General features: G+C 44.7%; 4 protein-coding genes across 4 annotated transcripts in view; 2 read left to right on the forward strand and 2 right to left on the reverse strand.

Annotated features, from left to right (window-relative positions):
* Positions 1-16,144: 16,144 nt before the first annotated feature.
* Positions 16,145-37,973, forward strand: ERCC6L (ERCC excision repair 6 like, spindle assembly checkpoint helicase). The gene is made up of 2 exons (XM_037512258.2): positions 16,145-16,291; positions 33,972-37,973. The coding sequence occupies exons 1-2, from the start codon at positions 16,224-16,226 to the stop codon at positions 37,642-37,644; spliced, it is 3,741 nt and encodes a 1,246-aa protein (XP_037368155.1). The 5' UTR covers positions 16,145-16,223; the 3' UTR covers positions 37,645-37,973.
* A 12,732-nt stretch (positions 37,974-50,705) lies between these two features.
* Positions 50,706-60,710, reverse strand: PIN4 (peptidylprolyl cis/trans isomerase, NIMA-interacting 4). Its single transcript, XM_037512259.2, has 4 exons — positions 60,563-60,710; positions 59,028-59,101; positions 51,254-51,373; positions 50,706-50,885 (listed from the first exon to the last, which is right to left on the reverse strand). Exons 1-4 carry the CDS (start codon positions 60,603-60,605, stop codon positions 50,727-50,729), a joined length of 396 nt encoding a protein of 131 aa, XP_037368156.1. The 5' UTR covers positions 60,606-60,710; the 3' UTR covers positions 50,706-50,726.
* A 22,445-nt stretch (positions 60,711-83,155) lies between these two features.
* The window catches only part of NHSL2 (NHS like 2), a 298,859-nt gene continuing 237,835 nt past the window's right edge, over positions 83,156-144,179 (reverse strand). The window contains exons 3-9 of the mRNA XM_054695668.1: positions 98,186-98,341; positions 95,208-95,335; positions 94,699-94,894; positions 92,757-92,888; positions 89,256-91,586; positions 87,827-87,959; positions 83,156-87,010 (exon numbers count right to left, since the gene is read on the reverse strand). Of these exons, the coding sequence (XP_054551643.1) occupies positions 86,689-87,010; positions 87,827-87,959; positions 89,256-91,586; positions 92,757-92,888; positions 94,699-94,894; positions 95,208-95,210 (3,117 nt within the window). The 5' untranslated portion in view covers positions 95,211-95,335; positions 98,186-98,341 and the 3' untranslated portion in view covers positions 83,156-86,688. The remainder of the gene's footprint in view (positions 87,011-87,826; positions 87,960-89,255; positions 91,587-92,756; positions 92,889-94,698; positions 94,895-95,207; positions 95,336-98,185; positions 98,342-144,179) is intronic.
* Positions 98,808-103,148, forward strand: RTL5 (retrotransposon Gag like 5). The gene is given in 3 exon segments (XM_037512264.2): positions 98,808-99,197; positions 99,199-102,129; positions 102,517-103,148. Coding segments are annotated over 2 exon segments (1,719 nt in total). The 5' UTR covers positions 98,808-98,816; the 3' UTR covers positions 100,537-102,129; positions 102,517-103,148.

Raw genomic sequence — 144,179 nt, forward strand, 5'->3', positions numbered from 1 at the left:
TTTAAAAAAAAATGTTGTTGTCTCCCTCTACTCCAGCATAAACTTCATGAGGGCAGGGTTTATGTCTGTTTTATTCACTGCTGTATCCTCAACACAATGCCCGGTCTGTAGTAGGCACTTAATAAATGTTTGAATGAATGATGGCCCTTATTTGGCCCCTTGTTTATGTGTTTTGTTTTGTTGTCTCCCAGGGGTCTGTGAAGCACTCCATTACACAAACTGGCCTTTGAATCCCCAATGCTAGGCAAAGTGCCCACCACCAAAAGTGCCCAGTACATATTGAACAAGATGCCTTGTTATGATCCATCCAGAACATTCCACTTTCCAGAACCATACAGGGCAGAGCCCCTCCAGGGACTAGTTCAGGGAGACCCTGCTCTGCTTCCTCCCCTCTCCCTGAAACCCAGCTTTGGCATCCTTCCCCTGTGCCAGATCTCCCACCTTCCTCCTCCTCGGGGGCCTGGGTACAGCGAGTAAATTGGAAGTTGTCTTGCACAGGACTATGTCTCACTCAGGTCAATTTGTAAGCTTCCTGGGCACTTGTGACACTCCAGAAATGCCATAGCAACAGCCGGGCGGCTGGGCTCTCGGACCGCAGGGGCTGCGGCGGGGGAACGCGGGCACTGTTCCCTAACAAGAACTGAGGGCAAGGGCGAGGGCACCGCGCTGTAGGGAGCTGCCACCTCTCTGAGACTCGGTTTCCCAGTTGGTAACATGAGAATAATAACCCACACGCAGGATGTTGTGGGGGAAGAAATGAGATAATGGCTTGAACAGTTTGTGAAACTGTAAACCGAGGGTTGGCTATTAGTACACTGACTATTCTTTTTCGTGGTATTGTCTTCTTTCCCACTCCCCCCCCCCTTTTCTGCAGCTCCCCCCTGCCTGCCTCGCCTCCACCCTGAGCCAGTGCCTGCCAGATTCCCCCGCCCAGGAGTGGGTTCCTGCTGGCCCTTCTTTGTTCGGTGCAAAAATTACGGCCCCTGGAACACCTTTTAGCGATGAGGCCCACAGAGACACCGCCAGCTCATCCTGCGGGGGCTGAGCCTCTGATTAAATTGTATTCACTCTGCCTCTTGGTCATTCAGATTGTCTGGGTCGAGGCCAGCTGGAATTAGTGACAAATTTGAAGCGGAGAATATTGACAAAGAAAAGCTGTTTTATTGCCTACAATGACACAAGATAATTCAAAGGAGGCTCCCCCAAGTGTTACCAAGGAGAGCTTTAGTTACTGAATAGATAAGACTTTTTTCCTAATTGTTTGGATACACTGCAGTCCTTAAAATCAGTTTGTTCCCCTCAAGGAGCTGAAAAACAGTCTTTTATCCTTGAATCACTTCCTCTCTCTCTAAATGTGAGAGCTTGACCAGAAGGCTTTGGAAACAAGAAAGCATTATTGAACTACTCATTTCTTCCAAATATTTTTTAAGCACCTACCATGTGCCAGAACTCTAGCAGGTATTGGGGATACAGACGTGGAGCCCATGTCCCAGAGGAACAACAGACAATATGGAAGTAAAGAGAGAAATGAGACAGCTTTAGTAGTAAGAGCGCTCTAGGGTATGTGCAGGATAATGGACAGATGCTTTAAAGAAGATGGACCAGGAAAGGTCTGACAGGAGACATGACTAAGGCATCTGATAAGAAGGAGGCAGCCCTGTTAAGATTTTAGGGGAAAGTACTCCTGGCCGAGAGACTAGCAAATGCAAAGGCCTTGTGGTGGAAATGGGCTTAGTTGTTTGAAAAAGGGAAAGAAAGGACCTGGTTGCAGTGAACTAAACAGAGGATGAGATTTGCATAGGCCGGGTCACCAGGGACTTGCACGCCACAGCAGGGAGTTTGGATAGTATTTTCAGTGCACTACAAACTCAGTGAAAGATCTTAAGCAAAGGAGTGACATGATCTGGTTTATGCATTTTTTAAAGACTACAGGCTGCTGTTTGAATACTGGCTAGGATTTTCCTAATTAGAAAAATGACCTGGTACACAAGAATGGAAGTAGGGAGGCCAGTTAGGAAACCATTGGTACGGCCAGGTGGTTAGGCTTGGGTGCTTGCAGTGGGTGGGTAGAAGTGGAGGGACTTAAGGTATATATATATATATATATTTTTTTTTTTAAAGATTTTATTTATTTTATTTTTGCGTAGAAGAAATGGGATGCAGGTCAGAGGCGTGGGGGTGGGACTGGGGGTGAAAGGATTCACCGAACACGGAGTAGGGAGCAGATCAGACAGATCCACCGAAATACACTGCTGAGGGGAGTAGCAGGTGAGACAGGAGAGGTCTGCGGTGCCTTATGTGGGTCAGCTCCCTGGCCAGGGATCCAACTCAGGCCTTCACAGTGGGCCTTCGCAGTGGTGGTGCTGAGATTTAGCCCCGAGGCCACCAGGTATATTTTGGATAGATTCCTAGGGCTTGGTGACAGATTGAAAGAGCAATAGAGAACAGATGACTTCCTGTTTCTAGGTTTTTGGCTTAAGCAACTGGATGGTGATACCATTTATAGATGTGGGCAAGACTGGTGCAGATCAGGTTATGTTATCAGGCAGAATGAGGGGCACCCAAACCGGCTTGCTCTAAGGCCTCCCTGGTGGCCTAAGGGTTAAACCTCAGTGCTATCACCATGATGGCCTGACTTCGATCCCCAGCCAGGGAGCAACCCACATATGGCGAAGCAGATTGTTCCTGTCTAGATCACTGTTCCCCTCAGCAGTGTATTTCAGTAGATCTACCTGTTCTGCTCCCCACTCTGTCTCTGTTGAATCCTCTTACCCCCTGCACCTCTGGCCTACACCCCAGTCCTTCTATGCAAAAAAATTAATTAAAAAAAAGACAACAACAACAACGAAAAGACAACATACTCTAATATGTAAGACCCTCAATAGTAAAGAATTTTAATATAATTAGTGTGCAATAGAGAATTAGTGTGCAGCAGAGAGAAGAGAAAGAATATAGTTAAAATAGCTTCCCCAAGAAACACCCTTTTGGGTAAATGCCCAGCCATACAGGGTTGGCCCAAAGCAAGGCCACAGAGGCCTGAAAGCCTGCCACAAGTCTAAGGCACCTTTTGGTGGGGACCCATAGGGTAAGGGCAGATGGGGCCAGGCAAGTCTGGAAGGAAAGAAAAAGATCAAAATACAAGTCAAGATAAAGGCTGCCATTGTCAACCTCCTCAAGGGCCTCTCACCCACTTCTCTTTCAAGTGTCTCCTTCCATGTCCCTCAAGTCCCTACTACAGGTCCAAGACCAAGAAGCAAGTGTGGTTTCTTCATATCTGTCGAGCTCACAAGGGCTCTCTCCACTCCATGAGCCTCCTCCAGGTCTTCTCCATACCAGCTCCTTCTCTCCCGGGCCCTTTTTAAAAGTTTTCCCTTTCTTCTCAGTTCCATCCTTCCTTGGGTGGGACAGGGAACCTGAACCTCCCTTTGTATGGATAGCACACTGTTACAGTTAGGTGTGTTGGGAGTCAGTTCTTCTCTTTCAGATGTTTTTAGCATGAGATCTCGGAGGCAGGCTTAATGCAGGAGCCCTGGGGATCAAGTGAAAGGTTTGGACCAAAGATTTTTGGGAGTCCTTACTACTTGGTTAAGAGTTCTAGGATGGGCTCCCTGCTGGCACAAGGGCTTAAGCTTAGCACTGTGAAGCTATCAGTAGCCACTGTAGCATGAGTTCAATTCCCGGCCAGGGAGCTACCCACATGGTGCAGCAGACCTCTCCTGACCCTCCCACTGCTCCCCTCAGCAGTGTATTTCAGTCAATCTGCTTGTTCTGCTCCCCGCTTTGTCTCTGGTGAATCCTCTTACCCCCTCGCACCTCTGGCCTGTACCCCAGTTCTTGTATGCATAAATAATTAAATCTTTTTTTTTTAATAGAGGCATGTTTTATTTATTTATTTGTTTGTTTGTTTGTTTGTTTTTTGTTTATACAAGCACTGGGTACAGTCAGAAGCGCGGGAGGGTGAGAGAATTCACCAGAGCCAGATCGGGGAGCAGAGCAGGCAGAAGGACCGAGGTACACTGCTGAGGGGAGCAGCGGGCGGCAGGAGAGGTCTGCGCGCCATGTGGGACCCTCCTCAGGTGGCCGGTGAGCAGCCGGGGATCGAACCGGCGCTGCAGAGGCTGCGGGCAGCTTCGCAACCCAGCGCTCAACCGCTGCGCCACCGGGGAGGCCCTAAATAATTAAATCTTTAAAAAAAGTTCTCGGGATTCTTGGAGACTTGTTCAAAGCTAATCCTAAAGTAGAACAGAAACTTGGGGAGAAAACTACCTCTCTCCCTGTCTTCAAAATAATACCTTTGCCCTCGGCTTGAATGCCCTTGACTTGTCTCAGTTAAGACTTACTCTCTGGAAATGCAAAAGGAAATGGTGAGGTACCACTTTTTTCTTTTTTATATATTTTTGAAATTGAGGTAACATTAGTTTACAATGCTTTTAGGCTCCAAGATTACATTTTCTCACTATTTCCACAACCAAATGTCCCTCACCATCCACCACCAATCAGTAGTCTTTTTCTACTCTTTCACTTCCTCAGAGGTACCACATTTTAATCATCAGAGGGGTGAAGATCAAAAGGTTGAAAAACACTATTAGCAAAGCTGTGGGGGAAATAAGCACCCCAGTTGATGTGTTGATGGGAATGTAAATTCGCTCATCCCTCAGGGAGGGCAATTTAGCAATTTCTATCAAAATGAGAAAGACATTTACACTTTGACCCAACTATTCCACTTTTAGGAAATTATCCTACAGATACACATATTCACAAAAAATGCACGTCCCAGGATGTTGATTGCAAAAGAGGAAAAATAGCCATCAACAGGAGTTTTGGCAAATAATCCCCTGTTGATGAGAAAGATTCAGACATGAAAACTAAGGGACTTCATGATGTTTGTCTTTTCTAATTTTAAAAATTGAGATAAAATTCACATCACATTAAATTAAACATTTTTAAAGTAAAATTTTGTGTCTTTATGTTTTGATGTGAAATTACCTCCGAGATAAGTGCCTGTCCTCACTCGCCTTTTGTCCCCACCTGTCTTCTGCTGCTGATGGTGGGAGGGACTTTTTCCGATGGGGTCCTTGAAAGGTCTCCAGGACACAGGAGGCTGAGAGGGCCTGTTGCTACGGCAAAGTGGTGATAATATCCTATTAATCAGTGGTTCTCACCCAGGCTGCACATAAATATCACCTGGGAGATTTTTTTTTAATGCCCTTACCTGGGCCTCACCTCTAGAGATTATTTTTTTAAAGTCACCCAGTATGTTTGATGGATACCATGATGCTCAGGCCTGAATGAGTATTTCCGCCGCAGAGACAATGGGTCCTTTGCCGCTGCTTTTGGGCTTCAGGTTCTCGTGCTCACTGAATCCGCAGTGCAAATCGCGTGCGCTTTCTCCAGCCGCAGATCCAGGTGCTTGTACTTCTCGCCCTTTTCCAATTTTCTGAGGTTTTCTTTCTTTTTTTTAAAGATTGATTTATCTATGCATACAGGAACTGGGGTACAGGCCAGAGGTACGGGGGGCGAGAGGATTCACCAGAGACAGAGTGGGGAACAGAACAGGCAGACTGACTGAAATACACTGCTGAGGGGAGCAGCGGGCAAGACAGGAGAGGTCTGCTGCGCCATGTGGGTAGCTCCCTGGCCGAGGATCGAACTCGTGTTCGAAGCCCCAAGCTTCTCCTCTTTCTTGCCATAAAGATTTCCGGCCTTCATCTCCATCAGAGCTGCATGGACCGCCACCGCCTCTCACCTCTAGAGATTTTGATTATTGTTAGTTAGGGGTAGGACCTGGGCTTGATTTTTAAAAATACGATCTAATTTACATACAGCACAAAGCATAGGTCTTAAGCATATAATTCAGTGAATTGTCATCCATCTGGGCACCTATGTAAACAGTGCTCTAATAACAGAATAATTCCTTCATTCCAGTCAAGGCCTTCACCCTTGCCAGAGGCAGCTGCCATTTTAGTTTAATTTTGATAGTTTTTGAACTGGATGTAAATGGCATCCAGCAGTATGTAACATTTTTGAGAGTGATTTCTTTCAGCATATTGCTTTTGAGAATCTTATCCAAAATGTCCATTCCTTTTCAGTGCTGGGTGGCATTCCTTTAATGGATACACCAACTATTTTCATATCTGTTCATATGTTCAGGCACATTAGGGTTGTTCCAGTTTCTGCCTATTAGGAATAAAACTGCTATAAACATTCTTATACAAGTCTTTCTGTGGGCACAAGATCTTATTTCTCTTGCAGTGGAATTACTGGATTTTGTTGAATTTATTTGAAACTTCCAGTTTTGCACCAATTTACACTCCCACCTGCAAAATATGAGTCATAGTTGCTCTACATCCTTGCCAACACTTTGCTTCTTAAATTATGGCCATTCTCATGGTACTCATCATGGTTTTAAGTTGCATTTCTCTGATGGCTAATTATATTGATCCTCTTTTAATATGCTTGTCAGCCATCCCTATATCCTCTCATGACGTGTCTTTTCCAGGCATTTAGCCCTATGTGATTGGTTGTCATTTTGTTGATTTTAGGGGGCTTGGTGTATATTATGGATACTATCTTGTCAGATCCATGTATTACATATACCCAGTGTTTCTAACATGAACCCAGGGTTGAAAACCTCAGGTACACTGAAGAGTAGTCCCAGAGGCTCCCTACTTTCATGGTTCCCCAAAACTACTCCCTGGCAACTATGTCTAAGGACTGGTTTTTCAATCTATGTGAATGTGTGTGGCTGCAGGGAATTTAGTAGTACAGGGTGCCTTGTCAGTTTTCCTCCTGTGGATCTGGCCTCTTCAATAGGTCCCTTCACCTGAACTCTTCTTCACCCTCTCACATGAGCCTTTAGGTGAGTCTTCTCTTGTCTCTATCCTAAAATTTTCTATGTGAAGCCCAACATTATAGCCCTACCCATTTCTACCACCTAGAAATGGTGTGTGTCAAAGGGACAAAAACATGTTTTCTCCTGGATGAAGCAAGCTATGTCCTAGGCATTGAAGGACTGTTTCCTCCTGTATCTCCTCCCAGTCATTGTCCTCAGGCTGCCTACCTGCTCACTAAGAGGGTGAACATTTTTCTAGTACCCTTGGCAACTATTCACTAAGGGTCCTGTCCTGGTCTACGAATCTGCTGTGCACTTGCTGCATGACCTTGCAATTAAACTTTCTGAAACTTGGTTCCTCTGACTTGTAAGGGGGAACAGTAACTTGTTGTTGGAGGGAAAGTGCCTGGCACAGATCATGTGTTCATAAAGCTATATTACCCCCCAAAGGGGTAATGGGAAGGTATGGCTCTCACTGCAGGACAGTGGACTGTGAGAGTAGCTCTCTGCTTAGGGACTGCCATACCTTCAGGGTGCCCTATGTCACACCTTCCGAGGCCTAGACTGGCCAAGCTTCCTCTGCTGTGTCATCCTCACTCTGCCCTTCTGGGTTAATTTGAAGTGAGCATCCCACGAGGGCCCTTGGGCTCCTTAAGCTCCAAGCAGATGGCTGTGAAGCCAGTTCTCTGGGACACATAGTTCCTGCTCAGATCTGGACAGGGGTTCAATGTCTTGGAAGGACTTTACCAACCTATTACCAACCCCCCACTCCCCAAGAGCTTATAGTTTTTACTGTCTGTGTCTTTTAGTGCTGAAGTGTAAGGGAAAAGGCCCACAAATGTTGTCCCCTGGGAGTCCCTTCTTGGGCTAGCACCTGAGAAGTGTCTTGAATCTAGCTTTTGGGAGACGTGTCCATGCCATGGAGGAAGGGTTTCTCTGGTGCAATGGGAGGAAGGTGGGGAAACAAAGGAGAACCTTATGGAGACCTCCCAGAAATACCTTTGAAATAGGTGGGGACAGGGCATCTGGAGAGTGCATCAGCACTACCTGCTGGCTGTTGTCCCTCTATCTCACAGCCAAGCGCGGGCCACTTTGTCTCAGCCCAAGTTTTAGGAAGGGACTAGAAAAGGAGTATCCCAATCCTGGATGCAACTGCGATCCCTCTGGGCTATCTACTGGCCTCTCTTTTTTTTTATAGAGGCATGTTTTTATTTATTTATTTATTTGTTTGTTTGTTTGTTTTGTTTATACATGCACTGGGTACAGTCAGAAGCGCGGGAGGGTGAGCGAATTCACCAGAGCCAGAGCGGGGAGCAGAGCAGGCAGAAGGACCGAAGTACACTGCTGAGGGGAGCAGCGGGCGGCAGGAAAGGTCTGCGCGCCATGTGGGACCCTCCTCCGGTGGCTGGGGAGCAGTCGGGGATTGAACCGGCGCCGCAGAGGCCGCAGGCAGCTTCACAACCCAGCGCTCAACCACTGCGCCACCGGGGAGGCCCTACTGGCCTCTCTTGAGGCATGTTCAAGAGGGAGATGGGGCAAGGCTGGCAAGAGGAGTGGCGGAGATGGGCATCCTTGGGCCTTCTCCCTGCCCTGGTTCCTGGCCCCATTATTGCTTGAAGTGATCAGTCCCCCTCATGGTCTCATTACAAGTCTACAGCATGTGCCCATTTCTCCCCTTTAGGGTTAGTAAATGAACAAATGTATCCATCCATCAGTACGTCCATCCACCCATCCATCCACCCAACAAATATTTACTCATCAGCTAATATGTAGGTACTGTGTGAAGTGCTGTGAGGCTGTAACTGTGAAAAAAAAAAAAAAAACAAGGCTTGTCCCTTATAGAACTCAAATGATCTTGGGGGAGCCAAAGTGGTAATCAGGCAGCCACATTCCAGGGACTAAATCCAATCTTATAAAGGCAGGTTGTGTCACATTATGTCACCAAGGATGATGGTTGAGAAGTATCACAGAAGTCCCTGGGAAAAGGCAGACCTGAGCTGAGAGCTGAGGAGCGAATAGGAGAAAATGAAGCAAAAAGCAAAGGAAGAAAAATCCAGGCAGAGGAAGTAGCAGCATTGACACCTGTTTGGGAGTTGGTCAAACATGGTGTGTCCCCTGGAAGACAGTACCTGTCTTCTATGGGGCCTATTTCTACCCATCCCATACATGTGGGCTCATGCCAGGGAACCTGGGAGCCTAGCTGGATGGCATGCACACTAACGAGTCACTCCCACCTGCCTTCAGGATTCTGGCTGTCTAGGCCTGTGTGAATAGGACCCTCCCCACCCTCCACCGCCATCAGCAAGTCACCTTCCTCCTGCTAGTGATTGCCCCAGCACACATGCGAGGCAGAGCCTTGTATGACCCCGATGCCTGTCTTCAACTCTGGGCCACTGTAGTAGTCAGGCCTCCCAGACATCTTTCATCTGCTGACCTCTCTGCTATGCCCAGCGTCTCATGGCTCCCTAGGTCCTGCAAGATTGGCTTCAGGGGAATTGGCATCTGTGTTTTGGAGGGGTCTGACCCTGACAGTGTGGTGTGTCTCCCAAACGTCCCATAGGCAGGGACTGTGCCTTGGTGGGTCCCTAGAGGGCCCAGATGATGGGATTGATCCCAGGGAGCCTAGATGCTTAGTTCTGTAGCTCAAACATGTGTGCGAAGTTGGGTTTGTGGTCCTCCTTTATCACCTGTTTTCTTGGGCTTTTTCGTGACTCAGGGAATCCGTCTTTGCCAGCTGTTATCTGCTGGGACATCAGGTTTTGCTCAGCCTTCCACACAGGAGGTGTCCCGGTTCTGTTTGGCCCATTTCCTCATTCTTTGGGACTTGCAATAGTCTCTTTTGGCCTGGTTTCCATGGAAACTTTATCACTTTCCCTTCCTTGTCTACTTTGTGTCTCCCATTGTTTAGGTGAGCAAAGTGCGGAGACTAAGTTTTAACCCTATTAAATGATACCCCAACACTAAGGAACCAAAGTCTCTAGGCTAGTGTAAACAGTGGCTGCCCCTGCCCATCAGACCATCTTCCTAGGGTGAGGGGGTTCCCCACTCTGCATTCCTAAATCAATGCCTGGAGAGGTCCCTACAGCCAGGTCCCTGAAGGCCCTGATGCCCATCATTGGAGAGTCACTAAATGTTTCCTGTATGCTTTGCATGTTTAGATGAGGTAGAGATGTTAATACACCTCTTTTTTTTCTCTCCTGTTAATCTGTCCTTCATTACAGGGTTCCCAGCAGAAAACTAAGAAGGGTAGAGGGGAAATTATTTGTTTCTTCCTTTCCACCTCAATCTCATGAAGCCAAGCATTAGGTTGTATTATTCTATACTAATGTATACCTGTACTCTATATTAGTTCTTGATGTTTAACAGATTTATAAATTTTTATTGAACAAATGATAAATTATAATTGACAATGGGAACTACCTTTTTTTGCACATAATTATGCAGGCAACATTTGAATAACTGGAAGTGGTTCCGTGTGAGAGTGTGTGTGTGTGTGTGTGTGTGTGTGTGTATGTGTGTGTGTGTAGGGATTGTGACGGGGTGAGACATAAGGCAGGAGAGGCACAAGAGGCCTCACAAGCCACGATGAGGCAGCAAGACTTGACTTTGAGGATAACGAGGAGTTTTGAAGGGTGTAGACAGTGTGATAGTATGATCAGCTTGGTGTTTTTGAAAGGTCACTCTGGTTTCCGGGCTGAAGACAGTGGGGAGCCGGCATAAGTAAGTAAAAGTAGGAAGACAAGTCAGGAGGCTGTTGCGGTAATCCAGACAAGCGGTGGTGGTGGTATAGACCGGAATGGTGGCAGTGGAGGTGGAAAGAATGTTTGGGCTTGGGATACACTTGGAGGCAGAACCAATGGGACTTACTGGTGCATTAGAAAGATGCTTCTCAGTTTCTGAGATGAAGCATTGGGGGATTGGTTGTGCTGTTCATGGAGATGGGGAATATTGAAGGAAAAGGTTTGTAGTGAATTGTGGGAGGTTTGAGCTTCCAGGAAGACATGTCCTATAGCCACTTGACCCTCTTGATCTGAAACTCAGGAGAGAGAATGATGGTTAGAGACAGAATTGTGATGTCTTGGGAGTGGGTGAAGTAGCTCAAAAGGAGTGAAGGAGGGTATGTTTTATGACATACCCTGTCAAAGGATTTATGTCCTGTCAACGGATTTCCTACTCTTTGGTGCCTGCTTCAGCCCAAACACTGGAGGGTAGGTTTAGAAGACTCTCATCAGAGACCTTGCAATTTAGTACAAAGACCTTACAGATAATCCCAGCTTTGTGATCCCTCTTTCCTCTCAGTTTGGTCATTTCCACATCTTAAAATGATTTGACTTGTTTCCCATAACAATTTATCCAGTTCAGAGGTCAGGACTGTTGCCATTCTTAAGAAATTGGGTTTCTGGCTCCCCCTGCTGGCAGAACTGGAGGCAATTCACAGTTGAGAGGACGGAAAGGGTGCACCCTCCCACCCACCTCTTCCCTCCTGCTTCCTCTGGGACAGGCCCCTCACCCCAAAAGATGGGATTAAAACCTCAATTCCAGTGCCCCTCACCTCCTCAAAAAATCCACCCACTTTCGAACCCTAGCTAGACATAGGGGGAGAAAAACCCAATTAGATATCCGGGAATCACAAATTCTTTGTGTATCCAAATTGCATTTTTCTGCTCCAAACCCACACTTGATCTCTTTGCCCATGATGATTTCATTTGGTTATTTATACCTATCTCCATAAACATCCTCTCCCATTCTCAGTCCCAAGAACAGCATTTTGCTGACACCTAGTTGGCCTCCTTCCTTCTCATATGCAGGGAAGCCAGAGTCTGTGTTGGAAACAGCTCTGGGCTTGGAGTCAAGCAACCTAGGTTTGAATCCTGCCAATGATTCAGGGTGTAACCTTGGACCAGTCACTTGCTTCTTTCCCAGTGGCAGTTCTCTCTCGTGTGACATTGGACTGCACTCCTAAAAACCGGTCCAACTCAAGCATTCTAGGCTTTGCTCCAAGCTCTCTCTTGCCTGGGGTCTTTCGTCATGGTATTCCCTCAACCTGAACCGCTCTTCACTTCCCTTTTTTTGTTTAGCAAATTCTTCCTTATCCCTTAACTCTCAACTCAAATGCTACTTCAGAGAAACCTCTCCTAGCCGCTCTGGACTGGGTCATGTACTTTTTCCTAGGCCCTCAGAACTCCCTGCAGTTTTCCTTCATTATGGTTTGTAATTTTCCACATGTTTGTATGATTATCATTTCAATCCACCCAGGTCCCATCAAACTTTAAACTCCTTGAGAGCAAAGACCTGTATGTTTTGCTCACTGTTGTACCCTAGTACCCGAATCCTTGTTTGGCCATCTTGTAAAAGCTCAATATATATTTAACATATAACTAAGTAAATGGATAAATGAATCCTCTTCAGCTATCAGCTACTTTTTATATCTAACTAGCATGATGTTTAAGAGCAAAACACCAAAAGCCACGCTGCCTGGGTTTGGCACCCAGCTTTACTACTCACAAGCTATGCAAACGTGTGCAAGTTATTAAATCTGTCCCTCAGTTTCCTTACCCATTAAGGGCACATAATAATAGTATATACTACCTAACAAGGTTGTTGTGAGATTTAAAAAACCGAATGCCTATAAAGCTTGTAGAACAAAGCCTGGCTCTAAAGTTCTATATTAGTAATAGCTATTCTTCCTACTCAGCCTCATCTGTCTCTCTATTTACCCATCCTGAAGGCTCCCACAAGGCCTCATTATCTTATTTCCGGTCTGTGAGTACTGGTGACTCAGAGTAATTTGCAGATTAGATCGCAAAGGTTTTTTTTTTTTTTAAATTTTTATTATGGAAAATTTCAAACACACAGAGAAATAGAAGAGGATAATGAACCTCTGACAAGCTTCAATAATTATCAACATTTTGCCAATCTGTTCATCTGTCCCCCCTCTCATTTTCTTTTCTACTGGAGTATTTTAATGTAAATCACAGGTGTCATATCATTTTATTTAAAAACATTCCATTATGGATCTCTAACAGATAAGGACTTAAAAAAATACATTATAACACTTCAAAAATTAACAATAATTAAGGAAGATTTTTTAAGCCCTTCAGAGAAGCTGGGGAAATGGGAGTCCTCGCTTCAGGCTAAGTGTGAAATGAGGAATAGTTAAGAGAGCTAATATAGGTGAAGTGCTTTGAACAGAGCCTGACGCACAAAGGGGAGAAAGTAGCATTATTTGGATTCTCTTTTGTTCTCTCCACTTAACTGCTCTAATTCCTCCCCATCTCTTTTTTTCCTGATCTGTAAATGTGGATGACTATTGAAAAGGAGGGCTAGCATGCACAAAAAAGAACTCAAAATGGATAAAAGAATTGAACATAAGACCTGGAACTATAAAATACATAGAAGAAAATATAGGTAAAACACTACCTGACATACATCTCAGTAACATCTTTAAAGACTCATCCCTCAAAGCAAATAAAGTGAAGGAAAAAAAAACAGGTGGATTACATTAAACTAAAAAGCTTCTGTACAGCAAAAGAGACATTGGCCAAAACAAAGAGACACCCTTCTGATTGGGAGAATATTTTTGCACTCCATACAGTTGATAAGGGACCAATCACAAAGATCTATGAAAGGCTCACACGACTCAACAAATAAATAATCCAGTCAAAAAATGGGCAGAAGAGCTACAGACACTTCTCAAAGGAGATAATGCAAATGGCCAACAGGTATATGAAAAAATGTTCCATATCACTTGTAATCAGGAAAGTGCAAATCAAAACCACAATGAGATACCATCTTACACCAATGAGAATGGCACATATTAAAAAAAAAAAAACAAAAAAACTAGCAACAACAAATGTTGGAAAGGATGTGGAGAAAAAGGAACTCTCCTGCACTGTTGGTGGGAGTGCAAACTGGTCCAACCAGTTCGTGTGGAGGTTCCTCAGGCTACTAAAAATGGAGCTTCCATATGACCCAGCAATTCCATTCCTAGGAATCTACCCAAAGGACATGAAAACATTAATTCAAAAGGACACTTGCACCCCTATGTTTATTGTAGCACTATTTACAATAGGTAAGATATGGAAACAACCCAAATGCCCAAAAATAGATGACTGGATCAAGAAGAAGTGGTATATATACACAATGGAATACTATTCAGCAATCAATAAAGATAAGCTCATGCCATTCACAGCAACTTGGACGGAGCTGGAACGGATTATGCTCAGTGAAATAAGTCAGAAGGAAAAAGAAAAATTTCTGATGGTTTCACTTATAGGAGGTATATAGGGGAATCAAATAAAGGATCATGAAAAAACAATCATAAATAAAAAAAACAAAACTAGCAGGCAACTATAAATCAGAGACATTCTGCAGGGGAGGAGGAGGGAGAAGGATCAAAACAGGGGAGGAAAGAGTACAGGGGACTATGGTGATAGGCACGGGTGAATTGGTGGTGGGAATTTTACGGGGACTACATCTGAGAGGAGAAAGCATGCATTGTACAAGAATGAACAATGATGTAAAATATTAATTAATTAATTAATTAAAAAAATAAATAAAGGGAGTGCTAGAAACCTGTGGTGATAAGTTTCTTAGGTGATTGGCTCCCTGGGATGGGTGCTGGGGCTCTAGAATGCACTGAGAAAAGCAGGAAGGAAGCAGTGACTACAGGATGAAGGGGAAGGGATGAGTACCCAAAGATGGAAGACTTGACGCCTTTTAAAGAAGGGGACCACTCCCTGGTGGCGCAAGGGGTTAAGATGCAGCCTATGAAGCTCTCCGCAGTCACTGCAGCAAAAGTTCGATCCCCCAGCCAGCCAGGGAGTAACCCACATGGCGCAGCAGACTTCTCCTGTCTTGCCCGCTGCTCCTCTCAGCAGTGTACTTAGGTCAATCTGCCTGTTCTGTTCCCCACTCTGTCTCTGGTGAATCCTCTCACCCTCCACAACTCTGGCCTGTACCCCAGCTCTTAAAAAAAAATAAGAAAGGGGACCACTGCAGTGTTGTGAAAATGGCATTGAGAAAAATCCAGTAATTTAAGGGCTAGTGAGTAGGAGGGTTAGTTCTTTTCCCCCAGTGATTGGGGTCATGGGGAGGGTTTACTGCCAGCTGGGAAGCATGGAGGCAGTGTCTCTTTTAGTTTTTTCCACAGCCCACAGAGGGGCAGAACCCTAAGACACAATCAGGGTCTGCTTTGCTTCATCTTGAGTTCCCAACAGTTCCAAGGATACAAGCGATGATGGTGGACACTGAACCAAAGCACAGCTAGGGATGGTCGTCCCCAGACTTGAGATGAAGATTTTTGTCCTCCTGTCTCTTTTATCTTTTCTATGACATTATCCCCATCAGCCTGCCTCACCACACTCATCTTTCAGGCACCCAGGGCACCTGGACGCCTGATCCACCCCAATTCAAACTTGCCTTGAGGAAAAGAAGCGATTCAAGCACTTCAGCAGGGCAAACAAGCTCCTTCACCAATTGGCCCCCAACTGTCCCATCAACCCCATTTTCAAAAGCTCCCCTCTTCTTTCCAGTAAACAGCAGTGTGACTGTGAGGGAGCACAGATTTGTAACCAATATAAAAGCCTGGTATTGAATTCTGGTTCTGCCATTTCCCGACTCTGGAACCTTAGGGAAAAGTGACTTTATTTTTTTGGGCCTCGGTTTTCAGGTATGAAAAATGGGAGTAATAGTATACTATTGATAAAAGCCAGAGGCAGGGAGAGAGAGCTTAAAGTACAAACATACGACTTAAAGTCGTATAAACCAAGAAACTAGCTCATGGTCCCTAAGATTCTGTTTAACTCCTAAATGGTCTGAGATTTACAAAAAACTCCTTAAAATGCTCTGACATTTGGCAGATATATGACTGGGTCAATAGGTAAGATTTCGGATACTGAATGTTAATTAGTGCCTTGAGGAATCATAAAATTCTCATACAAGTACAAATTTTCTTGGGTTACACCCCCAAATTAGCGTTGCTCAGACAAGCCACGTAAATTCAATTGTATTTCCAGAAGTCCTGAGCTTAATATGACTCATACACACACACACACACACACACACACAGGAACACACACAAGAACACACGCACACACACACACTGGAACACACACACGAATCCGCCGCAGAGCGGTTTGGACGGAATTGAAAACGTCAGCGACACCAGGGCGCTAACAGCCCGCTGGGCCTCCTCGTTCTCCACTGCCTCCTCGCGCCCCTTCGCTGAGGCGCAGGCGCGCGACCCTTGTGGGCGGGACTCAGATGGTGGCGCCGGAGCTCGAGGCCAACGGTTGGTCCTAACCCCCTCCAGGCGCACAGCGCATGCGCAGAGCGGGAGTGAGCGAAATTCAATTCTTGGCTTACTTACCTGGATCCCAAGCTGAAGCTCATGGAGGCTTCCCGAGGGTTTGCGGAAGCTGAGGTCTTAAGCCCAGAGCAGGCTGCCAGTTACCTGAGGTATGTCTGGCCCGTGGGGCTAGTTTAGCTCGTAGACCCTGACTGGGAGTGGTGGGGGAGCCCTCGGACCCTCCCCGGGGCCCAAACTGCTAGGCGGAGCTTTGTGAGGCGCTACCGCGTTTTCAGTGGAAAGCTGTTCGGATTTCTAAAGCCCGGGAACCCCTGATCCCCATCACCCCCTCTTTTTTTGGTCATATTGCTCTCTGGTATGAACTTCTTAAAAGTCGGTACTTAAATCGCTCAGTCCTTTCTTGAGTGTTTCCAATTTACCACGCCCCAAACCTAGGGATACACTGAGGAGAACATTGTCCCTGCCCCCAAATTCCTCGTTAATCTAGTAGTGGAAAGGCGCGGGTAAAGCAGTAATCGCTATAATGTTTGATTAGAGTTGTAATGGATAAGGCATCGTATTGGTATAAAGAGGGCATGGCCAAGAGAAGTAAGCCAAGAGGAAGTAAGCCAAGGGGAATCCCAAGAGAAGACATTTGAATTATGTACTGAAAAATGAGAATACGGATGGGTGGGGGTGGGGGATGGTGATGTGACAAAGAGCATTAAAATTTTTTTATCATTGTGATAAAGTACATACAAAATTTGCTATCTTAACCATTTTTAGGATTACGACTCAGTGCCCTTACATACATTAACACTGTTGTTCAACCATCACCATGAGCCATCTCCAGAACTCTTCTTGCACACTAAAACTTTGTGCTCATTAAATAACCCTTCCATCCCCTCCCGCCCTCACCCCCTGGCGACCACTGTTCTGCTGTCTCTGAATTTATAGATACTTCATAAAAGTAGAGCCACGTAGTATTCCTCTTTTTGGTTTAGATCCCTTGACATAATACCCTGTGTGTTCTTCCATGTTGTGGTCATGTGACAGGGTTTCCTTCCCCTTTAAGACTGAATAATACTCCATTGTATGTGTATACCACATCTTGTTTACTCTTTCATCCATGATGGACACTTGCGTTACTTCCCTCTCTTGGCTCTTGTGAATAGTGCTGCTGTGAACATGGGTGTGCAAATATCTTTGAGATCCTGCTTTCATTCTTTTGGATATATGTCCAGAGTGAGATTGCTAGATCATATAGTACTTTATTTTTAATATTTTAAATCGCCACAATTCTGTATTTTTTAGGAGGGAGTTTTACAGTCCCACAAACAGTGCATAAGGGTTCTAATTTCTTTCCATATATCTGCAACGCTTGGTATTTTCGGTTTGGCTGTTCTAGCAATTCCAGTGGCAGTGAGTGTTATCTCTGGTTTTAATTTGCATTTCTAGTGATTAGTGATGTTAAGCATCTTATCTTGTGCCTATTGGCCATTTGTGTATCTTATTTGGCGAAAATGTCTAGCCTAGCCCTTTGCCCATATTTTAGTCTGGTTGTTTGTTCCTTGAATTTGCTGCATTCCATAAATTCTGAGAGCTTGTGTCCTCATTTTCACTATTCTCCAGATATTTATTAACTTTAATTTCCTGTTTTACCCAGTGGCCATTCAGCAACATGTTGTTTAATCTCCAGTTTTTCCAGTTTTATTTTTGTAGTTAATTTATTGTTTTATATTGTTATCAGTAAGAGTGTTTGGTATGATTTTAATGTTAAGTTTATTGATAATTGACTTGTTTCCCAACATATGGTCTATTCTTGAGAATGTTCCATGTGCACTTGGAAAAAAAATATTCACCCTGCTGTTTTATTTGGAGTGTAGATGTCTGCCCAAGCCTGTCTGATCTAGTTCGTCATTTAAGGCTATTATTTTCTTACTTCCGTCTTGTTGACCTGTCCATAGTTGTAAGTGGAGTATTAAAATCCCTTATTGTTATTGTGGTGGTGTCAGTATCGCTCTTTAATTAGTAATGAGTAGTAAGATACCCATATATCTTGATACTCCATTATTTGATGCATGTATATTTATAAATGTTATATCTTATTGTGTTAGACCCTTAATCATTATATAATGTCCATTTCTGTTTCTTAATATCTTTTTTAAATGTAAATTTTTTAAAAGATTATGCATGCAAGAACTGGGTTACAGGCCAGAGGTGTGGGAGGTGAGAGGATTCACCAGAGACAGAGTGGGAAACAGAAGAGGTGGGTTGACTGAAATACACTGCTGAGGGGAGCAGCGCGGGAGTCAGGAGAGGTCTGCTGCGCCATGTGTGTAGCTCCCTGCTCAGGGAGCAAACTTGTGCTGCAGTGGCTGCTGATAGCTTCATAGGTTGCGTGTTAACCCCTGGTGCCACCAGGGAGGCCCAATGGCAATCTTTTTTTGTCTGGTTATAAATATAGTTGTTCCTGCCTTTTTAAAGTGAATTACATTTTTTTCTTACATCATTGTAGTCCCAATAGTTCTCCTGCCACCATATCACCCTTGAACCGTCACCATATTCCTTTATGTTTGTCCCTCCTCTGTTTTGCTTTCCCTCCTGCCCTCTCCTTTGTTGTAGGCCTCAGTTCTATGGTCAGCTTGCTAGTTTTGACTTCTCCTTTACTTTTTGTTTGGTTTCTCTATGTTCCACATATAAGTGAGACCATCTAGTATTTATCTTTTTCCTTCTGAGTAATTTCCGCTGGCATAATCCCTTCTAGCTCCATCCATGTTACTGCAAAGGGCATGAGTTTGTCTTATTTGATTGCTGAGTGATATTCCATTGCATAAATATGCCACAACTTTTTGATCCATTCATCTATTCTGGGGCATTTGAGTTGTTTCCATATCTTGGCTATTGTAAATAGTGCTGCAGAAAACATAGGAGTGCAGGTTTCCTTTCAAATTAGTGATTTTGTGTCCTTTGAATAGATTCCTAGGAGTGGAATTGCTGGATTGTTCCTGCCTTTTTTTGATTACCATTTGTTTACAGGATTGTCTTCCAACCCTGTACATTAAGCCTGTGCTTGTCTTTAGTAGTAAGATGAGATTCTTGTAATAACAAAATGTTTGCTTTTGTTTTGTTTTGTGAGTTAGCCGCTCTATGCGTTTTAATTGGTGAATTCAAGAATATTTAAGGTGATTGAAATATATGTATTTATTGACAATTTGTTATTTTTGTGTGTTTTTATAGTTTGTGTTTTTCTTTTTGCCTTTTGACACCTTTTATGTTAGTTTCTTTTCCATTGACTGATATGTTACTTCTACAGATTTTTGAGGTTATACTGAGTTTTACATGTGAAGATCTGTACTTATGACCTGTTGTTGAACAGTTTGATCTCAAACTAATTCTAATGGTCCACATTTTCCTCCACATTATATAATTTTGGTGTCTATTACTTCTAGATGAAATTTATTATTTTATAAGTCCTTTTAGTATTTCAAGGCCAACTTGGTGGTAATATAGTCTTTTAATTTTTGTTTTTCTATAAAGCTCCAATCTTTCCTTCAATCCTGAATGATACTCTGGCCAGATCTTTTTCTATCTTTATGTATTCCATTTTCTCTACCACTCTAGTCAAACTGCTTTTGTCAAGGTCACCAGTGACTTTCATATAACAAAATCTAGTGGTCAGTTTGTAATCCTCATCTTCCTTGACCTACCAGCAGTATTTGATAGAGTTGATTTCTTCTGCATGACACACTTGTTTCATTTGACTTTGAGGACCCCTCACTCCCCTGGTTTTCTTCTTAACCTCTTTGGATGCTGCTTCTCAGATTTTGCTGATTCTTCCTCATAGCCTTAATCTTTTGCTTCTAGTGTGTTTTAAAGTAGATCCTTAGACATGGCATTTCATCCTTAAATACTTTAGTAGGTATCTTTAACAAGAAACATCGTCTTATGAAACCATCATGCCATATCACACTTACCTAAATAAAATTAATTCATTGATATTGTCTAATAAATAATTGATATTCAAATTTTTCAAATGGTGTTAATTTTTTTAAAATTTGGTTTACTTGAATCCAAATCCAGAGAAGAACCACATACTACATTTGGTCATATACATATACACATATACACACACACTCACATGTGCATATATACATACATACACATGTATATTTTAATTGTGTTATTTTTATTTTTTTAAAGATTTATTTATGCATGAAAGAACTGGGGTACAGGCCAGAGGTGTGGGGGGTGAGAGGATTCAACCAGAGACAGAGTGGGGAACAGAACAGGCAGAGTAACCGAAATACACTGCTGAGGGAGCAGCGGGCGAGTCAGGAGAGGTCTGCTGTACCCCAAAATAAATAAATCTTTAAAAAAAATTATACTCCTTCCTTTGGTGATCTTATCTAGGTTCTTGATGTTAAATTCCATCTTTATGCTGAGAATTTTCACATTTTTTTTGTCTTCCATCTTAACCTCTTCTGAACCCCAGACTCCTGTATCCGACTGCTTACTTGACATCTCTACTTGGTAACAGATATAAACATTTTGAGAATCAGAGGACCAAAGACTCAGTAGAAGGAGAAAAATGCATTTGTCAAATTCTAGCACCCTTTCATCATATAAACACTCAACAAACTAGAAGTATAAGGTAATTTCCTTAATGTCATGAAAAGTATCTACAGGGCCTCCCCGGTGGCACAGCGGGTTGAGCACAGCACTCTGAAGATGTCCGCAGCCTCTGAAGTGTGGGTTCGATTCCTGGCCGGGCAGGGAGAAACCCTCATGGCATGGCAGATCTCTCCTGTCACACCCGCTGCTCCCCTCAGCAGTGTATTTTGGTCTATCTGCTTGTTCTGTTCCCCACTCTCTCTCTGGTGAATCCCCTCACCCTCCCGTGCCTCTGGCCTGCATTCCAGTGCTTATATAAAAATAAATAAATCTTTAAAAAAAGGAAAGTATCTACCAAAAAAAAAAAAAAACAACCAGTGAACATCATACTTCAGAAGCTTCTTCCATTATATCAGGAACAAGACAGGGAGGTCTGCTCGCTTTACCTCTGTTAAATATTGAAATTCATTATAATTCAACATTATGTTAGAGGTTTTAGCCAGGGCAGTTAGGCAGAAAAAAGAAATAAAAGGCATGTAGATTGGAAAGAGAAGTAAAACTATATTTGTGGAGGTCAGGAACTTAATAGAGAATCCTTACAAATCCACAAAAAAAATACTAGCGCAAATAAACATGTTCACAGATTTGTAGGATACAAGGTCAAAGTTCAAAATTCAGTTATATATTTTTTTCTTCTCTATTTTTTTAATTTTTTAAAATAAATTCTATGTTTATATTCCCCATACAATTACAATCCCCTTATTTTGACCCTAATCCCTCCCCTCCCCACACCTACCCCCCATAGAGTGTCTCTTGTTCATAGTTGTTTGTTGATTTTGATATTTTCTTTCTTATAGTTATTCTTTTTCCTGGTCCCTTATTTAAGTCTTCTAGATTCCTGCTATGAGTGAGACCATCTGGTATTTTTCTTTTTCTTTCTGGCTTATTTTGCTGAGCATGATCCCTTCCAGCTCCATCCATGTTGCTTCAAATTGCATGTGTTTATCTTTTTTGAATGCTGAGTAATGTTCCATGGTGTATATGTACCACATCTTCTTGATCCAGTCATCTATTTTGGGCATTTGGGTTGTTTCCAAAGCTTAGCTATTGTAAACAGTGCTGCTATAAACATAGGGGTGCAGGTGCTCTTTGGAATGGATGTTTCTGTGTTCTTTGGGTAAATACCTAGGAGTGGAATTGCTGGATCATATGGAAGCTCTATGTTTAGTAGGTCCAGAAATCTCCACACAGCTCTCCATAGTGGTTGGACCAGTTTGCACTCCCACCAACAGTGCAGGAGAGTTCCTTTTTCTCCACATCCTCGCCAACATTTGTTGTTGCTACTTTTTTTAATATGTGCCATTCTCCCTGGTGTAAGATGGTATCTCATGGTAGTTTTGATTTGCATTTCCCTGATGACAAGTGATGTTGAACATTTTTTCATATGCCTGTTGGCCATTTGCATTTCCTCTTCAGAGAAGTTTCTTTTTAGCTCTTCTGCCCATTTTTTGACTGGATTATTTTCTTTGTTGTTGTTGAGTCTCATCAGCTCTTTGCAGATTTTTGTGATCAGTCCTTTATCATTAGTGTTGTGTGCAAAAATGTTCTCCTAGTCGGTGGGGTTTCTCTTTGTTTTTGTTATTGTCTCTTTTGCTGTGCAGAAGCTCTTTAATTTGATGTAGTCCCAGCTGTTTATCTTTGCCTTCACTATCACTGCTTTGGGTGTTCAGTTATATTTCTATACACAGCAATTCCATTTTATAATAGCAAAAAAAAAAAAGGAATAAAATTCGTAGGTATAAATTTATTCAAGGAAATGTAAGATTTGTCCACTGAAAACTAGAAAACATTGAAGGTTTAAGAAGGCCTAAATAAATGAAAAGATTCCATTCGTGGATTAGAAGCCTTAATATTGTTAAGATAGCAGTATTCCCCAAAGTGGTCTACAGATTCCATCGCAATATCTAACAAGATCCCAGTCTGCTCTTTGGGGCAGGAATTGAAAAGCTGTTATAAAATTCTTATGGAAATGCAGAGGACCCAGAATAGTCAAAATAATATTGAAAAAGAACAAAGTTGCAAAATTTGGTTTCTAATTTCAAAACCTAATATAAAGCTATCGTGATCAAGACAGTGTGGTACTTGTATGAATACAGACATAGAGATGAATGAAATAGAATTCAGAGTCTAGGCTCTTCTTTCATAGAAGAACATAAAATACCCATGTTAGGCATTTTCTGGGTGTAGGGGATTATGGTTGCCATTGTGGGTTTTTCTTTTTGTCTGGTAAGCCAGTTTTTACTTCCGCCTTCTGGTAGATCTTATTCTTTGGTCTCTGGGATGGGCAAGTAGTATTCTTGAGAACTTAGTTGTAAAATGTAAGGCGTATATAGGAAAATATGAAACCTAACTGTTTGATTTAATGAATTATTATAACCATTACCTTGGTCACGGTTTGTTATTAGATCTATATTCTTGTCTTAATGAAGATCTCGTATGCGTCCCTACTGAGGTGGCCTAAAGGTGAACTGAAGGCATACTTCAGGGTTCAGGAAGTCTTTCCAAACAACCTCCAGGTTTGTTTGAATACTGGAATAAGTGTTTGCTTGAAATCCCAGGGTTTTGCACTCCAATGCAGTGGTTAACCAGATAGCCTTGGGCTGAAAGATTAGGGGACTGGAGGTACTAAAGGTCTTTACCAGTTACTGTAAAAGATCTTAATATTGTTCTCGAAGAATTTTTATTTTTCGTTAAACTTCCCAAAGACCTAGTCAGAATATTAACCACCAAATGTTCCCCCAAATAATGAAACTATTTTTACCGCTGAAGAGCATTGGGTGGTATGATCCATCTGGATGCCAAAGCACATCTGTTGTGCCAGAAAAAAGATAATTTTGGTTTTGACATAGTTATTAATTAGCTGTTTTTTCTGGAGCCAGCAGGGTCAGCTGCTTTCTGAGGGCATATTGTTAGCATGTAACAGGATGCCAACTTCCTGTTTATTTCAACCAAAATTTTCAAGTCTGAGGCTATAGAAGTGGGGGACTAGATCCCTGCTTGCCTTTATCCACTTTGAAATTGACCTTGTTCTTCCTGCCTGCTTGTATTCTCTTTGTGACAGGGTAGAAAGCACCCAGAAGAATAATACCCATGGCTGCCTTTTTTTTTTTAAGATTTATTTATTTATACAAGCACTGGGTACAGTCAGAAGCACAGGAGGGTGAGAGAATTCACCAGAGCCAGAGGGGAGAGCAGAGCAGGCAGAGTGACGAAATACACTGCTGAGGGGAGCAGCGGGCGGCAGGAGAGGTCCGCGCGACATGTGGGACCCTCACCCGGCGGCCGGGGATTGAACCGGCACTACAGAGGCTGCGGGCAGCTTCGCAACTCAGCGCTCAACCCCTGCGCCACCGGGGAGGCCCAAGGCTGCTTTTTTTTTTTTTTAAAGATTTACTTATTTATACAAGAACCTGGGCACAGGCCAAATGTGCGGGAGGGTGAGAGGATTCACCAGGGACAGAGTGGGGAACAGAACAGGCAGACGGACCAAAATACACTGCTGAGGGGAGCAGCAGACAAGTCAGGAGAGGTCTGCTACACCATGTGGGTAGCTCCCTGGCTGGCTGGGGATCTAACTGATGCTGCAGTGGCTGCAGATTGCTTTATACGTTGCATCTTTTTTTTTTTTTTTTTTTTTTTGTCTTCATGTTTTAATGATAGTTTCTTGTGCGGTACATATTTTTTTTTTTTTGTTTGATGTCATCCCACTCATTTATTTATTTATTTATTTATTTTTTAAATAATAAATTTTATTTTTATATTCCCATACAATTGCAGCCCCCCCATTCTGACCCCAATCCCTCCCCTCCCGCCCCCGCCCCCTAAAAGTGTCTCTGGTTCATAGTTTTTTGTTGATTTTGATTTTCACTTTCTTATAGTTATTCATTTTCCTGGTCCCTTATTTAAGTTTTCTAGATTCCTGCTATGAGTGAGAACATACGGTATTTTTCTTTTTCTTTTTGGCTTATTTCGCTGAGCATGATCCCTTCCAGCGCCATCCATGTTGCTGCAAATTGCATGTGTTTATCTTTTTTGAATGCTGAGTAATATTCCATGGTGTATATGTACCACATCTTCTTGATCCAGTCATCTATTTTTGGGCATTTGGGTTGTTTCCAAAGCTAAGCTATGGTAAACAGTGCTGCTATAAACATAGGGGTGCAGGTGCTCTTTGGAATGGATGTTTCTGTGTCCTTTGGGTAAATACCTAGGAGTGGAATTGCTGGATCATATGGAAGCTCTATGTTTAGTAGGTCCAGAAATCTCCACACAGCTCTCCACAGTGGTTGGACCAGTTGCATCTTAACCCTTGCACCACCAGGGAGGCTCAACCTTGACTATCTTTTGAGCCATATAGTTTGGTCCAGCCAGTTCATGTCTGGAATCGAAAGCTAGTGTCACACATAATACTACAGATAGCCTTATACTGGTTTAAGTGAACGGTCTTATAGGTGAAACACAGTATGTGATTAGGCAGTGTTAAGCCCCAAACCAAATCTTGTGTAGGCTAATATCCTGAGAGCCCCACAGTAAGCATTTGGAGAGGAAACCCAGTCATAGTTGATGGTACTTTTGTAGCTGAGATAAAACAGAGGGCAGGGGTCTGTCCACAGGCAGTCCGCTAGCAACGTCTTATTCACAGATAAGTATTGTTTGCTCTGCCCAGTGGTTTTTTTTTTTTTAATGTATGCGATTATTGCTGTTTTAAAATCAGGGGAATTCACATATAAATCAGAATTTCCAACTTTTTTCCCAACTGCCAAGAAGATCTTGGCAATGTTGAGCTCTTATTCCTGTGTTGCCATTTTACCATCTATAGATGACTAGCAGCTTGTCCCAGTTAGATGGGACATTGCGCCCCAGTGTTGCTTTACTTGTTTCTGTTACCTGCCTTGTCCCTTTGTGACCTCTATATTTTCACTGTACTCAGCAAGGGCCAAAAATAGAATTTTCTGAGGCTTGAGGCCCACTGCTCTTTGTCCCTGGGTTCCTCTCTAATAACATTCTATACTTCTCCTGCACAGCTTGTAACCGGTTATTATCGTTTGTAACCAGTTATTTCTGTGATTCTTTCATTAGTGTCAGTTCCCTATACTATATAGTTGCACAAAGGCATAGACTTGTTTTGTTCTCAGCTAAATCTCCAGTGTTTAGCACAATGCTTGACACATGGTAAATGCTTAATACATAGCTGGTGAACAACTTACTTTGGTTAGTCAAATGTCTTTCAACCGCAGTGGTTACCATTTACACCAAGGGGGGACCTATAAACATTGGGTGATTAACACGGGAGACTGTTCAGAGAGAGAGAACTTACTGGAGTACCACTGAAGAGCGGAGCCTCCATGCTACCTCTCGTTAGAACTAATTCAGGAGCAATTATCTCAGGATCTAAGCTTCTGCTGGGCCTTTTAGATAAGCTCAAGTTCTTCCGTGGAGATTTCTAGTAGCCCGATGCTAGCATTTGTTTTAAACAAGACTGCTTATGAAAGCACTTAGGTTGAAGTGGTTTTCTCTAAATTCTGCTTAATGTACTGTCTTGAAGACAGTATTTTTCAAACTGCAAGCCAGGTCTTATGTGATTGGGTATTCTTATAGTCTGCTAGTATATGGTGAGTGGAAGAACTTCTAAGACAAGCTTTGGTGGAGAGTTACAAATGCCTGGAAAGACAAAAGAGAGTCTATTGTATTTAAAGGTGTTTTTTTTCTTTCTGAGTGTCCTGATCTCATTATTCCTCACCTTCAGCAAATATTTACCAAATGCCTCCTTTGGACAAGTGCACTCTGCTTGACACTGAGGATGCAGTGGTGAAAAAGACATATGTCCTTACAGTCTAGTAGGGAAGAAAGACAAATGAAAAGTTTCATGTGATAGGGCCTCCCCTGGTGGCGCAGTGGTTGAGCGCTGGGATGAGAGGCTGCCCGCAGCCTCTGTAGCGCCAGTTTGTTCCCCGGCCGCTGGCGAGGGTCCCACACACACAAAAAAAAAAGTTTCATGTGATAGATATAAATACAGAGACTATATCCCTAATCCAGAGAGAGAGAGCTCATGAACATGAGCACGCACAATTGTCAGAGACTTCTTGGAAAAAATAGTACAGTGGTTCCCCATTATCTGTTTTTTCTTTCCACAGTTTCAGTTACAGTCAATCACAGTAGAAAAATATTATGTATAATAAGGTATTTTGAGAGGAAGAGGCCACATACACATAATTTTTATTATAGTCTGTTGTTATAATTGCTCTTTTATGCTATTATTGTTAATCTCTTACTGTGCCTTATTTATAAATTAAACTGTCATAGGTGGCATGTGTGTATGTGTAGGAAAAAACAGTTTCCATGGGGTTCAGTGCTATCTGCAGTTTCAGTCACCCACTGGGGATCTTGGACTGTATCTCCTCCAGATAAGGGGAGGCCTGTAGTACCTGTACTGATTTTCAAAGTCTGAGTGGGAATCAGCTAATCACTGAGTAAGAAGTTAATGCACTTGACATATTAGACAGAGTTTTATGTATAAAGGTTCAGAAGCAAGAGGAGCCTGGCCCCTTCAGAGCAGTGTAGGAATTTAGTATTGCTAGAACATTTGGTGGAAGTGGGAGGGGTGAAAGCAGATCTTTGGACCTTGATGGTAGCCTGGGGAAAAATATAATGTGGAGGCAAAGGTAGAATGGTGGAAAGAGACGTAGCTTTGGATTTTTCAGGCTTTGCTACTTGCTTTGTTAATAATTCTGCTACTTGCTCTGCTACTTGCTTTGTTAATAATTTTGTGACTTCAGACAGTTCATTTAAGCACACTGAATCTGTTTCTTCATATGTAAAATGGGGTAACTGGGCCTAGGTAAGTTATTTTGTTCTTCTCTTAACTAAATCATCGTACCTTTTCCAGATTGCTCTGTTTCCCACCTACCTATATCCATTCCTTCAGTCTCCTCAAACAAATGGCAGTTCACCAAAAAATGACCCAGCAATTCCACTTCTAGGTATATTTCCCCCCAAAAGAGAGAAAGTAGGAACCTGGGCCTCCCCTGGTGGCACAGGTGGTTGACAAGCACAGCGCTGTGAAGCTGTCTGCAGCTTCTGCAGCGCAGGTTCGATCCCGGCCAGCCGGCGAGGGTCCCACATGGCATGACAGACCTCTCCTGTTGCGCCCACTGCTCTCCTCAGCAGTGTATTTCGTCAGTCTGCCTGTTCTGTTCCCTGCTCTGTCTCTGGTGAATCCTCTCACCCTCCTGCGGATCTGGCCTGTACCCCGGTTCTTGTATAAATAAATAAATCTTTAAAAAAAAATAAAGTAGGAACCCAACCAGATACCCAACCAATAATAATGCAGTAGTCTTTGCATTATTACTTATAAGAGCCAAAAGGTAAAAACAATCCAAGTGTCCATCATCAGATGAATGGATAAACAAAACGTGGTATAGTCATACAGTGAAATGCTATTAAGTTATAAAAAGGGATGAGCTTCTGATACTTGCTACAACATGGATGAACCTTGAAAACATTATGTTAAGTGAAATAAGCGAGACACCAAGGAGAAATATTGTATGATTGCACTTGTGTAAGGTACCTAGAATAGGCAAATTCACTGAGAAAGTAGAGTAGAGGTTATTAGGGGCTAAGGGGCAAGGAGGAACAGGGAGTTACTGTTAAACAGGTACAGCGTTTGTGTTTGGGGTGATGAAAATGTTTTAGGAAAGGATAAGGGTGATGATTGTGCAACAATATGAATGCAATAGTGTCATTGAAGTACAATTAAAAATAATTAAAATGGTCAGTTTTATCTTATGTAGATTTTACTATCAAAAAATCCCCAGAGGGCCCCCCCTGGTGGCACAGGCAGTTGAGCGCAGCGCTGTGAAGCTGTCTGCAGCCTCTGCAGCGCGGGTTGGATCCCTGCCCGCTGGGGAGAATCCCACATGGCGGGGCAGACCTCTCCTGTCTCGCCCGCTGCTCCTCTCAGCAGTGTATTTCCGTCAATTTGCCTGTTCTGTTCCCTGCTCTGTCTTTGGTGGATCCGCTCACCCTCCCACGCATCTGGCCTATACCCTGGTTCTTGTATGCATGAATAAATAAATCTTTAAAAAAAAGTAGCAAGATGATGTGTCTGTAAAAATGTCTTTGATGTGCATATCACGTAGTGTTTCGCCTATATTTCCTTCTATGTATTATATGGTTTCAGGTCTTATGTCTAGTTCTTTAATCCATTTTGAGTTGGTTTTTGTGTATGGTGTGAGGTAGTGGTCAAGCTTCATTCTTTTGCATGTAGCAACCCAGTTTTCCCAGCACCATTTATTGAACAAACTTTCTTTGCTCCAAAGCAGTGATAGTGAAGGCAAAGATAAACAGCTGGGACTACATCAAATTAAAGAGCTTCTGCACAGCAGAAGAGACAATAACAAAAACAAAGAGAAACCCCACCTACCGGGAGAACATTTTTGCACACAACACTAATGATAAAGGACTGATCACAAAAATCTGCAAAGAGCTGATGAGACTCAACAACAACAAAGAAAATAATCCAGTCAAAAAATGGGCAGAAGAGCTAAAAAGAAACTTCTCAGAAGAGGAAATGCAAATGGCCAACAGGCATATGAAAAAATGTTCAACATCACTTGTCATCAGGGAAATGCAAATCAAAACTACCATGAGATACCATTTTACACCAGTGAGAATGGCACATATTAAAAAAAGTAGCAACAACAAATGTTGGGGAGGTTGTGGAGAAAATTCATTTGTGATTTTGAATATTAGTGTTTTTGTCTTTTTTTTTGGTTAACCTAGCTAGAGGTTGATCTATTTTGTTTATCTTCTCAAAGAACCAACTCATGGTTTCATTGATTTTTTTTTCGGTATATGTTTTTTATTTTTTAAATCTGTTACATTTATTTCCACTTATTTTTAATTATTTAATTATTTTATATATTTTTTACATTATTTTTCATTTTTGCACAATGTATGCATTTTCATCTTGGTTATAGTCCCCATACAATTCCCACCCCCCCTTTATTTTGACCCTAATCCCTCCTCCATCCCACCCCCCCTTTTTTTTTTCTTGTTGATTTTGATTTTTACTTTATTATAATTAGTCTTTTTCCTGGTCCCTTATTTAGGTATTCTAAATTCCTGCTATGAGTGAGACCATCTGGTATTTTTCTTTTTCTTTCTGGCTTATTTTGCTGGGCATGATCCCTTCCAGCTCCATCCATGTTGCTGCAAATTGCATGAGTTTATCTTTTTTTGATTGCTGAGTAATATTCCATTGTGTGTATGTACCACATCTTCTTGATCCAGTCATACACCTCAGTAACATCTTTAAAGACTCATCACCCAAAGCAGTGATAGCGAAGGCAAAGATAAACAGCTGGGACTACATCAAATTAAAGAGCTTCTGCACAGCAAAGGAGACAGTAACCAAAACAAAGGGAAACCCCACCAAATGGGAGAACATTTTTGCACACACTAATGATAAAGGACTGATCCCAAAAATCTACAAAGAGCTGACGAGACTCAACAAAAATAAAGTAAATAATCCAGTCAAAAAATGGGCAGAAGAGCTATTTCCACTTATTTTTATTATTTCTTTCCTTCTAACTTTGGGTCTTCTCTTTTCCTCTTTTTCAAGTTGCTTTATATGTGATATTAGATTGTTTATTTGAGATTTTCTTCTTGCTTCTTAATGTGGGCCTTTATTGCAAATTATCATCTCCCTTAAGACGCTGCATCCCCACTTTACTGCATCTCATAGATTCTAGTAGTTTGTATCTTTTTTTCTGTCTGTATATAGCTTTTAGTTTCTACTTTGATATCCTGTTTTATCCAATAGCTATTAAGCAGCAAGTAGTTGTATTCATAGTTTTTCCTTGTAGTTGATTTCTAACTTTATGGCATGATGGTTGGAGACAATACTAGGTATAATTTTAGTCTTTCTAGTTTTATCAACAATTGATGTGTCCCAACATATAATCTATTCTGAAAATGTTCTATATGCACTTGAAAAAATGTGTGTGCAGTGGTTTTGGGTGTAGTGTTCTATAGATATCAAAGACCTATTTAGTCCAGCGCCTCCTTTAAGTCTATGATTTCCTTATTTATGCTTTGTCTTGCTAATCTGTCCACTGTTGTAAGTGGGGTATGAAAGCCCCCTAGCATTATTGTGTTATCAATAGCTCTCAATAGTTATCAATAGTTCTATTGTTAGTTGTGTTATGCATATCAGTTGTCTTATGTATATCAGTGTTCCATCATTTGGTGCATATGTATTTATGAGTGTTACTGCTTCTTGTTGCCATAGACCCTTAATCATAGTATAGTGTTCATCTCCATATCTTATTACCTTTCTTAATTGGAAGTCTTTTTATCAGATATACTTACATTCCTTTTTTGTTGTTGTTGACATTTGCTTGGATAACTGTCTTCCAAATTTTAAGTCTATTCTTGTCTGTTAGTAAGGTGGATTTCTTGTAAACAACAGGAGGTTGGACTTTATTTTGAAATCCATACAGCCACTCTACATCTTTTTACTGGTGAATTCAGGGCATTTACATTTAAGGTGATTATTGAGACATAAGTGCTCATTACCAATTTATTTTGTCTTTGTGGGTTTTTTTTTCCTGTCTTTGTCTTTATTTCCAAGGGCTTCCTGTTATGTTTTGCTTAAACTCAATTTCTGTTGTCTTATGTGTTAATTCTATTAATTTTTGTTTGAGGGCTATGTTGAGGTTAGTATATGATGGGCTATTTGTGTGGCCCATTGCATGGTCTGGTCTCCACTTGTGCTGATGGGCTCCATTGCTACTTTCTTAAGTGATTTAGGTGTCTGTTATCTCTGTATTTGTTGTTCTGTTGCTTTATAATAAACCCGTCAAAGTTTCTGAATCTTAGTGTAGCTTTTAAAGTATAGTTAGCTTGATGAAAAGAGAGGAATGCATTACAGGAAGAAGAGAATGATGTGAGCCAAAGTGCAGAGTAGCATCTTGGAAATAAAGGTTTAAAATAAAATGAAGTAGGACGAGGCCTGAGTTAAGGCAGAGAGGTCAGCAGTTCTTGGCTAAATCAGAGAGGGCTCGGAATGCTAGGTTAAGGCCATAGGAAACCATGAAAGAATTTTTTTGTTGTTAATAATGTTATGAAGGTATAATTCACATACCATACATTTCACCAATTTATAGTATAAAATTATTTTTTAGTATATTTACAGTTTTACATCCATTACCAGTTTCAGACCTTTTTTTTTTTCATCACTACCTCCTAGTCCTTGAATCCCCCAGTTCCACCTCCTCCACCCCCATGCCTGGCAACTACCAGTCTACTTTCTTTCTCTATAAACTTGCCTATTTTGGAAATTTCATATAAAAGGAATCTTAACATATGACCTTTTGTGAATGAATTATTTCATGTAGCAAAATGTTTTCAAGGTTTGTTCATGTTGTAGCATGAACCAGTATTTCATTCCTTTTATATGACTGTATAATATTCCACTGTATGGATTATACCACTTTTTTTTTAATCAGTTCATCAGTTGGTTGACATTTATGTGTCTACTTTTGGCTTTATAAATAATGCTGCTGTGTACATTTGTGTACAAGGTTTTCTGTAAACAAATGTTTTCATTTCTCTTGGGTATATACCAGTGAGAAGAATTTCCTGCTTTGTATGATAACTGTGTGAGAACTTTTTGAGGAACTGACAGTGTTTTCCAAAGTAGCTGCACCATTTTACATTCCCACCAACAGTGTTGTGAGAGTTTCAATTTTTTTCTTATCCTCACCAACACTTGGTATTGTATCATTTTTTGATTATAGCCATACTGATTATAGCCATACATATGAAGTAGTTTTGGTTTGCGTTTCTCTGATGGCGTGAGGTAGTGGTCCAATTTTATCGTTTTGCATGTGGCTCTCTAGTAGAGAAGACTTTTTCCTCAGAGAATTGTTTTTTGTCATCCTTGTTAAAATCAATTGACCATAAACTTTAAGCAGAGGAGTGACATGATTTTTTTCTTATGTTTTAAGACATTATTGCTGGCTACTATGTAAAGAATGTATTTGGAGGGACCATGAATATATGTACAGAGACCAGTGAGTAGGAATTTGCAGTTATCCAGGACAGAGATGATGGTAACTTGGTCTGCAGTAGTGGTAGTGGAAATGGAGAGAGAGACACAGGTTGTACTTGGGAAATAAAGTTAGTGAGACTTGGGGACTATCTGACTGGGGGAACGGAGCAGGGGCTAAAAAAAGGGGAGAGGTCAAGAATGACTAATTTGGGTTGGGGTCAAGGATGGTCTTAGAGATCTAGTTTGTATAGCTAAGTGGATAGCACTCAAATGGAGAATCATATTAGAGATTAAATAATGAGTTTCACTTAGTTGAATTTGAGGTGCCTGTAAGACTTTCAAGTAGAGATGTTCAGAAGGCAGTTGGAATGTGGGTCTAGACTAGAACTTGGAGATAAGCCGTGTTGGAGAGAGTTATTTGGGAGTTGTGTGCCACATATGTAGGAGCAGAAGCTCTGGGAGATCCTAAGGAGAGAGTAAAAGGAGCTCGAAGAGGTCCCAAGGCTGAGCCCCGTGGGAGGAAGAATAGCAGCCCAAGAAAGTCATAGAGAAGAAATGACCAGTGGTAGAGGAGGAAATCAGGAGGGATCTATAGGAATTTGGTAGAAGGAGGGAATTTTAAAGAGGGAATGATCAATGTATCAAATGCCTCACAGAGTTCAGAAAAATGTCTGTGAAGTACCCATGTATCTTTCCTGTTTTCATGCTCCCACAATATAGGTTGGTTGGTTGATTTTACAAAAAAAAAAGTCTCTCCATACTTCTTGTGGGTAGCAATTTTTAAAACTTTGTAGAACCAGTAATGTTTGCACATACATTTCCCACAACTAGTGACTGAAGGTGTTGCTGTGGGGTCTGGTGGGTATTTATGTCTTAAGTGATGCCAGCTTTCATTGGCATCATCTGTGCAAATCTTTCCCATCCTGAATTGAAGATATTAAAAGCAGTTTGTATTCCAAAATCGAGTCTTTAGTGTTCTTAGACTGAATGTTCAGTCTTTCTTCCTTTCTAACTTCTCTGTGTCTACATATAATATATATCTCTATATATCTCTATATATCTATATATCTATATATAGAAAGAGAGAGAGATATACCTTTTTTTTTTAACCTTTTTTACAGATATATGAAAGAGGCCAAAGAAGCAACCAAGAATGGAGATCTGGAAGAAGCATTTAAACTTTTCAATTTGGCAAAGGACATTTTTCCCAATGAAAAGGTGATGAGCAGAATCCAAAAAATACAGGAAGCCTTGGAGGAGTTGGCAGAAAATGGGGATGATGAATTCACAGATGTGTGCAACTCTGGCCTGCTGCTTTATCGAGAATTGCACAACCAATTATTTGAGCACCAGAAGGAAGGTGTAGCTTTCCTCTATAGCCTATATAGGGATGGAAGAAAAGGTGGTATCTTGGCAGATGATATGGGGTTAGGGAAGACTGTTCAAATCATCGCTTTCCTTTCTGGTATGTTTGATGCTTCACTTGTAAATCATGTGCTGCTGATCATGCCAACTAATCTTATTAGCACATGGGTAAAAGAATTCGGCAAGTGGACTCCAGGGATGAGAGTCAAAACTTTTCATGGTTCTAGCAAGGATGAACGGACCAGAAACCTCAATCGGATACAGCAAAGGAATGGTGTCATTATCACTACCTACCAAATGTTAATCAATAATTGGCAGCAACTTTCAAGCTTGAATGGTCAAGAGTTTGTGTGGGACTATGTCATCCTTGATGAAGCACATAAAATAAAAACCTCGTCCACTAAGTCAGCAATATGTGCTCGTGCTATCCCTGCCAGTAATCGAATCCTCCTCACAGGAACCCCAGTCCAGAATAATTTACAAGAACTGTGGTCCCTGTTTGATTTTGCTTGTCAAGGGTCCCTGCTAGGAACATTAAAAACTTTTAGGATGGAGTATGAAAACCCTATTACTAGAGCAAGAGAGAAGGATGCTACTCCAGGGGAGAAAGCCTTGGGATTTAAGATATCTGAAAACTTAATGGCAATCATAAAACCCTATTTTCTCCGGAGGACTAAAGAAGAGGTACAGAAGAAAAAGTCAAGCAACCCAGAGGTCAGACTTAGTGAAAATAATCCAGAAATTGATGCCATTTATGAAATGCCTTCCCTTTCCAGGAAAAATGATTTAATTATTTGGATACGTCTTGTACTTTTACAAGAAGAAATATACAGGAAATTTGTGTCTCTAGATCATATCAAGGAGTTGTTAATGGAGACACGCTCACCTTTGGCAGAACTAGGTGTGTTAAAGAAGCTGTGTGATCATCCTAGGCTGCTATCTGCACGGGCTTGTCGTTTGCTGAATCTAGGGGCTGTCACTTTTTCTCTTCAAGATGAAAATGAAGAAGATTGCTCAGATGGTGACCATATGGATCAATTAACTGATGATACATTGATGAAAGAATCTGGAAAAATGTTATTTCTGATGGACCTGCTTAAGAGACTGAGAGATGAAGGGCATCAAACACTGGTATTTTCCCAATCAAGACAAATTCTAAACATCATAGAACGCCTCTTAAAGAATAGGTGCTTTAAGATACTGAGAATTGATGGAACAGTTACTCATCTTGTGGAGCGAGAAAAAAGGATCAACTTATTCCAGCAAAATAAAGATTACTCTGTTTTTCTCCTTACCACTCAAGTAGGTGGAGTTGGCTTAACATTAACTGCAGCAACTAGAGTGGTCATTTTTGACCCTAGCTGGAATCCTGCAACTGATGCTCAAGCTGTGGATCGAGTTTACCGTATTGGGCAAAAAGAAAATGTTGTGGTTTATAGACTGATCACTTGTGGGACTGTAGAGGAAAAAATATACAGAAGGCAGGTTTTCAAGGATTCATTAATAAGACAAACTACTGGTGATAAGAAGAACCCTTTCCGATATTTTAGTAAACAGGAATTAAGAGAGCTCTTTTCCATTGAGGATTTTCAAAACTCTGCAACTCAGCTGCAGCTTCAGTCTTTACATGCTGCTCAAAGAAGATCTGATAAGACACTGGATGAACATATCGCCTTTTTGCATTCTTTAGGGATAGCTGGAATCTCAGACCATGATTTGATGTACACACGTGATCTCTCTGTTAAAGAAGAGCTTGATGTAGTGGAAGACTCATGCTACATTCAACAAAGGGTTCAGAAAGCTCAATTCCTTGTTGAATCAGAGTCTCAAAATATAGAGCTCCAAATGGGAAGACAAAGAACCATAAATGAGGGAACCTGGCAGAGAGAACTTGTATTTCCTTCTCAAATAAAGAAGAAATGCCTTCAGATGAATAAACCACAGCCTCAGCTTTCACCTTTTATGACTACTCATCATACTCCAGAAGAAGAAATCAGTCTCCAAATGGCAAGTGTAATCATTGTTGATCAGCTGGAAGAGAGTGAGAAACAAGATCTCTCCAGTAAAAAGATGGATGATACCATCCAGCACCTATGCAAAAGTACGCTTGATGCTGACCTTGTAGTTACTTTACCCAAGGAGTATGGATGTGTGGAAGAAACTTGTATTGATTCTTCATTGGGAATGGCAAAAGGTTTTGCAACTGAAAGCGAAGCACTACAAAAAGAGGAATTGGGAGAAGGGCCTATGCAGGAGGCACTGCAAGAGAACCCTCTGGAAAGTTTTAATTATTTACTTAGCAAATCAGTCAGAGCTGATCTTGGGCCAAATCTAAAGGATGATGAGATTTTATGTCACTACAATCCCTGGCCCACTGATCCCATAAATGAAAATCAAAATATAGACCAGAATGCAGCTGTTACTAAAATAACTGATGATGACTTGTCAGCATCCCACAGTGCACTGAAGGATGCTCAAGTAAATGAGGCCAAATTGGAAGAGGAACCTTTAGCATCTTCACAGTATGCATGTGATTTCAATCTTTTCTTGGAAGACTCTGCAGACAATAGACAAAATCTTTCCAGCCAGTCTTTGGAACATATTGAGAAAGGAAATAGCTTGTGTGACTCCACAACTAATTCTAGAGCAGAGTTTGTTCAGAGTAAAGCATGTCTCAGTATGGATCTTTGTGAGAATGATGATGAGCCAGAAGAAGTAGTGTTGAATGTGAAAGTCAGAAGCAAAGCCAGAAGGATCACTTCAGATGGTGAAGATGAAGATGATACTTTTAAAGGAACTTCAGCATTCAGCACATCTCCCTTTGAATTCTCATCTGAAAGACGATTTGATGCTTCAACTCCCAAAAATGACATCAGCTCACCTGGAAGGTTCTTTTCACCTAAAATACCTGATAATATAAATAAGTCTGTAAACTCTAGATCTAGAAGATCCCTGGCTTCAAGGAGGTCTCTTATTAATGTGGTTTTAGACCATGTGGAGGATATGGAGGAAAGACTTGAGAACGACAGTGAAGCAAAGGTTGCTGAGGATTATTTGGAGGAAGGGGCAGGGGAAAGTAGTGGCGAAGCCTCAGATAGCACAGAAGAGGAGCCTTCCAGAGAAACGCTGTCTGCAGAAAAGGAGTCCAGCTGGTTAACGACACCTCAGCCTGGTGCTCTCGCTCAAGAGACCTCTCTTGGTGACCCTGAGCCTTTGTCTGATGGACAATTGGTTGATTCTCCCCAGGAAAAGGCGGTGGAGACTGCAGATGACTATGAGACTCTTGTAACTCGTGGAAAAGAACTGAAAGAGTGTGGAAAGATACAGGAGGCCTTGGACTGCTTAGTTAAAGCACTTGACATAAAAAGTGCGGATCCCGAAGTCATGCTCATGACTTTAAATTTGTATAAGCAACTTAATAAAACTTAAGACTATAACCTGTTTATTGTGTGTTAAAGCAAAAGTGACTGTGAGGTAATTTGTTCCCATAACTGGATTTTTTGAGAGTATGGAGCACGCAGGTTTAAGATGAGATCTCAGAAAGCAAGTTTTTGTTTCCAACTTTTGTAAATATCCAGTATTCTAAGCACTGGATTAGTATCTCTACTTGAATATTCTTATATTTTTCTTTCAGGCATACTGTGTAAACTTAACAGAACTATGTTATTTTTAGATTCTGGTCATTGTTTTATTCTGAAAGTGATCTCTTTTGTATATCATAGTTCAGATAATATTAAAGTTACTTTTTCCAAGTTTTTCTTTTCCACTGTTTCTTTCACTGAGGTAACACTGGCATATGCATATAGAAACTCCTTAGGAGCTTGTCATTTGTCTCCCAACTCTAAGACTGGCTTGTTAACCTGCAACTCGATGCTCTCTGCTTACTAGAGGGGAAGGCTGGGATGAGGCACTTGATACTAGGCTCCTTTATCCTGCGTTCCTTGCTCTGCAGTTACTGACGTTGGTGACCACTTCACCACTGTACACTCACCACAAGCTGCATTCTGACACATACCAGCACACTGTGTCTTTTTATAGGCTAAGAAGGAGTTTTGTTCCTTCTCAGAAACAGAAAGTACAGTATAGCACTCTGCACTCTGTCATTAGAGAATGGGAGCTAGCATTTACCAAATAACCTACTGTGTGCCAGCACACTAGAGTTCTTGTTTACTCTTCACCGTTATCCTTTGAGGTAGTGTGGCATTTCCATTTTTTTAGTTGAGGAAACAGGTTCAGTGAGACCGTGACCTGCCCATGATCATTTACTAAGGGATGAAATGAGTTTTTACCATGTGTCACCTTAGCGAAAAGCCATTATAATACACTAAATTGTTTTCACTCAAGACTTCTGACATCAGAAGTGTGTGGGTTTCCCATACCATGTAATTTTCCAAGTCTGCAAACACTTGGAAATTGAGTGTCCTCCACACCAGTGCAATTCTGACACTACCCAACTTAGGTTGAAAGTCCACAAATCTAAGGGCCCATTCCCATACCGTCCTTACTTCAAAAGCCAATTGCTAGCATTGAGTTTCCAGGTTACCCACATTTCTGTTCAGCTTGGCTACAAATCTAGGGTTCCCCTGACAGCCCCCTTCAGGTTCGATAATTGGCTCGAATGGCTCACAGAACTTGGGGGTGGGGGGAAGTTTACTTACAATGTTTTCTTGTATGTGAAGGAGAGACTCAGGAACAGCCACATGGAAGAGATGCATGGGGCAAGGTATGGTGGGGAAAGGAGTGCATGTGGTGCGTTCATGTCCTCCCTAGGTACTGCCACCCTGCCGGCACCTTGATGTGTTCACCAACACAGAAGTAACCCAGACCCTGTGTGTAAGGGTTTTTCTGGAGGTTTCATTACATAAGCATGATCGCTTCAATCACTGGTCGTTGGTGATTAACTCAATCTCTAGCCTCTTTCCCCTTCCTAGAGGTCAATGGTGAGGCCCAGAATTCCTACCCTCTCTTATGTTTATCTTTCTGGTGACCAGTCCCCATCCTGAAGCTATCTGGGGACCCCAGCCATCTCACTGCATACAAGAGATACTTCAGAGATCTTATTAGTTTTCGTAACTGGGAAAGACGACCAGGTATTTTTTATTATATCACATATACACATAAAAGTTACTTATAGGGTGCCTCCCCGGTGGCACAGTGGGTTGAGCACCTGTGAAGCTGTTCGCAGCCTTTGCAGCATGGGTTCAATTCCCAGATGGCCAGGGAGAAACCCACATGGTGTGGCAGACCTCTCCTGCCTCGCCCGCTGCTCCCCTCAGCAGTGTCTTCGGTCCGTCTGCCTGTTCTTCTCCCCGCTCTCTCTGGTGAATTCTTTCACCCTCCGGCGCCTCTGACCTGTACCCTAGTTCTTGTATAAATAAGTAAATCTTAAAAAAAAATTAATTTTTTTTTTAAAAAGTTACTTATAGGGCCCTCCCTGGTGGTGCAAGGGGTTTAGTCTCAGCACTATAAAACTTTTGGCAGCCACTGAAACCAGAGTTGGATCCCCAGCCGGGGAGCTACCCACATGTGCAGCAGAACTCTTCTGTCTCATCTGCTGCTCCCCTCAGCAGTGTATTTCTGCCAATCTGCCTGCTCTGCTCCCCACTCTGTCTCTGGTGAATCCTCCTACCCCCTCCCCCCCACAGCTCTGGCCTGCACCCCAGCTCTTGTATGCATAAATCTTTAAAAAAAGTTACTTATAAAATACATGTATAAAGGAGGCAGATCAACATGGCGGCAAGGAGATGCTGCGAGTAAGATCTCCCATTAAAAAAAAGTTAATAGGAAAAGCGGCAGGTCCCAGTGAGAACTGGGACACGGAAGATAAACGGACGACTCCAGCAAACTACCCGAAGAAGAAAGTTGCCATAAAAGAGGACTAGAAGGGAGGAAAGCAAAGAACCCTGCTACCCTCCCCCACCCTCAAAGTCGGCACTCTCCGACCAACAGAAAGGAGGAAAAAAACAAACTAAAACGACCAACAAGAACAAACTATGCATCAAGCGGGACTGGGAGTGGAAAGGAACTATTTCAGCCACCACACCCCGTGAACTGGAGCTGTGGAGAACCCTGCAGGATTCGCCGCGGAGGCTCCAGGCGCCATTAGAGAACAACAGAGACTCCCGGAGGTCTACAAACAGCCCCGGGTCAGCTGGTAAGCTTGCGTGGAAAAGCTGCGTGCTTGAAAAGCAAACGCGGATCACGGCTGCCCAGGTCCCAGCGCCTGCGACCTAGGCTTGCGGGGAGACGCACGGAGGCCCTCACTGAGGTGAAAGTCCCTCACTGAGTAATCAGGAACCAGGCGCCCAGGCACGGGAGCGGGCTGCAAAAAGTGCCATTTCTGCGGTCATTAAACTGGGCTACAGCCTGCGTCCTGGACCTGAGGCTTTGGAACTGAGACCCGGGCACAAAATTTGGGGCGTGGGTTCTCCACGACGGTGGGGCAAGGCAGACACAGCACCCCAAAGCCGCTGAGGTTTGCCCTACCATTCACGCTCTGTTCCCTGTCCCATGGGGTGAAAAAAACAGCTCCCCAAGGACAGTAGGAGAGATCTCTGGCGCCACCTAGAGACCAGAAAAAAAGTCACTGACACCCCATAGAACAGGGACCTTTCTTCAGAAAAGACTGCTTGAAAACGGCAGAAGGCTCCCGGAGGAGCTAGTGGCCAGCTGGGAAGTTAGCCCACGCCAGGCCCCTTCTGAACAGCAGTCTGAGCCCACAGGGGGAGCGGGCACCCACAGCCAGGACAGACCGGGCAAGGAGAAGAGTGTGCCTGAGACCAGACGCGCAGGGAGTGCATCCCGCATCACCATTTTAGAACAGGGACATTTCTTCAGTAAAGACTGCCTGAAACCAGCAGAAAGCTCCCTCAGGAGCCAGAGGTGAGTGGGGAAGTTTGCCCATGCCAGGCCCCTTCTGGCCTGCAGTCCAAGCCCAGAGCGGGAGCGGGAACCCACCGCCGGGGCAGACCAGGCGCACAGGGGAGTGTGTCCCCACATCGGCATTTTAGAACAGGGACCTTTCTTCAGTAAAGACTGCTTGAAACTGACAGATGGCTCCTGGAGGAGCCAGAGGGGAGCGGAGAAGATCACCCAAGATGCCGACCAGTCCCAGAAACACAGTGTCCCAATGCATACAACAAATTAGAAAACAGACAGTAGGGAGTAGAATCACACGCAACCTAACAACTCCTCAGGAAAAAAGCACACCACAAAAGGAAAACCACCCCCCAGATTGCAACGACAGTAACTTGGAAGAACTTCTGAGCCTTCCAGAAAGAGAATTTAAAATTGTCATGATTAAAAAAGTGACAGAACTCATAAAGGAAAACAATGATATGAGAAAAATAATCAATGATCAGAAGAATGATATTGAGTCCCTAAAGGGGGAAGCAAAAGAAACGCAGGAGATCAATGAATTAATGGAAGAAATAAAGAACTCTGGGAAAAGCAATGAAAGCAGAATAGATGAAATGGAAGAACGAATATGTACTCTTGAAGACACAGAAATAAAAAGAACCAAAACAGAAAAGGAAAGACAAGTACGAAGGAAAAAAACCAAAGAAGGACTTTGGGAACTATCTGACTCCATGAGGAAAGGAAATATAAGAGTTATAGGAATACCAGAAGGAGAGGAGAGAGATGTAGGAACAGAGAAAATATTCAAAGAGATAATTGAAGAGAACTTCCCAAATGTGAAGGAGCTGAAAATTGATATGCAAGAAGCAAGAAGAACACCAAACTTCCACGATGAAAGGAAAAATACAGCAAGACACATAATAGTAGAGCTCCCAAGAATCCAGGACAAGGAAAAAATAATGAAGGTGACAAGAGGGAAGAACAGATAACATTCAAAGGAAACCAATCAGGCTGACATCAGACTTCTCCGAAGAACACACGCGGCAAGGAGAGAGTGGAGGGACATAGTCAACAGACTCCAAGAAAACAGATGCCAACCAAGAATACTCTCTATCGCAAAGCTCTCTTTCCTCTATGAAGAAAGAATAAGGACCTTCCCAGACAACAGAAACTCCGGAATTTCATTACGACTAAACCCCCACTCCAAAAAATACTACAAGGAATCCTAAAGCCAGAACCTCAGAGGGACGAATAACAATGAAAGAAGGCCAAAAAAAAAAAAGTTATTAAACGAATAAATAAAATCAAAGGAAAGACAAACACAATGGCAAATACAGATGCTAACATATCAATACTAACTCTAAATGTAAATGGACTAAACTCTTCAATAAAAAGACACAGAGTAGCAGGCTGGATTAAGAAACAAAACCCAACCTTTTGCTGTCTCCAGGAAACACATTTAGCTACAAAAGATAAAATAGACTCAAAGTTAAAGGATGGAAAACAATCCTACAAGCAAATGGACCAAAAAAGAAAGCAGGAACAGCTATACTTATATCAGATAAAACAGATTTCAAACTCAAAAAGATAAAAAGAGACCCCAATGGTCACTACATTATGATCAAGGGGACAATACTTCAAGAAGAAATAACACTCATTAACATATACTCACCAAACGAAGGAGCACCAAAATATATCAGACAACTGTTGTCATCTCTGAAAACAGACATCAGACAAAACACATACGTAGTGGGAGACTTCAACACACCACTATCAACAATGGGTAGATCAACAAGACAAAAAATAAGTAAAGAAACTAAAGCTCTAAATAAAGACCTAGAGCATTTGGGCTTAACAAACATCTATAGAACACTAAACCCCAAAAAAACGGTGAATACACATTTTTCTCAAGTGCATACGGATCATTCTCCAGGATCGATCACATACTGGGGCACAAGACAAACATCAACAGATACACAAGATTGAAATCATACAACCATCTTTTCTGACCATGAAGGCATCAAACTAGAAATAAACCATAAAAAGAAGGCAAGAACTCTCCTACCTCATGGAGATTAATAACCACACTACTGGAAAACCACTGAACTAATGAGGAGATCAAAGAAGAAATTAAAAAATTCTTTGAATTGAATGACAAGGAGGACACCAATATCCTAAATGTATGGGATGCAGCAAAAGCAGTAATAAGAGGAAATATATAGCAATAGAGGCTCACATCAAGAAACAAGAAAGAACTCAAAGAAACAACTAATCTCGAAGCTCAAAGATCTAGAAAAAGAACAACAAAAAAAACCCAAAAACCAGTAGAAGAAAAGAAATAATAAAACCAAAGCAGAAATAAATGAAATTGAAATAAAAAAAACAATCCAAAAGATCAATGAAACCAAGAGCTGGTTCTTTGAAAAAATAAATAAAATACACAAACCCTAGCCAGGCTCACAAAGGAAAAAAGGGAGAAAGCACAAATAAACAGGATTAAATGAAAGAGGAGAAATCACAACAGACACACAGCAAAATCAAAAGAATAATCAGTAACTACTATGAACAGTTATATGGAAACAAGTTCAACAATCTAGAGGAGATGGACAAATTCCTACAACTCTACAATCATCCAAAGCTAGATAAAGAAGAAATAGAACACCTAAACAGACCAATTACAAGCAGCGAAATTGAAATGGTAATCAAAACCGCCCCAAAAAAAAAGCCCAGGACCTGATGGATTTACAAATGAATTCTACCAAACATTCAGAGACGAATTAGTGCCTATCCTTCACAAACTCTTCCAAAAAATTGAGAAGGAAGGGACAATACCAAACACGTTCTATGAAGCCAACATTACACTAATACCAAAACCAAACAAGGACAGCACAAAAAAGGAAAACTACAGGCCAATCTCCCTAATGAACACTGATGCAAAAATCCTCAATAAAATTTTAGCTATCAGAATCCAACAATGTATCCATAAGATAATTCACCACGACCAAGTAGGATTCATGCCAGGGACACAAGGATGGTTCAACATCCGAAAATCAATCAACGTTATCCAACACATCAACAAAAAGAAATATAAAAATATGATAATATCAATAGATGCTGAGAAAGCTTTCGACAAAGTGCAACACCCATTCATGATAAAAGCCCTTGAAATTCTTGGGATACAAGGAACATACCTCAACATCATAAAGGCCATCTATGACAAGCCAACAGCCAGTATCATTCTTAATGGTGAAAAGCTGAAAGCAATTCCATTAAGATCTGAACAAGACAAGGATGTCCACTCTCACCACTGCTTTTCAATATAATACTGGAGTCCTAGCCAGAGCAATAAGACAAGAGAAGACATACAAGGAATCCAAATAGGAAAGAAGAAGTCAAACTATCACTTTTGCAGATGATATGATAATATACATAGAGAACCCCAAAAACTCCACAGAAGAACTAATTCAACTCATCAATCAGTTCAGTAAAGTGGCAGGATACAAAATCAACACGCAAAAGTCAGTAGCCTTCCTATACACAAACAATAAATCTGAAGAAGAAGAAATAAAAAAACCCTTTTATTATTGAAACAAAAAAATCAAATATGTGGGAATAAATCTAACAAAAGAGGTAAAGGAACTATACAAAGAAAACTATAAAACACTGTTAAAAGAAATAGAAGAAGACACAAAGAAATGGAAAGACATCCCCTGCTCATGGATTGGAAGAATAAACATTATTAAAATGGCCATCCTACCAAAAGCAATATACAGATTCAATGCTATTCCAATAAAAATTTCAATGTCATTCTTCAAAGAAATAGAACAATTATTGATGAAATTCATATGGAATCACCAAAAACCCCGAATAGCCAAAGCTCTACTGAAAAAAAAAAAAAAGAAGGGAATGGAGGCATCACACTCCCAGACTTCAAAATATACTACAAAGCCATAATCATCAAAACTGCATGGTATTAGAACAAGAACAGACATACAGACCAATGGAATCGAATAGAAAATCCAGAAATAAACCCACAGATTTATGGTCAACTAATCTTTGACAAAGGAGCAAAGACTATGCATTGGAGCAAAGAAAGTGTTCAATAAATGGTGCTGGGAAAACTGGGTCGCTACATGCAAAAGAATGAAGCTTGACCACTACCTCACACCATACACAAAAATTAACTCAGAATGGATTAAAGAACTAGACATAAGACCTGATACCATAAAATACATAGAAGGAAATATAGGCGAAACACTACGTGATAACATCAAAGACATCTTTACAGAACACATCACCCAAAGCAGTGATAGTGAAGGCAAAGATAAACAGCTGGACTACATCAAATTAAAGAGCTTCTGCACAGCAAAAGAGACAATAACAAAAACAAAGAGAAACCCACCAAATGGGAGAACATTTTTGCACACAACACACTAATGATAAAGGACTGATCACAAAAATCTGCAAAGAGCTGATGAGACTCAACAACAACAAAAAAATAATCCAGTCAAAAAAATGGGCAGAAGAGCTAAAAAGAAACTTCTCAGAAGAGGAAATGCAAATGGCAACAGGCATATGAAAAAATGTTCAACATCACTTGTCATCAGGGAAATGCAAATCAAAAACTACCATAGAGATACCATCTTACACCAGTGAGAATGGCACATTAAAAAAACTAGCAACAACAAGTGTTGGCAAGGGTGTGGAGAAAAAGAACTCTTCTGCACTGTTGGTGGAGTGCAAACTGGTCCAACCACTATGGAGAGCTGTGTGGAGATTCTTTGGACCTACTAAACATAGAGCATATGATCCAGCAATTCCACTCCTAGGGATTTACCCAAAGGACACAGAAACATCAATTCCAAAGAGCACCTGCACCCCTATGTTTATAGCAGCACTATTTACAATAGCTAAGCTTTGGAAACAGCCCAAATGCCCAAAAATAGATGACTGGATCAAGAAGATGTGGTACATATACACCATGGAATATTACTCAGCATTCAAAAAAGATAACACACATGCAATTTGCAGCAACATGGATGGCACTGGAAGGGATCATCCTCAGCAAAATAAGCCAGAAAGAAAAGAAAAATACCGGATGGTCTCACTCATAGCAGGAATCTAGAAAACTTAAATAAGGGACCAGGAAAATGAATAACTATAAGAAAGTGAAAATCAAAATCAACAAAAAAACTATGAACCAGAGACACTCTATGGGGGGTAGGGGGCCGGAGGGGAGGGATTGGGGTCAAAATAAGGGGGTTGCAATTGTATGGGGAATATAAAAATAAAATTTATTATAAAAAATACATGTATTTTCACATAGTACTATTCTCATGTATCTTACTAAATATGGAGCTAGGGGTTTGAAGGAGATGAGCTGAGTTTATATAATAGGTTATTTATTGATAATACCAAATTTTGCTTACCAGAAGAATTTGTTACTAGCATTTCAGGGAGGATTATGGGATTGACTATATATCATTTCAAAAATCCTTGGTGGTAACATTTTGTGATTCAATGTGCCAGAGTCTGCATTTCAGTCCAGCTCATCGAGGCCGTGGGTGGACACAGTGGCCACAGTGGCACAGGTAGAGGGCAGCAGACCATCCACTGCTCCCTGTATCTGTTTGTGGTCTCTTCCATCAAGCATATCAATATTGTGGAAATTCAGGTAAGTATCCCCCTTTCTCTTGACACAACAATAGAAAAGCCCCACACAATTTATTTGCTTGCCAGGAGGTTTTAGGGGCCTGTATCTATTTGATTTGAATAGTGAGGCTTTTAGTTCTAGGTATTTTTCTTACTGCGGAAACAAAATGCTTTTTTAAAAATTGAATAGTGCCTTCATTCAGGTTCTGCAGCAGGGTCTAGCAAATACGTTTTTTTCATAGCCTTATGACCAATAAACTCACTTTCAGAGGTTTTTGTTTTTAGGCCTTTTAGAGGAATATTCATTTCACTTAGTTTTTATCAAATACTGGTTTACACCATCATGTGATTTAGGGGCCTGGGGTCACACGTCCCCAGATGCACGTCACCACACCATTTATGCCATTAAAGCATCCACAGTCAACTCTGGGCCCCCACCCAATAGTCTCATTTCTGGGTCCTATTTCTAGGGTTGGTTTTGGTTTTGTTTTGTCAGTTCCTTTGCTTCTCTGTATTCCATATGTGAATGAAATCATCCGGTATTTCTTCGTCCTTCTAACTTATTTCATGTAGCATAACCCCCTCCAGTTCCATGTTGTCACAAATGGCAAGAGTTCGTCTTTATTTTATAGCTGAGTAGTATTCCACTGCATCCAAACCACATCGCCTTAATTCACTCACCTGTGCTGGGCACTTAGGTTGTTTCTATGACTTGGCTATTGGTATACAGTGCTGCAATGAACATAGGCACGCATGTATCCCTTCAAATTAGTGTTTTTGCATTCTTTGGGTAGAATATAAGTGGAATTGCTGGGTCAAAAGGTAGATCTTTTTTTTAATATTTGCAGAAACTCCTTATTATTTTCCAGAGGGGCTGGACCAGTCTACATTCCCACCAGCCGTGTTTGAGGGTTACCTTTTTCTCCATATCCTTCTCCAGCATTTGTTGCTGCTTTTTATTTTTATGGGCCATGCTCATGGGAGTGAGATGGTATCGTGTTGTGGTTTTGATTTGCATTTCCCTGTAGGTAAGCGATGTTGAACATAATACATGACATAGAATATTCAAACAGTGTCTTAGGGCAGGGGTTTTTAAACTGAAGTTCATGGATAGAATTCAGGTATTTATGATTTGGATGGGAAAAAATGTTTACATCTTCCCCCACTACCTGTATCTGGCGTTTGATGTTTCCTTTCATTACAAATGTAGGCAACACACTGCAAAAATATTAGCAGTAACTGTGACTTTGTCACCAATAGAAATCAGATTTCGCAGTTCTTGCAGCTATCTAAAATAACACTGATATTCATCACTACAGAATTAGTGGTTTTTAAATGTACCACTAGAACTCATTACTTAACATATGAACAGGCATATAGATCACGTGTATTATATAAAAATTTATATATAAAATTTAAAAACATTATGTTGCAGTATAATTGGTGTCCTTTGTAAGCCTATGTATTTACTTTATATTTTTAAATCAACATTTCGGAGCAGGAGCCATGGACTTGGGAAAGCTGCCAGAGCACTCAAAGACCCCTGACCTAAGGGTATGAGGTACAATGTCTTACTCAACCTCCCTTATATCTGGGTTGTCATTCCCAGAGGCAGTCTATGAATGTATAAGCGCAAGTCTAGGTGTATATATTTGCCTTTTACACAAATGCTAGTATATTGTTCTGCACCTTAGTTTTAAATTTTAACACAGCTGTCTTTGTTTTTTTTTTTGTGTGTGTGTGGGACCCTCGCCGGTGGCCGGGGATTGAATTGGCGCTGCAGAGGTTGCGGGCAGCCTCGCAACCCAGCGCTCAACCGCTGCGCCACCAGGGGAGGCCCTAACACAGCTGTCTTATATTGAATGGATATACCATAATTTATCACCTTCTACTGATGGACATTCAGAATTTTCTCCAAATAAAGTTGTAATGAATATCCTTGTACCTTTCACATATGTGATTATAGGGTAATTTTCTAGAAATGGAGTTGCTGGGTAAAAGGGTATATCTATAATTTTGACGGTATTGCCAAATTGTTCTCCATAGAGGTCATAATAATTTACATTTCCATCATTAATGAATACCTGTTTCCCCAGATGGTCACCACCCATACGTTTAACATTTTTAACTTAACCAATATGATAGGTTAAAAAGCGGGATCTCATTTTGGTTTTAACTTGCAATTATTTTACTATGAATGAGGTTTGTTCTTTAAACTTATTGATAAGATGCACTTTCAAAGTGGAATTAAGTGCACACACTATAATGCATATAAATTTGTAAAAGTTTTTTCATTTATCAACTTCTTCAGAATCAGAGTTCCCTGTCAAAAGCTAACTTCCCAAAAGCTTACTGGGTGGGAGAGGCCCATTCCTGTGATACTGTCTCACAAGTTAGCCATAATTGAAAACTTGCTATATCTGCTTTCTCTCCATGCCACACAACTTACTTGCTTTTTCTAGTTTACCTTTCAAGCACTCTAGCTTCTTTCCTTTGTGGGTGACAGCTATGCCACAGACATTCACTTAGTATCCTGGGTAAGCTAGTGACTGGTTAGGTAGTATCTTAGGCACATAGCTTTTCAGAATTTTCGCCAAGATTTTCAGAAATTCATGGCCCTTATCTAGGAACACTGTTTTGAATGTGGTTTTTAAAGAAGTTTCATGTTATATCTACTATTTTGAGTACCCTTCTACCATACTGGCAAATCTGTGTATCCCAGGTAATAGGGAGGACTTTCATCTGTTCAGTGGGGAAAATCTCATGGAAACATAGCTTCCAGAGATGTTCAGAAACTCTTCTCAAGTGGGAAACTTAGGTCTTTAAGTGATTTGCCAGTATATGGCCTACTGTGGGCATATTAAATGCAGCTGAGAACACAGTATGTTAAAAGAATTATTGTTATGAATCATAGTTGTGTTGACAAAATTTTAGTATTATAATCTTCATATACGTTTTTGAACATCATAAACATGGTATTATAAATTAAGAAAATGTAGACACATAGAATGTTGGCCCTGAGATGGTTATAATGTAACCTGTACACTTGAAGATAAGGGAATGTTTTTATGCTGACATATCTCCCTCTAACCAGCACTTGGTAAATGGCCCCTTACAAAAAAAGTAGTAGAAAAAATGATTGTCTTTTTTTCTTCCAATAAACATTTAAAAATAAAAGAGGCATATTGAATGGCTATTGTGTGCCATTTACTATGTTAATAAGACTATGGAGCTAATAATGCCTGACCTGGCAGATTAAAGTAGGATGACCTGTAAAACAAGTGTCCAGGAACATCTATTTGATGGTCAATTCAATGTGTACGAGTACTGTGAGCTGTTATTTGGCTCCCCAAGAGATGGTTTCTAACTTATGGGATATACTGAGAAATAAAGTAGTCCCGGGAGGAAAGGAACTACAGGTTAAAGGAGTGTGCTTAAACTACTTACAATAGCCAAGTTATGGAAACAACCCAAAATGCCCCCAAATAGACAAATGGATCAAAAAGATGCGGCATATTTACACAATGGAATATGTGTTTGTCAAAAAAAGACAAACTCATGCCATATGCTGCAACATGGATGGAGCTGAAGGGGATTATACTAGCTGAAATAAGTCTGAAGGAAAAAGACAAATATCGGATGGTCTCACTTAAATGTGGAATGTACAGAAACCGAACAAAAGGTCAAGAAAAAGTCAAAACTAGCAAGCTGACCATAGATCTGAGGCATACAGCAAAGGAGTGGGCAGGAGCAGGGGCAAAACAGGGGAGGGAAGAACACAAGGGAATATGGTGATGGCTCACAGGTGATGTGGTAGGAGAACTATGGGGACTACAGTGATGTAAGAAAAAAATAAAAAGGGAGTATGCTTGATGTCTTTGGGAACTACTGACTGAATACCTATTACAACACACACCAAACCCGAATGACAATTCACAAATTACAAGGGTTATTCACCTTTTAAAGTAAAAATCAGGCCATATTCAATCTTTCATACAATTTTATTTTTTTCCTTCAACCATAATAATATGATATCCAAATTTTGTTTTAACTGGAGGGTCTGTAAACACAGGCTTATCCAGCCCACTTACAGGCAAGGCAAATGCTGCTTCTTGAAATGGTCCCACCATGGACCCTCTGGTCATCCAACCCAAGTCGCCCTGAAAAACCCAAAAGGTAGATGTCAAGTGGCCCCGAAGAGTTCTACAGTTCTACTGTAGCTTAAGAGAATTTCCCAACACAAATGCTAAGGTTCCTGGGTTTATTCATCTAGGCTATTAAAGAACAGACTTGACAAGGACAAATGGTAGAAGTCCAACCCTGGACTGAATATATAAGGACTCATAATGTTGCTGGGTATTTGTTAGCTGTGCAAGTTTGGTCATGTTTAGGTTTAGACAGGTGACGTGTATTCAGCTAATTACAAGTTGGGCATTTCTGGTTTTAAGATATTTAAAGACAGCTAAAATGAATGGCAGAACACAGAAATTCTCTTACTGCTTCATTTAAAATGAAAAGTGCACCATACCCCTTGCCTGGCTTTATCTTCACTGTATTGTGTGGCCACTTCATTGAATCGCATTCCAGACTTTAGCTTTTCCATTGCTTCCATGATTTTTCCGTGTTTTTCACATAGAATGTGTCTGACCTACAAGGAAAAAAACATGTTCACATACTATTTGGAGACCCAAACGATTCCTTTCCTCACAGCATAATAGTCATAGCTGGATTACCCCCACTAGTGAAAAAACATGTTAGCTCATGGCAGTGGAAAATTATGGCAGTCTGCCCAGTTGCATAATGGCCACAAATCCATTTTTCATATTAATACAGTATCTCAGAACCCTGATATAGATGGAAAATGGGTATCTGGCTGTGGAAGCTTGCACCTTTTATCTTCTACTCAATAGTAACAGGAAGAGGAAACATCTTAATAGTTGAGAGCATGAGTCCTGGAGACAAATCCCCAATCTATGTTAATCATCTTACACTTACATACATACACACACACACACACTCTCTCTCTCTCTCTCTGACATATTTAGACCTCCTACTTTTATATTTGTATTTTCTAGAAATTTATCCTTTATATGTAACTTTTCCAATTTTTTAAAGATTTATTTTTATTTATGCATACAAGAACTGGGGTGTAGGCCAGAGGTATGGGGGGTAAGAGGAGTCACCAGAGACAGAGTGGGGAGCAGAACAGGCAGATCTACTGAAATACACTGCTGAGGGGAGCAGTGGGCAAGACAGGAGAGGGTCTGCTGTGCTACATGGGTTAGCTCTTGGCTGGGAATCAAACTCAGGCGCAGTGGCTGGTGATAGCTTGATGCACTGAGACTTTAACCCCTGCGCCACCAAGGAGGCCCATTTTTCGAATTTATTGACATACAGTATTTTATAGTATTCTCATTTCTAGTAAATCTGTACTTGCTCCCACTCATTAAGGTTTATTTTTTCTAGAAACATCTTTTTCTTTGTCTAGAAAATATTTTTTTTTATAAATTCTTTTAAATGTTACAGGCTTTGAGTTTTGATGTTCTCTATTGTTTACAATTTTAATCATCAATTCTTATTATGTATACTTCTTCCTTCTTTATATTTCATTTATGGTTATTTTTCTAACTTTTTTTTTAAAGATTTATTTATACAAGCACTGGGTACAGGCCAAAGGCATGGGAGGGTGAGAGAATTCACCAGAGACTGAGCAGGGAGCAGAAGAGGCAGAAAGATGGAAGACAGTGCCGAGGGGAGCAGTGGGCGAGACAGGAGAGGTCTGCTGCGCCATGTGGGTTGCTCCCTGGCCGGCCGGGAATCGAACTGGCTCTGCAGAGGCTGTGGACAGCTTCACAGCGCTGCACTCAACCCGCTGCGCCACCGGGGAGGCCCTAGTTTTCTAACTTTCTGAGAAAAACACTTTGCTCAGTAGTTTTCATTTTTTCCTTCTTTCTAAAATAAAGATTACCACTAATGCAACTTGTACCACACCCCATACATTTTATATGCGGTTTTCAGCTCTTAAGTATTATACAATTTCCATTTCTTCCTGCTATCTTTTTATTATTCACATCTAATAGTATCACATTATGATAGAAAGAAAAAGTATGTTCAACATGATGTAAATCTCAGGAAATAAGCAACCATCTTAAGTGAGCCAGTGTCCAGATAAGCTTGAAGGTGCATTCTTTATTGTTTAGGGTCAAATCTCTTTCTCTGGCCTTTCACTATCAACATTGCTAAGCTGTATGACTATTTTATAAAGGTTATTTTACTAATTTATAAAGGTTAATTTTCTGTTGCCATTTTACATGTTTTCTTCCTCACTAGTGTCTTAAAATCTGATTCTGCAGTGAAGTACTAATCATAAAACTATAATTGTATTACCACAGTAGGCATATTTTTAAACCTCTTAAATGTTTTCCCATTTTTACCTGAGATAATGACAGTACCTATGTGTTCTCATAGGGTTGTAAAGAATGAGATAATGCAGCTATTAAAGTTAGCTATTATTTCATCCAAGTGGGATGATATGGAAAACTACTAGGAAATATCTTACCAAAAGGAGGCCAAAGAAGCTACTCCACGATGCAATACTTTGAAAAAGTATATGTTGACTCATTGGTGGTGCAAGGGGTTAAGAAGCAACCTATGAAGCTATCCACATCCACTGCAGCATGAGTTCGATCACCCGCCAGGGAGCTACCCACATGGTGCAGCAGACCTCTCCTGACTCGCCTGCTGCTCCCCTCAGCAGTGTATTTTGGTCTATCTGTCTGTTATGTTCCCCGCTCTGTCTCTGGTGAATTGGTGAATTCTCTCACCCCCCATGCCTCTGTCCTGTACCCCAGTTCTTGTATGCATCTTTAAATAGATCTTTTAAAAAAAAAGTATATGTTGAATATTTTTTTTTTTAATAGAGGCATGTTTTATTTATTTATTTGTTTGTTTTGTTTGTACATGCACTGGGTACAGTCAGAAGCGCGGGAGGGTGAGAGAATTCACCAGAGCCAGAGCGGGGAGCAGAGCAGGCAGAAGGACCGAAGTACACTGCTGAGGGGAGCAGCGGGCGGCAGGAGAGGTCTGCGCGCCATGTGGGACCCTCCTCCGGTGGTAGGGGAGCAGCCGGGGATCGAACCGGCGCCGCAGAGGCTGCGGGCAGCTTCGCAACCCAACGCTCAACCGCTGCGCCACCGGGGAGGCCCTATATGTTGAATATTAAGAATATTAACTGAGGTCTCCCTGGTGGCGCAAGGGGTTAAGACTCAGCACTATGAAGCTATCTGCAGCCACTGCAGCACGAGTTCGATACCCAGCCAGGGAGCTAACCCACATGGCACAGCAGACCTCTCCTGTCTCACCCGCTGCCCCCCCCCAGCAGTGTATTTCAGTACATCTGCCTGTTCCACGCCCCACTCCGTCTCTGGTGGATCCTCTCATTCCCCCACACCTCTGGCCTATACCCCAGTTCTTTTTTTTTTTTAAGATTGATTTATTTATTTATACAAGTACTGGGTACAGTCAGAAGTGCGGGAGGGTAAGAGAATTCACCAGAGCCAGAGCAGGGAACAGAACAGGCAGACTGACGAAATACACTGCAAAGGGGAGCAGCGGGTGTGGCAGGAGAGGTCTGCCACGCCATGTAGGACCCTTGCCGGCGGCCGGGAATCGAACTGTTATAGGGCAGCCCCAATACAAAACAGGGTGCCTGACTGTGGGTCCTCACCTGCGCACTTAAATGGACTTATCAATGCTCTACTGCAGGCACACACGAAAGGTTAATAAAAGGTTTATTTACAGGGGAAGGGCAAATGATGAAATGTACCGCTCAGGGAGAAAAGTGGGAGACAAAGTTTTAAATGCCTCCTACCCGATCCGCCGATCAGGAATCCCAAATGGCACTCTGAGAGCTGGCTGCAAGCCAGGAGCTGTGAAGCCAGGAGGCGAGCGAACAGCGAGCCCCCCAAGGCCCACGTGTTTGGTTTTTATATCCAACCTGGCTGCTTAACTCCACCCTCAGGTCCCAGCCACCTTCCCTTCGGTGGTAACGGGATTTGTCTTTCCCAATGTCCTGATGGCTTTGGTCTAAAGTGGGGGTGGAGTCCACAAAGCCTGTATGGGATTAGCACAGGACATCTTTCCCCATAACAGAACTGGCGCTGCAGAGGCTGCAGGCAGCTTCGTAGCCCAGCGCTCAACCACTGCGCCACCAGGGGAGGCCCTATACCCCAGTTCTTGTTGTGCATAAATAAATAAATCTTTTTTTAAAAAAGAATATTAACCATATAGAAGTATTTAAATTTGACCTATGTTTACATAAAGTCAGGTTTAAAAAAATTAAATCTTTAAGAAAGATTTGTCAAAGTATCTTTTACGGGATTTCCCATTTCTCAAATAGAATACATTATTTGCTTCAAATTGTAAGTGATATACTGGGGTGGGGGCTAAAAGGTGCCTCATAAATTTGGAGACAAACAACCAAGGCTGTCCTCAGGTTTCAACTACTGAAGTGGGCAGGGCGATGTTAGCACGCAGGAGTACTTCCTGACTGGTGGAGCTACACAGGAGATAGGAACACCTAAAGGGAAAGAATGTGTCAAAAAGTAGGGCTAAGAGCAGTGCTGTCCAGAGAGCAGAAGGACAAACAATCTGGACATGAGAGATACATGTTGGGGGACAAGGATGGTTCATTCGATTTCAACTTGGCCTGGAAAAACTTAGCTTCTAGACTGCCTCCCTCCTGCTTCCACATTCACAATGCAACCTTCTGTACTGAGAAAGCTCATACAGGGTTCATGATCATAGAAAGGGGATGACATCCACCATTTTGTAAGTGAATAAACAAGTATTTTGGTTTGGACAGATTTGACATAATGAGTGTAGTACTGGAGGCGAGGGGGTTGCAAGTATGACCAACTGCTCATCTGTGTCCTAAGAGAGCCAAGCTACTGGAGAATCTGGGAGTGATCAGTATGGGAGGTAATGAGATTACACAGGAGGAGAAAGGAGTTAAGAGGGCTAAAGATACCCTTGAAGGGTAGCATAAAAGCAAAGAAAGAAGCTCAATAGCATAATAAAAAGGGCCAAATAGGTAGGACAGAAGGTGTGTTAATAGAAACCAAGATAGGGGAAAGTTTTAAGGAAGAAATGGTCAACAGAGTCAAAAGCTGCAGAGTGATCAGGTAAGAAGTACAATCAATTTAGCAGTGGTTGATGACCTTAGCAAAAGAAGTTTCAGGAAAGTGTTAAGTGCATAAGCCAGACTGCACAGACTAGTGGGGTTAGGCATTTGGGCCAAAGTAGAGGGCCCCTGAGGTGATTATGTTGAATGAAATCAGGCAAAAAGTGAAAGGCAGATTTCGGATGGTTTCACTCATCTGCAGAATATGAATACCCAACAATTACATACAGACAAGGGAAGAAATAAAAATTTGAACTTGGCATAAAGAAGATAATTGTTACCAGAGAAAACGGGAAAGGCTAGAGGGAAGAAAGGAGGTAGGCAGATGGGGTATGGGCACCAGTGGTTTGGTGGAGGGAATTAAAAAAATTTTACAAACTTAATGAGCCTATTACCAATAAAAAGTTGGAGACTGTTTTCAACAAACTGATAAAATTATGGGTGAGATATAGTACTAAGATTTTCACTATAAGTTTTGGAAATCGAGTAAACAGTATTAATTTGATAACACAAAGACATATATATATATATATGCTAACTAAATTTGTGGTTTCTTTTCTCACAAAACAGTTATAAAGGCATATCTAAGGTAACATTTTTGTTTTCTTATATTAACTTGGATTTATAATGCAACAAAAAAGGTACCGGAAAGTGGGAAGGGAGTGTCGGGCACTCCCTCAACTGAGAAAAGACGTATACATTTTAAAAGATCCCTTTTAGGCATATTTCAGGGAGCTGCAGTAAAGGGAAGGGGTTAAGACGCAGTGATGAATGACAGTGGAAAGAGTATGATCTGGCAATCAGAGCACTGAAGTTATTCTTAAAGGAAGAAAAGTGAGAAAGAAAAGAGGGAGGTGTGGGTGAATTTAAAAGTTAATATATTTACAGAAATCCTTGGGGGATGGAAAATACTTAATAAATATGTTGAATTTGTATATTTAAAAATTAATGCATATAGGCATACCTCACTTCTACTGCACTTCGCATATTGCACTTTTTACAGACTGAAGGCTTGTGGCTACTCTACATTGAGCAAGTCTACTGCCAATATTTTTTCAACAGCACATGCTCCCTTCATGTCTGTATGACCCTAGTCTTTTATAGTTTTAGAAGTTCTCTAAGTGAATGTGATGTACACCAAGGTTGAGGCCCACCGGATGAAGTTTTCTGCTGAATGAGGACAGCAAGGAGGTGGAAGGTTAGAGGTCAGTGGCAAAGGACTATTGAGCAGTACTGAGGGGCTAGCTAGGATACAGACTAGTAATTAGCGACCCCACAAAGGAATGAGTGGCTGTGTGACTCTCCAATAGGGCTCAGCAGTTCTGGGTTTAAGTGTAAAGAAAATAGACCTGGATTGATCCTGAGTTGTAATCTTGCAGGTGGAGGCAGCAGATGGACTAAAAGAAGTGGACTAAAAGGAAAAGGAGACAGGGCTTCTCAATCCATGGTCAAGGCCCACAATCTAACTCCTATTTAGGTTACAGGACATATGGGGCTTGAAGAACAGAACCAAAACCTGGGGGAAGACAGAGGGAACAGAGAAGGCTCGGAGGCCTGGAGGTCTGTGTTTGGAGAAAAACTGGCAGGACTGGGGAAGCCAGAAAGTGAAAGGGAGGAGAGAAGCTGTGGTCAGCAGGCGGGCGGGCTTCAGAGTCTGGATGGCTCTGGTGACAAGGCCAGGGTGTGGGCCAAGGAATGGGGTTTAAAGCAGAATGGCAGGGTGTGGAAGGAGCTTAGACTCTAAAAGACTACAGGGTTCCAGGGTCCCTCTCCTACTGTTTTGCAAACACTGGAAACAACTCAGCTGTCCTTGAAGAAATGAAGAGCTACACATACTATATACTTCCATTTCGTGAAAGACGATTCAGTGACACAAAGCAGCAAACTACTGATGTATGCAACAGCCTGAATGAACTCTTCAGAGAATTATGCTGAGTGAAAAAAGCCAATGCCAAAGATGACACGCTATCATTCCATTCATGTAAGATTCTTGAAATTATAAAACTGTAGAAATTAGTAGTTCCCTGGGGCTAAGTGGGGGCAGAGGTAAGGGTAGAGGGATGTAGGTGCTACTATAAAAAAGCAAGGCAAATCCTTGGGGTAATCGAAAATTTCTGTATTTTGACTACATCAATGTCAACCTTCTAGCTGTGCTATTAGACTAGAGTTCTGTAAGATGTTACTGAAAGTGAGGTTAAATTGCTCTCAGGCCTTAGAGCACAGAAAACATTTTTTTTGAAGCTTGCTTTCACAAACTGCTTATCAGCAAATGACACAGCCTGAACATGTACAGATGTGACTAACCTTGAGCTGAGCCCCAAGCCAGGAAACACAGAAGAAGGGGGCTGGCTAGCCAGAGGCAAGGGGCCCACCAATAGAAATTTAAAACTCCATGTATCTGGAGAAGAGAAGGCCTTCTCATACTTCTCTATGTATGGACTGTCCTATAACTACTCAAGGAACTTCAGTCAAGTTCACATTTTTTATCCTTAATCTGCTCCACATCCAGTAAACTCCTTTGTTCTCAACCCCACTCCCCCAAACCAATATAAGCCCCTTCTTCTCCCCAGACTGGGGGAGAAAAGAGAACAGATTTGAGTTTTCTCCTGCTTCCTTGCTTGTGGATTTGCAATAAACTTTCTCAAAACCTGGTGTCAAAATTGGTTTATGCACATCAAGCAATGAGCACTGCTCGCTGACATTACTATCAGGGGCAACTGGGTAAAAGTTATTATTTTTATTGTAACTGCACATGAATCTAATGCACCTTTGCCTGTTTATCCAAGCTCTTGATTGTATAAAATATTATTTGGTCCTGAGAAGAAACTGATTTATTTACTGGGAAGATCTGACTTAATACATCTTAAGAAACAATACTAAAAGTATGAAGAAATTCTAAATGGCTGAGAAAGCATTTGAGAAAATATTTGCAAAGAATTAATTTCCATAAGTGAGACTGATCTGTTTTTTCTATTTTTGTGTTATATTAATTGTACATCAGCTACGCTAGCCTCTTAGAATGAGAAAGTATACTGTGTTTTCTTTTTATGTGTATCAAAATATACATGAATATAATGTTAATCTATATTTAATGTGGAAAATACAGGAACTAGTAACTCACCTTTACAGCATTGCCACCTCCCTTGGGACCTTGAGTCTTCTTATCAGCACTGTCACTCCCAGAGGCTGCTCCTCCTTTAAAGAGGACAAGTATTCATTTAAACCACACCTAGATATTTACAAAAAGGTCCAACACAATGGGAGTTGATACTTCCATCATAGTGCCAAGGTTCAAAAGGGAACTCTGCCAGACACTACAACATCAAGGTAAATTGATCTGTGATTCATCTCTCTTAAAATAGGAGGCCTGTGCCCCACGTAAACCCTTCACAGAAAATGGACACACAAGTCAGTGTGTTAATGGATGAATGAGTTCCCAAGTCTGGTCCAGATTCTCTGGACCCAATTTGAAACACTGCTTTCTAAGGGCAACCCCCTGAGCTCTTGCAAGGTTTCCAATAAGCACTGCCATCTCTGTATTTGAGTATGCACAATTCTAGTAAGTAAAATCTCAAAGGATAGATTTTAAATAAAGATCAAATTTCCCACCACGCATATTTTACTAAAGAATACATTCATGTCCAAATTCCTGGAGTATATTACGCTAACTGATGTCTAAGAAAAGTTATCGGTATTCAGATTAACCACCATTGGCAGCATTTTACATTTTATTACCATGTCACTTTACCACTGTGAACTTCTGTGTCAACGGCAGCATACTTACTGATGGAGGCTGACGTTTCTAAGAACTATTGCCAGATTAACTATTTAGTCTAATAAATATTTTCCTGAGTAAGTTCCAGACACCACGGATACAGAGATGAACAAACCAGGGGCTATACCTAATTCTTTTTAATCCTATATTCTGCCAGTTGCACGGTACTAGGTAAATCATGACTGCCCAGAACATATCCTCTACGAATTCATGGCCTTCCATAATCTTAGTCTCTCAGTTAAGAGGGCAATCCTTTTATTAGTGTGTCACTCCTGTTCCCGTCACCCTCAATGACTATCCCTAAACCTTTACCAAGCTGCCTCCTCTCCAAAAACCTTACTCATTCCCTGCTCTTCTGTCTTAAGAATGACACTTCCTTTCCACTTTAAGAAGTTGAGGCCATCAAGAATATCTCCCACATACTCCACTCCTCCCTCTGGCCTCCATTTTTACAACCACACCCATCCTCATCCTCGTCTCCTTCTCTGAGACCTCAAGCATAAGGCGTCCCTTCCACGTTCAAAGGTCAACTGCTCCACCTCTGTCCTGGACCCATTTTCTCCTAAATCTCACTCTTCGGTCCCTTTACCTCCCTAACTCTACTGAATCCTTCACGTCAGCCTCATTCCCAACTTTGAAAAAACAAATAAAACTTTCTCTAAATCGTATGGGCTGGGCTCTTCTATCTGCCATCCAATTTCCACGCTTTTTCAATTAAAGATTCCCAGACAAGCCCACATTGACCGTCTGGAACTTAACACTTCCGGGTGAATGCTCTAGTCCACCCGTGGCCTCGGTCCCGGATCCTGGGGGTCGCCGGTCTGTGCCCTCCTTCCATTCTCACCCCACCCCATTCTCCCCGGCTGCGCTGGTCGCTCTACCTTTCCCCCCTTTTGCAGAACCGCTTTTTCCTTTGGGCGGCATCTTGGAAGTTGCGGCTGAACTCTCAACTGCTTGGGTTGCCTTACAAAGCCCCTTTAGGTCCCACAGGCACGCCCTACGCCAATGCCTGAAAGCGGCATCACAATTTGCCACTGTCACCTAAGCGCCGGGAGCAGGCATATTTGTGGGCAGACCCAATCATTTGGCTCTCGGACCAATGGGGCTGAAGATGTCTGACCAATAAGAGATGTGAACCGGTGGAGGGGCGGAGCCAAAGCGGGAACCCCCGCCTCTGCTCTCTTTATTTTCTTTTTCACAGGCGCTTCTTTTGCGCCCGCGCCTCCTCCCCCGACTCCCCAGCGCGCCTCCTCCACGCGTGCGTACTGGAAGCTGCGGACCAGTGCAGTCCCTCGGCGCCGCTGCTGGCCGGTCTCGGGGCGGGTAGACAAAGACAAAGCCGGAAGAGCTACGGTGGTTGCTCCCCCCTCCCATGCCTTTTCTCCCTGGCTGGTTTTCGTTTTGTATTTTATTTTGCCGCTGTAACTGATGTACAGGCACGAAAAATGGCCTTAAGGAAGGTTACAGCTCACGCTATAGAAAATCATTTTTTTCTCATACCTCTTTTATTATTTAAATTTTTTTATTTTATATTTTTTCCATCATTTTTCATTTTTGCACAATGTGTGCATTTTCATCTTGCTTATAGTCCCCATAAAATTCCCACCACCCTTGTTTTGATCGTACGCCCCCCCCCCCGTGTGTCTCTGGTTTATGGTTGCTTGTTGATTTCGATTTTTACTTTGTATTAATTAGTCTTTTTCCTGGTCCCTTATTTAGGTTTTCTAAATTCCTGCTATTGTGAGACCATCCGGTATTTTTCTTTTTCTTTGTGGCTTATTTCACTGAGCAAAGAGGAAATGCAAATGGCCAACAGGCATATGAAAAAATGTTCACCATCACTTGTAATCAGGGAAATGCAAATCAAAACTACCATGAGATACCATCTTACACCAGTGAGAATGGCACATATTAAAAAAAATAGCAACAACAAATGTTGGCGAGGTTGTGGAGAAAAAGGAACTCTCCTGCACTGTTGGTGGGAGTGCAAACTGGTCCAACCACTATGGAGAGCTGTGTGGAGATTTCTGGACCTACTAAACATAGAGCTTCCATATGATCCAGCAATTCCACTCCTAGGGATTTACCCAAAGAACACAGAAACATCAATTCCAAAGAGCACCTGCACCCCTATGTTTATAGCAGCACTGTTTACAATAGCTAAGCTTTGGAAACAACCCAAATGCCCAAAAATAGATGACTGGATCAAGAAGATGTGGTACCTATACACAATGGAATATTACTCAGCAATCAAAAAAGATAAACACATGCAACTTGCAGCAACATGGATGGAGCTGGAAGGGATCATGCTCAGTGAAATAGAAGATCATTTTTTAAAAAAAGTATACAGTGCCCTATATACTATATGCATATAAAGGACAGGACTCCTATCCATCAAAATGTGACTAGTGGTGCAAGTACAGTGTGTATGTTTGTGTATTTCCCCCCTTTTCTATAGTGGTGTAGCGTAATATAGTAGTTAAAAGTTTGGGTTCTGCCCTCAGACCTCCTGGCTTCAATTCCCTGCTGCACATTCTGTCCACAAGTTCTGTGACCTTGAGAAAGTTACCTCACCTCTCTGGCTCAGTTTCATCATCTGTAAAACGGAGTTGACATTAGTACCTGTTATTGGGGTGTTGCGGAAGTTAATTAAGTTTGTATTTGTAAATATGTAAAACACATAAAACAATACTTTTTATAATGTTAGTTTAAGATGATTGAGTTGTGAACCAGAAACCCCACCCCTCCCCCTTTCCCGCCAAGCTCCACCTCCCCTTTCCACCACCTCTCAGGGCTGTAAGGTTAGGGCTTTTCCTTCATTCCGCAAAATAGCTGCCAGCCAGAATATATAGGTCTTTAGGCTTATTACAGGGCAACCCCAATGTGAAATGGGTTGGCCTGAATGTGGGTCCTCATTCCCGTACTTAAAACGGACTTATAATGAGACTCAACTGCAGCACACAAAAAAAAGGTTAATAAAGGGTTTATTTACAATAAGGGGAAATGCAGAGAGGAATAACCCAGGGAGAAAGAGAGAGATAAATTGGTTGACTGCATCCTAACAGTTTCATTGAACCAGAGGCCATAGAAAAACCAACAACCCCAAGGCCCACATGTCTGGTTATACACCAAGCTGGCTGCTTAACTCCACCCTCAGGGCCCCAGCCCCCTCCACCATGGGGATGACATTATGGGATGCGCAGTCCTTGGTGCCTTGGCTCTCTCTGGCCTGGGGTGGGGGTGGGGCCCATAAAACCTGAGTTTGTGGAGTTGGTTCAGGACATTCTCTCCCCAAAACAAGTTCAGTTTGCTTTTTGGATGCAACCTTGCTGGACTTGGGGGTGCTTCAAGCCCAAACCAGAGGATCAGGTATTTCTGAGACTATGCCCACTTCCATCTTATACATAGCAAGCAGCCCCTTCAGGTGTTGTTGTGACTTCCGGACCCAGTGCATCTTGGGCTTTCCTTGCTTCACATCAGGAGTGATCAACTGTTGGGAACCCATCCAGCACTGAGGGGCTCATCGCTTCTCCACTTCCGAGGTGGATCCCACCAGCTGAGCGTTGGGGTGTAGGGATTAACAATGACAGTGTGGTCTCATGTTTCATGTTCACCCACAGCCAGGAGGCCCAGGAAGCACCTTTACACCTGGTTTTTCACAGGCAAGAGCCTTTCCGGTGACCACTAACTGTGGCCGTCTTGGAGTGGGAATGAGGTAGAATTCAGATCCCATTGAAGAGCCTGTGTAAATGGCTAATGTGTGCAACAAATGCTTAGTGCCTGGAAGAGTGTGAGAGCTCTGTGTGTTCCAGCAGGTAATGAAAGCAACACCATCAATAAGCAAGCCTGTGTAAGTGACTTAATTTGCCCAAAGCAGTGCCTAACGGCCAAAAGAGAAAAGGATGGCCATATTGTTAAATACGAAATCATGTACAATGTCAACTATGCATCACAAAAACATGAGGGTAATATAAAAATCTTAAGTGTTCTGAATGTGAGTTTATAGCCAACTTTCTAGTTTTTCTGTTAGTATTATATTATTTGTGTATCAGTTGGCATGTATTTTTTTTTTTATTCAAGGGGAAAAAAAGGAAATAGGTATCATTTGTAAAAGCAACCAAAAAAGCTAATTTCCCTACAGGGTTAACTTTGCACTAGTCTGTGGAGACCGACTCTGGTGGAAGCTGAGGAGCAGAGTGACAAATGAACTGCAGAGCAGGCAGGGGGCAAAACTTCAGCCTTGCAACCATGGTAACAATCACGGGCGTGTGCATGGTGAGTCAGAGCCAGGAATGGCTGCCAGTTGTTTTCTATTAATTATCTCCTCAGACCAATTCTTCCATGCATTATTTAAACAAAGAAAATCAGTAAGGGAAGCCAGCATCCCACTTCTCAGGACGGGGGCTCACAAACCTGGATCCAGACCCACTGTCCCACCCCACCTGCTCCACAAAATGGGCTGCAGTTCCTTTTTTATTTGTGATTGTGGCAGAGCTAATTCTAAAAGGGGGGCTTGAAGCAACAAAACACAGAAATCTAGTTGATTTCTTTCAAAGGTGATTAATGCACAGGGCGCTCTGCAACCCACACCGAGAAGACAAGGGTAGAAAAAGGTCACCTTTGGAAATTGACACCAAGAAAAATCAGCACATGGTAGATGAAATTAGCTTCCTGCAAAAGTAGCCACTATCATGGAAAATGGGTTTAGGTACGTTGCCGATGGGACAGATGTGTCTCATGAGTACGATGGACCAAGAATATTCTCAGCTTTTGCTGTTGTAACACATCTGGCAATGAGGCTTTGAATTTACTGAATTTAAAAGGGGGCTTCAGAGAAGAAGATCCCATCTATATTTATCAAACATTGTGTAAGCAAAAGAGCTATAGTACCTGGAGGACATTAGTATTCCAGATTCTACTGAGGTGGGTTTTTCCAGAGGCAGTCTTCATTTGAGACAGTGGAAAACAACCAATACCAGTGACATATGTGGCATGAACCAGGCACTTTCCCTTCATGATCTCTTTTAGTTTTCACAGCAGTTTTATTTGCAAAGAACCACTGTCACTGTTTTAGAGCTGAAAAAACAGGCTCACAGAAGTTAAGAAATGTGTTTAACTTAAATAAGGGAGGAGGAAAAAGACTAATTATAATAAAGTAAAAATCACAATTAACAAGAAACTATAAACCAGAGACACACTCCGGGGGTGGGGAGGGAGTAGTATCAAAATAAGGGAGGTGGGAATTGTATGGGGACTACAAGCAAGATGAAAATGCATACATTGTGAAAAAATGAAAAATGATGTAAAAATATATAAAAGAAAAATGAAAATAATTTTAAAAAATAAAAGAAATGTGTTTAAGTCTTCACCACCTAGGTACAGTGGCAGGGAAGGGCTCTTTATGACTTTTAGAGACTCAGGTCTCTATCTGCCTTTTCAAGCAGGTCTCCTCTCCTGATGACGCTGCCTCAGGCTTTGTCATCCCCTAACTGAGGCCTACGAACCACCCAGTTAGTTCCTTTTGCTCTGAATGCATATTCTCCAAGCCAGCTTTCCAGAAACCTTGAGGTCTTACAAAGGGGCACTCTGCCCAAGAGGTGCCTGGGTCAAGTTATGCCCCACGGTGAGACAGAAATAAATTCTTCACTGGGAGTGGTGGCGCATGACTGTAGTCCCAGCTACTCGGGAGGCGGAGACAAGAGGATCGCTTGAGTCCGGGAGTTCTGGGCTACAGTGCGCGATGCCGATCCGGTGTCTGCACTAAGTTTGGCATTAATATGGTGACCTCCCGGGAGCTGGGGACCACCAGGTTGCCTAAGGAGGGGTGAACCGGCCCAGGTCAGAAATAAATTCTTTTCTGGCTTCTGCATCAGTACATTGGTTCTGAGTAATCTGGAAGCTAATCTGGACCTCCCAAGCCTGGAAGCATAGAGGTGAGGAGAAGAAACATATTGTGGGAGGGAAACAGTGGTTGTGTCACTGTAACCCAGGAAGGAGGGAATGGTGTTGAAGATGTCTTCTGTGTGCTGGCCCTCAGGTGCTGGTCTCTATGTCCAGTGTATTCTGCTTCCTAAATAGTACTTGTCCCCTTGATGAGAAAATATATTCTTGAGCAAGTGGATATAATAAAGATTCCAGCAGAACTTCCAGCCCAGGTGCAATGAACACTCCAACACAGGCATAATTAACAAGTTTGCTTACTTACAGCTTTTTCCCTGTAAAGATTCATGGCCAGGGCCTCAGCTCCTATCTAAACAAAGTTGCATTTCAGAAGGGTGGGGTAGCCAGTCAAAGCTGGCCTGTCTCTCCAAGGCCATCCCAGTTGTCTGCTTCTTTCCCCCTTTACCTGTTCTCCCCTCCCTCGTCTGGGGACTTTGCAGCAAATGGTTGTGCCTGCTGAAGAACGATGCTAGCAATGTAACAAATATGAAGACAGTTATGTATAAAAGGAACCCTTGGTCTTTAAACCAATGCTCAGACCTTACTGGGTTACCCAGGTCTGGGACCTCATGCATGAGTAATAAAGCTTTTCCTGACCTCCCCATTCTTGAAGTACCTCTTGTTCTTCCTCTGCCTGGGTAAAAGGCCAGAAGTTCTACAACACCCTGATCATCATTATTTTGTGGTGAACAAAGAACGCTTTGCTAGGATTCACTACCTGATCCTTGTGCTGGTCCCCTGCTTTCTTCCCTGCTGCCACAGCCTTTTGCACAGTCTCTGGACCATCAGAACAGTTGCCACTTTGATCTCTCAGCCGCCACCCTCACTCACCTCCAAACTACCCTCATTGTCTGGGAGAGAGTTCTCAGAAACACAGATCTGACACTCGTATATCCCCAATTAAGAGCCTTCTTTGGTTCCTGGCTGTCTGATAGGCTCCTTAGCCTTGAGCTGACACCTGCAACCTCATCTCTTGTTAGTCCTCACTGGGCATCAACCACATGAAGTTATCATTTACAGGTCAAGTTTATAGTGCTCTCTTAATGCTCCATGCCTTTGCACATTCTGTTCTCTCTACCTGGAATGCCCTTTCCCATTATAAAAATACTTTTGTTTTAATTTCTTATTATCTCGCTCTTTCTCCACAGAGAGAAGTAGCTTATTCATTTCTTTATTTTGTGCTTGCTGATTTTTTTTTACCCACTACCATCCATTAGACCGCTTCTCCCCTTGCTACAAACCCCACCTTCTTCTCCTCTGGTAATCTCGTTCTGGTGTCGATGTCCACTCGTTTATTTTGTTTTTTCCATTCATCTGCTTTGTTCCTTTATATTGCACATATTGGTGAGATTTAGCTAATATTTGCATTTCTCCTTCTGACTTATTTCACATCATATATAATCCCCTCATGGTCCTACCATTTTGCTATAAATGGCAAAATTTCACCTTTTTAAATAGCTGAATAGTATGCCTTTGTATATATATACATAGCACACCTTCCCTAGCCAGTCAACTATCAATGGGCACTAAGGTTGTTTTCATAGTTATTGCAAATAACTCTGCAGTAAGCATTGTGGTGCATATAAGTCTTTGAGTTAATAATTTCATATTCTTTAGATAAATACCCAGAGGTGGGATGACTGGATAGTAACAAACTTTTATATATTGACTTGTAGATTGCCAACTTACTGTGTTCATTCAATGTTTTTAATAGGTTTTTGGTCAAGTCTTTTGGGTTTCCTCAGTAGCTTGGCAGTCACCACTTGCTTTAATAACATCAAATATAACCATTAATTTCTCTGTCCCTCCCAAACTGCAGTCTTTCAAATCTTCACCATTCTAATAAATGGCACCACCATTTATGCAATGGCTAAAGCTCAAAACCTAGGAGTCATTCTTGATTCTTGATTCCTCCCTTTTGTTCGACATGCACTTCCAACTCAACACTCAATCCAGTTGGCTCAACATGCAAAATATAACCCAAATCTTCCCCACCTCCATTGTTGATGCCTTAGCTCAAGCCGCCATCCTCTCTGCCTGACTCGCTGCAGGAGTTTCCACATGGGTTTCCTGCTTTTGTTCTTATTTCGCTCCACTCTGTTCCCCACAGACAGGCCAGAAGAGTGTGTTAAACATCAAATCATGACAGTGATCCACCTGCCCCCCACCATGGCTTTCCTTTGCTCTTAGGATAGAATCAAAACTCCTGACCATGGTCACTCTGCTTCATGTCCTGTCCCCAACCAGGCCAGTCTTCTCTCTAGTCTTTGAAAAAAGTAAAGTCCTTCAGCTCTTTGCATTTGCTACCCCTCTACCTTAAACACTGCCCCTGCAAACTCCTTGAGGGCTCAGCTCAAGTCACTGCAGAGGAAACTTCTGTGATCTGTTCTAGTGTAGCCCCTAACCCAGTTCCCATCTATTATGTGACCTGTTACTACATCCTGCACTGAAATATCAAATAATTTGGAATATTTATTTGTATTTTCCTCCTCTGGCTGGAATATAAGTTTGATGAAGGCAGGGGTCTTGTGGCTCTGGTTCACTGTTGTATCCCCAACACCTAAGCATCTGACATAGCCAACAAATACTTTAATTTTGTAAAAAAAAAAAATTAATTAATTAATTTTGCTTATTTTAAAATTTTTCTTACATCAGGGCCTCCCCAGTGGCGCACCAGTTGAGCGCTGGGTTGCGAAGCTGCCCACAGCCTCTGCAGCACCGGTTCGATCCCCGGCTGCTCCCTGGCCACCAGAGGAGGGTCCCACATGGTGCGCAGACCTCTCCTGCTGCCCGCTGCTCCCTCAGCAGTGTACTTCGGTCCTTCTGCCTGCTCTGCTCCCCGCCCTGGCTCTGGTGAATTCTCTCACCCTCCCACGCTTCTGACTGTACCCAGTGCTTGTATAAATAAATAAAAAATAATAAAAAAATAAATCTTAAAAAAAATTTTCTGACATCATTGCTTGCTTTTCTACAATATTTGACTTCTCCCCTCATGTGTAGTCCACATAATTCTCCCACCAAGACAGCACCCACAAACTGTCACCATAGTCCCTTATGCTCTTCTCTCCACTGTTTTGACCCCTCTCCTCCCCCTCCCCTGCTGTAAGCCTCAGATCTATGGTTTGCCTGCAAGTTTTTTCTTTTTCCTCACCTTTTGTTCAGTTTGAATGAGTGAATGTGAATGAGATTATGAGAAGTCCAGTCACAAAGAAATTTTTAAATCTAGTATTTAAAAACCTTTTAGTAATTAGCTATGTGTGTTGGGGGAAAATACTTTAAGAAATGCTACCAGAAGTATTTTTTTTTCATGTTGTAATGGAATGGAATGAAAATAACAAAAGTTTCATATTCAGACAGATAGGTACTCAAATCTTGGTTCTGCCCCTTCTAGTTTTGTGATCTTTTGGCAAGTTTATTTGCTTTTCTGAGCTTCAGTTGCTCCATATATAAGTGGAAGTAACAATAAAAGATTTTGGAGGTGCTTGCTTTAACTAGCTAAGGTAATGTATTTAGTACAATACATGTCACAAAGTATCACTCAATAAATGTTAGTTCCCTCCCTTCCCCATTACCATAATTATGATGTCTACATGGTGGCCCTTAACAAAGTTTAATGGCCTCCTTTTAAAAAAAGATATATTGTTTTTTTATTTATGCATATAAGAACTGGGGTACAGGCCAGAGGTACAGAGGGTGAGAAGATTCACCAGAGACAGAGTGGGGAGCACAACAGGTGAATCTACTGAAATACACTGCTGAGGGGAGCAGTCAGCGAGACAGGAGAGGTCTGCTGCACCATGTGGGTCAGCTCCCTGGCTGGGAATCAAACTCTTGCTGTAGTGGCTGCGGATAACTTCGTAGTACTGAGACTTAAACTCTTGCACCACCAAGGAGGCTCCTAATGGCCTCCTTCTTAAGGGATACTTGAGTCACTTCCAGACTCCTTCATAGCCTTTTCCTTCCTTTGCATTCCTAGAGTAAGTTCCCAGAAGTAGGATTACTGGGCAAAATGGTATGAGCATTTAAAATTTCCTGATACAGGGCTTCCCTGGTGGTGCAAGGAGTTAAGTCTCAGCACTATGAAGCTCTCTGCAGCCAGCAGCATGAGCTCGATCCCTGGCCAGGGAACAGCCCACATGGCGCAGCAAACCTCTCCTGACTCCCTCGCTGCTCCTCTCAGCAGTGTATTTCAGTCCATCTGCCAGTTCTGCTCCCCACTCTGTCTCTGGTGAATCTTCTCACCCCTTTGCACCTCTGACCTACATACACCCCAGCTCTTGTATGCATAAATAAAAAAATATTAAAAAAAAAATCTTCCTGATATATATATTGCTAAATTTTATTTTAAAGGGATGGTGTTCAGCCACAGTGTTAGCAGCCAGTAACCAAGTGTCAGTTTGGCACTCTTCCAGCTCCATAGATTGCAGTTCTTCTACCCCCTTCAATTTTTGCTACTATAAGAGGCAAAAAATGGTCACCCCATTTTTTAAAATTTTGTATGTCTTTGCTCATTATGAAAGAGTAAATATTTTCCTTTATGTTTGCTTCCTAATAGCACTTCTCATCTGTTTGTGCCTTTTCTCACTTTTCTTTTGTGCAAGCAAGTTCTTGTCACAGCTGCAAGGATATAGGCTGGAGGCTCTCAGCTTGCCTCTGATGTGCCATAGAGAGCAGGGAAGGTAAGGGTTGAGGCTGTTGTCTGCTCGCCTTTTGAAAAACTGGAAGCTTCTGCTCTGCTTCTTTTCTCCTGGTTTACCACCTGTTCTGTCTCTTTCCTAGACTCCTTTTCCAGCAGACTTCCCTTCCATTTGATATAACTCAGGATTGCATCCTGCATCTTTAAAAAAAAAAGTTTTGCTGTAAAATATAACATACATACATACATACATACATATATATGCAGAAAAGTGCTTACAAACAAGTGTAGTCTGTCTGTACACTTGTAAAAACAGTTACAAATGAACATGAATGTGACTGGGGGTGGGGGATAGAACTTTCCCAGCACTCCAGAAACCTCCTGTGTGCCCTCACCAATCACAATTTACCCTTCCTGTTATAAATAGCCACTCTTTTTTTTTTTTGCACACAGATGAAGTGGGGTGTAGGCCAGAGTTGTGGCGGGAGAGGGGGGGTGGTGAGAGGATTCACCAGAGACAGAGTGGGGAACAGAACAGGCAGACTGACTGAAATACACTGCTGAGGGGAGCAGTGGGGAAACAGGAGAGGTCTGCTGCACCATGTGAGTAGCTCCCCAGCCAGGGCTTGAACTCAGGCCGTAGCGGTGATAGTGCTAAGAGTTAACCCCTAGGCCACCAGGGAGGCCCCAATAGCCACTGTTAACTCTTATGATAATTTCCTTTCTTTTATAGCTTCATCAACTATATGCATCAACTTACACATCCATAAGGAAGAATTTACTTTTGCCCGTTTCTGCATTTTGTATAAATGGAATCATACTGTAAATATTCTTTGGGTCTTGTTTCTTATGCTCAGCCTTATGCATATGTGCTCCGTGCATGCAGTCATACGGGCTCTAGTTTATTGTCAGTACTATGGAGTATTCCACAGCAGATTGCTTCTCCTCTTGATGGGCTGCTGGGTTGCTTACAGTTTGGGTGTTATGTATGATGCTGCTATGAGCCTTCTATATATCTGCACACATCTCTCTAGGATATATAGCTAGGAGTGGAACTTCTGGGTCCTGGGCAATATGTATCTTCGGTTTGAGTAGATAAAAGCAAACTGTTTTTTTTTTCTCCCAAAGTGGCTGAGCCAATTTATATCCCCACCAGCTGCATATCAGTGTCCCTCCACATCTTCGTCAACACTACCTATTGCCAGACTTTAAAAAAAAAAATCCAATCCAGTGGATGCAAAATGGTATGTCATTGTGTGTGTGTTTTACAGCTCTATTGAGGTTGTTAGTGTACAACAAACTGCACATATTTACACCAACCATTTCATGAATAAACATCTGTGAAACTAGAATCACAATTGACAGAAGGACCATATCCATCATCCCCCAAAATTTCTCCTGCCCCTTTATAGTCCATCCTCCCTCTTTCTGACAATATAAGGTTAAACACATTTTCATGCTTAGCGGATATTTGGATTTCTTCTTTTATCACGAGCCCACACAAGTCTCTTGCTTATTTTTCTTTAGAATTTTCTGTCTTTTTATTGCTCGTTTGTAAGAGTTCTTTGTGTACTCGGAATACTAGTCCTTTGTTCGTTATACCTGTTGCAAATATCTTTCCCTTTCCTGCCTTGCCTTTCTACTCTTGAAGTGTGGAGGGGCCCAATGGACTATGGCGCAGGTCTGCAGGCGCCTTGGTGGTGGGCGTGGTGTGGTGACAGACATCGGAGGAAGTGGCAGCCGCTACCTCTAAATCATATGCAGTGGGGTAAACCAATGTAATCTCATCACAAAAATAATACAATTTTAAAAAGAAAGAAAATAGCTATGACTTTAAAATGCTATAATTATGCTAAGACATGTTACAGATTTCATGAATATTAAGCCTTATAAAGAAAGCTGTGTTCTAACTGTTGTTTTATAGGCAAGGAAGTTGAGCCTGTGAAGGGAGAGGCAGGCTCTTTAGAACTTGAGTTTCTGAACATAATGAGGGACTTTTTAATTTTTCTATTTTTTTAGATTTATTTATTTATTTATGCATACACGAGTTGGGGTACAGGCCAGAGATGCGGGGTGCGGGGGAGAGGATTCACCAGAGACAGAGCGGGGAGCAGAACAGGCAGACGGACTGAAATACACTGCTGAGGGGAGCAGCGGGCGAGACAGGAGAGGTCTGCCGCGCCATGTGGGTTGCTCCCTGGCTGGCCTGGGATCAAATTGGTGCTGCAGAGGGTGCAGATTGCTTCATAGTGGGGTGCTTAACTCCTTACGCCACCAGGGAGGCCCCAGGGACTTTTTAAAAAAAATTTCCTTTTTGGATTATGCTAAGCAAAATAAGTCAGGAGGAAAAAGATAAATATCGGGTGGTTTCACTTATATGCAGAGTATAGAGAAACCGAACAAGGAGTCAGGAAAAAGACAAAACCTGCAAGCTGACCCTAGATCTGAGGCATCTGGCGGGGGGGGGGGGAGGGCACAAGGGATTATGGTAAAGGGTCACGGGTTTTGTGGCGGCAGGAGAACCACGGGGACTGCATCTGAGCGGAGAAATTGTTAGGGGGAAAAGGATGTCCTAAAGCTAATTCCATACAGGCTTTGTGGACTCCACCCCCACCCCAGGCCAAAGCCAAAGACACTGGGAACTCCAAATCCCATCCCCACCAAAGGGAAGGTGGCTGGGACCTGAGGGTGGGGTTAAGCAGCCAGGTTGGTATAAAGCCAGACACGTGGGCTTTGGAGGGGTTCCCCATTTTGGCTCTCGACCAGCTCGCAGCGTCCGACCAGCTCTGAGAGTGCTTTATGGGTTTCCAGGTCGGCGGATCGGGTAGGACGCATTAAAGACTTTATTTCCCTATTTTCTCCCCGAGTTGTACATTTTCCTTCTTTCCCTTTCCCTTGTAAATAAACCTTTCATTAACCTTTTGTGTATGCCTGTAGTGGAGTATTCATAAGCCCCTTTTAAGTGCACGGGTGAGGACCCACAGCCAGGCAACCCGTTCAATATCAGGGCTGCCTTATAACAAAATCAAAACTGCCCAAAAATGAACAATGATGTAAGAAAATAAATAAGTTTAATAAAATAAATAAGAAGAGTCTTTTAAAAAAAATCTGGCAGTCATTATATAACTCTAGAATTTTGGAGTATGCATGTGCTTCACTCACCCTCGGGGACTTTTTTCTTAAATATTTTGTTCAAATCCACTAAAAAAAGTATTGCCATTAAAAAAATCAAGAAAGGAGAGGAGGCATATGATGGTAGCAGGAAAGTGATGTGAGCTCCAGGGAACATTATTTTTAGGATGGAGAGGTCTGGACATGTCTCTGCTCCCATCAGGAGTTAGGAGAAATGACTCCTAGGGCACTGTCTGCACCGCCACATTGCCTTGTCATTTCTAGAGACACTGAACAATTCCCCAGGAAAGTCTCACCATCTCAGCCGATGGCATTGCTTCCTATTTCACTGAGGAACTAGGAGCAGACAGAGTTGAACTTCTCCAGGCTCCGAGAACTGCACCAGTCCGCACACCTGCCTACATCTGCGCCCAAATACTCTACCTCCTGTCCTCACTACAGAAGAGCTGTCATCACGCCTATACAAAGCTAACAACCTGTTCGGGATGTTGTTCACTCCCACCTTTTCAAGGGTTTCTGCTTCATCAATAATCTCTATTCCTGGACTATTCCCAAACGAATGCAAACAAGCTCCCCTGTCTTTCATCCTAAAAATACTCTTAGCTCTCTTTCCCCCACTGGTAAATGCTTTCATTTTTTTTTTTTAAGATTGTACTTATTTTTGCGTAGAAGAACTGGGGTGTAGACCAGAGGTGCGGGGAGCGGGGGAGAGGATTCACCAGAGACAGAGTGGGGAGCAGAACAGGCGGATCGCCTGAAATACACTGCTGAGGGGAGCAGCGGGTGGAATGTTCTTATTTCTTTGTTCTCTTACACACACGCACACATGTGCGCACACGAATGGCTTGTCTGCAGTCACTCTTTCCACTCCTTTCTTCCCGTTCTCTATTCAACGAACGTCAGCTGAGCTTCCGTTTGACAACTCTGCTGAAACTGGTGTTATCATTGTCCCAACTCATGCGCTGGCCACTTCTGGATCCTCAGGGCAGCACCTCTCACAGTTGATCACTCCTTCCTTCTTGCACAACCTTCCCCTCTGGCTTTCATGACACCACATTCTGTGGGTTTTCTCATGCTCAGTCTCAGTTTCCTTTCCTCACCATCCTTTTCATCCAGCATCCAGGTGTGGCAGCACTGCACAACTCTGTTTTCATTCTCTCCTCTCTCTGCATTGTCTCCCTAGGTGCGCTCATTCGGTACCAGTGTCAAATACACTAATACACTTCGGGCTCCCAGATTTATATTTCTCGCCCTGATTTCTCTTCTAAGCTCCAGGTTCATATACCCTACTACCTACTGGATATTTCCATCAAGTGAATAACTAATAACAATCCCTAACCTTTTAAAATTAAACTTATTTATTTGTTTTCTTATATCATTGTTCGTTTTTGAACAGTGTTTGATTTCTCCCCTCAGGTGCAGTCCCTGTACTCCCCCCCACCACCAGAGCACCCATGGTCCATTGCCCCATTCCTTATGTTTTTCCCTCCCTGTTTTGACCCCTCTTCCTTTCCCTCCCCTGCTGGATGCCTCAGATCTAGGGTCAGCTTGCAAGTTTTGTCTTTTTCTTAATCCTTTGTTTGGTTTCTCTGTATTCCACATATAAGTGAAACCATCCAGTATTTATCTTTCTTTTCCTGACTTATTTTGCTTAGCATAATTCCTTCCAGCTCATCCATGTTGCTGCAAATAGCATGAATTTATCTTTTTTGATTGCTGAGTAATATTCCATTGGGTGTATGTACCACATCTTCTTGATCCACTCATCTGTTTTGAGGTATTTGGTTGTTTCCATATCTTGGGCTATTGTAAATAGTGCTGCAATAAACATAGGAGTGCAGGTTTCCTTTTGAATTAGTCTTTGTTTTTTTTTTTAATATTTATTTATTTATTTATTTATACAAGCACTGGGTACAGTCAGAAGCGCAGAAGGGTGAGAGAATTCACCAGAGGCAGAGTGGAGAGCAGGGAGCAGAGCAGGCAGACTGACAAAATACACTGCTGAGGGGAGCAGCGGGTGGCAGGAGAGGTCTGCGCGCCATGAGGAACCCTCACCCTGCGGCCGGGGATCGAACCGGCGCTGCAGATGCTGTGGGCAGCTTCGCAACCCAGCGCTCAACTGCTGCACCACCGGGGAGGCCCTTGAATTAGTGTTTTTGTGTCCGTTGGGTGGATTCTTAGAAGTGGAGTCCCTGGATCACATGGTAGATCTGTTTTTAGTGTTTTTGAGTCAGAGCTTTCTATAGTGGCTGGACCAGTTTGCATGCCCACCAGCAGGCCAAACAAATGAGAAGCCAGGAATTTGCAAGGGGTCTTCCACATGAATGTGGAAGTGACCCAGGATTGGGGCAAGTCTAGAGAAGAAAGCAAGACTGGATGAAGGGGCGTGGATGAGAGGTGTGGCAGTCATTGGAAGGTGAAGTGGGGAGGAACGAAGGGACCCATCCTACCTCTGGGTGCAAAAGTCAGTGAGGAGGAAGAACCTGAGGGGAGAGGCCTGCAGGACAAGAGGAGAGCCAGGTCTCAGCAAGGGGCTTTCTGTCTGGGTTGTAGGAATATTTATTATTCCCTGAAATTGGGGTTCTAGTGGGCATTGACGAAAAGGATGGGCGGGAGGTGAATGATGGAAGGTTGGGTAGCAGAGCAGAAACTTAGAGAAGTATGAAGTAAATATTAGGAGAAAAGAGATGAACAGAGGTGTTTGCATCCAAGGTGGTGACCCCTAGACAACAGGAATATGGGCCTCTGGGGCCCCAGGCTGCCAAGCAAACTACACTCAGCAGCAGCTCCACTGGATTGTAAGCTCCACGAGGTCTGTCAAGATTCTCCCCTCAGCACCTCATACCCAGCCCGGCGTGTTGAAGGAGCTCAGGACGTTTTTACTGCATGGATGAATCAAAGAAGCGGATGGGGCACACAGTGGCTCACTTTTTAAGATTAAACTTATATATTTGTTTAATTAAAGTGGCCCACTGTGTGCCTGAGAGATACAAGCACTATTTTATTCCTGTTGTTTTGTGATGGGTTGGCGTATCTGCTTGCACTTGTGACCTGCCCTTGGAGAGGGTTTGTTCGTTGACTCATGAGGCTTGTGGAACTTAGCTCGTATCCCAAGATGGTGATATGGACCTAATCCAACAAATTGTAACCTCTCTGAGCCAAGGAAGGGGTGAGATCTATAAAAAGGGAGGTTTGTGTCAAACTATTCTTGGGGAAAGCAGCTGGTGATGGACACAGAACTGTTACCCAGATCCCCTTTCAAGGGCAGACCCGTTGCCCCCTCTGCATGTGCGGTCAGCAAAGATCCTTCTTCAGCTGTCAGCTTCTCGAGGAGGCATCAGCTGTGGAGTCACCATACCCAAGGCCAGGTCCTGGGAGGAGTGGCCCATAGTCAGGGACTGGCTGAAGTAGGGGTATGAAAGTCTTCTTGGATCCAACACAGCAACTCTGCTGGATCATTTTGGCACCAGAACCAAAGTCAGTCGAGGTTTTGAGGCACATGCATTGCCACTGTCTTCTCTTGCTGAAGTACCTGTTTCTACTAGGACATTCCCTAATAAATAAATGCTCTGCACTTTGAAGGTGTACTCTCTCACCTGTGAATTGATGTATAGGAGCCTGCCTTTGCCATGTCTCTCATGACTGTGGTCAGTGTGGGTCAGTTCCTAAAAGCTTTGCCTACTCATGGCAAGATGACACAGGGCAGATCTGACCCTGCCAGGAGGCCCATGTCAAACCAGCCTCCTCTTAGGAGCTTTATATCTGAACACCTGCTATTGTCTGAGAGAAACCTGATCCCTCACGTGTAGATTTCCAAGTTGTTTCCAGCTCTGTTGTTGTATCAGGGGATGCGAGCTAGCCCTGGGCCTGGGGAGACCAGGACACCGGTGGCCAGGGTCTCAGCCTTAGCGGCCTGGGCCAGTTGGGAACAGAGAACAAAGCTCCTTTTAGTTGAGAGTTGACACTTGACTCTACCTGTCACCACCTGCATGGTGGGCCCATGCACTTTTTGAGGGGTGGAAGCCAGCTGGGCCACATCTGGTCAAGGTTCCTTTACTCCCAGCCCAGACTCACTCTGGTTTGCCATGCTGGCTGGCTCTAGTGAACAAGAGAACAGAGAAGGCGTGTGTGCCTTGGCCTAGTTGCTACACAGTCTCTTCTCAGGAGTCCAGTGACGGCTCTTATGTCAGCAGAGCTTCGCTGAGCTTGGTCTCCAGAGCAGTTGAGCTCGTATGCCTGAGACAGATTCCAGCAGCATAACCCAATAGCTCCAGTTCACGGCTGGGTGGGCCAGGTTTCTATAAGACATTGGATTCCGCACATGTTTGGGGCCAGGAATGTGTGAGGATAAAATCTAGTGTGTGCGGGCCCCCCGCTTGTGTGGTGGTTGAAACACGCTTACTTGCTGGCCTCAGTGTCAGAACCTATGTCTACAATGAAAACCAGAGGGTGAGACGGAAAAGGCTTTAACAGAAAAGTTTATTTTAAGAAGACACAAACAGCTCGAGCTATAGAAAGGATACAGTTCAATTGCTGGTAGCAAGCCAGTAAGGAATTCCTTTTTTAAAAAATAATGATAAGAGAAAGACAAGAAAAACCCTTTGTAATACCATCCCACAGAGGGCTTCCATTTTGTGTTGAAATTTCTTAAAGGATTGGGGTTAGGATCTCTCCTAGCTTTTGCTTCTTCTGGAAATTTTTATCTGGAGACACATTGTCACAACTGGGGTTATCGCCTTATCTCTGCATTCCAGTTTAGGCTCTTGGTCTGTAAATTCCCATTGCCTTCACTTTTTTTGAGTGCACTGTTAGCGGTCAGAAAGCCTCAAATGGTTAAGTGCTAAACTCTCCTGACTCTGCATGGTAGCGCCAGCCGATCCTCTCTTCACTTTTGGCAAGTGTAGTCATTTTGTTCTCTTAGAGGCCAAGGCACAAGCCTGATTCCCTTCCTAATCCGAAAGAAGAGGCAGAAAGGAAGAGCTTCATGGATGCTTTCTAATAGGGAAATCCTGAAAGTCATTTGTGTCTCTGACTTCTAAAAATTTTATTTCAGTAAGTGGGCAGATCCCCAGGCTCGAAGGACAGAAAGCAAGTGAGAGATCCTAAGAAGCAATTTACTTGGATAGAAAGAACTGCAGCTTGAGAGGCACATCAGAGTGAGCAAGTCCACACTGAACTGAATTCCTAGCTCTCCGTATGTTGGCCGGACCGCAGCTGCCACAGAAGAGTTTCTTCACGTGGCTTCCGGGAGAGGCCAGCACACACCACAGAAAGAAAGTTACATGAAAAGAAGGTTACATGAAAAGGAGTGCCCACCACCCTCTTCTTGACCAGCCACATCAGACCTGGACTTGGACCAGAGAACTTATGAGAGCACTGGATGGGGTGTATGCGTGATACGTAAGCGAGCGGGACCCCCATGTCCAGGTGGAGAAACCATGCTCACACATACAGGCACAGGCCTTCTCATTTACTCAGACCCCACAATGTTTATGTGAGCAAATGTGAATACGTGAATCTGCACTTCAAGCAGCAGGAGAGGCACAGATGGAGAGAGATGTGAAAAGCTTTAGGGAATTCTTTTAGAGGCTTGGTGGCGTGCTGAATGCCTGCTGGTCGTGGTGCCAACTTGTGGGGCCATCCCATCGAGTCCATATTGGGGGCTGAGAGGCCAGGAAGTGGGGAGTTTAAGCATGGAAAAACTGTGGGTGTATACTTCTTTTTGTACCTCGTTTGTTTTCTGGCTAGGGTTGCATCTAAAACAGTTCTATACTGCGTTAGAAAATGGACACTCTAGGTTTTCAAAGCAGTCATTAGAACGGAAAGAGATGGTGATTTCCCTAGCAAATTGTAGATGGGACTGGAACGTCATGACCCGGGCCACCAGACTTTCTGGAGATAGCCCTATACTTGTGATGGCAGGATGGGGCATGGCAGGACAGATAACCCAGGACAGGGGTCCCCAACCACAGTTTTGGGGAGTAATGATGGGACAAAAGAAATAAGAAAGTTTAGAAATCCATTCTTCCCTGCCAGTTTTTCCCAAACTTGAGGAAGCAGAGGTACATTGGATAAGCAGGACAGATCTGGAGAAAAGAATGAGGGCATCTACACCAGGTTGTCAATTGAGGGGTGAGAGGAGAGGGAGGGAGGAAGAGTGAATGAAAGAGTGCATGGGGGGTACCCAGTCGAAGAGTAGTGACTGGTGGGTGCAGTCCCCTTCCCCCCAGCTCTGTGCAGGCAGGTCCGACAGTGTAGCAGTGGGAGGCAGCGAGCCACGTGGGCAGGTGTACAGCCCAGTTATCACAAGGAGCAGGTCACAGAAATACCCTCAAGATAGTCTGGATTTGAGGCCAGCAAACTGTGACAAGTAGGGATAGTTCAGTCTGTGGCTTCGAATGGCCCAAGAGCTAAGAATGGTTTTTACATTTTCAAAGGGTTGCAAAACAATCAACAACAAAGAAGAATATGCTGCAGAGAACGTAAGTGGCTCACGAAGCCTAAAATAGTTACTCTCTGGTCCTTTACTGAAAAAGTTTATCAACCCCTGGTCTAGTTGAGGGGGAAAAATCCCATTAACCTTGGAGCCTTCCTGAAAATGGAAACCAGAGGAGGTCCAGGAGAAAACCAGGGATCAGTGGAAACAACTGGAAATACCATCCATATGATTTGCACAGCCCTAACAGGGTACTGACTGCAACTCCACAGAAGAGTGAGGTATGCATGAACTATGGAAGGAAGCCCAAGAATAACTAGAGACACACTAAGGAGCATTGGGCAAAGAATGTTCTGGAAAAGATTGCATGCAGTGTTCAGTACTGATTAGAGAATTCCGCTATTGTTTAATAAGATGGAGATGGAGTTTGAGCCCAGGGATTGACAAAATATCAAGCTAAGTGAAGTTTCTAGAACACAACTGAGTATCTCATGAGCATCTAATAGTCTGAAATATCTCATAAAGTTTACAAAAGGAAGGATAAAGTAGATTCTAGGAGAGCCAATATTGGTTTGTCCTACTTTAAATAAACACCAATTACAAAAGTTCACACTAAGAAAAAGAGGAGACACTAGAGGACATCGACAAAAGCATTCATAGTTTTTCAAAAGAAGTCACTAGAAGATTCCCTTACATAAGGCGCTCCTCTGCTTACAAATGGAATTTGATCTACAAAAATCCATTTTCCCCACACAACTTCTAGGGAAAACATCCATTGCACAAATTGAATTTGGAGGGGAATGGATGTTTAGAGAAATTCAGATTTGTCTTTGGATTCATGAACTAAAGAACTCAAGCATTTTTCCTTAAAGCATATATAGTAGTTCGCTGAAATACCTGGGAAATTCATGTCATAAAAATAGAAGCCAGCCGTGGGTCTTCTATAAACGTAGTGCTTTAAAAGACAAAACACTGGACCTAGATGCAGGAGACCCTGGGATGCAGGCCAGGCCCTACTGCTTCGTGACCTTGTGTGAGTTATTTGACTTTTCTGGGTCTCAGCTTCCTCATCTCTAAAATGAGGTTGGTCCCTTTCAGCTCTAACATTCCGTGACTACAGATAAATATAGAAATAAGATAAGTACACCAATCTAGAAATAAGAAGTATTCCCCAAAGTTAGCTTTGGAGTCAGTAGAAAAAAGTAGCAATGAAATATAATAAAAAGAATAAAATTTTAACTACTAGCCAGAGTAAATATATCTCATTTAAAAATTAATGAAAAGATTTGTAATTTACAATTGATCAGGAGAGGTAAGAACAGACATATTAACATTTCTTCACCAGACAGAGAAGGGGATGTGTTTGAGGTGACTTGTACAATGAGCATGATTCTGCTTTTGCATGCATGAGAGTTTATAAAATTGGACATTAAAAAAAGCTCAAGACCACAAAAGGGATACATTTCTATGAAGCTTGGCATTACAGAAAGGTGGAGAGGGATTAACTGGTTATTCCAGTTGAGATTTTGTTTGTGGATTTGTTGATATCAAATCCCACTATTTAGGCAAAATAAAAAAATCAAATATACTTCTGCCAGAGCCTTCTTAGAGAAATAGCCACTGTGGTGAGGCAGGTAATAAATAGTTAGCAATGCCATACAAATAAATATAACACCTTTTCTTTTTTCTTATGTGTGAGTTAAAAAAAAAGTTTAACCAAAAACAGACCAGATGTGCTGGCTAAGTCAAATCAAAGGTTTTACAGTTTGAACGAAGTAGTTGATTCAACTGGATGATTTCTTAACACCTAAACAAATGTATGCCTGACCAACAGGAGAATGTACATCACTTGGCCAGAGACTGATCACTGTCATCACAGCAGAAACTATAGGAAAGGTTGGACTCAGTTGGAGAGTTGTGGTCATTCAGGGACTTAAAGGAGCAATATCCCTGGAAAACTCTTCTCTCTCTCTCTCTCTCTCTCTCTCTCTCTCTCTCTCACACACACACACACACACACACACACATCTCCTCAGGGATGCTATTAGATCCTGGGACCAACTTTGAGAGCCACTGGCCTACATTTAAGGCTTTACTGAATACAATTATATACCCATTTCACACAACTTCATCACTGATGCAAATTTCTTTTTGCTAAACTCATCTAAAGGTCCTCAAGTGTGTGTCTATAATCATTTACTATTGCATTCTGCCATAAATCTGTCTCACAGTTTATTTCATGCCATTATTTAAATCATTGTGATTTTTTGCTGCTCTTTGACACAGGTAGCTCTTTGTACCTCTTTCCCACTCTCTTGTCCTTTTAAATCCCTGAAATCTTGGTCTTTTACAGCTAAAAGACCAACAAAGGCTTTGGAGGGGCCAGGTGCCCTAGTGTAGATCTGTCTACTTTTCACACCAAGCAGAAGGGGCAGCACATAATGTAGACAATGGGGGGGGGCAGAGGGCTGTGTTTAGTAAAGTCGTACTTTCTATAAGTTGAATAAGCATCACCAATACCGGACAACTGCCTTGATTGGACAGTTTTACCTTTCACAAACAGGACACATTTTCACAAACTCTTTAAATCCATGTGTTCTTTTACTAAAACAATAAGTAGCATTAATTTTGTGTAAAAATGTTAATGTACAATATGAATAATCTAGGCCTTCTCAGTGGCTTTGTGTAGCCACTTCCGAAGCCCCCTTGATAGTAACCATATTGAATAGCACTGGTATCAGGACAATTTAATCCATATCAGCAATTTACTACAATGATTCCAGGAGATTTAGGGATTTTCTATATTCTGGAGTCAGCTGTCAAGGAATTTGGCCTTTTCATGGTGAAAAATACACTTCTGCTACTAGATGATGCCTAAAATTCTTTAAGTAGAACTTCATTCTTTTGGAGTAAGACTTACCCCCTGTTCAGATTAAAGCATTAAGCCTTCCAATCTCAAAGTAAAGGAATAGATCCCTTTCCTGAGAACATGCTCTTCTTAAAGAGAAGGAAAATAAAGTGGGAGGTGCTCAGGAGAGTTGGTGCTGCGAAAGCAGGTCTGGGGAAAACAGAAGAGGCGGAGGGAAGAACACCAGTGACAGACCTGAGACTCAGCCTCTCTTTTGCTGAAGGGCTATCCCTGCAGGCATTCCTACCAAAACGGGTGCTACCCTGCCACTTGGAGCAGGTTATTTAGAAATCAACTATATTTTCTGATAATATTGAGGAGTCTTAGGCATAAGAAAGGTTTATAGCAATGGAAAAAACGGGTGTGATGAAACATTTGGTGCAAACAATAGATAGAGTAACCCTCCCCCACCCCCCCAACCCACCGCTGCGTGAGAACCATACTTGTTCGTAGGAAGAGGATAAACTGATATTATTTTATAGAGTGCAAATTGCAGGGCCGGGACGAGGGTAAGGCACTTGCACAGCCCTGAGAGTTGGTGCCTTCTTAAATATGGTGCCCCAGGTGACTCACTCACCTCACTCTAGTCCTGGCCCTGGCAAATCATATTCAAGTGAAAGCTTACCATTGCCTTACAGGCTTGGCAACAATGGAGGCTGCACCAGGGGAACAGAGTACTGATCATGAACTTGCTTTTTAGGGAATAGTTCATTTAAGAGGAAGCGGGCAGGTGAACGGACAGATCTGCCCAGACCGACAGCTACAGTGGGATCATGATCTGATCTGGGTTGCTCAGGGAGTGGAAATAGATGTCAGGTGAAAAGTTTGTTGTAAGAACCTTGGAGAATCTCCTCTGTCTTTGCACATTAAAGGTAATGTCTCCAGATCAACCAGTTGATGTGTGGCCATGAAGCTAACATGAGCTGTTTTGCTGCCTGTGGTCTTGCCTCTTTAAAGGGTGAATGGTGGACGTAAGGGTACAGTTCATGGGAGCTGGGAAGGAGGGATGAGTTGGGACCAGGTGTGAGGCCCAGGCAAAAGACTAAGGCAGACAAAGGAGAAGAGACACCAGCAAAGTTTCCTGTTATACTGAGAAAGACCAGCTCTTTACCCTCAACATCGAATCACAAATATGTAATGAATGTCCAGCAAGGCATTCTTGGCTACCATTAACCTCCTGTCCTGGAAAAAGGCATGAAACGACTGATATTGGAAGCTGACCTCTTGAACCCCTTCTGTATTCCACCTTCAAAAATTATCATTATTATTATTCAGATTGGTAATAATGGCCATAATAGGTTCTCTGAAAACCTTCTAGAGAGGGACTGTCAATCTCTCTTCTCCAGTCTCAGCACAGTAAGGCCACAGAAGGGTGGGAGAGAGTTGGTATTATGTTAATCAAGGGTAGGAGAGAGGTTGAGTGTTAGGGGAACTAAAGATAGTCGGTGTTATGTTCCTCTGTGATTGGTAGCTATTGTTTGGTTGTTTGGGACTAGGTGGCAAGATATTGAAAGAATGTTTTCAGGCCTCAGTGTTATCTTTGACCATACAATCTCTTCCCCCAAATCCTCTTGTGCTAATGGGAGTATCACTGGGCATAGTGACGATGTTGAAGGTGTTGTTAAAATTCCAGGCATATGGAGTACTGCAGAGAAAAGCAAGACTCAAGAATGTAAAATGTCTGGACACTCAGCTTTGGACTCTTGGGAAAACCACCAGAGGGAGCAAGGTGACAGGAGAGGCAAAACCCACTAGAACTAGCAAAGGAGAAGTTTCCAGAAAAATCAACAGAAGTGAGAAGTCCTATACTATGTGAGTCTCATCCTCAGCTTTAGAGTTCAGCTATTCATGATTCCCAAGGAGAAGTCCCTGGCGGTCTTTCACTTTTGTTAGGCAAGAGCACGAACATTCCTTCATTTTCCCATAAAGGAAAATGTTTCTGTCTTTTGGAGTTCTGAGTCTTGGCAGACAAGTGTGGCATTAGTATATAAGTGAAGACCAGGAATGAATCTATTTTATTTCAGGCCATCCCCCTGAAATTTGGTCAGGACCTTTAAAACTAATCATTCGAATACTTTCAAAAGTTACTGGGCTGTCTCTAGCTGTTTATTATTCTAAGTGGTTTCTTTCTAAATCAAGAAGGAATGATCACCAGGTAGTTGGCCCGTACTCAGAAGTCCAGAATTCAGAACTGTACCAATCAAAAGCCTAGGCCTAGGGCTTCTCCGTGAGAGGCCCAAGTCTTCTCTGCATGTGCGGTTTCTCAGCTGCTCCGTCTGGTGCTTGAGGGCAATTGAGCTGAGAGTTCGCTTCTCCCCAATGAGCGATGTGATCTGTCAGGATCAAGATCTGTCCATCTCTGGGGCAGTTTCTGCATCTTCCAGGAGGTTGACCAACAGAAGGAGGAGCGGTGGGAGTGAAGGAGAAAGGGCTAGGGGAACCCTCTTGGTGAAACAGGCCACAATTTCATGTTTCCCTTTGAGGAACAGTGGATTATTACCCTCTGTAATTGGTCAGCCAGTTTTCTTTGTTCACTGCCTTGTCTGTTTTTTTCTCCCAACCTCTTGGAAACCAGGGATATGAAAATCAAACGAATCAATTTTTCTCTGCTTAGAAAATTGAATTGACAAGAATAGTGCCCAAAGATCTGGGGAGAAGGGGTTCACAATGATCATTGTGGGGCTCTGTCAGCATCCCATTAACCCCAGTTCTTACATTCTTCCCCAGCATGGTTAATTAAAAGTTGGTCAAACAGCAGAATCTAAATGGCAAAAGTAGCCCTTTTTTTGTGTGTGTGATGGGCCATAGCAAAGCTTGGCCTTTGTGTGATGGGCCTTGCAAGGCCAGTTTTTAGATTTTGGATCTACCCTTTGAGTCTAAACATTTCAGACAGGTTAAGAATTCCTTTAGACAAAACCAAATGAGCCAGAAACCGCAATCTGAACTGAATGTCGGTGGGCAAGTTGCACTTACTTTTTCTTCCTTGAGACTTTGATGATACTGTTTCTTCAGCTAATTGCTTCCTGTAATGAATGTTATATGCAAATAAAATGAGGGTTCTTAGAATGCAGCATGAGCTGGGCACAGATCGTAGCTACTATGGTTCACAGACACTTGAAGGATCTCAAGGTGCAAGTGCAAGTTACCTTGAACAGATCTGAGCAAACAAATGGCTGCCTCGTTTGTTGGCTGAATTTGGTTCATCCAAAGCAACCCCATTCTGATCTTTTCTAGCTCAAGGGTGAGGGGTGAGGGACTATATGCTTATTGAAACTCATCACCCTGATCTCCGTGTAGACATCAAACTAAAAAGGCATGAAGTTGAGGAGAGAGTCACATTCATATTTTGCTCACCAAAAGTCATCCAATGCCATGCCGAAATAAGTGCACACCTGCAAACCCCTCAAAGGGGGACTTACTTTATGGTCAAAGAGGCATCAGAGTCTTTTTGTATCTCCACACAGGGACATCAAGGCCCTGTAGGGAAAGTGAGTAATCAGTAATGGCACCCTAACCCCCCTCCCAGGTTTGGCAGCCGTCAATCTTCTCTCACACCCAGCCCCTCAGCCACAGGAGTCAGGAATGGATCAGCCTGACCACTGATTGAAAAGTTTGCATGTGTGCCCTCACATCAGAGAATTTCTTCTTAGTGCATGCCACTGGCAGTGTGTGTGTGTGGGGGGGGGGCAGAATCAGGAGAATCAGGAGAAAATCGGTGGTCAGGAATGGCAAGATTGTTAAGTATGAAAATGTAAAATGCCTGAAGATGGTTGAGGTGCCTGATGATTTTCATTCTGCTTGAAGTGGCCTCTCTTTTGCTGTCCAGAGTGAGAGTTAATGTGAAAGAAATGCAGCCTCTTGTGTTATTTCCATGGTTCCTTTCAAAAACCCATTCTCTTCCCCATTTTCTACTCAAGTTTAGTGAGTAAACCCTGCTTGCTGAGCCCAGCGGGGTTTAGGTGCTGGGGTTATCGGTGGTTTCATAGTCTTTTGAAAATTGTGCAATAATTCTCCGAGCCAGTGGGTTAGTGGTCTTCAGCAGTTCGGCTGCTGAGGGGCGGGACCTTGGAGTGGTCTTGCTTCCCTTCTTCTGCAACAAGGCCTTGAAATCATCATTTCTGCCAGCATCTAGGTTGGCATTGCCACTTGACCCTGCACAGGTAGCCGACTCACTGATGGGTGAATCTGCCATGTTCCTTATCGGTGAGTGGGAGCACGGTCTGCCACTGCCAAAGGCCTCACTGGGCTCCTTCCAGCCCAGCAGCTTTCTTTTGGACCTAGATAAGAGAAAGTTTACTTTGAGTGAACTTGTGGGGCAGATATCTACCAAGGCTTCCATAACTTCATGACAGCAAGGGGCGTGATCTGAGAACTTTCACACAGCAGCCTTTCAAGCGGTCATACTAGCCAGCTTTCTCTCTTACTAAGGTCTCAGAATCCCTGATTTGGCTCCCCGGACCTACACGCCTTTCAATGCCCCCAGCTGGAGTTGCTTGACATGGGCCTGCGGGCTCAGTTCTGCCCGGGTTCTGGGACCAAGGAAGAGTTTCGGGAGTCAATGGCTAGTAGCTCAGCGACTCTGAATCACGACGGCCTGGGAGCTGATCCTGGTTTAAACTGGTGTTCCAACTCCAATAACTGGGCTCTTTCCAGTTTCCTGGTCACCGAACCCCTACTTTGTGGCCCTGTGCAATAACTGGGTCCCCATTCGCCTATTTCCTGCTTTGATACTCTGCCTTACTTCCTGATAAGATTTTTTTTTTTTTTTGGTTACAAGAAATTCTGTGAAGGGTTAAATGTCTCTGACTGTAGACAGAGCTGTGAGGGAACAGATGGAGCCACAATAGACCTCGCAGTTGCTAGGAGACGAGGGGCCTCTCACTCAGGCACCTGGTCCTCCCTTTCCGCCCCTGCTCCACTTCACCCAGAGATGTCAGTGAATTGGAGACGTGAGGCCCTGGACTGCGTTCACATATGTGGGTAACTGAACTTCGTTTCCGGTTTCAATTCTAATGGCCGCTTAGAGGTAGCAGTTTTTCTTTGGCATGAAAAGGAAAGGCGGTTACAATAGGAATTAAGGAAATTGGTCAGACCTGTGTATCACAGTAAATAAATCTTCGGTTGTGCGTGAAGCCACAAACACATCATCATCTTCTTCTGCAATCCATTCAGCTGTCTTATCACTGATTAAACTTTTTTCTTCAGTGCTGGGTTCCATAGAATTTCCTAGGCATAAGAACCAGAAGGAATTACTTTGACTACGACAGTTAGGACAAAGCACATTCTTACATATATTCATTTGCTCTCCAGAGCGGCTCTGGAAGGGGCGGTGACTTTTCGTGTGTCCATTTTACAGAGAAACATGGTGTTAAGAGGCTTAGTGAGTTGGCCAGGGTGGGATGAATGGTGATGATCGGCCTGATTCTCTGTTGTCTTGTGTTTACGCATGACAACACACCGCCTGAGCATTCTCTTGTTTTCAGTGAATCATTTTGAAAAATCAAGCTGAGAGCCACCTAAAGCAAAGTAGCGACCAGTACACGAGAGGGAACTGTGGTGTTTGAGGGAGCACATTCTAAAATCTCTTGTGGTTTTGATTTGTTTGCTATGTTTAATCACAAGCATTTAACTTATATTGAAAGTCTAAATCAGCTCAAGGAAAGTCATAAGGCTTTGATGTAGGGTGTTTAGGGTTCAAAAAGGATAAAAAACACGGATGAACCTTGAGGACATTATACTGAATGAAAGAAGCCAGTCACAAATGACAAATCCTATATGATTCCACTTATAGGAAGTCCTGAGTGGTTGCCAGGGTCTGGGGGGTGGGGGTGATGGGGAATTGCTAGATGAAGAAGAGTTCTGAAGATGGGTGGTAGTGATGGTTGAACAGGACCCTGAATGTACTTGACACGACTGGACTGTACACTTACAAATGGTTACTGTATTTGAGCACAATTAAAACAAAAAAAGATGGGCTTAAAAAAACAGGAAACACCATCTAACTTGTTATGATTCCAGGAGGAGCTAGCCTCAACCAGCCAAGAAAAGTATGCTCCCTTTCTTCTAGAAAGCACTAAGAAAGGCTGCTGGTGGTAACATATTTCCATGGCTTCAAAAGTGTGCAAGTCTGCCATAGTGCTGGCGCCCCCCCAGGAGGACACTGCAGCTAATTTCAGCTCGGCTAGTGGAGAGAAAGTTCCCAGGGCAGGGCACTCATGTCTTGACTAGGTAGATGGGTTCCTAAGGTGCTAGGGTGCCAGGACCTAGTTTGATTTCACTATCCCAGCTCAGGGGTGGTCAGAGTTGATTGGCCCAGACTGGGCCTTGGAGATCTGCAGTGAGCTGTATTTAGAATAAAACAAACCCTCAAGAGGTGCGCCCTTCCCCCCCCCCCCCCCGCAATGACTTGGTCATCCTGGAGCAGGATCATTACTGGGGGACATTTGCTCTGTCTCTGGCACTCCATTCTTACTCTCATCTCTCCTGTGACAGAGAGAAAAAGCCAACAGACAATTTACTAACCCAGAGGGCTCGCGTCCCTTTCTCCATCAGCCTGCAGTGTTGAAGTTGTGGTCCTTGCACCAGGGGATAGCAGGTGGTCACCAGTGGGGGGACACTTGGCATCATCCTTCAGAGTGACAGTGGGGCTGAGAGGCAGCCTTGGCTCAACCACAAAGGCCTCCACTTGGGCTGGGGATGAGGTGAGAGGCAGGTATAGCACACTGGGCTTTTTTGGCACGGGAGGTGGAATCTTTCCTTTTTTTTTCTCAGCTTCGTCCTGGCTCTGGAGATTAATTCTTTCAGGCAGGGCTCTCCCCTTGGGGCCCTCATCCTCCAAACCTCCCTGGGGAGGCTCCTGAGATCCTGTGAAGAAAGTACTAGAGCAACTGACAAAAGGTGTGAAGATGAGAGATGAGGGTGGCGTTGACTCCCCGGAGCTTCTGCCCTCAGGTGCCCCTGGGGACTTGGGTTTCCCCACCACCGTGTAGACATCTGGAGGGAATGGCTTCATGTGTTGAACTGAGCTCTTGGGGGTCATAGCCAAGGGAGGAGAAGTCAGTGGGTGCTCTTCAGGGACAGATGGCGGCTTGTGGACCAAGCTTGGAGGACGCCGGGCCAGCAGGGGCTTCTCAGCTATGGGAGGTTTCATTTTTCTCTCAGGTGGGGTGAAGACTTCTGCTCCAGGCTCCTCAGCACAGTCAGGGCTCTCGATGTCATCCTCCTGCTCAGACTTGCTGACTGACCTCAGGCGAACAGAACGCAGGTCAGACTGAGTAACCATGGGCATGATTGGTTGGTTGGGGTTAGTTTTCTGGGCCAGTTTGGCCCCAAAATTTGTCTCTGAGTGATGCCGGCTCACCTTGGCTTTGCTTCGGATGGAGATGCTCATCCCAGACAGATCCAGGTTGGTTGAGGAGGTCAGCGGTAGGTCAAATGACAGCCGCGACTTGGAGATTTTTTCCATTGGTGATGGCGGCGGTAGCGATGACTTCCTCTCAGGTACCACTGGACGCACCCGGACACTGCTGCTTAGAGGGAGCAAGTGGCCCAGGGTCAGAGACATGGAGACAGTGGGTGTTGGTGTCTCTGACTGACTGGAGTAGCCACTGGATGGTGACATCAGCCCAGTGGGCCTTCCCGGGGAGGATACTTCCCTGGCTTCCACCTCGATGGAGAGCTGGGAAGGTGTGGTGGCTCTGGAGGTGGAAGGGGAGGCAAGGGACTCTGAGCTGCCCTGAACTTGGGCACATTCAATGACTGTGGTGCCAGTGGCAGTGCTAGAGCTGGACAAGGATTGGTAGGTGTCACCAGACTTCCAGTCTGTGAGATACCAGTGGTGGGAGAACTGTGTAACTGCTGGATCTTTAAAGGTTGGCACAGCTGGGTGACCCTGAGCATCTGGGTGGGGTGTGTGGTGTCCCTGGTGTTCCAAGGAGAGGCAGAGGCTCCTGGGCCTCTGGTCCTTGGCAAGTGCTGCCCCATCTCCTGGCAAGAGGCCTGGCTCATCTTTGACCAGCGAGACACTGCGTGTTGGTGGGCAAGGCTTCTTTTTGGCCTTCTTGAGTGAGATACTCTTGGACCTCTGCCTTCTGTGCCGGGCCTCCTGGGGGGCACCAAGGGAGGCTATGTTGTCAGCACTGTTACTGCCCTCAGAGCTTGCACTGGCATATGGCAGGGCGCAGGCCTCGCTGGCCTTCTGCTCCTCATCATAATCCACATCTGCAGCGCCTGAGTCTGTGGGCACAGACAGTGACCGCTCCCGGAACCTGCTGGCCCCACCCGGGCCGGTTTCCAGCCGCGAGGCACCACTGGTCAGAAGGCCAGTCTTGGATGGTCGTTCCGATACTTGCCTTTGCAGAGGAGGGCGCTCACTATAGCTAGTTAACCCGCTGCATCCTGCTGGATTGTCACGAGTGACGAAGAGGGTCCCCGTCTCCTTCGGAAGCAGAGGTGGCAGCGTGTGCAGAGAGGCCCAAGAATTCCCAGAGGAAGGATTTTTCCCATGTTCGTTGGCCTGATGGCTCTGGCTGGTGGCACTCGGAGTCATGTAAGTAAAAGTATCTCCCTTCCAGGAAGTGGAGAACGTCGATTCTGTGGGTCCATTGCAAGACCCGGGGACGCTGTATACCATTCCCACACTTTCCATGCCAGGAGAGTTTGTGCCACTGTGTGCCTGCCGAGGCTCGTCCGAGTCACGAGAAGGATTTCTCAGTGCTGGCGAGGTGAGGTTTGGGAACCGAGCTTCCTGACCAACTGCAACTCTCCCATGAACACCTTCTGGAACTGAGTGACTGGGCCTGAGGTCTGAGATGACTGGGCAGGCCACGCTGCCTGCTGGGCTGTTGCTGTGACCTGGAGGAGGCAAATACAGAACATTAGTGGTGCAGCCAGTAATCCCCTGGCAGCAGTCTTGAGACAGGAGCACCAAGTCTTTGCCAAGAAGCATTGCCAAAGGCTTGGTGAAAATTCCTTGCTTCTTCCTTTCCACACAGATGAGGCTGCTGGGGGAGTTGGGTCTTTGCTCATCACCACAAGGCGAGTCACAGGGTGCCCTTGAATTGTCCAGGTGGCTGCCAAAGACTCTCCAGTTTTTAGAGCTAAAGTGGTGTGTGAACTACCTTGGGGTTATCCTACGCTTTCACCCCAGACTCAGGACACCATCACAAACCTCAGCATTCACCTCTCCTGAGATGAGAGAAGAGGTTTGCAAAATGATAAAGGACAGCAATGTGTGACCTGCTCCAGCAAGGGACCTGGAGTAAGCTACAGTTGGAGAGCTCAGGGTCTGGTTGTGTTTTTGGCATCTGTCACTTTTAAACTTTGCAACCTAAGAGACTTCAGATAACCTACAGATGTGCAGGAATGGTCCAGATGTTAAAAGTCCCCAACGCTTTTCTTAAACATACAGTTATTACTTTCACATCATCATCATCATCATCGCTACTACTACTACAACTACTGTGGTAATTTATAATAAGTCACCATTGGTTTTACATCTACTAAGGACCAGGTACAAGGCAGGAAAATTACATGCAATAACTAATCACAATTCCAGTGGGTTGCTATCATGTCCCCTATCGTTCAGACGAAGAAACAGAGGCTCAGGGAGGTTATAGCCTAGACAAGGTTTCACAGTGAGTAAATGGGAAGGCCCAGATTCATATGCAATTCTCTTCGCCTGTGCCCTTTGGATGGCATTCATTTAATAGCAGTAATGATTCTGTGAAGATGGTGTTTTATTTACTTCAATTTGCTATCTATAGTTATATTCCATTTATAGCAGGAAACAATAGCAAATTTGTTAGCCTGGAGGACCTGGCTTTTCAGTTGCTAATCTTGGCAAAAGGACCTTGGTTATCCTCAATTACACAGTTGGTTTTTTTTCAGGCTGTCCAAAGTCTCCCCCCCACCCCAACCCCCAAATTATTCCTGTTCCCCCTTACCACAATGCCACCTGAGTGGCAAGACTGGTAGCAGTGAGCAAGGGGAAGGGTCTGGGGGATCAGCTGTGGTGGGGGTCACCTGAGTCTCGCTGGGAAAAGTTAGAGAATCCAATAATGGTCCGCCTCCTCCTCAGGGTGGACTTGGGGTTCACGGCTGTCTCTGTGTTAAACAACGAGTGTCGCAAACTTGCATGTTTATCAAACTGCTGTCCTGTAGCCAAAAATAAAGACACTTGGGTGTATGCTGGTTCCTGTTTACAGTGCGGTGGAAGCAGCCCTGAGGTGGAAGGAAGGAGCGATGGAAGGAGCGATGGCAGTAGCGATGAGCATGAACAGGTCCAGGCAGGCGGCCTCTTCCCCATCCCTCCCAACTTGGCTCCAGGCACCCACAGCCACAAGGCACACATGCTGGATGTCTTAGACCATACCCAGGGCAACTGTAGGTTTCAGGTGGTGGAGAAATGTGGTTTTCAACCCTGGCTACATGTAGAATAAACTGGACAATTTTAAAACTCCAATACCTGGACCCACCCTGCCCCCAGCACATGGCAATCTCTGGGAATACGGCCCCGGTATAGGCATTTTCTCAAACTCCTCAGGTGACTACTTAGATGGACGGCCAGGGGTAAGAACCTGGTGTAGGGACTTAGTCTCAGCCTGGTGAGTTGAGACTTAGATGTTGCTCGATTGTAATCTTTTTTCCTAAGAAAACCTTTGTATGAGCCGGCAAGGACAGTATCTCCACGAGGCCGCCCCATCCGCAGGCTCCATCACCCAGGAAGCAGCCCGAGATCTGTCCTCTGCCACCTGGTCTCATTTTATCAAAGTTCACCACTGCACGGTGATTGAGATCTATTTCTCCTAAAGCTCCAGATCTGTCTTGGCTCCAGTGAAATTGTGGGGGCAGAGGTGGCATGAGACAGCACAGTGGGGGTGAGCTCTGCTGCCCCCTCACTGTCTCTCATTCAGCAGCTAGATAGTCCCTCTACCGCCCCCGCCTTAGGACCAGATGCATATGGCCCCACCCACCCCCAACTCCAGCAAGTGGCTCTATGGGCAAAACTCAGGGCCAGCGGCATGGAGGGTAAGAGAGAAGTTTAGAAAGAGCACCCACCTGCCCTTTGCAAGTCTCTCCTCTCAGCCCTCACTCCTCTTGGTACATCTCCCTAGGACGCCTCTAGCTTCCTGAGGTGACACCAGCGGTGCCAGATGACCTGATATCTAGGGAGGGTCACCATGGGTGGCTGGAGATGGCCTCACTTTCACCAACTTTTCCCAGCATACCACGGGCTGGAGCTGCTTCGCAGGGTGCCTCTGATCCCTTAATGCCAAGAGGTTTTTAGCCCATCAGTTTGTGATCCTATTTCCTTCGGAAACTTCTGCCACTTCTAGCCCATGGAACATGGAGCAGGAATTAAGAGTGAGTGTGGTCTCGGGGCCACACATCCCCAGAGTCACAGCCAGCTGAGCTACATACATCATCCGCCCTACTCTCAAGGTCGCCGGGCACCCCCCTTTGGTCTTTTTTGCCTTAGTTCCTCTCTATCACTTCCCTTCTTAAACAAGGCTGCCTGAGTGGACAGGGCACTGCAAGAGGGGTGCCTTCTTAAAGCACCACAAGACCCTCTGTACCCACAATTCCCCTCTGACTGCAAACCCTGAACTCCAAACTCAGACTGTGGCACAAGAAGTTTTCTTTCCCCAAATCAAACTGAACTCACAAACTTTGTTTCCACAGATGCGTCAAAGAGCACATGAGTTGATAAAGTTTTAGAATATCCTGTGAAGAGATTTTGTTTGCTATCAAATAGTCTGTTAGTACAGTGCCAGTAGGGAGTGAAGGAAGAAGAGCCTGAACCCCCTCCTCTGCATGTCTCTGTTCCCTGGAGAGAACCGTGACCTTGACAGCTCAGGGTGAGTCAGCAGCAAAGAAAGTCTCGCTCCCTCCCTCGGCACCCAGTGCATATGGTCTGTAGTTGGCATGGAGGGAAGCAGACAGAGGTGGTGCTAAGCAACTCTACCAGAGATGTTGATGGGCACAATGTCAGAGTGCGTGGAGCAAGGCTGAAGCCATCGCTTCTCCTCTAGGACGGCAAGAGGGAAGGGGCTATTCCAGGCAGCTTGCTTGTCAGCAGCGGTGGACAGGCTCAGGGAGGCCTCGGGGGCCCTCACCCCCTGCGTAGTAGTCTCATCTTCGCTCAGCTGCCGTTTTGTAGGCTGTTGGGAAAGAAGGTGATGGGAAGGGTGTGCTCCCGACTAGAGATGAGCTGTGCCCACAGGCTGGCTGTCTAAGCAGGGTGGTCGGAGGCTTCACCGGGGAGGCAGGAAAGCACGAACAGGCTGCCAGACCTGAAACCTGCTGTGCTGGGCCATCTCGGCAGGGCCTCGGTAGCTCTGCTGGTGAGCAGAGGTGAGCAGCAGTTTCCGGTGGGTACAGTGAGCAGCTCGAGGTCCCCTGTCCATGGGTGCAGGTGCAGGGTGAGCTGGCTCTGCATGCTGGCGCTCCCGGGTGGGGGAAGAGGCAACTCACCATCAATACAAACTCCAGACGCCTGGCAGCCTGGGGCCTTGGCCTGGGGGTGGGCTCAGGGGCCTCATCAGCAGAGCGGAAGGTCTGCCCCAGAAGTCTGGCCTCCAAGTACTGTTCCTCATATTCTTCTGAAAAATAGCACAGTGGATACACACTCTGGGGAGCCATGGCCGAGTGCGGGCTGGGAAAGGACTGTGGAGCAGGCCTCCTACTCTAGCGGCCAGGCCTGACTTGCACTGTTACTTTAGGATGTTTCCCAGGGTCTGGGCCTCTGGCTTCAGTAATGGAAAAATGCCTACTTCCCGGGACTAGGAGGGCTGAGGAGAAAATTTTGAGTCAACACATTCCAGTTGTGCTGCTTCTAGGACCAAGCCCTTGGTCTCCATGGCCCCACCTGAAGTGCTCGACTCGGAGAAGAGGCTCGGGATGCAGACGCCTTTTGCTACTTTATTCTGCAAGGTCGTCTCCTGTATCCCTGCAGCTCTTCAGGGCTCCTGTAGCCCTACCAGGGAAATGACCTGTGTGAAGCACGAAGAAATTTGCGTTGGGAAGTCCAATCTGGAGTGTTCTCTTGGGTGGCAGGAACTTTTTACTCGAGCCTCTGAGGGCCCAGTTCTCTGCACCTTAGTCCCACTATGGATGGTGTCAGGTTCAGGGGGGCTAAGGTGGAGGAGCGGGAAGGTGGAGGTGGTGGCACAGGTGGTGGCACAGAAGGAAGGAGAAGTTCGAGGGCATCATCAGGGAAGTAGTAGGAGGCATAAGGTTTGAATGGGTTTCGTTTAAGTGATGAATTCGATGAGCAGATGAAGGAGTGAGAGTAGAGAACCAACAGGCAGGGCTCTGTGCACGTTTGAACAGACTTTAAGATCACTGAAAGTTGGAGTCAGGAGGGGGCCCGAAGTCTCTCTGGTCCGATATCCCATCCTGTGCTCAGACGCCCTCCTCAGCTGCCCTTCCAGGTGATTTTCCAGGCTCTGCAGACTCCTGCAGGGAAGGGGAGCAAGCTTTCTCCTAAGGCAGCAGCTCATTCCATCCGAAGTCAGTGGGGCTGTTGGGCATGGAGGGGAAGTACTTTCTTATCTCGAGGTGAAATCTGCTTTCCTCCAGGCTTCCACCCACTGGTCTAATTCTGCCCACGGTGGCAACACAGAGCAGTCTGGCCCTGCACCCCTCCCCCCACATGGGAGCTCCTCTCCTATGTGAACACAAAGCTCATGGTGGCCTCTGGAAACTTGCCTCTCAGAGGTCACCACTGCCCTGGCAGGAAGGTTTGAGTTATGGCAGTTGTCCAGTTGGGTGGCCCATCTGCAGTTTTCTGTTCTCCCTAAGAGTTCGCCTTTGTTGGTGAGATCTGATAAAGACCTCACATTTAACATTCACTTGACAAATGTCTACAGGGCACACCTCTTGGGGACTCCGCCTGGTGTCAGGTACTTCTGGAAACCCAAGGATAGGAAGAGATATGATTCTTGATGTTGAGAAGTTCAGTCTGGTGAAATGGACAAAATGTATCCTCAAGACTGGCGGTTGAATGAGTAAATGGATGGACCAGTGACAGAGAAAGCAGTGTAGAACTACACAAGTCCTCTTGAAATGGATGGTACAAAGCGCCTCGGATGAGTGATGATGGAGGAAACAATGCTCAGTGCAGAACTACTGTTAAAGGCATTTTTGCATGAGCAAGAACAGAACTTTGAAGAAAATGTAAAGACTGGAGTGGGGAAGAGGGACGAAGGGTTTCTAGGAAAAAATAGGCCTTGATGGAACAGCAAGGGCCTCGACAGTATAAGGAACACGTGACTAGCACTGAGGTTTTATTTGTATTAATGTGCTGAGATATAACTTACCTACAGTAAAGCACACAGTTCAGTGGATTCTGCCATGTGAGTGCCTCTTGTATCCCTCCACCCAGATATCCGCAGCACTCTGCTGGTCTCTATCATAGCACTGAGTTTTAATCCTTTGGCTACTTACATTGGATATATCCCTCCAATCAATGTGTACTTTTTTTCATATTGTAAGGTCCTAGTAGGTACCACATTTTTAAAAAATGTATTAACTTTAATACTGTGCCTAGCTCAGTCCATGTTCCAAAAAGCATGTGCTGAGAGTTGATTGTTGCATGTTATCAGGGTCTCTCCAGCTGCAAGACACTCTTGCAAAGTGTTTTACATACACTTATGTTTCATTCTCACAAAATCGTGCCACGTGGAGAACTGGAACCCCATTTTAAAGATGACTGGTCTGAAGTTTAGAGAGGTCAGGTAATCTGCATAATGTAACACAGCTAGTTAGGTGCGATTCAAATTAGATTCTAACTATGTCTGATTTCAAAGTTTGGATTTTCTCAGTCTGCCTGGTGTGTGCAGTCTACCTGCTCGGGCGCAATGACTGGGCTGTTAATCCTGGTTGTCTGGAGTTAGCTTTGCATACAGTGTGCTCATCAGTATCCTCCAAAGATGCTGGCTGGGGAAGTGAGGATGAGGTGAGCTCTGGGTGCCGCATCCTGGGCTTGCTTGGTGAGGCAGTAGCTACCTGGGAGACATGCGGACTAGGTTATTGCAAGAGTGGAGTGAGTGAAGGCCAGAGGCTTCCTTTGTCTTCAGGGTGTAGGATCCCTTAGACATGGGTGATATGGCAAGAGAAAGTGTGGGGGATATGTGGGCCCACAATGTGGGAGTCTGCATCTAGTTCTTTCTGTGAATGGCTTGACTCATTGGCCTGCCTCAGCCTCTGTCCTTTTCAGCCCTGGACTACTTAATTGGAAAGAGGTGGGGTGGGAGTAGTTGGGGGGTTGGGGGTGGGCAAAGTCATAGAAATAAAACCTAGGTAAAAGAAGCGGTGGGAGATGTGTGTTTTGTTTTTTCACTGGGTTTGAAACTGTTCTTTATTTCTGTCGCTGGCCCCTGCCTATCCTCTTTCTTCCACGCCTCATTCCAGCTGTGGGCTCTGGCCGCAGCCCCCCTCCCTCTCAGTACCTTGCAACTGGCTCTGGAGATTGAGCTGCGCTTCGCGAAGCAGCTCCTCTACACTCGGGGGCCTGCCCGGGGAGAGGAACACGTTCACTGGCTGTCGCCATGACGACCTCGAGTGGGCAGTCGCTGTCGCATTTTCCCGACCCGAGTTAGCTGCAGCTAGGGAAGGAGAGAGTCAGTGAGAGGCGCAGCCGAGAGGAGGGGGAGCAGCGCGGGACGGCCAATGGGCGCCCGCGGTTCCCGAAGGCCCGCCTCTGCCGGGGGCGGGGGAAGGCTGCGCTTAAAAGCCCGGGGCTCCAGCGCCGCAAGATTTTTCCTCGACAGATTCCCACCGCCGAGTGCTCCTTTCCGCTCCGCCCGCTGCCACCCGCGCCGCCCGCCCCTCCCCACGATCGCCGCGCCACCCGCGTCCTGCGCCAGGCGCCACCTGCCTCCCGCCGCCTCCGATCCCTGGGACGAGGTAACGCGCCCCGGGCCGAGCCTCGGGTTTCGCGGTGCTCCCCCGCGGTGGGTGTGGCTCTGCCTCCTGCGCGCCGCGCGGCCGCCTGTCTGCCTCCTCCGGCGACCCCTCCGCTCCGTCAACCCCCCCCCGCCCCCCACGGCCCCCGCCGACCCGGGTCCCGAGTTAGTCCAGATGTCCGAGGCGGCAGGAAATCTCAATAGCCTCCGCATGGCGAATGTCGCTTTGAGAGAAGAATTAAATGCCCTTCGCGGGGAGAATGCCAATTTGGGCCTGCAGCTTGGGAGAGCCTTGGCCGAGGTGAATTCCTTGCGGGGCAATGTTTCCAGCTACATCCGCTGGCCAGTGCCGGTGGTGCCCGTGTTGACCGAGGAGAACCTCGAGTTCACGCTCAGCCAGATCGACGCGGTTCCCGAGGGAGAAGTGCCCCTCACGTGTTGGCCTTCCCCGCGCCCTGAGCCCGAGTGCGCCTCGGAAGAACTGCGGGTGAGCGTGATCCAGGACTGTGGCACCTCGGCCGGGCCCCTCCAGCCGCCCCCGCTGCCCCCCCGCCCGCGCCGGCACTGCCCCTCCCTCGGTGAAGGACCTGCCCCCACCGCCGCCGCCTCTGCCGCCGCTCCAGCGGCCTGAGATCGAACCCTTTGCGGGCGACCCGGTGTACCTGGCTGAATTCCTGATGCGGCTCGAGACTTTCATAGCCGACCACGAGGATCATTTCCCCGGGGGCGCCGAGCGGGTGACCTTTCTGATCTCCTTTTTCACGGGTAGAGCCAAGGACTGGGCCACCGCGGTCACCCAGGAAGGAAGCCCCCTGCACGCCAACTTCCCACGCTTCCTGGACGAGACCCGTAAGGAATTCTGTGGCCCCATTCCTCCTAGTGTGGCTAAGAAGGCCATCCGCAAGCTCAGGCAGGGGAACTGTACCCTCGGCAGCTATGCCGACGCTTTTCAGTTCCTGGCCCAATTCTTGTCTTGGGATGACTGCCGCCTTCAAAACCAGTTCCTCAAAGGCCTGTCAGAATTCTTCCGCAAGGAACTCTTATGGTCAACCGAGATGGCCGACCTCGATGAGCTGATTCTCGAGTGTGTAGAGATAGAGAGAAAAGTGCGCGTCCCCAAGCCAATGCCGCTCCCTGGGGTTCGCAATATCTTTTTCCCTTTTGCTGAGGACCCTAACGAAAAGGACAGCGAGGAGCGAGAGCCCCACAGCGAGGACGAAGATGAAGAGGTGCGCAGGCGCAGGCTTTCCCAGCAGGACCAGCAGAGGCGAGTGCGAGCTCCTCAGCAGGAGATGAGGGAGAAGGAGGAGGAGGAGAGAAGAAAGCAGGAGGAAGAGATGAGCAGGAAGGAGAAGGGGGAGATGAAACGGAAAGAGGAGGAGGAGGAGAAAGGCTCGCAGGAGGAGGCAGCTCAGGAGGAAGATGATGAAGATGAAGAGGTGGATGTGGAGAAAATTACCAGTGACGATGAAGAGGAGAATAAACTTAGGGCAGGAATTGTCAGTGAACTCGGCCCGGTTCCAGAGCAGGACCCAGAGCAGGAGCCAGAACCGGAGGAAGAGTCGGAGGACGAGTCCCAAGACGATGACCTTGAGCTGATGGAGATGCCCCCGACCTATGCCAACGCTTCATCGCAGACTACTGGCTACTACCATGAAAATTTCCTGGATGCATCGCCTCCCATAGTACAGCCTAGCAGACGGAGGAACCAGAATCGAGTCCCGCTTCTGGAGGGCCTTCCAGGCACCAATTCACCGTTCTACAGTTCCCCACCACTGATTCGCCGTGCAGGTCGCCTGGGGCAACGCCAGATTCGAAGACGGCCCCCGGTGCTATTCCGCCTCACTCCGAGACAGGGGGGCCACCGTGGCGCTCGGGGCCGAATTCGAGTGTGAGTGCTGGGGCGAGATGGCCACCTGGAACACACCCTTCTGCTGTGACCCTTGCCCCCGCTTCTTGCTGCCATTCCTGCCCTGTTTGCTGACCAGGACCTAAGGACCTCCCAGACCTGTGGACCCAGAATGAGACCTGTAGAACTCCAGACCATCTGCAGCTGTGACCAGGAAGGGACGCGTGCCTGACCAAGGCAGCCTGGGAATGGAGGGGTGGGCACTAGCTGTCCCCTTGGCATGTACCCTGCAGTCCAGCCACAGGCTAGAGAGCAAGTTTCCAGGCCTGTACCTGTACATGAACTGGTCGCCCCCCTTGTATTTCCCCTGTAGTTGTTCCTGACCCCCACCTCTCCTGAGTTTATTCACCCTGTGTTCTGTGGTTTTATCCTTTGACTGGCTTGCCAGGACTTCATCTAATGCCTCACTGATCTGCCCTAGTGAGCAAAAGGACAGGCTACACAGAACTTCTGAAGCCACTGAGGCCATTTACTACATAGAACTGACGAAGAGCAGGACTGGTGTCAAGAAATGTGCCTGGAAGCCTCCATTTGCTTCCAGCCAAACCCCAAAGAGGACCATGGTTGTGGCCCAGCAAGAGTGTGCAAAGCCATATGTCAAGTGGACAGCTGGCTGGGATTTGTCCTCGACTTACTGTGCCAGCTGCTTCCACCTGCCTATAGACGGCGGATCTGGGGCCCTCCCCCAGCCCTACCAACTCCCCCTGGGCCTTCCCAGTGGACAGAGCCCAGTATCACCGACTTTGCATCTTTTTAAAATGTTGCCTAAAAACTAGAAAGTTGGGTGGGGGAGGAGGAAGAGGAATAAGCAGCAGCAACTCAGCTTGACATGGCAAAGAGGGACTCTTTCCTGAGGGACGGTGGTCTCCCCACAGCCAGGCCTTGCATGGTAGTCCCCAGCCAAAGGTCTTTGCATGAGATTTGCTATATTTGGGGTTTCAAGAGGAGGCTGCATTGGCCTTTCCTTCCCAGACCACCAAAGAGAGATCCAGCCTAAGGCCTGCCCTTTAACTTCAACATAAAGGATTCTTTAGTCCTGAGAAGTGAGAGAGGAAGGTTCTCTCTCCAGTGACTGTACCCACAGCAGCTTCGTGGCCTGGGTGTTCTCATGCCTCTCACATGGGGGTGGGGGCAAGCTGGGACTTGGTGCTGGGCTTTGATTTGATGGTGAGGCTTGAGAGGGTGAGTGCCTCCTAGTAACCCCTGGGTCCTCTGTTACAAACCTAGGTGCCCTTATAAAGAGACCTGCTGCTTGCTTGCCTTGGGTCCCCAAACCACTGCTTTTATAGTGAAAAATACACACTGTGTCACTCTGGCCACAGAATGTCAGCCAGATCCGTTGCTGGCTTGAACTGCCCTCAACATAGTCTCCTGAGCGGTGCTTCACAGCTGGGTAAGTGCAACCAAAGTGTTTCTGGGCCAGAGGGACAAAAACAGCAAATGAAGCCTCTGTTAGTCACTGAGTGACAGATAACCTCAGCCCAGCCTCTGGAGCAAGAAGAAAGAGCCGGAGGAAGAGGAAGCACAGAGACCCACTCCTTGGCTGGCTTCTGGTGAGGTCTCTATTCATCCGTGGGAGGTAAGAAACCCCCTTTTCTAGCTCTCATTTCTCATCCTGGGGATTAGTGGAGTCAGGTTCCTATAACCTGTTGCTGCCTTTTAAGAAGGCTTCCCCCTTCTCCAAAGACAAAAGAAATACAGAATCATTATAGAAAATTTGGAAAATAGAGAAAACTACAAGGACAAAAGAACCCCAAACATTCAGAATCCCACTGCGCAGAGGCAAACACTATTATTAGTTTATAGCAAACTATTATTAGTTTGCTGCCTTTCTTTCTAGGGTGTTCTTGCTGCCTCTTTTCAAAGCTGAGCTCATCCTACAAGCTCTTGATCAGCAGGATGTAAAATGGCTGTCACCTATTCAGTCATGCATAATGAATACTTCATTTAAAACTTTGTTTTTCAGCTATTTCCTCAGGAGACAGTCCTGGAAGGGGGGCCACAATACTGCCAGCCTGTGGATCCCGATTGCTCATGGATGACACTCTGGCTCTGCTGCCCACGTCCCTATTGGAGAAGTGGAAAGGACAGGTGCCTTGCACCCCCACTCCCAGGGACCCCTCAGCACAGGCCCCGCCTGTTCCCATGGTGCTTCTTACTCTGAGCCCTCAGTAGCCTCAGCTGAGGAAGAAGCGAATGATCACTGAACTGGTGTCTGGCCTCTGGCGGCAAGGGGCCTTGAACTTCCCTTTGACCCTCTTCCCCCCTTTCCTAGATCTTCAATATTTGTTGTGATATAACACCGATAAGAGCTGTAAGAGGAACTATGGGCTTTGGGTGCTTTCTTGGGTTGAAAGAGGGGTTGGGGGGAAATGCATGCAAGGGTCTGAAGGCAGCCCAAGGATTCCCAAAGACTCAGAGGGAGTTCCCTTTGGAATAAATGTGTTATTGTTATTGTGTTATTGTCCTATTACTGTGTTGTGAAGATAAGGAATTATTCGTTATGCTAAAGCTTTCTCCTCAATAAAAATCCAAAGGGTGTGTACAGACTTGTGTCTCAGTGGGTTATTGAGCAAGCAGAGGGGTACCCAGTAGGCATCGAGTACTGCCCAGGCACCTTGCCTGACTCAGCCCTAGTCTGAAGCTTTGTAGCTCAGGCCCAGCAGAACTCAAGGGACCTACCCAGAAGCCTCCACATGTGTGGGTAGCAGAAGCTGTGAGGAGGGAAGTGGAGGTACCAGGCATTGGTACTCCACTTGGATATAAAGATATCAAGTGGCCGGGCCCATCATCATTCAGCAATCTTGCCCCACTGGGCCAACACCCCCACCCCAACACATACAACAATGGGGTTTTGAAGGGCGGGAGGGAGGCCAGGCAGGGCGAGGGGTGGCCCTTCCATTTTTGGGCACTAGGTGGTGCTGTGGTATACCAGTGAGCTCCCGGGTGAAGGCTAAACACAGATCCCCAGGGCAGTCCATGTAGAGACCCCTTCCAGCAAGACTCTATTGGTCCCCATAGACTGAAGGTCAGAAGAAATGGAACCTCATTCTGGGGTTTGCTCAAGTTTACCAGTAATGAATTGGAATTTTTGTTCCCCTGGGACGGTGGCTGGGAAAGTTTATTAAGCTCCTCCTAGGGCTTATTATTTGTTTTCTTATTAACCTTACCCTATCTGGCAAAAACAGATATTAGAAGTCTCTGACCCAAGGTTGGCAACTGGTCAGTGGCTCTCACAGCCCCGCAGCTACCCATTAGCCCAGGAACACTTCAGCCCTCTGCCTCCGCTCCACTGGTCTCCCAAGTTTGATCTGTCTGGCCAGTGCTCTTCTAGCTTACTGGAATCCAGTGAGAAAACCAAGCCCAGTTTCAGAGGCGCATTTGCATTGCCCCTTTAAGAGGGAGGAGGGGAGGGAGGGAGAGAGAGAGAGGGAGGGGGGAAACCAGTGTGTTTCTGACCCACATCTGGCACTTTTACCAACATCATCTCATTTCATTCCCATGACAACTCAGTGAAGAAGGTAATGGCGTCTGCTTTTGCAGCAGAGGGACCTGCTGCAGCTGTGATACTAGGTTCCATGGGGGGCACTTGAGGCTATGTGATTCCCAACTGGTGTTCTCACCTTGCTAAGACACCTTGCTGTTTCCAAGGAGAGTCTCTCCCCCTATCCCAGCCTCAGCCTGACTGGATTCTGGGTCTTTTTCCCCTTCTGGGAGGGACCGGATGTGGGGCCAAGGGCTGCATCCATGAACACTGGGGTCCCCTTTCTGTTTCAGCAGGTTAGATAAAGCTTCCAGCACCCCTGGATTTCTCATGCCATCATAGGTAGGTGTAGGTGAGGGCTGGTCTGTGTTGGCCCAGGCCCAGCTCACAACTGGGACCCAGTGGGATCTCAGCCTTCCAGTTTGCTATATGAATGGAGTGAGCGAGAGTAAGTGGGCCCCTGATGGAGACCTCGAGGCAGCCTGCAAGGGCATCTGCAGATAATACGAAGCTCAGAGGACTAGAGGATGCTCTCCAAAATGGAATCAGGAGACCCCCAAATCTCCTTGGCCTGGATCGATGCGCTGAGATCATCTTTACTCAGGGCACACGTGAGATCTTGCCAGCAGATTCAGAAAACCAGCTGCAGAAGCCTGAGGGGGGAAGATGTGGCTTAGAAGAAATTTGTGGCAAGCAAATGAGAACTTGAGTGAATGGGGGCTGAGGTGAATGAGCAGATGCATGGCTGTGAGAAACACCATGCCTCCCAGGCGTTCCACGCAGAATGCGGGATCCTGGGACTCAACCTGGAGCCCTGGCTGCCAATGGGAAAGTGACCAAGGATGTACCTCACCAAAGCCGTTTTATATGCCAGGAGTAAGGAAAAGAAGAAGGAGGTGGGGGCGGTAGAAGGATGACAAAGATGGTGAAGGTCCCAAAGCCCCTGTTCTCAAGGGATGGAGGTAGGCAGAGAAAAATCTGTGAAGGGGAATCCACTGTTACCCTCATTCATTCTGTAAGAGATGAAACTGACAGCTTGAGGTCACTTGCCCCATTTGCAAATTTCGACTGTGAACTGCAGCAGTTTGACACCTAGAACTCTTAATCACTACCTCCACCAGCACCCACACTAATGGAATCAGAGTCTACAGAAATTTCCATTTCTAAAGAGCTCACAAAGCACTTCTAGTGCCCAGTCCATCCCAGTGCAAGCTGCATTTAATAACCAGCTTGGTGCTCCACAGAGCTCCCTGAGCAGGAACTAGCCCGGAATTTCTGCGCTAGCATGTAGTACATGATTGAGACCTATTTGTGCAACAGTCCTCCAGCACGTGCCATGGTCTGGTAGGAGCTCGACTCTCTCGGACACCTGCTCAGACTGTACCCCCACCCCCAAGAAGGATGTGCAGAAGTCTGGCCCCAAGAAACCAGGCCCATCAAAGCTCGGGCCTTTACCCTTCACATCCAGAACAGGCCTACACGGGGCCTCGACTTCTGAGGGATGAGGGGCGTGAGGAGGGACAGGAATCAACAAGGGGAGCAATTTTCCCCCAGTGGGGGTGAGGGGGATTCTCCACCTCTAGCTGACAGTTCCTGCATCCTGCACAGACCAGGGAAAGCTCTGTGTGCCATTTTTCCCTAGGGACTCAAGAGACACAGAAACAGAAAGCCCTGGGTTCTTGGTTGCCCTGGTAACAGCAGGACCTACTTGGAAGAAAACAGTCTCTGAGAGGCTTAGTAGGGTGGATATTTCCTTTGTCGGAGGGCAGGTTCTGACCTGCTCCCTGCATCCCCTCTCCCCTTCTAGAGTGCTGCTGTAAAGGTGGGGGCCCCTCACCTCAGCAACTCTGTGCAATTCTCCTGGGAGGGGAGTGCCAGGAAGTCCGGCCCTGTGCTTTTCATTCTGCTCTTGCTATGGGCTGTTAATATGAGCAAGAGGCTAAAATGGAAGGTGTTAGCATGTGAATTCATGGCAATGGCACTCTGGCCTGAAGAAATCTCACCTCCTAGGACACATGCACAAGCAAACTTGAGGAGGGCAAGTGCCCCAATATTTGTCCTAGCTCTTCCTCACCACTTAGCATGAAGACCTAAGCTGGAGAGATTATTCAGAAGTTCCACACCCCCCACCCCCCACCCCCAGCTTAGCTCTGCTTCATCTCTCACCTGGATGACTGAAATCGTCTCCCGGCTAGTCCACCGCTTCTAACCAGTCCATTTTCTGCGTACTTGAGGGGGGACTGTGAGGTTCTTTGAACAAACACATCTGGTCCTATTGGTCCTACACAAAAAACTTTCAATAGCTCTCTCTGTTAGAATTATGGACCTGAGTCTGGCATTTGTTATCTCTATCTATCTCTGTCTCTGTCTCTATCTCTACCTATCTCTAGCCCACCTATGTTGTCTCACCTGCTCATGCTATCCCACTTCCCTCTTCAATTCAGGCCAAACCCCAGGTATCCTGAAATCCTTCTTTCCTTATGAAAGTGGGGCCCCCTGCTCCCACCAAAACCCTGGAGCAAGCTGGGTTTGGTGGCCAAACCCAGGGCAAGATGGCCAAAGCCGGCACAGAGCAGGTTGTTTGGGTTTTGTTTTGTTTTTGTTTTTTTTTAAAAAGCAGCAGTTTTGGAGACCTGTGGTCAGGTTTAAACCATTCAGATACAGGGCATCCCTAGTGGCGCAAGGGGTTAAGCACCACACTGTGAAGCTGTCTGCAGCCTCTGCAGCACCAGTTCAATCCCTGGCCGTCCAGAACCCAATATGGTGCAGCAGACCTCTCCTGTCTTGCCTGCTGCTCCCCTCAGCAGTGTATTTCAGTCAATCCTCCTGTTCTGTTCCCCACTCTCTCTCTGGTGAACCCTCTCACCACCTCCGCACCTCTGGCCTGTACCCCAGTTCTTGTATGCATAAATAAATAAATCTTTCAAAAAATAAAAAAAATAAATAAACCTTTCAGATACAGCAGAGCTTGCTTGCCCAGTCTTGTTATGGGCCCAACCCAGAGCAAGATGGCTCAGGGCAGGTTGGATGTACTACTGGGATTTTGGTTTTGAATCCTGAGCTGGCTTTAAAAATGGACCAATCAGGTTGAAGTTTGCACCAGCACCAATCAAGCCTTAGAAACAGAGCTGGTTTGGAAAATGGACCAATCAGGTTGAAAAGGCAGGGAACCTGAAGAGGGTTATAAGCAGGGGCTTCAGTGTACTTCAGAGAGTCTCATCCAGTCTCTCTCCTGGGAATACTTTGATGAGACCTCTAAAACTTCTGAGAACCTTCAAGACCTCCCAAAACCCTCCACAAACCTCTGCAGACCTCAGCCGACCTCCATGCTGATCGCTGTCATTGGCCTATACCTGGCAGTTAAAGAACTCTCCACTGCTGGCCTGTGTCTGGTATCCCTGAGGAGCTATAACACTGGTGCCTGGCCCTGTGGTACAGCCTCTGAGAGTTGTCTGGTCTGGCATCTGTCACTGCCTAACCAGCCTTCAGATTGCTGCTGTGCTGCTGACTACCTCCAGCTGCCACCAGGAGTTGGATCTCAGTCCACCACTGAGCAGTGTGCCACCAGCTCTGGGCACTCAATAGATGGACAATGCCATCTTGTGTGAGCAGCTTTTGGTTTGTACTACTGGACACTGTGGACACTATCTGGGGTAGGACAGTTGATCATTTGTGGCCTTAGCAACTCTTTCCTTATCTCAATCACCTCTTTGTAAACAAGCCTGTTGTTGTACCCTGAACTTGAGTCATGTCTTGCAACTGTGAGCACACGGGTGAGAACACATAAACTGTGGCATTTCCCCTGCCTCGTGTGGTTTCACTTACATATGAAGCCCTTTCATGTCTCTGGACCTTTGCATAACTTATCCCCTCCGCCACCCTAAAATTTCACAAGCGCTGCTCACCCCCACTCCAATTGGCACTCTTCTCAGCCAAATACCACTTCAACAAGCTGCCTTCATTCCCCAGACAAGCCCCTGCCCTTCTGAGTGCCCACTCCCTCCCCTGCTCCTGACCCCACTGCTCTGTGAGGCGGTGTTACATCACAGCAAATGAGGCCTAAGTCATGAACCTGAACCTTCAAGGAGAGACTGGCTCATGACTCCAAGTGAGTTTGTTGATGCAAGGCTGCTTCCATCTGAAAGCACACCCTTGCACTCTTCGTGGGTGGAGGCTGCATTGGTGGCAGACTTGGGAAGAGGACTGGCTTCCTGAGACCTGACTGAAGACTGATGAGATGCAAGTGGAGCCAGGGGAACCCCCACTCCCATCAAGTTGGAGACGTGGACAATAGGAGCAAGTGGGGGAAGAGAAAGCAGGAGCTTGCAGAGCTGGCATTTATCCCCAATTGAGCATCCCACTGATGGCTTCTGTCTCTTTGGGGGTTATCACCCCCTCTCAGCATGATGGTGGAGCGTGACATCCACTGGGTTTGAGAGTTGTTACAGATCTGGCTCTGAACGCTGGCTCTGCTGCTTCCTTCTTGTGCATACTGGGGTTTGTCATTTCTCCGTTCTATACCCTAATTACTTCTTCTAAAAATGGAAATGATGATAATCTATATTAATAAGATAATTGATTGGCGCCACTAACAACAAAATTAGCACTTACTCAGTGTTGGGCACTAAGGGCTTCACATGTGTCAACTCATTGAATTATCACAACCCCATACAGTAGAAATAATGTTATTATTTCACATTTTGTGGATTAAGAAACTGAGCACAGGGCCTCCCCGGTGGCGCAGCGGTTGAGCGCTGGGTTGCGAAGCTGCCCGAGGCCTCTGCGGCGCCGGTTCGATCCCCGGCTGCTCCCCGGCCACCGGCGGAGGGTCCCACATGGCTCGCAGACCTCTCCTGCCGCCCGCTGCTCCCCTCAGCAGTGTACTTCGGTCCTTCTGCCTGCTCTGCTCCCCGCTCTGGCTCTGGTGAATTCTCTCACCCTCCCGCGCTTCTGACTGTACCCAGTGCATGTATAAACAAAAAAAAAACAAACCAGCAAAACAAAATAAATAAAGCATGCCTCTATTAAAAAAAAATAATAAAAAAAAAAAAAGGAAACTGAGCACAGAAAATTTGGTACCCAATGTCAAGTACTGGCACACGAGTGCTTTTGATAGTTCTGTGAATGAGAAAAGAGGCCAGTGGAGCAGCAGAGCTCCAGGATCAGGCCAGGGGTCTGCACGTCTTTTAGCTTATGCATCACTTCAGCTGTGTGGGGAATCTCTGGATCCTTTCTTTTCTTTTCTTTTTTTTTAGAGGAGTCATTTCTATTCTTTATTATTTTTATTTATTTATTTATTTATTTATTTATTTATTTATTTATTTATTTATTCAAGCACTGGGTACAGTCAGAAGCGCGGGAGGGTGAGAGAATTCACCAGAGCCAGAGCGGGGAGCAGAGCAGGCAGAAGGACCGAAGTACACTGCTGAGGGGAGCAGCGGGCGGCAGGAGAGGTCTGCGCGCCATGTGGGACCCTCCTCCAGTGGCTGGGGAGCAGCCGGGGATCGAACCGGTGCTGCAGAGGCTGCGGGCAGCTTTGCAACCCAGCGCTCAACCGCTGCGCCACTGGGGAGGCCCAACTGGACCCTTTCTTAAAGTAATGTTTTCAGATGCATAAAATAAAATGCATAGAGTTACAAAGAAAACAAATTACATTGCAATAGTTATAAAATGTTTTTAAGAAATTGTGATCTAATTATGTTACTTCTTTAATAATGCATGAAATCACAAGATTTAGTGGGCCTGTCTATAGATTAGAAGTTTTAAGTGATGATGAATGCAAGTAACTTTTCTGAGATACAACAACTGTAATGCAATATGAAAATATTTGTGATTTCTATTGAGGATAAAGTTACAGATACAGCTAATACTATAATGGCTTGTTGCCTACATCCCTGGTTTGAGGGAATCCTAAATTTCTGTTAAAGGTTAGTAGAACAAAGATCAAATACTTTCCTCATCTAAGTTCATGGAGCCCCTAAATTCTTTCCACAAACCTAGGGAGCTAAGGCATCCTGCCCTCCAGTGTCAGAGAAAAGACAATGGCTGCACTGTCAGGCATGGGGAGAAACGGTGGTGGTGGTGGGGTGCTGCTGGCAGAAAGACAAGTGTGTGGTTTCTCTTACAAGAACTGTTTACAGAAATCATGAAGTCTGGCAGCTCCCTCTTCCTCTTGGTCCTGAGTCAGCAGCCCAGGGTGGGGCTGAGGCTGTCACACTGGGCTTGAGTTTTAAGTTCACCACACGCCCATCTCTAAGAGTTGATTTGTTGCTACTTCCTTACTGGCAAAATCTGGGTGGGTTTTGCTCCATTTTAAAATTAGGACCTGATTGCATAAACAGATTTCCCATTAGTCTGGAAATAATCTTTAAGTGAATATTTTATTGGCTCTATGACATTTTTTGAATGAATGGATGCTTCTGCCCTAGGTGCCCCCTTCCCCACTCCCTGAAGGCTTAGGGCTTGCAGAGAGAAGGGGAGGATCACCAACTGTGCCAGGCATCCCTGAACACCAGTCGGAATCGGCACTTTCCCAAAACACCAAATGCTTTTTCCTGACTTCCTGACTTTGCCACCTGTCAGCTGAGTCCCTGCCAACCGGGGCAGCACAGTCCTGGGTGCTGTGGCCAAGGAGACAAATGGTCAGAACAGCAGTAGGCCTCTGCTTTTTCTAATTTGTCTCTGTTCCCACTCAAGAATCAAAGAGAGCACAGTTCATTAAGACCAGGCCCCAGGATACCAACGATGCCTTGCTTGGAGTTTCCGCCTAGCTGGGGTTCGCTGCCTACGGCTCTTCCCTGGCCAGCCGAGTACTGCCCCCATAGTACTCAGGAATGAGGAACACTTGGCGGATGCCATGTGCTAAAAAAGGCTGCAGCTTAATTTCTAAAGTGAGAGGGTGGGATTGTGATAGCCTTATGAATCATAACTGTTGGCTAATAAATAGACTGGTTTGGAATGAATCTGCCTCAGTTAGTTGAGGGAACAGGGCAGAATGCTTTGGGGGTTCAAGCTGAGAGCTCTATATACTGGAATGTGGATAACGCTGATTTTCTTGACTATGAAAGAAATAAATTTTTTTAATATTTTCTTTTTTTTTTAAGATTTATTTATTTATTTATACAAGCACTGGGTACAGTCAGAAGCGCGGGAGGGTGAGAGAATTCACCAGAGCCAGAGCGGGGAGCAGAGCAGGCAGAAGGACCGAAGTACACTGCTGTGGGGAGCAGTGGGCGGCAGGAGAGGTCTGCGCGCCATGTGGGACCCTCCTCTGGTGGCAGGGGAGCAGCCGGGGATCGAACCAGTGCTGCAGAGGCTGTGGGCAGCTTTGCAACCCAGCGCTCAACCGCTGCGCCACCGGGGAGGCCCAAAAGAAATAAATTTATGTTTTTAGATTGGCCCACGCTCCCAAACAGGCAGAAGGAGGCTGAGACTTAAACGAGCATTCCAAAGAACTTTGGTTAGCAAGATTGACCAAGAATAAAAGAGAGAAGACTCCAATTACTAAAATCAGAAATGAAAACGGGGACATTACAGTCAAATTTACAGAAATGAAAAGGACTATCAAAGAATATTATGATCAATTGTATGACAACTTAGAAAACTAACAAATGAAATGCATAAATTATAATAAAGACACTCATTGAAGAATGAAGAAGAAATAAATACTCCAAATAAACTTATGATACATAGTGAGATTGAATTAGTAATCAAAACTAACCATGAAGTTCAAGGGGCCCAGAATAACCAAACAATCTTGAAAAGGAATAAAGTTTGAGGACTCGCACTTTCCAACTTCAAAACTTTACACAAAGTTGGAGTAATCAAAATAGTGTGCTGTTAGCACAAGGGTAGACAAATAGATCAATGGAACAGACTTGAGAGTCCAGAAATGAACCCATACATATGTGAACAACTGATGTTTGCCAAGGGTGCCACGCCCATTCAATAGGGAAAGAATGGTCTTTTCCACAAATGATGCTGGGGTAACTGGATTGCCATATGCAAAACATTGAAGTTAGAAGTAATTCTCACACTCATACAAAATTAAACTCAAAATGGATCAAAGATTTATAGCAGCTACAACTACAAAACTCAGAAGGGCCTCCCTGGTGGCTCAGGGGTTAAAGACAGCGCTATGAAGCTATTGCCAGTCACTGCAACATGAGTTCCATTTCCCGGTCAGCCAGGGACGTGATCCACCTAGCACAGCAGACCCCTCCTGTCTTGCCCGCTGCTCCCCTCAGCAGTGTATTTCAGTAGATCCTCCTGTTCTGCTCCCCACTTTGTCTCTGGTGAATCCTCTCACCCCCTGCACCTCTGCCTTACTCCCCAGCTCTTGTACACATGAATAAATAAATCTTTTTAAAAAAAAACTTAGAAAGAAATATAGGTGTAAAGCTTTAAGGCCTTGGATTAAGGAATGGCTTCTTAGCTATGACGCTATGGCACAAACAGCAAAAGAATGAAATTCATCAAAATTAAAAGGTTTTGCGCTACAAATAGTGCCATCAAAAAAGTGACAAGGTAATCTACAGAATGCAAGAAAGTATTTGAAAATTGTATGTCTGACAGGAGACTTGCATACAGACTACAGAAACATCTTTTTATAAATCAATAATGAAAAGACAAATAACCCAATTCAGAAATGGACAAAGGATTTATATAGACATTTCTCCAAAGATCTACAAATGGCCGATGAGTGGATTTTAAAAAAGTTTGGCACAATTAGTCATTAGGGAAACACAAAATGAAACCACAATCAGACCTGCTAGGATGGCTATAATCAAAGAGACAGACAAATGTTGGTGAGGATGTGGACAAATTTCCCCTCTTACATTACTGGTGGGAATGTATTAATAACATGGTGTGGCTGCTGTGGAAAATGTTTAACACAGAGTTCTCGAAAGACTCAATATGTCCACTCCTAAGCAAATATCCAAGGAAAATGAAGAGATTCCTCCATGCAAACACCTGATCATGAATGTTCATAGCTGCATTATTTAATAATAGCCCAAGGTGGAAGCAATCCAAATATGCAGCCATTGATGAGCGGATAAATAAAATGTAGTATACCCATAGTAGTGGGGTACGATTCAGCCGGGAAAAGGAATGAAATACTGCTACATGCAATAACGTGGATAAACCTTGAAAATATCATACCACAAGAAAGAAGCCAGTCACAAAATGCCACATAGAGAATGATTCCATTTATATGAAATGTCCAGAAGAGGCAAATCCATAGATAGGAAGTGGTTGCCGACAGTTGGAGAGGGGGTTGGGGGAACGTGGGGTATGGGGTACTTTCTAAGGTGTCGAAAAGTTCTAAAACTGTTCATGGTGGTTGCTGTATGACTCTTTAAATATATGAGAACCCATGGGATTGTAATGCTTTAATTGGGTGAATTGTATGCAATGTGCATGCATTATATCTCAATAGAGCTGTTATCAAAAAATAATACAACACAAAGCAAAGACTTGCTTAGTTAGAAATGTACCACAATACTTGGGCCTCCCCTGGTGGTGCAGCGGTTGAGCGCTGGGCTGCGGGGTTCATTCCCAGGCCGCTGGTGAGGGTCCCACGAAAAAAAAAAAAAAAAAAAAGAAATGTACCACAATACTCAAGCATCAAAATAAAGGCCACAAAATGAGATCAGGGTAGCCATATGAGAAATTGCACAAATCCTAAAATACTTTAGTAGATCCCGTAGTGACCTGTCCAACAGGTATATTACCATTTAAAAATAAACTGGTTATGGGGCCTCCCTGGTGGCACAAGGGGTTAAGCACCGCACTATGAAGCAATTCACAGCCCCTGCAGCACGAGTTCGATCCCCAGCCAGGGAGAAACTCACATGGCGCAGCAGAGCTCTCCTGACTCGCCTGCTGCTCCCCTCAGCAGTGTACTTTGGTCCATCTGCCTATTCTGTTCCCCACTCTGTTTCTTTGGTGAATCCTCTCACCCCCTGCATCTCTGGCCTGTACCCCAGCTCTTGTATGCATAAATAAATAAATCTTTAAAAAAATAAGCTGGTTATGGGGTGTAAAGAAAGGCTCTGCAGAGATCAGAACCACACTTAGATCTTAGTAATCTCTTACTGGAGTGTCTTTGTTCCAGGTACTATTGTTTAAAAGGGGAAAGCGGGGTTGAGAGGGGCACAAAAGGTTGAGGTTTCGAGCTCACCTTGCACCCACGCTAATAGTCTGACCTAGATCTTAAACTTGAAGTCAGCTACCTTGACCTTATGCCAGGAGCTACAGCCCAATCAGGAGTCCTTGGTGCCTAGAGATAGGTAGATGGCATGATGGAGATATAGACCCAGTTTATTCACTTACAGATGGTGATCAAGTCAAAGCTCAAACTAACTGAAAGGTCGATGCAGGAGGCCAGAATGCAAAAGCCCATCCAGAAGCCCACCTGGGGGCAGGAATGCAGAAGCCTTCCTAGAAAATTCAGACAATGAACCCCTCCCCGCCCTAGAATCTTTTCCTGCCCTGCAGACCCAGTCTCCCACCTGACTTCTCCTCACCCAATAAAAGCCTGCCTCCCCCTGGCAGTGTGTGCGACTTCACCGACCCCCACCTTGGGTCCATGAAGTCCGCCCAGGATGCAATAAATTTTCCCTTCCTTTGAGAAGGCTTGGCCTGGCTCTTCTTTTCTTTACCGCGCCGAACCCTTTACTAACCAAATGTTCAAACTTCTCCACAGCAATCCCCAGGTCTCACAACTTCTGAGATGCTGGAATCTTTCTCCCTTCCTGAAGATGAGTCCTTGGCCCAGCCCCCACGACCAACTCCCAGTTGTCCCCTCTGGGGCCAGCTCTCCTCACTACGGTTACTGAGGTTCCTCTGTTGAGTCAGATTGGGGCTGGCATCTCTTCCCTTCTAGCCCTGAGGTTGTGTCTGATTCTGCTCTGATGTGATCTGATGAGCCCAGAACCATCCTCCTGTCCCTGAGTGGAGACGGGGCCCATGTACGGCAGTCCTCTCTCTGGACTCCTCTTTGTTTCAACTCTGCTCACTGCTTATCTAGTTGAATGACCTGAAATGTCTACTCATAGTGAATATATAGCTCTTGTCCAGTTGAACTTATTTAATATCTCCACTCTAAAACTCTATTTACCACACAAAGAGTTTGTGATTGGAGAAAGAAATCACCCACACTTTTACCTTGTCTACATACATGCTTTCGCATAAACATAATTACGGTAAAGATACAGTTCTGTACCATAATTTTTTGCTGATAAAATCAGAGGAACTTGATGATCCAGTGTTTTTGTTTGTTTGCTTAGGATCACCATCATGCCGAGGCTCCATTATTTCCAATAATAACAGTTGTTAAAAATTATATCTCTACTCCTTACCATGTCCCAGACATTGTTCAAGGCACTTTGCAAATTTAATCTCCACACCAACCCTAGAGGCAGGTACTATAGTCTCCCCCACTTTACAGATGAAGAAATTGGGACACTAAAGCTTAGGTGGCTTGCCCCAGGCCACACAGCTAGTCACCCAGGTTGCCTGGTGTCAGACTTTGTGCTCCTCACTACTCCAGTGGGTCTCAGATTTTAGCAAGCCTCGTAATTCCTTGGCAGGCCTGTTAAAACAGATGGCTGGACCCCGATCCCAAAGACTCTAATATGAGTAGGTCTGGGGTAGAGTCTGAGATTCTGCATTTCTAACAGGCTCCCAAGGGATGCTGATGCTGCTGGAAGGAAGATCCTATTTGAGAAGTGCTGCTCTACTCTGCACACCTTCCAAGAGGAGCACACAGATTAGAGACACGGGTGCCCCTAAACCAGACCTTAGAGTGGTCAGGAAGGAACATCACTTGTCATCTGCCTCCTCATTTCCTTCCCACACCCTTCCATCTGCTCGGCCAGGACAGCCACGGAGGAGCATCACCGCACAGAGGATATGCCTTAAGAGAGGGCTTCTTCATGCCATCTCAGACCTAATTAGCTAAAAGCAATTCCATTCATTAACAGGACTAGAAAATCAGTCCCAGGCTGTCAGGCTGCCTAGGCTACTGCTGAATTAATGCCTGTACTGTCACTTGCCTGGCGCCTGCAGCCAACGGATCTCACAGGTTAATAAGATTAACTCAAGATTAACTCAGCCAGACTGCCTGCAGCTGCCCATGTCCCCCCAAACTGGGGAGGCACAGACTTGTTCTTGGTGCAAGAGAGCCCCGTTCTTCTCCAAAGAGAACAGCATTTTAAGAGAGTCAAGGTCATGTGGTGCTACGTCGACTAAGTCAAATTTGACTGTGTGGTTTGTGGGACTGAGACTAGCATATCTGAAAATTGGTGGGTGTGGGTAATAAACTGGCTTAGTATTAATAAGGAGGAACAGATATGTCCATCTGACCACGAAACAAGCCACTTGAGAGTTTGGGCAGCTGTGTCACCAGGGAGAGAGGGGGAACCTGGTAGGGGCTGGTGCCGAGAACTTGGAGCATCACCATCCGGTTCTGTCTCCTCTCTGAACCCAGGTGTCCTCATGGATAGGCTGGGGATGATGACACTTCCATTCTGGCCGCACTCCACAGCAATGAAAGGATCTAAGATCCAAAGCCTGGAGCATTATTTTGGATCCCGGGAAGATACCCACAGTAAAGGCTTTCCCGTCTGTGACTCTCGCAGGTCACAAATCAGGAATGGAGAGCAGGACAAGAGCTCAGAATGGTGGTGGTGCCTGCCTCTGAGTTCAAAAATGTGTTTTTCCTCTTTGCCCATCCCCCCCATATCTGCCTGTAGCTTTGCCCTTTATGGAGGTCACCTCCTCCAAGCAGTCCCCTTCCAGTGGGTGCTGTGATGCACCACCCTGATCTCCCCTCAGGGACAAGCAACTTCCTGTTGGCAGAGCTGCCTTAAAGGCAGTGTTTCGCTTTCAGTCATCTTTAAGGATGACTTTGCCCAATGTCACACCTCATTCCTGGTGTGGCTCCTGCATCCCAACTCAGGACAACTCTATGGGGACGTCTCAGCACCAAAGTCTCCTGCGTGGGTTGGCTGAGCCCTGCATCGGGTCTGCGGTGGGGTTTCCTATACCCCCACGACAGCGCTGCTTCTCTTCCCACTCTCTGCAGCTGATGGTCCCAAGAGCCTTCCCAATAAACTTTCTACACATTCATCTCTGTCTCAGGCCACGTTCCGGGGCACCTAACCTGCCTTGTCAGAGAGGGCGCTTTGCAGCCTGAAAGGTGCCCACTATACCCATATAAACACCTCCTTCTTGCCCTCTCAGGTGACAAGGGGTTTGGGACTCCTCTCTGCTCATAGAGCTTTCCTGACCTTCCTCTTACCTATTAATAATCTCTTGCTTTTCTTCCTAACTCTGGTTTCGATGTTGAATTCCTTCCTGGCGGAGACAAGAACTGAGAGCCCTTGCAGGTCCCCAGGTCCCAGGCCCGGTTCATACGGGCATGAGGTTTCTCACAGGCATCGCCGCTATTGCTGTGAGGAGTGTGGTTGGCGGCTACTTCTCCTGCTCCCTTTTCCTGCTAGTGGCTTCTAGGCAATCTCTCAAAAAAAATTTTTTTGCTAGCTTTAATGACTCTTATGCCTTTATTTTTTCTTATTACACCAGCAAAAGATGTCTATCATAGTGAAAAAACAGAGCAAACAAACAAAAAATCCTACACACCAGAGACAAGCACTGCAGATGCCTTGGTTGTATTCTTTCTGGAAATTTTCTCATGCCAGACAAATATGGGCTCATTCGTAAATACTACTCTGTGGTTTGCTTAAACTCTCTCTAGCTCCCACACTAGATTTTTCTGCCAGCTGCTTCCTAGCACTCTGTGTAAATGGGGAAGTAAAGACTCAGAAGCCTGTGGGCAGCCCTAGGCCCTCATCCAGACTCCTCACATAACTGAGATGTGGAACTGACTCACAGAAAGAGACCAGCAGATTTCTCAGGACCCATGCTGAATAAATGTGACAGCGGCTCTTTCCCAGCTACTCTGAGGCTAGCCAGACCCCTCCTGACCTGCCCCCGAGCCTCTTCCCAGGTGTCTGAGTTGCCCAACCAGGTTTAAACCAAGGGAAGAACAGGAAATTGAATATGCATTAAAGAAATGCAAGAAAATGAGGACAATATGTGAATGTTTGTGCCTGGGTCTAGGCCACTTAGCGGGGTTCAGAGTCCAGCCTGCTGCACCTCCCCCTGCAGTGACCCTTAGGGCTAATGGCTTGCGCCACGGTCCCTAGGTCCGGCTGGGCAACCAGCTCGCAGGCGGAGAACAGCAAAACCCCCTGAAGATATACTTGCTGCACCTCCTCCTGCAGTGACCTCTAGGAATCCCTAGGTCCGGCTGGGCAACCAGCGCTCAGGAGGAGAACAGCAAAAACCGCCTGAAGACATAGATAAGACGGAAGCCTGTTGAAAGATAACGACCACCAGGAGCCACTACAGGAATGCTGTCCGCACGGAAACTTATCTCACCTTCTCTAGACCCACAAACTTTATTCTAATACAACTGTCTCTCTAAAATCTTTTCTCTTTCTCTGTTTAAAAGGTCATTGGTTTGCCGATTAAAAAAGAACATACGAAATCTAATAACTAGGCTGATTCAAATGAAACGTTACTAAACTCTGTGTATTAATTGAACTGCTAGCTTAATAATTTCTCCGTTGTATACTTAGCCTTGTTTGTATTAATCTAAATGATAAAAATATTACATTGTGAAAAGTAAAATTCACCCGTGTTAATTAATAGTAATAGTGAGTAGTTAAAACAAAAAGTAATCATATAAAACAAAAAGAAAAATTAATAGCCTAACTACTTAGGAATGCGCCTGGGTCCAGATGTAAATCACTGCCCTGTCAATGATAAGCTAAACCTATAAGCAAGCTGATTTCTTCACTGATGTACGCCATTCCTATGCTTTTAGAAAACATATATATACTGGTCACCAACTCAAATAAAATTACACTCAGATTTTCACTCTTGAAGTGTGTCTGTTTGTCATTTCTTTAACCGAATCCCTGACCACCCTGCGCAGTCTCTCAACCCTGAGATGGCCTCATCGCTCACTGCTGTGCTGGTCCGCGGCACCAGCCCTCAATTGGGAGGCCGGGGTGTTGCATTAGGTGCTCAGTGGAGTCAGCCAGTTTGCACAGGTGCCCTTCACTGCAGCTGTCACCCCTTCTCTGGCTTCACACTCTGTGGCCCCACCTCCCATCTGCTCCACCAACAACGGCCAGAGGAATCATTCTCACAGGTCCCTCGGGGATGAGGCGATGGATTCTTAGATAGAATACCAAAAGCATGGCAACAAAAGAAAGAAATAGGAATATTGGAGTTCATTAAAATGAACAAAACTTTTGTGCTTCAAAGGACACCATCGAGAAGGTGAAAAAACAGCCCACATCCCAGACACAAGTTTCATGGCACAGGGAGAAGCAGAAACCCATTCTCCCGAAACCCCACGACTTTTGTCAGATGTGGAACAACAATCTACAAAGAAATACACTAAAATGTCGGCCCCATTAAAAGAAAGCCAACCCACAGAGTAAAATATTTGCCAGTCATGTGCTCCCCTGATAAGAAACTTGTACCTAGAATATATAAAGAACTCATACAACTCAATCAGAAAAGGACAAATAAACCAATTCAAAAACAGGCAAAGGATCTGAATAGACATTTCTTCAATGAACATACACAAATGACATCTTTCGTCATTAGAGAAATACAAGCCCAAGCCACAGTGAGATCCCACTCACACCCACTAGGATGGCTAGAATGGGATAATCACAAGTGCTAGTGAGGATAATAGCAAGTGTTGGTGAGGATGTGGGGGAGTTGGAACTGTTGGGGAAATGTACACTGGTGCAGCCCCTATGGAAAGTGGGTGGCAGTTCCTCAAATGATTAAACCCAGAGTTTAAGCATAGAGTTACCATATGACCCAGCAATTCTACTTGTAGTTATCAATCCAAGAAAACTGGACACATCCTTGCAAAAATTTATAGCAGCATCATGCCTAATAGTCAATAGGTGGAAACAACCCAAATGTCCCCCAACACATGCATCGATAAGCAAAATGTGGTGTGTACATACAATGGAACATTATCTGGCAATAAAAAGCAATGAAGTTCTCATACACACTATATCATGGATGAAACTTGAAAGCATTTTAACTTTGAAAACATTCCCAACTTTATGGGAAACAATGTATAATGAAACCTATTTTACCATAGGTTTATTGATATAGACAAAAGTTAAGTTCCTACTGCATAATCAACATCAAACTTCCAAGACCCCCAAATACTTCTTATATCAAGAAATAATATGTAATCATACATTCATTCATTTTTCCAAACTGTTTCTTCTAGTTTAGGGTTGTGTGTGGCTGGATCCTATCCTTACAACTCAGGGTGCAAGGCAGGAGCCAACCCCAAACAGGTTACCCTTTCATCACAGGGTGCACTCACTCACACACACACATCCACTCAGACTGAGACAACTTAGAGACACCAATGAACCTAATGTGCATCTCTTTGGGATACGGGAGGAAACTCAAGATCAAACCCACATGCCATAAGGAGAACAGTGAAAACTCCACACATTCAGTGGTCCGTTGGGAATCAGTTTTTCCTTCCATCAATGTTATAAAGAAATGACACTGAATGAAATGATGTCTTTCAAAGACCTGCTGTACTACAGTTATAAAAGGCTACTCATTGCTTGCATCAGTCCAGAACAGGCCAACCCATTGGACAGAAAGTAGATTAGTGTACCAGTGACTGAGGAGTGGGGGTTAACAGAAGTGGAAAGGGACTGCTTGTAGGTAAAGGGTTTTCTTTTGGGGTAATGTAAACCTTCTGGAATTAGATAGCTGTGATGGTTGTGCAGATCTGGGAATATAAATGGGTGAATTGGGTGGCATGTGAATTATATGTCAATTAAAGCTGTTATTAAAGAAAAAAGTAAATGACATCCTGTTGCTCCAGAGCACATCCTGCTGCTTCCCATTGCTTCTTTTCACACTAGACTAAAAAGCCAAGTCCTTATCATGATCTGGCCTCTGGCCCTTTTTCTGTCCTCATTGCCCACCACCCCCCTTGCCTGCACTTCTCCATCACCGGGTCCTTTTTGCTGCTTAAGCATACCAGGCCCATTCCCATTTCAAGACATTTGCACTATGTGTTCCCTCTGCATGGAACACTCTTCCACCAGATAGTCACATGGCCTTCTTTCTTTTCTCATTTGGGTCTCTGCTCCAATGTCACCTCCTCAGGTATGACGCACAGGTCCTAGTCATCTGGCCATATCACTCTGCCTCCTTTTCTTCAGAGCACTTACCACCATTTGAAACTTTTCTGGCTTATTGATTTTATTGTTTACTGCCTATTTGCCCTACGCTAGAAAGTAAACTAGTCAGGAACCTTGTCTGTCATGGTCACCAGTATGTCCTCAGTGCCTGGAATATAGTAGGTGCTCAGTAAATGCATGTTGACTGAATAAATGAGTCTCATTTCAGCCAACTGTCTTTGCTAATATCTACTCCGAATCTGAGAGGGATGGAGGTGTGTGGAGGGTCGGTGTGGCCTTCCTCACCACTGAAATGCTACCTTGGAACCAAAGCTGCAGTTCTTTCATTGAACTGATTGTGCTTACAACCCGTCGCCAGCTGCTCCAATCCCAGGCCCTGTTCCCCAGCTTCAACCCTGCCTGGGAATCCTTGAGGAGAGGGGCTCAGGGCATCAGGACTCCCACAGCCTGATCTGGGGAGGAACCAGGGGATACCCATCGCATGCTTAAGTACGTGATACAATTTCCTCCACAAGTGTGCCTGCCTTTCTTCTCAAATGGGGCCCACGAGGATGGGGCCCATGAGGATGGTTGTGACCTCGAGCATGGTCAGGTTTCTCAACCCAGCCTATACCTTAGAACAAGGGGTGGGGAAGGGGCTTAAAAATACTAACTTCTGGGCCCTACTCTCAGGGATTTTGATTAGTCCAACCAAGATTAGTCCAACAATACATCCTTATTGTATGTTAAGCAGTAGACAAGTCCTATATATACATTATCTCTATTCCTACAACAAAGTTTCACTTAGAAAGAGAGACTGAGAGGCTCTAGATTGCCTAGCCACACAGCTAGTAAGCAATAGCCACACAGCTAGTAAGCAATAGCCACACAGCTAGTAAGCAATAGCCCCACGCTTAAGTTAGGGTTTCTCTGACAGTTCATTTTCTAGCTCAGCCCGCAGAAACAGATATGGTTTCCTAATCACATATCCCCAGAAATTCCAATGGAGATTGCGTTTGCTAACACCACAGTAAATGGAAAGAGTGCGTGGGGGTGCTGAGGCAGTGGACAGAGTCATAAGGTGACTTTCTGGGTAGTTCTTATGGCTCAGTAAGCAGCGAGGGACAAGAACCTCTCTGGTTTTTAATCCAGCCCTGCAGCTTTCAAGCTGTGTGGCCAGGGGCATGTCATGACTCCTCGGAGACCCCCACTTTATCTTCTATAAAATTGATAAATAGACTCTAACTTAGAGTGAGGATTAAATGAGAACAAAGAGGTTCAATTGATAATAAATTTTACTTCCCTACATAATATTGCACAAGACCTGGTGTGTGTGCGTGTGTCCTTATTGGGTCTCCTGAGTGTAGACGGACTGGATCCCCTTTGTGCTCAGACGTGAGCACTGCCTGGGATTTGCTGGGGTGAGGGAGCACCCTGCTGGGTTCTGAGCTTTGTCTTAGGATGGATGAGGGCCTGTTTCTGAGGCCCTTGTTATTCAGCATGGGCCTGAGCCCATGCTGACAGCTGCATAACACCAAGCAAGTCTGCAAACAACACGCTGGTGCTAATCTCACCACAGTAGCCTATTAGAGGCTAGAGAGGAAGGAGGGCCAAGGGTTTCTGTGCTGTTCATTTAATACTGACACTTTCAAAGGAAGCAACAGATTTTGCTATGCATTGGAAAAAAAATGCCTAGAACTCAGTACACAATGGCCTGTCTTATCAGGATGGGGCTTGCTTTTTCTCATGGGTCCAAGCCACCTCACAGTGGCCTCCTGAACTCTGCAACTGCCAAGGTTCACAGCACATTTCCCAGATTTCTGGAGTAGGAAGCAGAAAACTGGTCATGGCCCTTCTTACTTCCCTCCCTAATTCTGGGGTCCTGGGGCTCCCTTCCCACCCCTTTCCTCTGTTGTCTTGAGCGCCTCAACCTCTGGACTTCCCACTGCAAGGCCAGTGTTTCTTGAGCCTGAGGTGCCCTGGAATATCTGAAAGGAAGAGGGGGTCTGCATAGGAGAGCAGGGGCCCTCTGAGGGGGACAGGTTGGCCACTCCTCCTGCCCCCATCTTGCCAGGGTCGGCCTGTACTCTCATTGCAAGGTTTCTCCCCACTACTCCTTGGACTTCTTGAGAACAAAAAGCAAGTGTAATAAGTTTGGGTTCTCCTCAGGGCCCGGCACAGAGTAGGGGCTTGAAAACAGGATTTTGAAGTGAATAAATGAATGTGGGCATGAGATACTGGCCTGGCTCGTGTTTTAGCTTGATAGCCCCTTGAATTTGCAGAGAGGCCACAGGTGGAGACTAAAATTCCAACCCCAACTCCGCAATTGCTGTGTGACCTTGAGCAAGTCACTCCACTGACCTAAGACTCAGTCTCCCTAGTAATAATGCCTCGCAGAGTTGTTGCAGAGATTGAATGTGTGTCGAGGACTTAATTCTGGCACCCAATAAAGAGCCAGTCAAGAGTAGCTATTGTTGGGCCTCCCCTGGTGGTGCAGCGGTTGAGCGCTGGGCTGTGAAGCTGCCCTCAGCCTCTGCAGCGCCAGTTCGATCCCCGGCCACCGGTGATCCCACATGGCGTGCAGACCTCTGCTGTTGCACCCACTGCTCCCCTCAGCAGTGTATTTTGTCACTCTGCCTGTTCTGTTCCGCGCTCTGGCTCTGGTAAATCTTCTCACCCAGACCTCTCCTGTTGCACCCACTGCTCCCATCAGCAGTATATTTTGTCATTCTGCCTGTTCTGTTCCCCGCTCTGGCTCTGTTGAATCCTCTCACTCTCCCGTGCTTCTGACTGTACTCAGTGCTTGTATAAATAAATAAATAAATAAATCTTTTTGTTTTTTTTTAAAAAAGAGTAGCTATTGTTATTTTTCTTCAACCCTCCCACCTTCCCCCAATTCCAGGAAGTTGGGCACTCCAACTGCAGCTGAGTGGAGGGCCCACTTGCATACCAGATAGTGCTGGACCTCTGGTCAGGACGTCCTCTTCCAAGTTAGTTTCCTTTCCCACATAGCCTTTATGACCTCAGCCCACATTACCATGGGCAGCTCCCCCTAGAGCAGGCCCCCAGCCACGTTGCACAAGCTTACCCAGGCGGGACCTGTCGACCCTCAGTTGGCCTTCATTTCCCTTCTCTAAGCAGAGCCCGGGGACTGGGAGGTGAGCTCACCAATTGTTTTTCATTATTCTTAAAACTCTAAGTCCCAAAACATTGCACATAACCTCCTAGGCCAAGCTACTTTCCTAATCCCGGTTACCATAACAACATGACTTAATAAAGGAGCAATTTTTTTTCTTAAAATAATTCGACCCGTTTCCATATCAACGGGGGTTTATTTTGGTTCCACACTCAGCAAGGGCTTGGTAGCCAGCACCTGGCAACACCTTCTGTACCTTGGAAGAGACTTGGGTTTCCAGGGGGCCATTTGAGAAACAGCACAGGGATGGTGGTGGCCAAGTTTGCTAAGAAGACCAAACCCTCAGTGAAGAGAGCAATGTGTGGGCACCTCAGAAGTTTCTCCTTGGGGTTGGGAGGATGGAGGAAACAGGGAGGGGGCAAGTCTGTTCAGCATCTTGGCCAAAGTCTAAGGCCTACATGGACCATCCCATTGTTGCTAGGTCTCTCTCCAGGGACCACAGGTCAGGAGGGGCTCCAGGGCTGGACAGCTTGCAGGAGTGGGTAACAGTGTAATTGAGGCTAAACAGTTAAGTTGGTCTCTGGCCCTGAGAGAACAAAAAAGAAAAAAACTTTAATTTTTTCTCTGAGACCTGCTTTTACAGGCACAGCGGAGCCTGGAGGCTTATCAACTAACCTTGAGCTGAGCTCCAAGGCTAGTTGACTTGGGAGACACAAATACAGAGGAGGGTACTTATCTAGAGGCCCACCAACAGAAATTCACAACTCCAGTTATCTGAAGAAAAACCTCTTCATACTTCATATTTCAGCTGCCCTGTGAACTAGTCATCAACCTTCGGCCATGTCCACATTTCTTTAGCCTACCTTCCTTTTCAGTCAAGGAAATTTAATTCCTTTGTTCTCAGCCTGGATCTCTTAAAGCCTATGTAACCTCATTCCCTTTCTTCTTTTTTTTAAGACTGATTGATTTTTTTTTTTTTTTTGCATAGAAGAATCGGGGTGCAGGCCAGAGATGCGGGGGTAAGAGGATTCATCAGAGAAAGAGTGGGGAACAGAACAGGCAGACCAACTGAAATACACTGCTGAGGGGAGCAGCGGGTGAGACAGGAGAGGTCTGCTGCGCCATATGGGTCAGCTCCCTTGCCGGGGATTAAACTCAGGCAGTAGCAGTGGTAGCACTGAGACTTAACCCCTAGACCATCAGGGAGGCCCCTCATTCCCTTCCTTAATGGGGGAGGTACATATGAATTTATCACCTACCCCTTTGTCAACCGATTTGCAATAAAGCTTTTTTCTTTTCTCAACACCTGATATCACAGTATGAGTTTCTGTGCACACTGGGTAGCGAGACCATGCCTCGGTAACAAGAGGCAGTAAGCCGCACACGAGCCTGATTCTGCCTGTGCCTCAACTGGCTAGAGGGGCCAGATTCCTTCAGGAAATTACTCATTGAACAAACATTACTGAGTACCTACTAGGCGCCTGGCACTGTGCAGCAGCCCTGGGGTTATAACAAGACACAGCCTTGCCCTCAGGGAACTCCAGTCAGAGGCTAGACCCAGGCCCCAGTTTCTCAAACTCTATGCATGAATCCCCAAGTTCCCCAGGGATATTGTTAAAATGCAGGTTCTAACCTGTAGGTGGGAAGGGGTATGAGCTGAGATTCTGTGTTCCTAGCTAGCCTCCAGAAACTGCTATTGCTGCTGCTCCTCAGATCACACCCTGAGTAGCAAGAAGTAGGGCAGGAGAGGGGAGAGGGGTTTGGCCTTTCCCTTTTCTGTGTCCCTTGTGGATGTTCCCTCCTGGGCTTTGGCTGCATCTGCCACTGGAATGGGGCAGCTCTCTCACTGAGCCCAATCTTGGTTTTGCTTTCTTTCTTTTTTTTTAATTTTTTAAAATTTATTTATTTATACAAGCACTGGGTACAGTCAGGAACGCGGGAAGGTGAGAGAATTCACCAGAGCCAGAGCGGGGAACAGAACAGGCAGAAGGACCGAAATACACTGCTGAGGGGAGCAGCGGGCGCAGCAGGAGAGGTCTGTTACGCCAAGTGGGACCCTTGCTGGCGGCCAGGGATCAAACCGGCACTGCAGAGGCTGTGGGCAGCTTTGCAGCCCAGCACTCAACTGCTGCACCACCAAGGGAAGCCCTGGTTTTGCTTTCTGAGGTGCTTTTCTAAATTTGGAGTTTTTAATAAACAAAAATGAAAAGGTGGGACAATAGAGTAAACCCCAGCTGAGAGGCCATCAGAATTGCCTCAGTTCCTTCCTGGGGAAGCCTCCATCATCCATCTGAAAAGTGCATGAAAGGACAGAGGTCTGGACTTTCTCTTTTAAGAGACTGTTTGAACGCACATCTGGGAGGCAACGTAAGTCAGAAGTCAAATCCCAGTCTCTTCTTTTTTTTTTTTTTTTTATTTGTTTGTTTGTATTTATACAAGCACTGGGTACAGTCAGAAGCGCGGGAGGGTGAGAGAATTCACCAGAGCCAGAGCGGGGAGCAGAGCAGGCAGAAGGACCGAGTACACTGCTGAGGGGAGCAGCGGGCGGCAGGAGAGGTCTGCGCGCCATGTGGGACCCTCCTCTGGTGGCCGGGGAGCAGCCGGGGATCGAACCGGCGCTGCAGAGGCTGCGGGCACCTTCGCAACCCAGCGCTCAACCGCTGCGCCACCGGGGAGGCCCCCAGTCTCTTCTTAAGCCCCATGATGTTGGGCAAGCCACTTATTAGTCTCTGCCTCTTCTTCCTCATCTACAAAATAAAGATGATAATCATACATAACTCATCAGTAAGTGCCAAAAAATTAGTTTATTCAATGAGTGTTTATTGGGCCCTTTCTGTGTACTGTGCACATAGGCATTGGGGGATCCAGCAGGCCCCGGAACAGGCACAGTTCCTGCCCTCGGGGGCTTCACACTGAAGGAGAGGAGACTTGAGTGATGAGAAGGAACTGGTTACACAGGGGGCTGTGGGGCATGGCTGTTAAGGGAAATGGCAAATGGAAAGGCCTTGGGGTGGGAAAGAATGGCTTAAAGGAGCCAGCAGACCCCAGAGGGTAGACAATGAAGAGGAACATGGTAAGAAAAGCTGTCAGAGGGCCTCCCTGGTGGCGCAAGGGGTTAAGACGAACCACCGCAGCACGAGTTCAATCCCTGGCCAGGGAGATACCCACATGGTGTGGCAGACCTCTCCTGTCTCTCCCGCTGCTCCCCTCAGCAGTGTATTTCAGTCAGTCTGCCTATTCTGTTCCCCACTCTGTCTCTGGTGAATCCTCTCACTCCCTGCACCTTTGGCCAGTACCCTAGTTCTTGTATGCATAAATAAATAAATCTTTAAAAAAAAAAAGAAAGAAAGAAAAGATGTCAGAGAGGTGAGTGGGAGCCAGATTACTTCAGGACCTGGTAGGCAAAGTTTAGGAATTTGAGTTTGAATGCTGCGCAATAGAAGGCTCCTGGAGGGGTATGATTTGGGGCAGAGACAAGGTGCACTGTGACCAAAGCTCTTTCCTTCATCGCCTGCAAGTGTTCGTCACCTGGGGTTCCTGTTTGTCTCTTCCCCAGGAGGCCTGAAAGCACAGCTAGGGCCTGGCAGTCTCCGGTCTGGGTGCTCGCTGGAGCAGGGTGGGCTTGCACGAGCAGCTAGCGTGGCACACTCAGCTCGGGCCAGTCTATAACAGCCCCGTGTGCTTGCCACCCACTCTTCCCACCCTCACGGGCAGCAGAATGTAGGCTTGGGAGTACACCCTAGGGGTCAGATCTTTTCTCTGTTGCTTATTAGCTTTCTCACCCTGGGGAAGTCACATCAGCTTGACAAGCCTCAGTGTCCTCAACTGTGAAATGGTGTAAGCGTAATGCGGTAGCACTTTTACATTGGGGGATACATTCCAAGACCCCCACTGGATGCCTGAAACTGTAGATAGTGCCAAGCCCTATCAACACTATATTTTGTCTTATACATTTTTCTTATCCTATGATGAACTTTAATTTATGATTAGGCATAGTGAGCAATTAGCAATAACAAATAATAAAATAGAACGATAACAATAAAAAATTACGTGAATGTGCTCTCCCTCAAAATATCTTATTGCACATAATATTTTTGGTCTACAGTTGACTTTGGGTAACTGAAATGCTGGAAAGCAAAACCTTAAGCAAGGTGGGGACAACCACTGTATCTACTTCTTAGACAGTTTGATGGAGCAGGGAGTGAATCTGTGGGAAGAGCCTTCTGTCCGGGGCATAGAGAGTCCTGTCCAAAGCCTTGCTGCCCTCACAGCTCCGGTCAGGATGGGTGCACCGAGCCAGGATCTCAGGAGGGAAGCTAGAGAGCTCCTTGAGGAGTCAGTTGCCTTGTGGACAGACAGTAGCTTGGCTGTCTTTGGTTCTGATATTGGAGTGCATTCGGGATGGACAAGTGCTGCAAATGTCACAGAAGCCTGGACAAAGGGCAGCTGCAGCCGTGGTCTGGGTCGCAGTGTGCATGGCGTGCAGTCGCTCCCTCCCACTTTGAGGAATTGCCAGGACCTGTCAATCTGACCTCTGAAGCCCCTCTCAAATCCTTTCCTTCCTCCACTCATCAGCACTTCCCTAAATCAAAACCTATGGCTCATGTAACAACAGAAGTATAAGTTGAAATAAACTTCATTGATTCATTAAAAAAAAAAAAAAGAAGTCTCATCACTTATCACATAAACAATTAAAAGAACCTTCTCCCAGTTCTCCCTGCCATGGATCTTGCTCTAACAGTTCAACTTCCATGGGGCCACCAGAGTCATTTTCTAGTCACACAAATCTGATCAGCTCTGCCTCAAAGCCTCCAGGACAAATGCCATTTCCTCAGCCTGACAGACAAGGCCTCACTGATCTGACCTCTCTCTTCCCCAGCACCGGCTATTCCCTTGTGCTGACATGCCTCCTGCCCCAGCCCTGCCCTCTTTTCCACCTAGTAAGAGTCTTCCTGTCCTAGAATCTCTGCAAAGTTTTCCAAACTTCTCTTGACCACATTTGTGGCTTCTTCCTCCAAGGCCCCACAGGACTCTTTTCTCTGTCTGTTGGCACAATGTCTCGGGCGGCGGGCCCGAGTCCCACACTAGGTGGGAAGCAAAGGAGGGCTGTGAACAGAGCCAAGACACTGTCCATCAGGCATCCAGCTTGGCTGAGTCCAGTGCACAGGACAGGGCACAGGTTAAGGAGATAAGCCTGCTGAATGGGGCCTGAGGTGAACTGGGGAGCCCCATGCCCCCCCACTAGGGGGCAGCACTCCTCAGTTTCTACTGATGTGTCCACTGTGGTCAGACTTTAGGATTTTTGAAGAGTGAATTGGCAACTAACTTAAATTATTTTTAAAAAACAACAACTGTGTAGAACAACAAAAGCAAGAAAAACTGGCCTTCAGACCACACTTTGTCTCTTGGTCTATCATTTTGCAGACTCAGAACTTGTTTTTGTTTTTTTTTTTTTTTTTATTGTGGCAAGAATGAATGAATAAATCAATGAATGAATTTTTCTGCATTCAAGTTTCTTACTGCTACTCTAAATTTCAGGGCAAGTTTATGCCTAATCAGTTAAGTAGCTATAGCTGCTTACCCTCCCCCCCCCCCTTTTTTTGGAGTAAAGGTATAAAAGTCAAAATCAAAAGTCAGTTTTTACATTTCTCTTTCAAAATGAAGTCCCACATCCTTTTACTTGGTGGCTTTAACAGTGTCATTTCTTGGGCAGCCCTCAAGTCTTGTGAGCTGGGCTCTAACCTCAAGTGTGGTGACATCCCCTCTTTGAGATGTGGGTTGCCCCAGAAGGAAGGGTGGGACCCAGAGGCCACAGAGGTTGTTTCTGCAGCCGTTGGTTTGTTTAGTTTGGTAACCTCTTAAAAAAAAAAACAACTTTAGAGGATGACAACCGTTTAGTTCCCCATCCCACCAGCTTCCACCTCCCCCACTCCACCTGCTTAACCCCAAATGGGAGAGGTTGGAAGAGATACTGAGGACTCTGACTGCAGGTATCAGGGACTCAAATCCCTTTGAGGCCCTTGTCTTCCTGTCCCAGGAGCTCCTATCATGGGCTGTGGGCCTCAGGGTGGGACTTGTTGGAGAGGACTGCTAGGGGGATTGCCAATTGCCTCCTGCAGAAGTGGACAGTAGGCCTTGAGCTGCCACATTCTCTGCTCAGGAGTGAGGTAGTCCTCCCAGGGGCCAGAGATGCAGGTTGATGGTTCACTCTTGAGTCCCCTCCAAGGTAACACACTTTCCCTGGGGGCAGCCTGCATCCAAAGACTAGGTGACAGATGAGGGGCAGGGGAGGTGGGGGGAGGAGAAAGGCCCAGGCATCTGGCCTCAGTTGGGACCATCCAAAGGACCATCTCATCTTGGAGTTCACCCCGCGAGATGGGTTGAGGTTTCTGTTGCGACTTTATGGCACTTCAACTCCTGCCTCTGCTTCACTTACTCCCTCGCAGCTGCTGGCCTAGAAGACAGCCCCAACAAAAACCTCCTGCATGCAAGTCTCAGAATCAGTTTCTTGGAGGAAAGAGCCTCCGGCGACCCCTGGCCTAGACCTCTCTGCTCTCACTGACTGTCCTCCCTTGACGACCACATTTACTCCATCTGTTTCCACGATCATCTAGAAGGATGACCCCCAAATCTTTTCTGGTGCCACGGTCCCTTTCCCGGTCTTCCCACTTGGGTTTCCCAGAACCAGGTGGACCACTTCACTTGGATGTTTATTTTTTAGTCCCAAATTTAATATATTTAAAAGAGAACCCTCTCCTACTACCCAATCATCTTTCCCTGCAGAGCTCTCTATTTCTATTGATGCCACCGCCGTGGCCTGCTGTTTCTTTAACAGAGAAGGGAAAGGCTAAACCTCACCTGGAGGTTAATGAAAATATGCTTGTAATTTCCCCCACCCCTCCGAGTACACCTCCCACAGTCACACAAATGGGAGAGTCCCGGGTCCCGGACACATTTCATGCCTCTTGCATCCTAATATTTTCCTGGCTGGTGCTGGGCAGCTGGCACTCAAGGCACTGAGCTGAACCAGTCCCATTCTTTGTGTGGGCACTTTGGCTTTCCAGCCACTCTTTTGGCCAGGACGTTGGCCCAAAAGCACAGTAGGCCCATCTCCTTTGCTTTCCATGAACTAGTCTAGTCTCCTACAAATACCTAGCCTCCATTTTCCAGGCCACATTGCTCCGGGAAATGCCCACAACCCATGATTGGTGGAGGAAGAGCTGCTTCTGGCAGTTTGACCTGTATTCTGATGAAAGGGATTAGTCACGTTGTAAAAATAACATTCTCAATTTCAAACTGTATCTCTTAAGAACAACAAATACTTACATTGGGCTACTTATTGCAGTGCTTCCTACTTTATGCAGCCCTTTATATCTTAGATTGAGCCACACAAAATTGCTGCTATGTAACTATTTGGGGGCAATTTCAGAGGGTTCAACCTAATACACTTGCTCATTTATTCCTTATCATAATCCCTGGCAGGTATTTTTAGCTCCATTTTACAGAGCATAGTATTAAATCTTGGCGATGGGAAATGATTTTTGACAAAGGTTACAGAGATAAGAAATAGCAGGATTGAGATTTGAACCAAACCCCATGCTTGGGATTTTCAAGGTAGGATGCTTCAGCTTGGAGGTCCCTACAAACAATAATACGAGGTGAAGCAAGGCTTCCGAGCCTCAAGAACCCCCAGGTTGGTTGTCCTCATCACCTTTTCTTAGTGGAGATTTGTGCCTGGGTGCCGGAATAGAAGGTACAAAAGTGATGGTGTAATAAATGTTAGTTTTAGGGCTTTGGAACCAAGTGGAACAGCAAAGAGAATATCAGAACATGTCCATCCTTCTTCCATCCAGCCAGCCATCTTTCCATCCTTCCATCCATCTATCCATTCTTCCATCCATCCATCCATCCATCCATCCATCCATCCTTCCATGCATCCATCTTTCCATGCATCCACGCATCCATCCATCCATCTATCCATCCTTCCATCCATCCATCCTTCCATGCATCCTTCCATGCATCCATCCTTGCATCTATCCACGCATCCATGCATCCATCCATCCATTCACTGACCCACCCATCCGTCCACCCATCCATCCAAGAGAGTTCTATGGGCCTCTCTCATGTATGTGTTAGGCTCTGCACTAGGTGCTGAGCCCCCAACATTCAGGAAAGAGTCTTAACCAGCAGGGCTTCCAGACTTTGGCCAGTTGGGGAGGGTACCAAAGCAGTCTAGCTGGGATGAGACCACCGGGTGCAAAAGGCATTTTGACTTGCTATGTCTTCCTAGTTATGATCCTCTGGCCTGACTTGCTGAGAGACTTCAGCATGTGTCACCAGGCAGAAAGCAGCTGGGCTGTCGCCTGGTGCTTCAGGAGCGTGATAGCAGCAGTGGGAAGGAATGAAAGAGGAACACCGAGCTCCACCCCACACCAGGCTGCAAGGTGACAGGAAACACTGGGAGAGGGGCCAGGGAAGAGGAGCTCTTTCTTGCTGCCACAGGAAGAAATGCCTTTCTCCTGCATCTGAACCCGCTCTGAACTGTTGGCACAGCTCACCACTGCAGGCTTGGTTTTAGTGACTGGCCACTGGGGGCAGGGCCAGTTTGGAAATCAGGCAGGCAGTGGGCACTGGGCCATCACCTTTGCCCAGGGACAGCATGCTGCTCTGCAGGGATAATCACATTTCTCAGCTTCCTGCCAAGCCAGGGGCCCAGCCCTGAAGCCTGCTGTGGAGTCCAAATGCTCCCCAGACCTGGCCTGGCTCAGGCCAGGCCAAAGCTGATTTCCCCATCCCGGTACTCCCCAGCCAACTGCCTCCTCCTGTACTGCCAGCCCTCATCCTCAAACTCCTTTGTGAGTCCCCTGAAGTGTGCACTCGCCCCCACACTCACCCCCACACTCACCACTCCGGGCTCTCAGCTGCGCTGCCATGGTTGTCACTACTGCTACTGGGGACCGTGGAGCGGCTCTGAGGCCACTGAGTTAAGATCTCACAGTTGAGTAAGCCACAATGTGGGTTCCTCCCACCACACCCTCCCCAACCCCAGTGCCAGGGCTTTCTTCAGCATCCATTTCCACACCACTCTACTTTTGAAAAAAAAAAAAAAAAACAAAAAAACACAAACTGCAGCATTCATTGGGTCTTGAGTACAAAGAACTACAATGAGAAAATCGACAGAGGCACCTCTGGGGGCAAAGAAAGGGGAACCTGTGACCAGGCCCAAATGATCACCCTTTGACAACTCAGGGCTCTTTCCTGATCTCTGTTGCCAGCAGAGCTCTGGCCCCCAGGAGAGGGATAGCAGAGTAGGGTCGGCCACTCTGGCCTCCACTGATCAGCAAGTGGGCAATTGATTGAGGTCCACACACCAAGGCCAAGAGACTTTGAGAGCTGCCCTCAGTGGTAAAACTGAAGTTTCTGACCTCAGCTTTTGCCTTTCTAAATCATTCTTACCTACCATAGAGACACAAAGCTCAGGTGACATCTTGGACCTGTGCCTGCCAGCCATCCACTATCTAATCCAGCTGCCTCTAGCCACATGTGTGCTCGTGAGCACTTAAAATTGGCTGGTCTCAACTGAAATGTGCCCTAAGTGTCAAATGTAAACTGGATTTTGTAGACTTCTTATGAAACACAGAATATAAAATGTCTCAATGACTTTTAATAACGATTTCACATTGAAATAATATTTTTGATATAGTGGATTCAATAAACCAGAGTATTAAAATGAATTTCATCAATTTCTTTTGACTTTTTAAACATGGTACTGGAAATGAGGGATACTGGTGCAGAAATTGACAAATTGGTGAGTAAAATGAAACAGGAATGAAAAAAACTCATGTATATATGGGCATTTAGAATGGAATATAGGTGGTGTTTCAAATCTGTAGGGGGAAATGTGACTACTACTGGAAAATTAAAACTTTCCTCGGGTGACTCCCATTTGTGTTTCTGTTGCTTAGTGTTGTGCAAGACTTTCTATTTGTTTAAATGTCCTTCAAGAGGAGATGGATTCCATACACCATGGGCATCCGTACAAGGGGATGCATGCGGTCATTAAGAAGAATGAAGCAGGTCCTCTGTGAGTAGAAACGGGAAAACTTCAGAATCAGTGTTAAACTTAAAAAAAAAAAAAAAAGGCAGGGGGACCAATCTGTGTAGTATGATCACATTTGTGCATGTAGAAATATATGTTTATATATGCAGGGAATAAGTCTGAAAGAATACACATGTAGCTGTTACCATTCATGAACTCTGGGGGTGTGAGGAGGGTTCGGGGAGGGAAGGGGACTGTGACTTGTGCTTTTACTTTAAATCCTTCCTTACTACAGATCTTCCTAAACTTATAGTGGGATTGCCCGCTGTATAAATAAACCCATCACAAGTTGAAAATACAGTAAGTCAAAAAGGCATTTAATAAACCTAAGTTACCAAACATTATAGCTTAGTCTACCTACAGTGTGCTCAGAACACTTACTTTAGCTGACAGTTGGGCAATATCACTTAACACAAAGCCTTTTCATAACAAAATGCTGGACATCTCAGAGACAGATGGGCATTTTGTAGCTAAAGCGGCCTATGTAAACACAAAACTCAGCATCCAAAAAAATGCTGGCCACACAGCGTGAGCCGCAGAGCTGTTGGTTCTCAGGACGGGTGGCCAGCAGAGCTGCAGCTGCTGCTGCCCACCCAGCATCACCAGCCCATCACCAGCATATCACTGGCCTGGGGAAAGATCAAAATTCAAATTTCAAAGTACGGTTTTTACTGACTGCATATTACTTTTGCACCATCGTTCAGGTGAAAAACCATTAGGCTGAACCATCATAACGGAGACCTTCTGCATGTGAAGTTTTTAATGACCAATTTGACAATAATAAAATGATTAATTGTATTTATATTTTACACGTTAAAATATTTACTACAGAAATTTATATTGTGTTATAAATATATTAATATTTTTCAATAAAAATCCATTTCTATTTTTCTTTTCATAGTTTTATACTTCTCCTTGCAAACACCGCTCTCACTTTCCTTTTTCTTATTCCTCTACTTTTGCCCTTTTCTTTCCTCACCTCCTTCTTCTCACCTGCAAAACCCACCAGGAGCTGTGAATGGGGCATCATTACACTTCTGTTGACTCAGCCTGAGGCTTGGGTATTTCCTGTTACCTCGTCTTTCCACACAGAAGAAGGTACCCTGCTGGGTAATGCTCAGCAGCGGCCGAATGCCATTGTCGGAGTAGGCCTCTGTCAGTCCCATCCCCTGAATAGGGGAAAACCTACCTAGTGGAAACACACCCTACCATGTCTCCCTAGCAATTTCGCCACATTTGTGTTAAGATAAGAAAGCTTAGAAAGCAAAGAAATAACAGTTTAGGAAAATGTATGCATGATTTTTTTTTTTCTTTCCTAGTTCAGGGGTGGGTGGAAGCAAGGAAAAAGCAGTGGGTTTTGGACAGAAGGCTTGGCCAAATTTGGAAAAACAATTTGTCATCTGCAGGTAAAAATTGATTAGAAGGTGAAATGTTTCGAAAAGAGGACTATATTGGTTGGAGAAAGGAAAAACGTGCTCTAACCTCTGGGAAACAGACATAACAAAAAGATTTGTTTGCTCTTGGGCAGGTGGGGAACCTCAGTGCTTAGAGTTAAAATGAGGAAAAAAGAGTTTTCACTACCTATTGTCAAGCAGATCGTAGCTTCTGAAGGGTGAGTGTGTAAGGATTGAGAAATGAAAACCCTGTTGATATATGCAGGGGACAAGCACTGTGGGAAAACACCAAATTTTCTTTTAACAATCATTTCCAATACAAATGGAATAAATTGCTTCGATGCAGAAGGGCTTTGAATGTCTACTGGAACTTTTTTGTTTCTCCGGCAGGGAGTTGCATTCCATTTCCCCCCACAGCCCTGAGTGCCCAAATGAATGGCTTGGCAGTTTAGTAGGCAGAAGCACTGGACATGAAGCCAGAACATGGCTCTGGGCCTGAATTTGTAAAATACCGTAAGAAATAATTGGTGGGAAATTCCTTAGAAAACTATAAATTGTGGTTAATGACTGCTTCCCATGTCTACCTCCCACTTCTAGCCCCTCGGAACAAACAATACTGAGCTAAAGATTTCAAAGGAATACAATTTGAAGAACATATATGAACTATAGTCACATGATTTTTTTAGTAACTTTGTATGGTGGTAAAGATTCATATTGCAATATATCAAAATATCGATTCTTAGTTGTCCACCTGAATCTAATATAATGTTATATGTCAATTGTATCTCAATTAAAAGAAGAACATATACCAGTCCCTGAAGAGAGCACCTACATTGAAGAATTTTTTTCAGCATCTGAGGTTAATGGAAACTGTCATTTTAAAGTAACATCCCAGGTCTCATGTAAAGGAATGAAGTGAGATCACTCTCTCACCCCACTCACACACACAAAAAGGAATCACATGGATTAAAGGCTTAGATATAAGATCTGCAACAATATATGGAAGAAAACATTGACAATATGTTCCGTGACATCAATGATAAAATTGTTTTTGGAAACTCAACCCCTATGGCCAGGGGTATATAAGCAAAAATAAACAATTGGGATTACCTCAAACTAAAAAACTTTTGTACAGTGAAAGAAAATATAAGCAGATTAAAAAGACATCCTACTGAAATGGGAGAAAATATTTACACAATAAATAACTGACAGGGAGTTAATATCTAAGATACACAAAAAATGTATGCGATTCAATAATAGAAAACCCAATTCATAAATGGGCAGCAGATCTGAACAGTTCACTAAGAATATCCAGAAGACCACTAGATACAGGGAAATATGTTCATCACTGCTTCCAACAAGAAAGATGAGGGTTAAAACCACACAAGATGCCATCTCACACCCATGAGAATAGCACACATTGAAAAACTATCTGGACTTATAAAACAAAAAATGGAAATACTGTATGGCCCAGCAATCTCACTCTTGGGCATTTATCCAAAGAATGTAAAAAAACCATGGACTCAAAAAACCACATGCTGTACAATGTTTATTTTTTTTTTTTTTTTATAGAGGCATGTTTTTATTTATTTATTTGTTTGTTTGTTCGTTCGTTTTGTTTATACATGCACTGGGTACAGTCAGAAGCGCGGGAGGGTGAGAGAATCCACCAGAGCCAGAGTGGGGAGCAGAGCAGGCAGAAGGACCGAAGTACACTGCTGAGGGGAGCAGCGGGCGGCAGGAGAGGTTTGCGCGCCATGTGGGACCCTCCTCCTGTGGCCGGGGAGCAGCCGGGGATCGAACTGGCGCCGCAGAGGTCGCCGGCAGCTTTGCAACCCAGCGCTCAACCGCTGCGCCACCGGGGAGGCCCTGTACAATGTTTATTGCAGCATTATTTATAATAGTGAGGACATGGGGACAAAGTGCCCACTGATAGAGGATTTGAGCTAGGAGATGCGGTGTATCCACACAATGGAATGTTTATTCAGCCATAGGAATCACAAAATGCTGCCGTTATAGCAAGATGAAGGAATTTGAGAGAATTATGTATGTGGTAAAGAAGTCAGAGTGACAAACACAAATATTGTAGATTTACCTAGCAGATGGCTGGACAAAGCAAAAATACTTACTGAAAAGTAGTGGATGCTGACTGAGGTTTCTGAGGTTAACAGGGAGGGGGAAGGGAGAAAGGATAAAAGGAATATAAAGGATGGTGGTGGGGGTGGGCGGAATTTTAAAAATGTAATGTCCCATTCAGAATTTGGAAGTAATGGTCTTACCTTTAAGGGGAAATCTGCGTTCATCCTAAGTCTGGAATGCCATATACTTAGGTTTATTATTTTACACAAAAGCAGATTTTTAAATACTAAATGCCTATTTAAGGTTGAGTGTAGAAATTTGCTTTTCAGACTGAAGGGCTGGAAATGCTCTAAGGAAGGGAGGTGAGGAGAAAGGCAACTTCCACACGTGTCACTCAGTAGGCTTGGGACTCTATGGCTCCAGCAGCCCAGGTGCTGGGGACACAGCTCACATTCTCTCTTGTCTCTCCTCACACAAAGGTCAGTGCATCAGCCACTTCCATTGTTTATACCTTCAAGATAGATCCAGAATCTGACCATTTCTCATCAGCTCCGCCACCACCTTCCCTAGCTAGTGGCAGACGCCTACAAAGTGGCCTCAGCCCCCTCTCCTGTTCTCTCTGGCTCCACACAGCCTCCAGAGCAAGTGTCTAAAAAGGGCAAACCTCTGTCCCTTCTCTATGCAGACCTTGGGGTGCTTTGGCTTATGTCCACCAACCTGCACTGGGCTTTGGAAAGTTCCATGCTAGCAAGGACCTTGTCTGTTTCATGCACCTCTGTATCCCCAGGCCTGGCCTCATGCCTAGCATGTCATGGACATTTATTTATTGAATGAAGGAACTAATTTTAGCAACTAATTTGTGTACAAGTTTTAAAGGCAAACACCTCATCTGATGCTCAGAATAAACTGTGTCATAGGCATTATTGTTCTCGTTTACAGATAAGGAAATTGAGCTCAGAGCATTGCCCAAATTGACACACTTACTGCAGAGCAGATGAAACCCAAGTCTGTGGGGACCAAAACCAAGCCTTTCTGGCTACATACCCCACTCCAGCTACAGCAGTGTGGAGGGGCGTGGAGCCCAGAAGCACTTCGTTATTTCTTGGCTGTGTAAGGTCCACTTTACTCAGACCTTGGGGAGCCAGGGGGCCGGCCTTGTCGGGCCTCCCTGCCAGCCAGGGACTGCAGAACGAATTCTAAATCAGTCTTTCTCAGATGAGTTAAAGAGCTACTGTAACTACAGTGACCTTATTTTCTGAATGGCAAATCAGAATTTTGGTATAACAAACAGAACCAAATACTTGAAACTGGGACTTCTCTGGAGAATCCAGGCCACAGAGTTGCTGTGCTTATAACACACGACAGCTACGCAATGGGCACTTTCCAGCTAATTCTGATCCAGCCACCTCATCCCAGCACATTTCAGAAAGATTCTCCAACTAAAAAATACCTGTTTTCTATGCTTTGTGTTTCAACACACCAAATTCCTTCCACCCACTCTTTTGAATTATTTCTCTACTCTCTTATCTTTTTTGTTAACCACTTTCTCCTTGGTCTGCCTCAAAGAGCTTTGAGGTCCTGCTTGTTGATAGATGATGCAAGGAAATAATAAGCAAAAGTGTCTGGTAATCATGACAACAGGGGTCATGGCAACAGGGACCAAACACTTGGGGACAGCCCTTCCTACACCTCCTATTTCAGTTGTAGACCAAGGACTGCTGATAAGGCCACTGGTCTCACCATGTCACTTAATCAGGGCAATGCTGCTGGCAGCAGGCATTGTGGCAAATTTTTGACTCCAGGAAGCAATGCTATTGCTTGGCAGCACTTGGGTCACCCTAGTGGGCTCAGGTAAAGGTTGTTTCCAAACCCAGGACGGGATCTAACATTTGCCCCAAGCACTCGTCACACTGGGTTAGTCTACTCAGAAAGCACCAGTGGGCAGCAGGTGGCCTCCAGCATTAGAGCAACAATGGCCTGGAAACCAAGAACCATAATGGTTCCCAAATGATAAATGCCAAGGATATATACTAAGTCCGGAGAAGAGATAGTTCTCAGTGAATAGGGGTGACCTCCCTAGAGGTCATTGGTCTCTCTGATTTTCTGGGTGACCCTAGACAAAAGGGTGGGCTCTGGAGCAGCTCTGAGCCTGTCTGAATCTATTTGTTCATCTGCAGAAAAGGAGTAGCAGGAAGCTCTGCTCTGCTCTTTTCCCCTCCTTCCCCTTTTTAGATAATGAACTATTTAAGGCATGCAAGAAAAATATTAGTAACAAATGCAGTGCCTTGATCTGCCCCAGAACCTTTTTCCTAAAAAAACAGATGTAGTTGAAGCCCCTTGTGCGCCTCCCTGGCTGCCTTCTCCTCCCCCACAGAAGTAGCATTGCTCCTGAATCAGCGTCTGTAATTCACATGCCTGTTTTTAAATGACTGTGCGTGCTCATAAGCAATATACAGCATACAGTACCTTCCCATGCTCTTACACTCTGGGTAAATTATATTGATATGTACATATATCCTTCTGCAGTTTGCTTCCTTTGCTCAAGATTATGATTGTGAGAAATATTCATATTGACACAGCCAGCTTTGGTTCAGACATTTTCATGCTATGTAATATTCCATTGTTTGACTCTAATAATTTCATTGATTCATTCTAATGTTTCTCTACTTTTTTGCTCTTATCAACAATGTTGTCATGAACATTCATGGTATATATGCCATGATTCACCTGGATGAAAGTTTCTTTAGGATATATACCCAGGAGAGCAGTAGTTGAGGTAAAGGGTGGGAGTGTAAATTTTTAAGCTTTTTTTTTTGGTGTGGGCAATGTTGGGGTATTTATCCAAAGTAACTATTTGATTTGATTTATCCAAACACTATTTGATTCAATAACTGCACAGTAGATAGTAACAGGGTAAAGCTATCCTGGGGTAATACTCATACATACACACATAGACCTATAAACTGGAGACATTCTCAACATCCACTGATGGCGAGAAGGTCAAGTGAAACACTGGGAACACCCATCTTGGAGAATACTCTGGACTTTGCAAGAAAACAGTTTTAATGAGGCCCTTTCTTACCTACTGCCTGGACTCCTGGACTGAAGAAATAACACTGCACAGCACCAGGCCAAGAACTGCTTCTGTATTACCTGGAGATGCCCTCACACTGTCACGTGGGGAACCGGGCAGGGTCCCACATCTGCAGGAAAGGTGCCTTTCCAGGCAATCAAGTCTATTAAAAATGGACACATTGTTCAGGGAGTAGGTTAGAACATGCATTGTAGAACTAGCAGAGGGAGTCAGAATTCCTAAGTATTTGAAAGGAATGTTAGGAAGTTGATGAGCTGGATTGCCTTGTCTCAAGGCAGAGTGATCACCAGGAAGAAGAGAAAGAAAAAGAGTCTTCCTTTGTTATGAACCTCAGTAAGATGAAGTATTTGTGGTGCATGGCTGTCTTCAATTTGAGAAATTCAAACATATCACCTAGACATGCAAACACACTCGCACTTATTCAGAGCACAGTGGCTAAAGCCAGAGGTTTAACTTTAAAAACTGACTTCAATAATCACAATGGAGAATAACGCTTAAATACCCTTATGTATGAGGCATTGCAGTGGGCACTTTGGATTCCTTGTTTAAATTAGTTTGCACAATGACACTGCAAGGTAGATATTATAAACCCCATTTTTATTGGTAAGGACATGGAGAGGTCAAGCAAGTTTCCCAAAACAGCACAGTCAGTGATAGTCAGAATTTGAACTCAGGTCTGTGCACTGACAGAGCCTACAGTCTTCCACATATAACACGATGTATCTCTATATTTGAAAACAGAAGTATATTAGATACCCAGGTAATTCATTTGCTAAATTTGACTTGAACCTTAATGTATTAAAGAGGACTCATTGTGCACTCTCCGGGCCTGGACTGTCCATAGACCAAATGGACAGAAGTGATTCGTTGATTCTGTATTACTATTTATTCATAGTATAATAGCACATTTTTGAACTACATAATTCTTCTTAATGGCTGCAGAATATTCCACTGTATGGCTGAACCATGATTTATCCAACCTGTCTTCTATTGCGGGGGGAGGTGGGTATTGCCAGTGTTTTCTCACTGCACATATACGCCATGTATATCTCTGTTCGTAATATACATCCTTTTGTAGTATACATTCCTAGAAGTGGTGTTGTTGAATAAAAAGGAATGTGCATTTAAATTTTTGACAGATAATGCCCCATTGCCCTCCAAAGATGTTGTTTCAGTTGACCCTCCTGCCGCTTCATTTGGTCACACCTGAATGAACTAGGAAACTTGTACCTAAGTCAAGGGTAGCCATCTTCCAGTTGGGTCTAAAGGCACCCAGTGGCCTGAGTGTTCTGCAATGAAGACCTAGACTGACAGGAATGTTCCAGACCACAGAATGACCAATTGACCCAAAGAGGGCCCTCTCCAGGGGAGTGTAGACATGACACCTACATATGGAGGAACACCTGCAACAGGCTGGCCAGAAGAAACCAGGAGATGCTGGGGAGATAACAGTAAGCAGAAACTTTGGGGAGCAGACAAAGGGAGGCCATGGGGGAGCAGCAGGAGAGACAGAGAGAAGCTAAGTGCTAGAAGTGGCAGACATTCCACTTGTCTAGCACTCTTGAGGCATCAGTCAGTCATGAGGAGTCATGGCTGCTGGAGATAGCTTCCTCTTCTTCACTTATGGGTGAATCCTTATACTCAACACCTAAGGAAACGGAAGCACACCCCTGTTCTGTAAAGAAGCTGACAAGCCTGCAGTCTCTGGGAAGCCAGGCAATACCAGAGTGGTGCTTCACAAGGTCCAGGCTTGGACTTCCGAATCTGGGTCTTGAGTTCTCCCTTGGATCCACTTGCTGTGTGTCTGTGTGTGATTGTGCAGACAATGGGTGAAAACACATTTTCTTACTGGAGGACCTGCTCTGTCAGCAGAATGTTACCCAGACTTCACAGTCCTGGCTGCGTGAAATTGAAAGATGGTGGCAAGAGCCAAAAAAATCTCTTTGGGCAGCCAAAGACCTGCATCACATGGGACTGTGGATCATGGGTAGTTCTTGAGTGATGCTGGATACCTAACGTCTTCGGGACACAATTTTCGTGGGTAACATCAACCATTAGGCAGTTCTGAGAACCCGGCTGTATACATGAGGAACAACTGGGCCATCTCTGCCTTCCTGGCTACATGCCCACCTCACCACTTCAGACTTCCACTGTGTTCCACAGACGGGATAGATAAATTGTGATTCAGCCATACAGTGGAATACTCTGCAGCCATTAAGAAGAATTATGCAACTAAAATGTGCTGATACAGCATGTTATCATGTCACCCACCTCCCTCTACACACACACACACACACACACACACACACATTTTCTCTCATACAGTTGTACATGGTAGATAATTTCTGGAAAGATATATAAAAAAGTGGTATCAGAGGTTGCATTTTGAAAGAAGTTGCTAAATTGGGGTTGGGAGTTGGGTAGATTTTCTTTTTTCACTAAATACTCTTTTATAAGTGCTGAATTTATTTTATGGCAGACATTTATTACTTTACAGGCATAAAAGTAAAAAGACAAAATAAATTGCAGAAATCTTCATCAATGGGGGGTTACATAAACTGTGGTATATTCTAACTATGAGACACTGTAAGCTATTCAAAAAGAAGTATATTCTGCCATAGAAAAATGTCCACAAATATATTAAGTTTAAAAAGTCAAGGCTCTGTACAAAATGATATGCACAATAGAATCCCACACACCCCCCTAAAGAAGACATATTCATAGGAGAATAATCACAACATGCTAATAAAAGTGTGGAGCCTTTGAAAGAGGCTGGAATTGGTCTGGTGGTGGGGAGGGCGTAGTGAAAGGTAGACTTTCATTTTTTCATTCTAAATAATTGTTGATTAAAATCTTTTGTATGGGTCTCCCTGGTGGCGAAAGAGGTTAGGACGCAACCTATGAAGCTATCCACAGTCACTGCAGCATGAGTTCGATCCCTGGCCAGGGAGTTACCCACATGGTGCAGCAGACCTCTCCTGACTTGCCCACTGCTCCCCTCAGCAGTGTATTTCGGTTGATCTGCCTGTTCTGTTCCCTACTCTGTGTCTGGTGAATCCTCTTACCCATCCCTGACACACCTCTG

Source organism: Talpa occidentalis, unplaced genomic scaffold (assembly GCF_014898055.3).
Source record: "Talpa occidentalis isolate TD23 unplaced genomic scaffold, MPIMG_talOcc4v2.1 talOcc4.15, whole genome shotgun sequence".
In the NCBI taxonomy this organism is placed as follows: Eukaryota; Metazoa; Chordata; class Mammalia; order Eulipotyphla; family Talpidae; genus Talpa; species Talpa occidentalis.

What these genes read in the sequence shown, in the direction of transcription:
- ERCC6L (XM_037512258.2), top strand. Translation starts at nt 16,224, where the DNA reads ATGGAGGCTTCCCGAGGGTTTGCGGAAGCTGAGGTCTTAAGCCCAGAG. An exon ending in CAGGCTGCCAGTTACCTGAG is followed by an intron (nt 16,292 to 33,971) that starts GTATGTCTGGCC and finishes CCTTTTTTACAG; the next exon opens with ATATATGAAAGAGGCCAAAG.
- PIN4 (XM_037512259.2), bottom strand. Translation starts at nt 60,605, where the DNA reads ATGCCGCCCAAAGGAAAAAGCGGTTCTGCAAAAGGGGGGAAAG. An exon ending in GAGGTGGCAATGCTGTAAAG is followed by an intron (nt 51,374 to 59,027) that starts GTGAGTTACTAG and finishes TTTTCCTTGTAG; the next exon opens with GTCAGACACATTCTATGTGA. An exon ending in AAGATAAAGCCAGGCAAGGG is followed by an intron (nt 50,886 to 51,253) that starts GTATGGTGCACT and finishes TGGGTTTTTCAG; the next exon opens with GGCGACTTGGGTTGGATGAC.